We start from the raw sequence: 144,179 nt of genomic DNA, 5'->3' as shown, positions 1-144,179 counted from the left end.
GACAAGGGGGGGGTTTGATGTTTCATGAGCCCCATGCTTCCCCAGAGTTTCTCTCTCTCTCTCTCTCTCCCTCCCTCCCTCTCTCTCTTTCTTTCTTTCTTTGCTTGTTTGTTTCTTTCTTTGTTTCTTTCTTTCTTTGTTTCCTTGTTTTAAATTCCATATATGGGTGTTTTCCCTTCCTTTTATGTATCTGTATAAAAGATACATATACAGAAGCCAAAAGAAACTTAGGGAAGAAAAGCAGGAATAGCTGTCAATAAGACATGGGAGGCCACAGGGCTCAAGTCGGTTTCCCTCACGACCACATGTGTATTCATCAAGACAAGAGACAGGAGCAGGGCACAGAACTGAACAAGAGTAATCAGTGCTTGTGAGCCACCATGTTGGGGCCAGGGTCTGAACTCAGGTCCTCTGCAAGAGCAGTAACGGTTCCCAACTACCAAGACACCTGTCCAGTCACACACAATCATTGTTTATACAGCCCCCAAACACAGCACCACTTGATGTGTGTAAAGACGCATACTAGACGTGTGGTGTGATTTATTTGTGTGAATGTTCAGTCAGTGTGATACAAATGCTCTTGTATTCATAAATTTTGGCAAAGCCGTTTTCACTTGGAGGTTCTCTTCATTCTCAGCTTTGGTGTTTACATACATCATCAAGAGAGGAACCGCCCTGTCGCCTACCGCCGCCTCCCCCCCATTTGCAGCTATGACTGCCTTTCTTCAGTAAGTTAAACACCACATCACACTCTACTCTTTCATTTTGTTCAGTGTAGTAGACTCTCCAAAACCATAAAGTGGAATCCCAGATGCAGACGGAAGAAGTTTTGCTGTTTGTTACTTTGTTTGCTTTGAGTTGCTTTTTCCCACTTCCACTGGTTTGAACTTGTGTCCCATTCAGAGGCAGGTACTTAATTCAGACAGCATTTTGAGAAGGGCTGTGGGTGGAGTGTGATAAAAGGAAAATTACTGGAGAGAACTCACTGGGATTTTGACGATTAATACAAATTGTTTACTGACTTGATTTTTCAGTCACACAGAATCCTGGACGGCACTGACTCGAAATAAAACTTCACATCTGACAATTTGCTCGAAGGAAAAAAAAAGGCTTAAAGACAAAATTGATCCAACATAATAAGCTGTAAGTTGTAATGATTGACCCTCTTTAAAGAGAAACATTAATTTTTTTTAAAAAAAGACGATTTTGATTTTTTTGTTTAACAATTTCATATACTTATATAATAAGTTTTAGTCATTTCCTTTCTGTATTTCCCTTCCCAATTCCCCTCACTCATGGCCTCCCTCATTCTCCCATCCCACCCTTCAGTTCTCCCTTGCTTCCTCCCTCATCCTCCTCTGTCATCCCCTCGGTCAACCCCTTCTCTCACGCCATTCCCTCTCCAATTGGCATCGATATTCTGAATAAGTCCCCCCTCCTTTATCATGTCTCCTTTCTGCGTGTAATCCCTGAGTTTAATTAATTACATGAGTACAGAGGAATTCGACAGAACAACTTATCTATGGGTACAGGAATGAAGAAGGGAGTGAAGCAGAAATTTCTGGTTTCTTTGGAGACTCCACTGTGTCATGGATGTTGTTCTGGATACTGTCTTAGGGGAGGATGATTTGCTGAGAACAAACATATGGTGTTTATGGTAGCTGCCTGGGAAAAGGGCGTGTGATGTTTAGAAAGGGTACGAGTATAACCCTTGACAACAGTGGTCAACCCCACGGTATTGGCTTGCCTTGACACTCTTCGCTGATGCTCAATGGACTTTGATGTCTCTGGTCTTCATGGACCATGCTGTGGCATTGGTTCACCTTTTATTCCTCACTGACCACTGTTTGTCATGACTTTGTAGAGAGAAAAGCCCCAGAGAACTTCTTGTGGTGACATTGTGGTGGCTTCTTGCTGCGTCCTCAAACCCAGGCCAATTGGAAGAGCTCAGCAATTTCTTCTGGGTTGAACTGTCCTTGGTGTTTCGTGAATGGTGTTTGCAAGTAGATCGACCTACCTCTGCTGATTCATGTCAACTGAACTGATATCCTGATGATGAAGATTGAAATCTGTAGAGAGGGGCGCGGCGAAACAAAGATGGCGCCGACATCCAGCCTTGTCTGGATATAAACGACTTACTGCGCATGTGCAGGCTTGTCCCCTTGCTAGGGCTCCCTCTAGTGGTGAACAGCGGTACTGCACATGTGCGGTTTATTCACCAGGTGTTAGTTGACCGTTAATATGCTAATGAGGTGATTCATTCTCCGCCAATCCCTGGAGGACAAGTAGTGGGGTGATCCAAGCCCCACCAATCCCTGAGAGATAATTAGCATACTGCTGTCTATATAAGCCGAGCGATTTTGCTGCTCGGGGTCCCTGTTCAAGAGAGCTGTAACACTAAGAGAGCTGTAACACTAAGAAGAGCTGTAACACAGTAAAGGCTTGTTCGCAGAAGAATCCTGTTGCCGCGCGTCGTTCTTACTGGCGGGACATTAGGCGCGCGACAAGTGGTGCCGAGACCCGGGAACCAACATTGCCGGTGCTGAGGGGACCCTTCAGTGTGCTGAAGAGGATTCAGAACTGCGAGAAGGTAAATTAAAAGGTAAGCTTCGAGAGGCATGCCCCTTTTTGGATTTAAGAGAGCATGTCAGAAACGGAGCAGAGTGAGAAATTAGGCTTCGAGAGGCATGCCCCTTTTTGGATTTAAGAGAGCATGTCAGAAACGGAGCAGAGGCAGAAACGGAGCAGAGTGAGAAATTAGGAGCTCAAATTAGGAGCTGGCAAAAAGAAAAAGGTTACTAAAACAAAAGTGAAAGAGATACAAAAGGCGGAAGAAATGCCGCTGGAGGAAAAAATAGGCGTACCCCGGAAGATGAAGTACAAGTCATCCGGAGAGGATACTTTGTAAGAATTAGAAGCCTTAGAACTGGCTGGCAGTGACTCTGAGCAAGAGTTGTCAGAGTCGGAGGAGGAGGAATTAGAGGAAGAGGCAGCCATATATGAGGAAGAAAGATATGGGCCTAGGTGGAGAGCCACTGTGAAGAAACCTAAAGTTATGGATCCTTTGTGGGCAAGGCTGGTAATTTTGTTTCTTTTTTTCTTTGTGTGGGATAGAGAAGTCACTGACGGCAAGCTTAAGCCCGGACCAAAACCTCTTTGGCAAATGGTCCCTGCCTGCTTAGAGGATAAACGATGTGAGGAAGCCGTTAGAGCTGTTAGGACAGGTCAGAGGGTCCTTGCAGAACAACAAGAAAGTATGTCAGAGGGAGAAAAGGTCTCAAAAGAAAAAAAGAAAAGAAAAGGAGATAAAAGGAACAGAGAGAAGGCAAAGATAAAAAATTGGGTCAGTACAGCTTTTGTTGTGGCTCAAGTTGAGGCTATTGCTAGGTATGTGATTAGGCTCTGGAAACCTCACAGAGTCATACTGATCAGATTTGATAGAGGTAGACCACCTGAAAATTTATTCAGGAGAATCAAACAAAAAGATAAACTTGAGTGTGCCTACTTGGATTCCTGGTCTCAAGGAGATTTAGCAAGTGACAAGGTGCTTCTCTTAAAAAAGCAGTTTCAATCGGCCCTTGGAGCCTTGCACCTGTAGCTAAGATATGTGTAGCCACTTCAATTTTGTTTTCTGATTGGTTTTAAATGTATAAATATTCTCTACATGCCTTGGTTATGGACTATTGGCTTTTAAGTTATTGGATATGGTTTAAAAAATGTAACATTGATAATAGAAAGTTGACATAAAACTGGTAAAATTTAAAATATGCTCATGTTTCTGTTGATACCTGTTCTGGTATTATACACGCTACTCTGATGACTGGTGAAAAGGCTCGTAATGCCATTAGCCATTGCTTAGAGGCATGGGCAGCCTGGGGAAAGCCTGATAGTCTCAAGACAGACAATGGGCCTGCCTACACTGAAAAGTTCTTTCAGGCATTTTGCCAGACAATGCAGGTCGGTCATACTACAGGCTTACCATACAATCCCCAGGGTCAAGGAATTGTGGAAAGAGTACATCGTACCTTAAAAGAGCTTATACAAAAACAAAAAGAGGGGATTGCCAACAGCCGAACACCAAAAGAACAACTTTCTTTAGCTCTATTTACTCTAAATATCTTAATTTTGGATGCGCATGGCCGCTCTGCTGCGGATCGCCATGCTGCTACTACACCTATAACTAATCCAGAAGTAAAGTGGAAGGATGTCTTGACTGATGAATGGCATGGCCCAGATCCCGTGATTTCGAGATCTAGGGGAGCGATTTGTGTTTTTCCGCAGAATCAAGAAAATCCAATTTGGGTACCTGAGCGTTTGACTCGAAAATTGCCTTCTGCTCTTCCTGAAGATGAGACTACGAACCCTACTATTACTACTGGGAATGGTAATACAGGTTAATTCGCTCACCCTGTGGGCTATTGCCAGATCCTGGCCAGTACCCATGCCAGTTCATAGCAATTCTACTGTTTTGAGAATAAGACTGACAAGCATAATCTCTGGCCTTGGTTTCAATGGGTGCTGTCCAATGAGCAAGGGTCATATACATCCCTGACCCCCTTTGCTAGGTTGATGGGTGAGAACTTCGTGCTGTATAATGTTTCAGCTACCAGAAAAAGGTGATACCAGGTTGATCAATATTCAATATAATAACCTCTTGGTAAATAATACTGCCACTAGTACTTCAGTATGTGCTAGATCACCTTTTTTCTGATAAGCACTAATGTAAGCAGTGGTGCTTTAAATTGTAATAGCTCTGATGTAGTCTTCTATTTAGCTGAATGCTGGGATGGCACTAATGACACCGCAGTGATGGTTAAGATTCCCTCATTTTGTGCCAATCCCAGTGGAGGCAAACCCAGATAGCTTTCCTATTCTTAATTTGCTGAGAGCCAAAAGAGATTTTGGAATTACGGCAGCCATAATTTCAGCCATTGTGCTATCTGCTGCCACAGCTACCACAGCTGAAATCGCTATGACCAATCAAATACAGACGGCTGAGACTGTCAATCAGATTGTAGAAAGAACTGCAGTGGTGCTAGAGATACAAGAAGAATTTAATACCCATTTGGCATCTGGCCTTCTATTAGCCAATCAAAGGATAGATTTAGTTCAAGAACAAATTGAAGCACTGTATCATATGACACAGCTGTCTTGTGTTTCCTCCCTTAGAGGTTTATGCATTATTCCTTTGTGAGCTAACTTTTCTCAGAATTTTCAACAGAGCAAAGAAATCTCGAATTATCTGAAAGGAAACTGGTCCATGAAAGCAAAGCAACTATCAAGACAATTGCTGATGCAGATTGCTGTCCTCAACAGCACTAGGCTGGACCCCATCACAGTTGAAGACTTTACCTCATGGATTACCAATGCTTTCTCCCTTTTCAAGGAGTGGGCGGGCATGTTTGTCCCGGGGAGCTATTGTCCTCCTGGGATGCGGAGTAGGTCTCTGGCTTATTGGCTGTTTAAAAAAAAGAGAACATGCCAGACACAAAGTGGTTGTTTACCAGGCTATGACCACCATTAAAAAGGGTACTTCTCCCAACATATGGCTGGCCTCTTTGAAAGATCAAGAGTTCGCCCTAGATCATTTTTGTCACAGTCATGTGGAGTCATTGTATCCAGGGACGGGCAACTTTCCTCGAACTCGGACCAACCTAAGACACGGGGCCCGGTGGCGATAGGGTAACTCTATGACGGGTAAGGCCGAGTTTGGATGAGAACGACCTAAGACAGGAGCAATGACAAGATTGACGTGACACCCAGATCTAGACCAGTCATTTTATTAAACAAAAAAGGGGGAGATGTAGAGAGCGGCGCGGCGAAACAAAGATGGCGCCGACATCCAGCCTTGTCTGGATATAAACGACTTACTGCGCATGTGCAGGCTTGTCCCCTTGCTAGGGCTCCCTCTAGTGGTGAACAGCGGTACTGCACATGTGCGGTTTATTCACCAGGTGTTAGTTGACCGTTAATATGCTAATGAGGTGATTCATTCTCCGCCAATCCCTGGAGGACAAGTAGTGGGGTGATCCAAGCCCCACCAATCCCTGAGAGATAATTAGCATACTGCTGTCTATATAAGCCGAGCGATTTTGCTGCTTGGGGTCCCTGTTCAAGAGAGCTGTAACACTAAGAGAGCTGTAACACTAAGAAGAGCTGTAACACAGTAAAGGCTTGTTCGCAGAAGAATCCTGTTGCCGCGCGTCGTTCTTACTGGCGGGACATTAGGCGCGCGACAGAAATCGCCCCAGAGAACTATTTCTAAGCAGGTCCATATCGTCCTTTGTTCGCCCTATTGTCCTTTCCTTTCTACTACCTCTGGTGGGTGGTGGGCTAGAGGAAGGTTAAAAGGTGTAAAAACTCTTCCTAAAGTAGGTCTTGAAAGATCTAAGCCTGCAGGATAGAACCCCTCCTCCAATAAATGTTGATTGCCAAGGGGGGGGAGGGTCTTCATGGCCTCTCCCATTTCTAATGAAGTGTTGAAGGGCCCAGTCTTGTGCCCGTGACCATAGCCGCCATCAGTTTAAGAGTTCAATGACTAGGTCCAATCTAAAAGATATCCTTTTGCTGTCCACTTCCCCATCTTCTGTTTCTTATATTTCTTCCATCCACTCATGATGTTCTCTGAGGTGTAGAGGAGAAGACTTAGCTGTCCTATTTCCACCTGAACAGTCCAACACCACTGATACCCAGCACTTTGTCCATCTGTATGTCTCTGCCCACGGTAGTCAGAGGCTTCTTCTCTGATGAGAGCTGAGTGCAACCCTGATCTATAGATACAAATATGGTTGTTTAGAAGGAAGTTTGCCAATGTATTTAGCATTATGTTCTTTCATGGGGCCTATATCACCCTAACCATAGGTTCTTGACCAGTTACAGAACCTGGTGTGTATTCTCTCGTGTGGAATATGCCTTGTATCCAATTGGAAAGCCACTAGTTACTCCCATGACTGCGATGCCACAAACACATTAGGGCCACATCTTGCCTTACATTTTAGCTTGAATGGTTCACCCCCGAGTAAGGTTGTAGATGATTTTCTCCCCTGGAAGCCTACATAGCACTTTCTTGAACCATATAGGCTACCACTATAGAGGATGCTTCCACCTCAACTTGATATTGACCTTTCTGTGACCTGTGACCAAAAGGATTCAGTGTCCTCAGCAATAGAGTCTTACGATTAAGTTCTGGAGGGCTATGAAGATCATTGGCAACAACCTGTAAAGTTGTGAGGGCTTCTGGGATCTCGCTGGTCAGCAACTTTCAGGAAGACATCCCACATCTGGCACTGTGATTTTTGCTTAATTTTGGTTTTCTGTTGCTCTGATGAAAACACTCACCATAGCCAGCTTGGGAAGGGAAATCTTTATTTCATCTTCTCTGTTCCAACCCATCATCAAGGAAAACCAAGACAGGATTGTGAAACAGGAACTACAGAGACTGCCCACAGGCTTGCTTCTAAGCTCACATTCAACTACCTTTACAAAGTACAGACCCACCAACATAGGGCGGTACTGCCCACAGTAGACCAGGCTCTCCAACATCAGTGAACAGTCAAGGAAATGACACCTGGACATAGTCAAGGCCAATCTGATGGAGGAAGCTACTCGAGGGAGGTTCTTTCCTCCAAGACTAGTCATCACAAGAAATCAATGAAAATAAAAAAAAGAAAAGAAATCCATAGCTTCAGGGGGAGCATGGCTTGTCCATGGAGGGTGCCTCCATATGAACGCAACAGGTGATCTTGTAGATATATTCTGTAACATGTTTTATAACCCCTCTCACCAAACCCCGTTCTAACCTAATCACCTAAGGGGAGATGGAGTGGAAAGTAAGTTTTAAAAAAATAATTGGAGCAGAAAGAAATGCTTCTTGGAAATAAAGCAAAAAAAGGAAGCATTTCTGCATCCTAGATGCTTTCCTTGCATCATCTGTGCAAAGATAATGAAAACCGTTACGTTCCAGGTACCATAATTTCCAATGTTACAAATCATATAAAGGATACTGCTTATCATTCATAAAACACATTGGCACTAATCGTTTTGATATGTTTTTCTAACTCACTCCTTATGAACATCTGATGAAGTGGAATTGTTCGCCTGCTCATTTATACATGAGGGAAGTGAGGTTTAAACGTCGAGGCAATTTCCCAATACTCTAAGCTAATAAATGGCAGAGTAAGACAGCCACACTTTCTCTGGCTTCATGGCATTTCCTCGTGAGAAATGCAAGTCAGGGTACCTTGGGCTGGAATTCCAAGGATCAGTACATGGCAGCTGAAAGTTGTCTTGGATGCAAGACTGGGAGTGAGACTCAAGTCAGCCGAGCCCCAGCTCAGAATTCCTGAAACAGAACACCAGAATATGTCAGAGAACGAGGAGATTAAACTAAATATCTGGGAGTCCTCAGCAGATTGTACAGATCCAGGGCTGAGGGTTCATAAGTATGTTGGTCTTTGTGGGGGTGGAAAGGAACACTTATTTAGATCCCCACCTCCTACTATGTGCTATTACAGTGGAGGCAATGCCTTAAGTCCAAGGTTTTTTGTTTTGTTCCTGTGTGTTTTTGTGTGTGTGTGTCTGTGTGTTTGTGTTTGTGTGTGTGTGTGTGTGAGAGTGTGTGTGTACATACATGCATGTGCAGTGTATAATGTAGGGACTAATCCATTTCTCTTCTACCTTATTCATTGAAGCAGCTTTTCTCAGTCAAACCCAGAGCTCAACAATATGACTAGTCTTGACAGCTATCTTGCCCTGGGGATTGGCCCTAACTCTACCTCCCTGGACTGGGATTCTATGTGGGCCACAAACCCTACCCATCATTTACCTGAGACGTGTGAGCCATCTCCTCAACTGCTAAGGTTCAAGTCCCGGTGTTGGACCCATCTCCTTTACTTTTGTTTTCTTATTCTTTCTTTTTTTTTTCATCTTGGTCATAATATCAGAACCAGGTTAAGGTATGACTGGCTCACTCAAACAATCACTCAAATCCCTCCACACAAATGTGTTCTAATAAGGATGAGGACCCTGCTGACTCTCTGTCCTGTAAAGTCTGACCTTAACAGATGAGTTAAAGTTTGGGATTATCCTAGTGGGTGATTGTGGATGCTGTTGTTGAGGTTGAGGGAGGCTGGCAAATGAGGGGCCAAAGCTGAGTCACTTATAATAACAGATACAAAGCTGAGTGTGGTAGTGCATACCTATATTCTCAATACTCCTGAAGATCAGAATGTCAAATCCAGCCTGGGCTACATAGAAAGTCCAAAGGCAGCCTGGACTACATCGTAAATCCAAGGCCAGCCTGGGCTGCAGAGTATGTCCATGGCCAGCCTGGGCTACATAGTAAGTCCAAGGCCAACCTGGGCTACATAGAATGTCCAAGGTCTGCTTGGCCTATTACATGACGCTTCTCCAACAACAACAGGTTTTTTTTTTCCTTTTTGGTTTCTGTCTCTCCTATTTCCTCTACACTGATACCAGTGCGGTGGGTTGGGGGTGTGGGCGAGAAGTTTCATCATGTCTGATGGTCCAGGATCTCCCAAGCAGCACGGCAAACCAAACAGTGCAGCAAACAATTCTGTTTCGATTGTTGCAGAAAAACATAACACATGGGAAGTACTGTCTGAAGAAATGGCTCTAAGATGGGATAACACCTCGGGAGACTGGACTTGGATCTTGTGCTAGTTTCCTCGTGAGAAAAACAATGATGTTCTCAACCAGAGTCTGTGTTGGGAATACAATGCTGTGCTTCCATTTCAACACTGCATAATCTCCATATGGCCACCCTGGAAATCTTGTCTGATATTAAGCAGATTATAGGAGAGGTAAGGTGAGTATAAACACTGTCATTAAAAAGTGTTTAAACGATGAATAATTTTTGTTTTAAATTTTTGTCTGTGGTACCAGGTTCAGTGTTCTGCATAAACTCTAAAACACGGCAATTTCTTTTTTTTTTTTAAATCGCCAAACAGAATGGATCTTATATTTTTCTATATAGGTCTAATCGAGACATAAAAATAAAATTATTTGCTTTAAAAAAAAACTAATTGGGTTTCAATAGCTTTTTTTTGTTAATTTCTTATTTTTAGTGTTTTGTGTTTTGGCGTTCATTTTAACAATTATTTTTTCATTGAATTAATTATTTTCTTATTTTCTAGTGTAGATAAAAATTTAGGTTGCTGGTCTTTGTTTCTAATCTAAGAATTAGTGTTGTAAATAAAGTTTCCACTTAGCACCGTCATAGTTATGTCTCACACATTTTGATAGTATGTTTCCTATCATCCTCTTTTTTCTTACTGTTACATAGTTTCATTATTTCTTGACATCTGTGTTACTTGTGAATGTGTGATTTAATGTTTCTGGACTGGGAGACTCCTGTTGTCTCTCATTGAAGACGTCTATTTTAGTTTTGTTGTATTAGCAGAACACATCCCGAGGAGCTGGAGATGCAGCTCAATGGACAGAGTACTCACTTGGTTCTCACACAGCTCTGGGCTCCACCTACAATACCTCATCAGCTGGTGTGGTGGTCCATGCCCAGAGTCCCATTACCAGGAGGAGAACCAGGAGTTCAAAATCATCCTCGGGTGCATAGTGTGTTTGAGGCCAGCCTGGGCTACATGAAACCTGTATAAACAAATATGTCCCACAGGACATCTTTTCTTAGGCATTTGCCACACTTTGTTCTGTGGTTTCTGAGTGTCTGAAAAGTCCAGGGTACTTGAAGGAAAGAACATCCTGGTGCTACTAGGGACTGTCAGTCAAAGACATTGGCTGGTGAAGCCATCTCATCCTAGCTGGTTTTCCGCCTGCTTCTGTTGCTGATGGGCTGATGCGTGTCCACAGCTTTACTCATGATCGCCCTGCTTCCTTTTAGCTGTACCCATTCTTGCTTCCTGCTGAGGCCGTGATGGAGTTAGTGACACAAAGAATTGGGGTCTCCTTCCAGCCCACTGATTATCTCAACAATAAATTCTTTCTCTGTAGAAATAGTTTCTCTGTTGCCTACATTATCAGAAGTAAATAGAACACTCTTTTCTGTTTTATTTTGACACTGGGTTTCATTATGTAGGTAGGGCTGGCCTGAAACTCACTGTATAAACCAGGTCGGCCTTGAACTCACAGAGATCAGCTTGCTTCTGAGTGCCTGGATTAAAGGGGCATACCTGGCTCCTTCTTTTTTTAATTTTTTTAAAATTTATCTCTATGGTGTGTGTGTGTGTGTGTGTGTGTGTGTGTGTGTTTGTGTATGTTTGTGTGTGTTTATGTGAGTGTGTGTGTGTTTATGTGTGTTTGTGTGTGTGTGTTTATGTCAGTGTGTGTGTTTTTGTGTTTTTGTGTTTGTGTGTGTATGTGTGTGTATGTGAGTGTGTGTGTGTGTTTGTGTGTGTTCGTGTGTGTATGTGTGTGTTTATGTGAGTGTATGTGTGTGTATGTTTGTGTTTGTGTGTGTGTATGTGTGTGTATGTGAGTGTGTGTGTATTTGTGTGTGTTTGTGTGTGTATGTGAGTGTGTGTGTGTTTGTGTGTGTATGTGTGTATGTGTGTGTGTTTATGTGAGTGTATGTGTGTGTGTTTGTATTTGTGTGTGTATGTGTGTGTGAGTGTGTGTGTGTTTGTGTGTGTTTGTTTGTGTATGTGTGTCTGTGTGTGTGTGTGTGTGTGTTTGTGTTTTGACCAAAGAGTCCGTAGGATCCTCTGAACCCTGATCCTCTGCAAGAGCATCCAGTGTTCTTAAGCAGTGAGCCGTCTCCCCAGCCCCTTCTGCCTGCTCTAAACTCCACTTCATTGTTCATCTTGCCCAGACATGCCTTTAATTCCTACTCTTAGTGTTTGTTTTAATTCAGTGAATTCCTATTCCATTTTCTCTTGTTTCTTCTATTACCTCACCAAGATGATGTGTATACTTTTCTTTTGGAAGTTTCTCATTGACGACGCTTGAATCCTGGCTTTAAAATCCTTGCTGACAATTCTGACAATGGTTTTGTCTTGGTGCTGAAAGACCCCCAGACTTGGGGAGACTCTCGCTCCAGTCACGGGTTGAGGTACCCCCAGGAAACACGAGAAGCCGGTCTTGATGTAATCAACAAGAGGCAGTTTTATTTACGAGATCTCGGGCTGACACGTATCTCACACAGGAGATTGAGTCAAGCCCCGAGCCTCTCTAGGCCGGAGCTTATATAGGGAAAACAAATTGGTTAGTACAAAGGGTGTCCAGTTATTTTTTTTTTTCTGTGCGGAATTGTATTAACAAAGCATTCTAGCATCTTGGCAGTATGGGCAAGGTGTCTTATCTCGCTGCAGCAGGGGGATGACCCATCCTCAGGGAGTGAAGGAAGGGGAGGGGGTGGCTCCAGATGGCCAGTGTCCTTGGTAGTTGATAGTCGGGCCAGTGAGCCCTATCTCAAATTCTCTCAGGCATGTCTGGACTTTGTTCATGACTAACTTTTAGAAATTTTAACCCTTCATTCCCCTCTACTCCTTGTGAATAGTCCTAATCTTAGGACTCCATGATGAATCTAGCGTCTAGTGGCTCTTCACTCCATACAGCCCGATACTGTTGTCTCAACATAAGGACTTGTATAGCACTAATCCGTTCTCTAATAAAAGCAAAAAGGCGGTTAATGATGTAGGGCCCAACAGTGAGCAAAAGGAGGAGGATAATCAAGGGACCAGCTAAAGCTGACAGCAGGGTGGTAAGCCATGGGGAACTATTGAACCAGCTTTGAAATCAGTTATCAGTGGTTTCTCGTTCTCGTCGTCTCTTATCTAACCTTTCTCTAAGTTTAGCCATAGAATCTTTAATGGTCCCGGAGTGATCGAGGTAAAAACAACATTCTTCTCTTAAAGCAGCACACAGCCCTCCTTCTTTAAGGAATAGTAAATCTAACCCTCTTCTATTTTGAAGCACCACCTCTGACAAGGAAGTCAGGGATTCTTCTAGATGACTGATGGATTTTTCTAACGCCTCTATATCTTCAGAAATGGCAGTGTTTAAAGCTGTTAGCCCCTGATGTAATTGTTGTGGTCCTGTAATTAAAGCGGCTGATCCGGTACCTACCCCAGCAGCTACTCCCAAGCCCAGGAGTATGGCTACCGTTAGGGAGATGGGCTCTCTTTTGATCCTGGGGTTCTGACCATATAGAGACAAGAGTTCTTCAGAATGAAGGTAATAGATTCTTGGGACCAACTGTACCATTACACAGTAATCTGAAAGCCTATTGACCACCGAGTCAGCCAAGCAGGGGGTGAGGCCAGAGGCGCAGGCCCACCAAAACCCAGAAGGAGGAATTAAGTAAGAAGCAATATCGGAGTGGGTGGTGTCAACTGGGATAACATAGCGACATAAGTGTCTGTGAGACTGGGGAACCTTTCCCACACACGTTCCTTCTCCTGATACCTCAGTTAAAGTTAGCCGGGGCTTGTTGGTGTAAAGGCAAACTTCAGGGTTAGAGTCTATGGTGAAGTTGGCCGAGACTGCTATCCCCTCGTAATAAGGGGGGCTCGAGGAAAGACAAAACCAACATTCTGATGTCAGATCGGGATTGGAGTAATTAAGGGCCTGGAAAGCACCTTGGACCAGCCTAAACATGCGTTCCTGGGCACCGGGCAAGTGAGGGGCCAGGTAATTTCCCGTGGTCATATCCCCGGCAAGTGTAGAAACCTCAGGTTTTAAAGTAGTAGTAGTCGTAGTAGTAGTAGTAGTAGTTTTGGGCCTAGGTTTGGTGAGGGGTCGTATATTCCTAAGAACAGCGCTTGGGTCTATAATTTTGGGGCTAATAGATTCTACCTTAAGTCTAATATCTAGGAGAATTCCAGGAACTGTTCCAGGTACGTAGAGGCGCAGTCCCCAGCGTCGGGTCTGAAACCAGTCTTTGGTGTATTTTTTTCCCATTTGAGTAAAGGTGATGTTGAGGGTGGCAACTCTACCCTTGGCCCATTTGACGTCTATAGAACCCCAAGTGGACGAGGGATTCCAGCTTGTCTGCCCTGTAGTCTCACAGCCCCAATAATAACAGAAAAAGTGTGATTCTCCTCCACATTTCCACATATCAGACCTGAGGGGCCGGTTCTTTGGGCAGACATAGAAGGGGGTCTTAGTGAGTTCTGTCCTAGCCCCAGGAGTCCGGCAGCCGGCATCGGGTTTCGGGGGTGGAGCACGTACAGCTCCAGGTCCTCTGAACCGGGGGGAAGTGTATAAGTGTGGTGAGAAATCTAGCATGTCATTCACCTCGTCAGGGGCCATATGTTCTAAGCCCCACCCTGGTGCTCCCGCAGACAGCTTACACCAGGACGGGTACAGCGGTGGCCACCAGGTCCAGAGGGGATGTTTACCAGTGACGGACCACACTAGGTCTCCTGTTGAAGAGAAAACCTGCCAAGTTAGTTGTTGGGGGGAATGTGGATCCTTATTCGATGTCATCTCCCGGGGTGAAGCGGCGGCAGAGGCGAAGCTTAAGAGGGTGAGGAGTCCTTTCCACAGTCCATTCATCTTCAGGGGTCTTGGGAGCCTTCTTAGCGTGTGAAGTGTGGATCCAGGCAGCTATTCCGTCGACCTTTATAGCTGTCAGGGTGGTGAGTAGGACTGAATAAGGTCCTTTCCAGCGAGGTTCAAGGTTACTGGCTCGGTGTCGTCTGACCAGAACCAGATCTCCGACCTGAAATCCGTGTGGGATGTTGGGGCTTTCCGTCCGGTAGGTCTCCTTCAGCAAGTCCCACACCTGGTGTCTGACAATCTCAAGAGCCCTTTAGGCGTTTTGAAGTCAACAGGCAGAAGTGAGGGCCTTCCATCCATGTCTGGAACATTTTTTTTTTCTGGCCTCTAGTAGGATTCCGTCTTTCCTCGGTGGTAAAGAAGACCTGTGACAGTTACTAACAAGCATCTCAAATGGGATGGTGAGAAAACAAGGGAATCTTGAGAATAGAGGTCCACTGAAGAGGACAAATAGCATTTAGTCACACAGCTAAACCAGGAGGCCTTCTTGGGACAAAAAGGCCGTTGTAGAAATAAGCACAAGCTTTGTTCCTGTGAAACAGAAAGGCAAGCAGAGAGGCAGCTGATCTGTTATCGACTATCTCTCTGGACTTAGATTTTACTTAAGAAGTACCTCCCTTCAGTGTCAGCTCAGTGGCTCTGTCTCTCAATAAACCCAGCCTCTGAAGGACACTAGGCTTCTAGTGAGAACTAATTACAAAAGGATGGAGAGAGGGTTAGAACCTGGGTGTTAGATACTAAGTGGCTGACAAAAGAATTGTAACCAGTTCACCTGGGGCTATCAGGACTGTAGTAGTAGTCCTTTACCAAGCTGTCTCACTGGGTTAAAGGCCCATGGAAAAGAAAACATTAATCCTGACCTTGGCCACAGCCAAAAACTGAATTCTAAATTTTGACTGGCAAAACAAAGTTCTTCACAGTTTGTTGCAGATTCTTTGAAACTATTTTAGGGGCTTCTCTGCCCCCCAACCTGGGGCATTTTGACCACAGGGGCAGGAGCTGCCTGCTGTGGGGATAGGATCAAAGGCACTCTCCATGTCAATGATGACTAACAGGGAAGGTTACTTAATGTTGGAGATCAACTCCTCTCTTGGAATAGGGCCAGCAGATAAGGCAGGCTCCCTTAAAGAACTTCTCTTAATGAACACTCTCCTTTTGTGAGCAAGTTTTGAAGGTCTGGCCACTGAAGGCAGCAACTGGAATTTTTTTTTCAGGGCCAAAAGTCTCATAATACAACCACCAACTCTGCGCTATCTTTGTTGTCAAAGCACCAACCCCAGCCAGCCTCCTTACCTTGAAACTCCTCTTACACTGGCTTGGCCAGAGCTGCGCTGCTGCCCACGCACAGCCTGTAGCTTGCTAGCAGGCCTGTATGCTCACCACCCTCAGCCCCTACATTTTCCTACTCTGTGTTGTCCCTTCCTTAGAAGCTGTGAATGTTTAAGCAACAGGGAGAATTTTTCTTCAGGATCTAAGGTAAAGCTTTCAGGTTCTTGTTAATGCCTGCTTCAGACGGATCACTCGCTAACCTGGAGTCCTTCATACACAACGGTTAACAGCAGCTGGGCTGGACAATGGGAGTAAAGAGAGGGGCAGCTCTCCTTGGGGAGGAGGCTCAAGAGAGAAAGATAAAACTCCCCGGCAGAAAACAATTTCTCTCAAGCAAATTATTTTTAACTTTTAAGTTAAGCACCAAGAGGACCAAGTAAAACTCCTTGACAAACAAAGCAAACAGTTTCATGATTTCAAACACAGTCGTCAGTCCAAGATTTCAAACACAGTTGTCAGTCCAAGTCCAAAAACGAAACAAAAGCCAAAAAGACACTGGACAATACCACAGAAAACAAACCAGAGAAACAAGACCCAAAACAAAGCATCCTATAACCAATTTCCACAGATGCCTGGTACCTTCAGTACCTGGCCCAAACTGCAGCTTAACCTTAGCTGCTTCTGGGATACCAAACACAGAAACAGAATACAGACAACAGACACTAACACATCTAAGCACACTTGTCCATGCCTATACTTAAATAGGCAGCCGAACACGACCTCCGAAGTCAAGTCACAGTCAGATCTCTTTGACTGTCACCTGCCGGGTCCTCCCGACAAAAGTCGGCTCGTGGGACGTCTCCCAGAGCTGGGGCATCCTCACTTCCACTATCTAAAAAAAGAACAAAAAGAAAACAGCTATTCGAAGTAGAAACCCAGTACCTACTCACAGGCGTCTGTCCGGGGTGGGAAGCCCTTCCATCCAAGCACACTTAAATACGGGGTAGGAAGCCCATCTACCCAAGTGTACTTAAAAACAACGGGGTGGGAAGCCCATCCACCCGAGTGAACTCAAAAACAACGGGGTGGGAAGCCCATCCACCCGAGTGTACTCAAAAACAACGGGGTGGGAAGCCCATCCACCCGAGTGCACTCAAAAACAACGGGGTGGGAAGCCCATCCACCCGAGTGTGCTCAAAAACAACAGAGTGGGAAGCCCATCCACCCAAGTGCACTCAACAACAACAGAGTGGGAAGCCCATCCACTCGAGTGCACTCAAAAACAAAGGGGTGGGAAGCCCATCCACCCGAGTACACTCAAAAACAACAGAGTGGGAAGCCCATCCACTCGAGTGCACTCAAAAACAACGGAGTGGGGAGTCTTCTTCTGCCCAGACAGTGCACCAAGACCTTAAACCAGTACTGAAAAACACAGACTACAGGACTTAATTCACACACACACTACTCTCACGCTCACACAACGGCTGCTTTCCAGCACTCACACTAACGTACCTCCAAGAGGCATTCCGATCTCCGGGGGTTACGCTCCTATCCCGGACGAGCCCCCAATGAAAGACTCCCAGACTTGGGGAGACTCTCGCTCCAGTCACGGGTTGAGGTACCCCCAGGAAACACAAGAAGCCGGTCTTGATGTAATGAACAAGAGGCAGTTTTATTTACGAGATCTCGGGCTGACACGTATCTCACACAGGAGATTGAGTCAAGCCCCGAGCATCTCTAGGCCGGAGCTTATATAGGGAAAACAAATTGGTTAGTACAAAGGGTGTCCAGTTATTTTTTTTTTCTGTGTGGAATTGTATTAACAAAGCATTCTAGCATCTTGGCAGTATGGGCAAGGTGTCTTATCTCGCTGCAGCAGGGGGATGACCCATCCTCAGGGAGTGAAGGAAGGGGAGGGGGTGGCTCCAGATGGCCAGTGTCCTTGGGAGTTGATAGTCGGGCCAGTGAGCCCTATCTCAAATTCTCTCAGGCATGTCTGGACTTTGTTCATGACTAACTTTTAGAAATTTTAACCCTTCAGTGCCACCACCAGGGAACTGGGTTTTCTCCTCTGCTTTTCATTTAGGGGGATGGTCATGGTGTGATGTGATTTCCATTTTGACATCATTTGTCTAAGATGTCAGCAGTCCTGACACTGTGGGTACAGTGGCTGTTTATCCTTCATAAACTTATGGTGGTGTTTTGGTTTTTCTGGATTTGCCTGATTGAATAAAAGGGATTATACCTCCAGTCCATACCGACAGGCATATTTTAGAGGGGTCAGGAAGAGTGGTTATCAACCTTCCTAACGTAACCTTTTCATACTGCTCCACCAACTGTAAAATTATTTCATTGCTACTTCATAACTTTAATTTTGCATAGTTATGAAATGTGATGTAAATGTCTGACATACAGGATATATGATATGTGACTCCTGTGCAAGGGCCATTTGAGCTCCCAACGGGGTCTCAATCCAAGGGTTAAGGACCACTGATCTGGACTTAGTTGGATGCCCTTACCGACGTAGATGGGTTGCCCAGTGTTGCCGGGGAGACGTCTCCATCTCTTGAAGGCAAAGGATCTTCCACGATCAGGCTTTTTCCTGAGTCCCTCTGGAATAGTGGGCACACTCTTGATGGTTATTGATGGATCAACTGACTCCAGGCAGTTTTCTTTTACATCCTCGAAAATGAGGATTATAAAAAGGGTTCTGCTAGACAAAAGCAGTGGCTGAAGCTATCCCTGGCAATCTTTCCCCTTCCCTAATGGCTCCTTGTCCCCACAAGGCCAACAGTAGATGTCTGAGTGCCTCCCAAGCTGCACCTTTCCAATCTACAATCTTCCTCTGTGCTGTTTCTTTCACGAAGAGCACACACGCTAACCCTGAACCATCTTGTCTTCAGTCAGCACTAACAACCTATTACCCTCTGCCAGCTTCGCTTTCCCGTATGACCTGGCTGCTCACAATTCTGAGGCATGTTCACGCTTGTATCGACAAACAGAATGGCACCGATTGGCTAGTCTATAATGACGCAGATTCTCTATGATTCTGATTCAGAAGCCTGTAAATCAGAGATGAAGAGACCATCGGCAGAGGAAGGAGTTCTTGTGGGACGTTGTCACCACAGAAGGGATCCAGTGGGCTAGGAAGACAAGAGAGGGAGCTAAACTCCCTTTCATAATTTAACCTTTTTTCCACAATAGCATCATTAATGGATCTTTATTTATAGGTCGCTCCCCTCTTAACCTAATCAATTCTTCACAACTACATTCCCACTGGGGATTAATCTTCAGAAAATAACTTTTGGGTGAACACATTCAAACCAGAGATGACGGTGAATATTTGGATATCTATAGTGGGGGTGGGCATTATTCTTCCCATGTCATGTACCCGTAAGATCTCTAACTACCTCCTTACCCACGGTAGCCTCACTGAGTGACGTGAATTCCGGGTGATTGATGAGGTACAGACACCAAAGTTCATTGCCATATCCTGTCACCAGTATCAAGCTCGAAACAGCAAGAGCCACCTGTGGGAAGGAAAATATGAATAAACTTTACGGTATCTCTAAACTATAAACCCCCAATTTAATCAAAACATTGTTTTAGACTCAGTTCTCTTATATCGATGTTCTTTAAATGTAGAAGTCAGTGGGCTTGCTGGTGACTCCTTGTACAGGTTTATACTGTACATTAGCCATCTTCATCCTCACAACTCACCTCCATTTCCACCTCACACACACACACACACACACGCACGCGCACACACACACACACACTCACACACACACATACCCTGCTGCTCCCCTTCCTCTTCCTAAATGCCCCTTTCACTTAATATCCCTTATTAAAATCTAAATTCCGCAATCGTCTGTTTGAGTCTGGCTTGTTTCACTTAACATATTGTATTTTACACTCCCATCCGTTGTTCTGAGAACAAAACCCTTTGCTCTTACACATAGATGAGAATCACATCAATGAATATCACATTTTTTAAGCCATTCATCCAGTGATCAACAGCTAAGGTTATTCCAATGGCTCATCTATTGCACACAGTGTGGCAATCAGAATGGATGTGCAGGGTCCTGGTGAGTTTTAATTGTCAGTTTGACTCAACCTGGCAAAAAGGAGCCTCAGCTGAGGAATGGCCTCCATCAGATTGGCCTTTGGCTACATCTGTAAGGAATTTTTTTTTGATGGTTGATGTGGAAGGGTGTAGCCCACTATGGGGAGTGTCATCCCCTATGAAGGTGGCCCTGGGTTGTAGGAGAAGGAGAGAAAGCTGAGTAGGTCATGGATAGCAATCTAGTACTCAGCATTTCTAAGTTGTCTCTGCTTCCTTTCCTGCCTCTAGAGTCCTGCCTGAGTTCCTGCCCCAACGTCGCTCAGTAACAGACTAGTACCTAGAAGATAGAGTGAGACAAACTCTTTCCTCCTCAAGTTGACGGCTATGACGTGATTGTTCTTCTTGTTGCCTACTTGTTCTTCCCTTTTTTGAAAGTTGTCTCTGTTTATTGTTCTTAGAAAGATGATGTTACATGTTTCCTCATGGGCTCTCTGTCTCTTACCTTGTCTTTCTCTGTCTCTGTCTCTCACTGTATTTGTGTGTTTGAGTGTGTCTATGTGTATGTTTGTGTGTGTGCGTGTGTGTGCATGTATGTGTGTTTGTGTGTGTATGTATGTGTGTGTTTGTGTGTTTGTGTTTGTAGGAGTGTTTCTGTGTGTGTGTGTGCGTGTGTGTGTGTGTGTGTGTGTGTGTGTGTGTGTCTGTGTGTGTGCTTTCCAGGCTTAAAAACATCCCCAAGGCTGTAAATCTCAGCAGGTGCCTAGAGAAGGAAGATGAAGGGGAGAAAAGGGGGAAAAATCACGTCCTTTGAGTTAACCCCACATTGAGGTCATCCACATAGTGGACCAAAGTCACATAATGGCAGAGGAGTCATAAGAGCAGACAGAGAGGAAAACTCAAAGTGTGAAGGAAAATGTGCTTAAAACTACAATAGAAGGGAGACAAGGAAGACGGTGCACTTAGAAAAGTGGACAGATTTTAAAAAGCAGCCATAGTTGAAAAGCTCTAATTTATAAAATTTAAAAAAAAATTATAATGGTAAAGTGGAAGGGAATTACTGGGAAGAGGGAAGGGAGGGTCAGAGTGTGGTGGGGACAGGGGAGGGTTCCGAAAAGAATCCTTTTGGAAATCTGAAGAACTATGTGACACAAACAATTAAAGTGCCCTGTAATTTACTGGTAAATTCCATACTTACCTGCATCCAGTATTCTGTCTACCCTATTTCAAAAACAAAATTACCTCATCTGTTTCATCCTGTTTTACTGCATTTGATTTAATAAATTCCTTGTAACCAGAAGTGCTGGTAAATTTTAAAGAAATTTAAAATATAACTGGTCCATATCGGGTTTGTCATCAGTTTATCCCGATTTTGGAAGCAGGTCCAGGAGCTAATTTTTCCTCGCTCTTTGCAAAGAATCCATAATTCATGATTGCCATTGACTTCAATACAAGGTATTTAATCCTGTCAAATTCCAGCTTTGTTTGAATAAAAATGGCCCTCCTCTAATTGTGGTTTTTGATAAAGCTAATTTTGGTGTGCTATCCAGTGGGCTGCCTCGGAGAGAGAGCGGAGCGATATTTCTGATACGGTGAATGGCTTAAAGATAACCAAAGGAACGATAGGAGCTGGGAAAATAACCACCAAGGATGTTGGTGACTCAGAAACCAAAGACTTTTTCAGAAAAAAATGCATGAAAAGAGCTACTTGGGCAGACTGTGACTCGAGTCATCAGAATATTTGGGTGGGGACTTTATTTTCGGTCTCCAGGAGGCTACATGCGGAGCTAAAACCTAGGTGCTGGAAGTTTCTAAGCGTAACTAGGGAAGGAACTGGGCTGAGAGTGCTTCTATGATGTAAGCATCGCCTGGATGATGTCACACAGAGAAGGGCGGAGGTTGCGCTTCTCTTCCACTTGGGGGCGCTAGACTCCCCTGAAGGTGGGTTCGCTATCTTCCCAGCAGGGTGTGAAAGCCAGTTCAGCCCCTGAACCCCACAGTTGTTCAACAGCCTTTTGGAGCCTGACCGGTTTCCGAAGACAGAATCAGGACGAAGAGGACATTTTCTTTCGGTAAATACGTTTATGAAGATAACGGGGACCCTTGTAGCCCAGAAAGCTAAAAGTTTTCCCTCGTACAGCGAGTAACCGTATGTTCTGATGTCTTCCACGTTTGAGAGCTCGGTGGACGGTCTAGGCTAGTCAGTCTAAGAGTTTATTATCCTTTGCTAACAATATCTACTTCATAATCCTACTAAAATGCCAAAGCTCCTCTCTGTGCCTGTGCATTTTAGGAGATAATATTTCTTTGTTTTTTTTTTTTTTTTTGGTTTGTGTGTGTTTGTTTTTTCGGAGCTGAGGACCGAACCCAGGGACTTGTGCTTGCTAGACAACTGCTCTACCACTGAGCTAAATCCCAACCCCAGAACATATTATTTCTAAATGTCTGTTGTTGCCTACACAAAAGACTCTTGTTGCGGTCGAAGATGCAACAGCATTGCGGAATAAACCTGGGGCTGGGTCAGGATGCACAGCACAGAAAGCCAGTGGACTGGTGTGCTGTGTCTCTGGGCAGACACTTTTGGATGTTGCCACATAGTTCATAGTTAGAGGGTAGAAGAGGGGTGTGGCCACCCTTCTGGCTCCTTTGTTATCTTTTCTCTGTTCTGCTTGCTTAAAGTGGGGACAGGGATACTTAATCCCACACTGACCTAGCCAGTCAAGGAGAGGTTCCTCAGCAGAGGCAAAGTAACTAGGGGTGAAGAAATGTGTCTGAATATGTTATTCTGAGCTGAGAGGACCATTTGTTCATTTCCCTTTGAACTTTAGATTTTGATTTTTGAGACTGTGTTTTTCTGTGGGTACCTTTGGCTATCCTGGAACTAACTCTGTAGACCAGGCTGGACTTGATATCACAGAGGTCTTCCTCCCTCTGCCTCTTGAATGCTGGAATTAAAGGTGTGCTCCACCATTGCCTAGCCCTCCTATGAACTTGTGATTATGACAGAATTAGATTCAGATGCTCAAACCTGTCTACCTTTGCCTTCCTCACCTGCTCCAAAGTTTTCTTAGACAAGAGCCTTGGTCCAGCGCCCTCCCCACCCCAACCCCATTGTTCTTGCAGGCAGTCACATGACAGCGGCAACAGCATTGTGTCTGGTTTAAGCAGGTGAGCTCTTCAAACCCAGGCCACGGGCAAATATGAAGCCTGAACACAGAACGATAGCCACAAGACAGTGGACCAGGATGTCGTGGCCTACCACACTAGGTCTACAGCCAAGAAGAATACGTCTCTGAGGAGGATGAGCACACCATCCTCCCAGAAGTGGAGGAGGAGGAGGCCTTCTCCCCAGGCCCTGGGGAACATTGTGGGCTGCAGAATTTCTCACGGATGGAAGGAAGGTGATGAGCCCGTCACCCAGTGGAAGGCCATCGTTCTAGATCAACTGCCAACAAATCCCTCTCTTTATCTGTTCAAGTATGATGGAATTGACTGTGTCTGTGGACTGGGACTTCACAGCGATGAGAGGATTTTAAAGCTTAAGATCTTGCCTCACAAAGTAGTGTTTCCTCAAGTGAAAGACGCCCATCTCACAAGTACCATGGTTGGCCGAGCTGTGGAGCACAAATTTGATGTCAAACATGGCTGTAAGGACAACTGGAGGCGGGTGGTCCCATCCCAGGTGCCGATCATGAAGGACTGGTTTTATATCACCTACGAGAAAGATCCATCCTATACATCTACCAGCTCCTGGATGATTACGCAGAAGGTAACCTCCGTATCATTCCAGAATCTACTCCAGCAGAGGTGAAGTCAGACGTTGACAGCGACATCTTGACAGGTCAATGTGTCGAAAGACTGTCTCTCTCTCTCTCTCAAACACACACACATACACACACACACACACACACACACGCAGATGTACACTTACATCATTTTTATATGTCAAGTTGTTAAAATTCATGACACAATCAAGATAAAGGAATAGACGTTTGTTGAGGGTGCACAGTCACGATCATTGGGTTTAGACTGTAGTGGCAATAACCACATGGCTACAGTGTATTGATCTGGGACACTGAGAGCCTGCATGAGCCCTGCTTATATTTGGGTGGATCAGGCAGCCAAGAGTTCGGTCGAACCAGCCAGCTCCCTACTTCCTGCCCCAGTGACCTACTTCTCCTAGGGCACAGTCTGAAAGGTTCCACTACCTTCCTAAACAGTGCCATCAGCTTGAGACAAAGTGTTCCCACAGCTGAGACCATGGGGAAATTTCACACTCAAGCCCTAAGGAAATGTGCGAAATGTTTTGTGAAAACAGTTTAATTTCAGTTCTGTAAACAGGACAGGGAGGAACCCTTTGATATGGATTGATTTAGTATTTAGCTTACAGAGGGCACCCCAAAAAGATACATAGTATAGAAAATGCACAGTTTTCTATGTATCAAGAATGGCACTAAAAACAACACACTAATGAAAATAAAATGCAAAGAACTGGGATATATAGTAACAATTCCAATCGTCAGTGTGAAAGGCTCTTTTATTTATACATGTGAGCTGTTGTTATTAGTTCCCTACTGGGTTGATTTTACAAGGAAAGAGAATCACAAGCTCTGACTATCACAACAACCATGGTGTCATTCATCACAGTGTTACAGGACTCCGATCTAGGGATTTATCATCAGGGTTTAACAACAAAATCCATCGGTTCAATACATGAGGCTTTAGGGGAGAAAGTGAGGTTACAAGTATGTAATGCCCTTTAGTGTCTTCTCTGCCAGTCTTTGGCATGCATGCCTTATTGTTGACTATTGTGGTTGGTGGTGGTTGTTGTGCTTTTAAATATGAAATGTTGAATGCAAGGGCAATTGGCAGGAATCTGATAGATCTTTGCACCCTCACTTTTTCCTGCCCATCTCTCGCTAAGTCTCCCAATCCTCAGCTATCATTCAAATACACTGAAACAACTCAAATATACCGAAACAATGTGAAATCAAGACACTGAAGCAACTAAAATATACTGAAACAAGGTAAAGTCAAGATGCACTTGCCATCTCTAATTTGTGTTTTCTAATTGAAAGTAATAGTCTGGTAAGCCATAGAAACCACATGATGGGTCTGAGGACGTTTGGTGGGTGAAACCGCTTGCTGCCTAAGCAGACCTGTACTCAGATCCTAGTCATCATGAAACAGGCAGGGGAAACCTGTAACCGCATTGACAGGAAGGGGGAACAGAATCACTAAGGTCTGCTGGCTTCCAGCCCGGATGAAAATATGAGAGTTTGGGATCAGGCAAAGACACCACCTGTCTTAGTTAGGGTTCCATTGCTGTGAGGAGACACCATGACCAAGGCAACTCTTAATAAAGGAAGCATTTAATTGTGTCTGGCTTACAGTTTCAGAGGTTCAGTCCATTATTATCATGGTGGGAAGCACGGCAGAGTCCAGGTAGACATGGTGCTGGAGAGTGTTCTATATCTAAATCCGAAGGCAGCCCAGAAAGAGACCTGCAGCCACAGGCAGCCAGGAAGAGCATCCATCTTCCTCATTGGGCAGAGCTTGAACACTAGGAGCCCTCAGAGCTGGCCTACACAGTGACACACTTTCTCCAACAAGGCCACACCTCCTACTAGTGGCACTTCCCATGGGCCAAGCGTGTTCAAACCACCACAGTGCATCACAAGAAAATGGCAGAGAGACATAGAGAAAGATACTGCATGGTATCCTCTTGTAGCAGGGTGCTGCAACCCCCTCCACACACACACATAAACCCATGCACATGTGCACACATGAGCAGATTTATTTATTTACTTTGTTTTAATATTTTTCCTTAAGAACTTGGTACATACACATAATGTGTTTGAGCGAATCCATCCCCATCCCCTCCTCTCAAGTCCCTCCCCTTTCCTCCCTCCTAATTTCCATCTACATTTTAATAGAAACTGCTGAGTCCATTTTATTCTGAGTAGATGTGTGGGGGTGAGTACAAACATCCAGGGGAGCATGGACAGCGGTCAGGGGCCAAATCCATGAAGAAAACGGGCCCTCTGCCCTACAGTCATCAGTTCTCAGTAGTTCCTCAGTTGGGGTAGAGGAGCTTCAGAGTCTCCACCCGTCTATTCTGGGATTTATCTGTGCAGATTTTGTAGACGGGATCCTGGACACTGTGAAACATATGAACACACACACACACACACACACACACACACACACACACACACACCAAAATTTAAAACCAGAGAATGGTTTTTAAAAGGTTACACAACGTACTAAATTTAGTTCCTTGGTGGTGAAATATTTGAAATCCACACCAGATCATAATACTATCTATATAAAATTAAATTATTCAAATGAATATTTTAAAGTTCAGCGGACCTTTATCTGTGAAATAGCACAGGCTGAATGAAACCAGTTGGTGCCAAACCTCCCTACGGCTGCACAAGAAAAATTGTAAATCAGAGTTCAAAAGTGTGAATGCACAAGGGTGAGGGGATCATCAGAGATCGAGGACCTACAGGACCGAGGGTACGGAGGCTCAGTAGAACAGACAGGTCGATCATAAGCAAAGAGCCTGGAAAACGGGTCATTCATACCTTGACAACCTTCAATGTCTAGGGGAAACGCAGGGATAGGTACCCCCCGAAGTGGGGATAAAAAAACTTTAATACATTTACAGGACACTTAGCTTCTAAATACAGTGTGGATTGGAATCTACAGTGTGAAAATGCATAGGAGTAGTAGTGTCCAGCTTTCCCCTTGCTGTGACAAAATAGTGTCGTTAGATGGCTCAGCTACTCAGAACCCTTAGCATCCTCACAACTGACTCTGGCTCTGGAGATCTGCCTCCCTCTTCTGGCCTTTGCAGGTTCTACAGCCACATGACATAACACAAAAAAGACCCAAGAACAAAAGTAAAAACCAGAACTGAAAATGAGTCATTTAGTTGATGTTATTGCACCAAGGTTTGTAGAGAGAATCTCTTAAAGCATCAACTGTCAATAAAAAAAAGTCTATGACCTTTGAACTGAGGCAGGAAATAGAAGGCGGAACACTGGCAGGAAGAGAGGATTCTGGGAAATAGTGTATAAAAGGAGACCCAGTGAGGGACGCTGCGGCAGATGCTGAAGGAGATGTTGAGGAAGATGCTAAGAAAGGGGATGAAAACTCAGTAAATAACCATGTAGAAGACACAGAATAGTTTTAATGGGTTAAATAAGTTAGTCCGAGAATGAGCCACAGTTTGTGGCTTAGGAATTTGTTAATAAATAATCAGTTTCAGAGTTGTCATTGTGGGAGCGGGAGCTGGGAAGGAAAAAAGTACTTTTTTTTTGCAAAGGTTAATTCCTCCTAATTATTTTCATACGATTATGTACGATGCTAATATATGGAAATCATGTGTAGATTATATGGGAAATTGCAACTATCCTGGAGAATTCTAAAATAAATGTGTTTTTTAATGCGAACTCGGTAGTGATATTTTTCTCCACTTCCATTTTTCAAGTCTCTGTCTATTCTAAAGTATATGTGTTTATTTTAACTACAGTAGAAAATGTCCTTTTGATGTAATGACACATTAGTTAGCCCCACTAAATGCTTTCTGGAAGTAAGTTAACCTCAGGCACTGAGAGCTGTGATGACTTAAGATGGGCCCAAAGCACTTTCAGGATCTCGAACTGATGAGCATGGGCTTGTGGTCGCATTCACCCCCAAAAGTGACAACACACACACATACACACACACACACACACACACACACACACACACACACACACACAGTGGGCATCACTGACTAACTATACGTCAGCTAGAGCTGTGACTTTGACATCCTGGAGGAGGTGGCACTGGGTTTATTTGGCCTTACACTTTGACACAAGCAGACAGCCACACTCACATCTCTCCCTCTGGTCCCCCTCTTCCTTCACAGCGAGTTCCAACACAATTTGTTATTTCTGATTTTATCCATCCAGTCTAGACATCCGTCTTCCAGATCTTAACTTTTTTGTTCAGAGTGTGTGTGTGTGTGTGTGTGTGTGTGTAAGAGAGACTCTTTCTGTGTGTGACAGAGAGAGAGAGAGAGAGAGAGAGAGAGAGAGAGAGAGAGAGAGAGAAATGATTAGTCACCCAGTTAACACATGTCCATGCACACACATGTGGAAGCCCAAGGTACACTCAGGAAATATCCTTAATGTCTTGTCTGTCTTGTTCACTGTGGCAGCAACTCTCACTACAGGCAAAGCTCCTTTTGGTGTGGGTCACCTTTCCAGACAACGTGCTCTGGGCATCCTGCCTCTGCCTTCCAAGTTGGACTTATAGGATGGTCTCCACATCCACGGGGCATCTATGTAAGTTTCTGGGGAGCGAGTGCTTAACTGCTAGACTCTCTCCCTAGCCCCTTCCAGAACTTTCTGTCCCAACTCCCCTTTACCTTTCTTTTTGAAATTTATTGAGTATGCTTGACAAATGGAGACTGTATACATTTGAAGTGTGAGATATAGTATTCTGATCACATTATACATTGAACAGATATTTTAAGTGTGAGGTGTAGTATTCTGATCACATTATACATTTTACAGATATTTTAAGATCAAGCTCATTCTCCCTTTCTCTCTCTCTCTCTCTCTCTCTCTCTCTCTCTCTCTCTCTCTCTCTCTCTCTCTCAGATCCACTGTCTTAACATACTCCACATACACAAAACCCCAGTGACAATTAGTTCAGTGTTCCCAGGCTCTGATGTGTTGTTGATCCGGTAACCAAGTGATGTTGTACATTCTGTCCAATCTATTTCTCAAATTAAAAATAAGCACCGCAGTCACCCGGTTTAAACCCTCAAATGTCTCCATGTCACTGAGGGTAAGTTGGAAAGCCCCTCTTTTGAAGTCCCTCTGTTGATAGACAGATGCTGTTCCAGAAAGACCAAAAGCTATGACACACCATCCCGAGCCTGGGAAATCATAGGTTTAGCTTCTTGTGTTTGTAAACTGAACAGAAAACAGATAGTGGCCACCTTCCCTGCTTCTCCAATTTCTAGTCATTAACAAATTTTTAAGCTCCTGTTAACCACCTTAACCACAACACACTCTGATCTTCATAAGACTGATGGCACTCAAGCAGTGCAAGCCACCAGACAGAGGACAGAGGTAACAAATCCAAACATCCACTGCAGTTCCCAATTCAAATGCTTTCAGAAGCCTTGTCAACCTTCACTCAAATCAGGTATCACGTTTCTCTCATTACCTACCCTTTAATTGTCAAAACATTTTCACATCTAAGTTCTTTCTGTTAAAGGGGTGGGGGACTTCTTTCTACTTTATGAGCCATTTACTATAGTGTTGTTACGTAGAGAAGAGGACAATCCAGTCGACATTTACTATAATAGGTGAATGATGTATGCATGAGGCTGTCCCTTTTTCTCCAGTAACTATAATCCTATATGCCTTTTCCATGCAGGACATAGGAAACGAATCTTCTAACCCATCCTTCCTTTCTAATTCAGGAGTTCTCATGATCACTCTTGCATCTACCTCCTACCAGATCAGAAAGACTGAACACGATCCCTTCTGCCATTATGGATGAGACCCCACTGTGGGCTGGAGAGATGACTCAGCAGCCAAAAGCACTGGCTGCTCTTGCAGAGGACTCAGGTTTGCTGTCTTGCACCCACATGGCAGCCCCCACACATCTGTAACTCCGGTTTCAGGAAAGACCTTCTGCTGGTTTCCCTGAGCTCCAAGCATGCCCAAGGTACATATACATGCATGCAAAAAAGCACAGCTACACATAAGATATATATATATATATATATATATATATATATATATATATATATATATACATATATATACATATATATACACACACACACATATATATATGTATATATATATATATATATATGTGTGTGTGTGTGTGTGTGTGTGTGTGTTTCTGTAAGCCTTAGAAGACAAGAAGGAAAAGGAAAAGAAGAAGGAAGAAAGAGAAGTGAAGTAGGCAGCCCTATGAAAGCCACAAAAACAGTGCACTCGATTTATTTATTTACTTTATGAGTACACTGTAGCCATCTTCAGACACACCAGAAGAGGGCATCAGATCCCATTACCGATGGTTTTGAGCCACCATGTGGTTGCTGGTATTTGAACTCAGGACGTCTAGGAAGAGCAGTCATTGCTCTTAACCACTGAGCTATCTCTCCAGCCCCTTGATTATTTTAACTTTGTAGTCCATAAGTCTGAGCTCTTACTTTGAAGAAAAAGCCGGGAGTGTGTGTGCACACTGTATATTATTAATCCGGTACTGATGTGTAGAGACAGGTGGATCCTGGGGCTTGGGGGGCCAGCCTTTCTAGCCTAACTGGTGAGATCCAGGACAATGGGAGTCCTTGTTTCAGATGATGTGGGTGGTTTTCCTGAGACTGACACCAATCTTTCAGCCTCCACAAACATGTGCACACGACCGTGAGTACACGTGATGCATACATTACAAAATTAAAAATATGAAACTTGGAAATTCAATAAAGAAAGCTCCTTTCCAGCTGGTGGGGTACAGAGAGGATTGCTTCTCCTACTGTAGTTATCTCTGAAGAGGAAGTCAATAAATGACTCAGACAAGAGCCTTTGAAATATCAGCTGCCAACCCAGGGCCCAGACCTCCTCTCTGGCTGCAATTACCTTCTTAACATGGCTCCACATTGTCTCCTGGGACCCAGGTTTCCCCTTCCCCATAGCTCTGCCCTACTTTGAGCCTAAGAACCCAAAGAGCTAGCCAAGAAAGGAGGGGAGAAAGGACACGAAGGGCTGGAGAGGAGGCTGCCAGTAATCCAGTCATATATACAGACCATTGCATTGGCACTCAGTCCACGGATGCCAGGCAACATCACTGAGCTGGATGCCCAGGAGGAAAGGCAGGGTTAATAATCAAATAGGTGGCAGTCTTTACCACAGTAAGTTCTGCTACCTGTGAACACAGTCTGAAAACAGAAGAAGATGACACCTGTCTGTGAACTGTGAACTCCTGAGAGCATGTGCATGCTTGTGTAGAAGGACTGTGTGTCGCTGTGTGTGTGTGTGCATGTGCTATGTTATTTAAGCTGGGTTTCTTTTTTTTATTTTCATATATTATTAGTCCCGGGACTAGTTCATGACTTAATAAATCTTACCAATATTTCTTATGCTGTGCCTGTTAGCTCTGAAAACCCCTGCTGGTCACCCAACGATGTGCTTTACCTTGTCAATTATTTCAGGGGACTTCTGGGTGAGACCCTTTCCGTGAAGCCCAAGAGACAAGAAGAGAACAGAACCCCACCTGGGAAAAGAAAGCGGGTACAACTTTGTCTGAAATGAATCGGTGTGGGCGAGCACGCGGATAAGAGAATGTAATGTGAGAATTGAGCACAAGCTCGACACACAAAATGAGACATTCAACCCCACACAACCCCCCCGCCAAAAGGTGCCTGCGGGTTTAGGCTTAAAAGTACCTTCCACGGAGAGCCCAAAGGAATCAGTACTGAGTCTGTTGGGACATTGCGGAGAATAGAAAGCCTTTGCCTCCGCTCTCAGTAGAAGAGACGGCAGTAAAATGGGTTAGGGATGTGTAGGGCTATTGGGAGAAGCAGATTAAAAGAAAAGAACTTGACTCATCGGCTTTGATTCGAAATCTTTATTATCACAAATGGTGGTTATTAGATAAAGATGCCTCACACATCCTCCGTTCAGCCACAATGCCACTTTCAGCCCATTTCAGCTGGTTATGTGTTCATGCTCTCTCTCGGGGCTAGGTAGTAGCAAAACTTGATGTATGGCCATTATCTGAAGCCTGGCCCAGAAAGATAATGGCCCAAGGTTTACAAGGCATGTGGGAACGATCAATTATACCCCCACAACTGACAGCACAGCAGAACCCCAACACTGGATGGGAGGAAGAGGAAGAGAGATGAAATTGTCTTGGATACCTCCCTCTTTTTGACAGGCAGAAAAAAAAATCTTTCTTCAGAAGATGTTTGGTGCGTCTCAGTGAGTCTTCTGATGCACCTGAACACCAGTGACATGCACAGAACAAAGCTAGCAAGACTGATTCAAATTAATCAGGAGCCCTCCATGCATTAAAGGATAGAAAACCAATTATACTAATATCCAAATGAAACTGGCTATTTGCAGTGAGAATTTTGGTGTATTTAAAAACATAGAAATATTATAAGACTATGTTTTTGTTTTAATCCAGGCTGTGGGGTATGCGGTTGCTTCCAATTCTCAACAGTGGCTGACTATGATTTGCCTCGTGCTCTAGCAGGGGCGTGATTTTGCGACCAGCAGATAGATTTTGCACGTGTGTAACATTTGGAATGCTGGAGACTTTTCAGAGAACATATAAATGCTAGAGCCCCATAGGAGGCTGATGTGATCTGTGACATACACTAGGTACACTGATAATTGAAGGAAATTTTCTGATCTGTGACATAGACTATGTACACTGATAATTGAGGACATTTTCTCATCTGTGACTTAGACTAGGCAGAATGATAATTGAGGACATTTTCTCACCTGTGACATAGACTAGGGTAACTGATAATTGGAGGAATTATTTTTTTGATCTGTGACACACGGTTCTTCTGTCTCTTGCCAGAGTATGTCTGTGCAATGGAAACCTCTCTCGCTTATTTTTCTGCATTTCAGGAAGGCAGTTGCCATATGATGTTTAGACATAGCACCTCCTCTGATGTGTGATGTGCAGTGAGACATTTCCAAAGAGAGTCACTGTGACTTGGGTTGACAAGCAATCACCTTCTGCTACAGTCAACCATTCCTCATCTAGCATGTCGCCTCGGCTCTTCCAATGCACTTCAGAATGTGGAACTTATTTTTATACAAATGGCCAGCACTGTAACTACATTTCATGACTTTCTTTATTCTGTCATTAGACTCGGGACAAGATTATAGATTTATAAGGTATGTTTCAGTCTAGGTCAGAGAAGGTCTTTTATGTCAACTATAATATCAGGAACTTCCAAATCTACATGTAAAATATGCATTGGGTTAAGGAACCCAATGAGCCTTTTATTATTTTGATCATTCGTATAAAGAATGTCTGTTCCAACTAACTGATACAGACATGAATCGCACTGTTATTGTGTTGTTTCAGTGTCCCCTACTGCATTGCACCTGGACAGAGGTTTCACAATAGTCCAGTTCTGTAGCAAATCACAACGTTGCACCTCCAAATACAAAAGAATCCCCATCCTCTCTCCTTGAGTTTCTCACTATCAAATTTTGTGATCTATTCTTCAAATCAATATTTATTGTAGGCCAATTATTTACTGAATTCATCTTAAACATTTCAGCATTTTAAAATATAACCTTTATAAAGAAACAGAAGGGCAGAGGATGTTACCATTTGGTAATTAAGAAAACAATAAACGTAAAAATATACATAATGAAAAACGGGACATAAATATTTCTAACCATGCAACTTAGCTCTGATATGTCCTGAAATGATCACCACTATTTTTATATCAAATATTTATTTTTATTTATTTCTCAATATGTTATGCCATGTTTTAATTTTAATTTCTGATTATGTGGAATCAGAAATAGAATGTATTATTCTTTAACTCCAAGGAAATAAAATAACTTACTTTCTGAAACATAACCTTGAATGTTCTACATTTTCATGAGGAATAAAATAGCGTATAGGTAAAATTATTGTGTCTGTATGTAGATTAGAAATTAAGTCTGTTATAAATATAAAGTTGGGATAAGAACTTACCTTACTGTGAAAGGCAAACTAAGCTTGGGTATCTCCTCTGAACTAAAATGCATCATCATCCTTTCTCATCTGTAGGTCTGATTTATAGACACCATTGCTTGATTTTTCATGTACGGACATGAAAAAAAGTGAAATTAGTGTATCAGTTGTTTTTTTTTAATATAAACTATGTAGATATCCTGGAGAATATACTGATACATTTAAACTTCACATCATTTCTTTAGTGGTAAATTAATTTGCTTTTAAAAGAAATGTTGGAAGGGAATTCAAATGGATTTAAGATAAGAGTAACTGCTGTGCAAGTTTCATGACATCATTGGGTCCATGACTCGATGCTGGAAAGTTGGATTCTAGTTATCCACCTGTGAAGTGTAACATATACATGTTCAGACATATATGCAAATAAACATAGAGATGTACACATTCATACATGAAGGCACACACACTACAAAAAATATATAATTTCAAAGCTGGTTTTGTTTTGTTTTATTTGCTTTGCTTTCATTTACTAGTAATGACACATGCCTTTAGTTATACCATAAAATCTGAGAAAGGGCTGACAAGTAGGAGGCCAGAACTTCACATGTGAGAGCTTCAGAGCAGTTAGTAAAAGTTTAACATGAAAAACGTGAGAACTTTTCTCAAAATCCTAAGAGCTTGAAATATAGGTCAGGGCCTTCCTGGCACACAGTTGGTTATGTCTTTGATCTTCACAACTGAATTTTTTCATTCAAATTTCAGGAACTTCTCTATTGAATGATTTTCAAATAAGCAAACTGTGATTAGTTTTTAGAATTCGTTTTGTGTTCAAATGTAAATCTCCTAAACTCTAACCTTTATCTCTGACTTTCTAAAACAGAAAAAGCATAGGAACATTTGATATATCTGGCCTTATATGTTGTATATTTTCATTTTAAATGGCTATCTTTTATATCATTATAGTGTTCCTGGGATTTACAGATTACCTCCTTGGAATATTAGCAGATACAAACTTAGAACCTTTGGGTCAGACCTTCACAGGTTCTTTCACACAATTTATCATTCCTCTTTCAGGTGACATAAGGAGCTGTTGCTGAGCTGTGGCTAAGACTGAGTGTGGATTACGATAGTGTCGACATCCTTCTCCAATGTGAAGCCATACATGTTCCTTAAACACATTCCTGAAAGATAGTTACCATAATTCATGGAGTTTTCATTAGATAGCTACATTCTTTCATTTTTGGAGGATGTTTTTGAAGACTATTCTGTCATTTATGTCAATTGCTATCCCTCTTTCGTGGGAAATTTCTGTTTCTTTTCTGGATGCTTCTAGGTACTCTGTTTCTAATATCGCTGGGTTCAGTTTGGTCACCTGGGTTCAGATTTCTTTTTATTTATCATGCCTGAAATTTGTTTGGTTGAGGATTTTATTGTTCTCATTCTACAATTCCTTCATTGTTATGCCTGCAAACTTTTCTCTTCTTATTTTGAATATTCCTCCTTTTAGTCTTCTGTAGACTCATGGGTCTTCCACCTGCATGGAGCCTGGGTATTGCTCATCACGGTTTCACGTGTATGAGCTGTTCTATAGAGTTATTAGTTTTCAATGTCTCAGAGTATAGATTCTAGTTTTTGTGATTTATGAAATTTGCAGAGGTCATAACTTCTAGAAAACCATGATATCCTTACCTTTTCATTTTTTAGTTTTTCTGGGATGATTAAAATAAACAATTTATAGAGAATAACAAGCATAAGAAAAATGTATATTGTGAACATATTTCTGCAAGAGGTCTCATGTATTGATGCAGCTGAAATAACGAGATTTACCATGCTCTCTGTGACTGCTCCCACATCTCCCTTCTCCTTTCCCCTCAGTGATAGTATTTACTCATTTACTTTTCTTCTTTCCTTACATTTGTTTATTCATTAGTTGTGTGGTCAAATGATACAGTATTCTAGTTAGTTGAGAGGACAATTTTCAGAAGTGACTTATTAGCTTCTGCCATGTGGGTCAAAGGGATTGATATCAGCTGTTCAAGCTCAGCTTGGCATACAACCACCCTTAGCCAGGGAACCATTATGCAATCCTCAAATTTAATATTTCCTAATACTATCTAAGAGCATTTCTATGACTTCAGAATTATTACCTGGACTATTTTAGTCAAAAGTGATTATGTGGGAATTAATTTTGTACATTATAGCCACAGTGCTATAATGCTACCCATTCTTCTATTTTTATGCACTGCTCATTACACTTGTATATGTGTTGTAAAATACCCTGCTTAGCCAACAATCACAACCTCTGCTGATAGTATTATGTAGCTTCCTTATGTTGATGGCTATGTCTCTACATCATTTTATGCTCACTGTTTTGGCATACTGATTTCTCTTTAATTTATATTTATGATGCACATCATGGAGACCCTTTGGTTTTGGCTGTTTGGATGATAGTGATTTCTCTGCTATTATTTCATTGAGAACACAAAAATTTACCAAACATTCACATACTTACATTTTTACTGTATATTTTTGTCTGGTGATTTGACTATACTATTATTGTGAGGCAGATTCTAATCTCTAGTGAAATAAAAGTCAAACAGCGTTTAAAAATTGACTACCTCTATTCTTTTTATTTATCACTTATTTTCATAGTAAGATACAAAGAAGCCTCTCTCATCCTAGTATTTACTCTGACTTACATAAAAATTTAATTATCAAATTAATTAAAATTATTTTAGAAGAGTAGTTTTTCTATGCTTGTAATACCTAGAAGTAATACATTAGACATGTGCTTTCTGAACTCTCATGCATACTATAGAGTAAATATATTAATCGTGCATGAGATCTCCACATAAGAGGCTACAAAAATACCTCAGCTGTTAAAGGATTGTGACCCAACCAAAATATCAATGAAAATGAAATTAGTCACTGTATATTAGGTTTTTGTATTGAAATAGTCACACATTAGCTCTTTGTAATTCTCTACATCATATCAGGTCTAATTATAATGATAGTGAATCCATCCAATTACAAAATTAACCATTATATCTAATACCATATTTGAATTATTTAACATGTGTTTTGGTTTCATCTTCATATTCTATACCAAAGGAAGCATAGTTAGTGCTCTCCTATAATCAAATAGCCACGTCATCTGCAGTAATCTGGTATATTAGTATAATATCAAAATCGGTTTCTTTAGTTCATTTACTTTTGAGAGATCTTTTCTCAGCAGAAATGCTTAAATTAAATGTAAATTAAATAAACTCAGTGAATAAAATATAAATCTTTATAAAAGAAAAATGATATAGTAAAATAAGTTATCAAACACAAAAATAAATCACAAAATTCAAACTCAGATTACCCACAACTAACACCCAGCTCACTGAAAATAAAGACCCTGGACCCATTTTATAAGTAAGTACCTGTGAGCACATGCTTGACAACACTCTATGTTCTTTCTCTCCCTTTACATTCAGGGAGCAGAGGTAATGGTTTCCCCAAAGTTCTCAGAATTATCCATGGTTCTGGTTAAGATGCAAAGAAAAATCTAGGATTCCTGTTTATGGAAGATGAGTTTTTTTTTATTTTATTAGCATCCTTAATATATCATAATCGATGAAATTCTAGATGCCTAGTGAAGATGTGTTATATAAATAAATGATGAAGAAGATTCAATTTAAAATTATATTATGTTTATTAGAAGAATGTTTCCACTCAATTTCATAATCCATTTTATATAATACAGACTCTGTCATTCTTCTCGACAGATTCCAGTCAGAATGTATCTTAATACACCTCGCTTATTCACGTGTATTTTGTATCTATTTGAATCCACCTCCCCATGACAATCCCCTCAATATGTATATTTCATTACAGGAAATGTCTATCCTGATATTTCCATTTATTAGGATGATACTCTCAAGAAGATACAAGCTTCCTGTTTCTGGATGCTCCCAGAAATGACATAGTACCATAACTCTCTGTACCCAAATTCGGTGGGTGAGAAAGCTGGACTCCCAGAATCATGGACAATTCTGATAATTTAGGGGAAACCATTACCTCTGCTCACATTTCTGTGCTTGGAGGAAGCTGCTTACAGCCCAATGTATAGAGGAACATAGGAAGAGTAAGGGAGGGGATCATTCCAGTATCTACCTGTGTCCAGAGATGAAAGCCAGTGATCAGGAAAAGTAACACAACTGAGAACACAGGCAAGACCAACCCTTTGAAGAGGACAGGGCAGCAGATGAGGATAGGGATAGAGGGCTTATGGATGGAGGCCACACACTTACAGCCTTTATATTTTTCTATGCCTTTAACAGCTCAATGGCAAGGCCACTTCCTAACCTCCAAGTGGCTGAACTATCCCACACTGATATTCCCATGTTCTTATTTGCTAAAATCTATATCCCATCTTTCTTGCCCTGGATTCCATTGGGCAGCTCTCCTTGGTCTGCTTATTCTCATGCTCTACTATGTCAGCTGCTTCTCTGTCCTGAAAGTCTGTCCTGGAGAATCTCCATGCCTCCTCCCACTCCGTACCTTTGTCCAAGCATCCTGAAACTCCTGCTCTGTCTGTCCTGCCTAGACACTGGCTATCAATATCTCTATTTTCCAATCAGAACCAACTGAGGCAGGGTCCCTGATTCATTAGTTTAGGACAGTATGAGAAGCATGAGAATAAAGTCAACTACAATATCTATTTGTATGTGACTTTCTGGGAACAATATTTCCCAAACAAGAAAGAGATACCTGTTAAAGTACTAGAATCAAAGAAAATATCAAGTAGACACATAATAATAATAATAACAATAATAAAAACAGTAAATATTAATAATAATAGAATTAATATAATAAAAGTGATGATAAAATAGTAATAAATATAATTATAATAATTATAATAATGAATAAAAATAAAAATAAAGTCATCATCATCATAATTGTCATCATCAAAGCCTAATGAACAGAGAAATAAAAATACAAAAACTGTGAAGAAAAAAGACTAAGTCACACGTAAAGCTGATCACATGAACTAACACCTGAATTTTCAATGGATATTCTAAAATATAAATGGGCTTGGATCACCGTTCAAAACGTTTTCAAAGAATACAGATACTACCTTAGAATTTATTACTGAGGAAATGTATCAATTACATCAACAGAAGAGGAGAAACTTTACACAACATAATCACCAGGAAGCCATGTCTCTTCAGCGATCTTAATCTAAAAATGGTAAACCGCATTTTGAAAATAAGGGATATTCTCAAGAGGACAGAGTTGGTAAATAACCCTGTAGTAATTCTTCGGAAGAGGGAAAAAGTATGTGGCAACAACAAAATAAAAAAAACCGATGAATACTCCTCCGTAATAACGCTAACCATAGGGGTTGGGGATTTAGCTCAGTGGTAAAGCGCTTGTGTAGCAAGTCCAAGGCCCTGGGTTCGGTCCCCAGCTCCAAAAAAAAAAAAAAATAAAAAAAAATAAAATAATGCTAAGGATTAACTGTCCGACACGAATAATATACAGACTATCAGTTTGTATAAGAAAACAGGTTTATTTCTCCTGCATCTAAATAGTACATTTGTTTTAGATACAATTGCATACTCCTGTTTAGAATGCAATTCCCCACATTTCTTTTTTTCTTTTTTCTTTTTTTTTCTGTAAGTATATTTATTGTTCATTAATTTTTTATAAAGATCTAGAAGATTTACTGTTTAATTGTAAGTATAGAATTTTCATGTAAGTGTATTTTTTTTTCTTTTTTGGGGGGGGGCATGTTCCCGTCCCCATCATCCGCCCATTACCACTCTCCCACCAACAATCACGTTCACTGGGGTTCAGTCTTAATAGGAACGAGGGCTTCCCCTTCCACTGGTGCTCTTACTAGGCTATTCATTGCTAACTATGAGGTCAGAGTCCAGGGTCAGTCCATGTATAGTCTTTGTGTAGTGGCTTAGTCCCTGGAAGTTCTGTTTGCTTGGCATTGTTGTTCATAAGGGGTCTTGAGCCCCTTCAAGCTCTTCCAGTTCTTTCTATGATTCCTTGAATGAGGGTCCTGTTCTCAGTTCAATGGTTTGCTGCTGGCATTCGCCTATGTATTTCCTGTATTCTGGCTGTGTCTCTCAGGAGAGATCTAAATCCGCTTCCTGTCAGTCTGAATTTCTCTGCTTCATCCATCTTGTCTAATTGGGTCAGTGTATATGTATGAGACGCATGTGGGGCAGGCTCTGAATGGGTGTTCCTTCAGTCTCTATTTTAATCTTTGCCTCCCAATTCCCTGCCAAGGGTATTCTTGTTCCCCTTTTAAGGAAGGAGTGAAGCATTCACATTTTGATCATCCATCTTGAGTTTCATTTGTTCTAGTCATCTAGGGTAATTCAAGCATTTGGGCTAATAGCCACTTATCAATGAGAGCATAACATGTGTGTTTTTCTGTGGTTGTGTTACCTCACTCAGGATGATATTTTCCATTTCCCTCCATTTCCCTATGAAATACATAAAGTCATTCTTTTTGATAGCTGAGTAGTATTCCTTTGCGTAGATTTACCACCTATCATAAGGCAATATTTTATATGCTAGAAAGTATACTTTTGGGAGAACATTATTTTGTATATTTAATTCATCCGTTTTCATTAATTTTATCTGAAAGAATATTATTTGCTAATATGTTTAAATTATAGGTAACTGTGTGTGTGTGTGTGTGTGTGTGTGTGTGTGTGTGTGTGTGTGTGTGTTTGATAATTCAACTCTAATATGACCAGGAAAATGCTTTAGTGATAATGATAATTTATAGGCACTGAGAATTTTGTATATAATTTATATATAAACTATATGTATATATATATATAATATATACTTTATATATATATGAAAATATATTATGTATATTTTTTCAAAGCACTGTTTAGATATGTATACTAAATTAAGCCTTCTATTTGCAGTTTTAGCTATTTCCAACACTAATTTTATCTTATTAGGTGTCTAGAAAGAAATACATGGAAGCATGAATCATCTCAACTTCAAATGTAGGTACACTCAATGTTATGTCTTCCTTTTAAACATGATTGTTCATCTTTGGTCCATTATATACATATACATATATATATATATATATATATATATATATATATATATATATTTAAATTGCTCTATTTATATTAGAAATGTGTGCTACATTGTATATATGTATTCATTGATGACTTCCTTCTGTGATCAAATTTTAAGAATAAATGACTTCTGTACATTATTATAAAATCTAAGATCATTGAGATTTTCCGAAATCAAATACCATAATGCATAAATATAAGAATCATTTCCTGTCTGTGGCTATTAACAAAAAAATTTAATAAAAAAACTCCTATAAACAAATTTTGATATTATCCATGAAAGTTTCTTCAAGGAGTTGTCCAACTTTTAAAAAAGGGAAGTCACCAATTATGTCAACACATTTTTCATTCTATATTCCTTTAAATTGTAAAATACATTTTTATTTATATAAGTCATAACAACAATGGAAATATTATATAGACAGCAAAAGAGACCTAAGGAAAATAGTACCAAACTCTAATATTTGGATCAATATAAGAAATGGCAAATGATAATTACTGTATTATTAATTTAATGAGACAAGATATCACTTTTATTTAATAATTTTTCCTGAATATTTTATGTATTTATATTTCAAATGTTATTTCCTTTCCTTTTTCTCCCATAACATCCCTGCCCGTCTCCTGTGAGGATGTTCCAATTCCCACCAATCAACTTCAACCTCAATTCTCTGGCATTACCCTACATTGGGGATACAAGCCTTCACAGGATTAAGGGGTTTTCCTTTCAATGATGTTTGAACAAGCAATCCTCTGCCACGTATGTGGCTGGAGTCATGGGTCCCTCAATCTGTACTCACTAGTGGGTGGGTTAATCCCTCGAATTTCTGGTGGGTCTGGTTGGTTGATATTGTTGTTCTTCCTGGGGTTTTGCAAACCCCTTCAGCTCATTAAGTATACTCTCTAATAACTTCATTGAATCCCCCTTGTTCAATCCATTTTTTAGTTTCATTCATCCTCACGAGTGTCAGCAGGGTTCTATCAGAGTCTCTCAGGAGACATCCATATCTGACTCCTGTCAACAAGGACTTGGTGGCATCAGCAATAGTGACTGGTTTGTGTGACTGCATATGGGACAGATCCCCACATGGGGCAGTCTCTGGTTGACACTTTCTTCAGTCCGTGCTTGACTCTTTATCCTTGAATTTCCTCCCATGAATATTTTTTATCCCTCCTAAGAAGGATTGTAACATCTGCATTTTGGTCTTCTTCCTGCTGGCTTCAAAAGGCCTGTGAATTCTTTCTTATGTTTTCCATACTTTTGGGCTGATACAAACTTCTAATAAATATATACAATTTGTGGTCTTTTGTGACTGGGTTACCTTACACAAAATGATAATTTCTCGTCTATCCTAAGAATTTAATGAAAACATTGTTTTTGATAGGTTAGAAGAACACAGGTGTGTAATTGTACTATATTTCATTTATCCATTACTATGTTGAGGGACATCTGGTTTCTTTTCAGCTTCTGGCTATTATAAAAAAGAAAGAGAGCTCTCAACCTGTAGCATCATGTGTCCTTCTTATATGTTGGAGCATCTTTTGCGTATATATCAAAGAAATGGGATTGTGGTATCCTCAGGTAGTACTATATCCAACTTTGTGAGAAAATTCCAGACTCATTTCCAGATGGTTATACCAGCTTGCAATCTGACCAACAATGGAGGAGAGTTCCTCTTTCTCCACCTAATTGCCAGAATCTGTTGTGAATTTCTTTACTTAGCCATTCTGAGAAGTGTGCTGTATTACATTAGAATTTGTTGATTTGCATTTACCTGATGGCTAAAGATATTAATATTCCACAGTAGAGAAATCTTTTGTTTAGTGCTATTCACCATTTTTGAAAGGACTATTTGATTTTATGAAGTCTATCTCCTTGAGTCTTTGTATACATTGATTTTAGCCCTCTAACAGATGGAAGATTGGCAAAGATCTTTTCTTAACCTAATGATTTTATCTTTTTCCACATTCCAGTGACCAAGCCTTACAAAAGGTTTATGAAGTCCCATTTGTCAATTCTCGATCTTGAAGCAAAGCCATTGGTATTCTGTTCTGTAAATTTCCCAACTTTTTCTTCTATTTGTTTAAGATTATATGTTTCTTGTGGAGATACTTGATCCACTTCGACTTGAGCTTTGTACAGGGCGATAAGAATTGATTGATTTCCATTCTTCTACTTGCTAACCTTCAGTTTAATGAGAACCGTTTGTGGAAAATGTGATCGTTCCATTGGATGGTTTCGGGTCATTGTCAAATATCAAGTGGCCATAGGTATGTGCCTTCATTTCTGGGCATTCAATAATATTCCACTGATCTTTTTGACTGTCTCTGTACCATTCCCATTCAATTTTTATTATTATTGTTCTGTAATACAGCTTGAAGTCATCGATAGTGATTGCCCCAGAAGTTCTCATATTGTTGATGAACGTTTCTCTATCATTGGATTCTTGTAATTCCAACTGAATTTTCAAATTGCTCCTTCTAACTCTGTGAAGAATTGAGTTGGAATTTTGATGGTGATTGTCTTGAATCTGTTGATTGCTTTTGGCAATATGACCATTTTTACAATTTAACCCTGCACATGCATTAGCATGGGAAATTATTCCATCTTCTGAGATCTTCTTCAATATTTCTCTTCAGAGACTTGAAGTTCTTGTCATACAGAACTTTCACTTGCTTGTTTAGAGTCAATCTGAGGATTTTTTATTATGTGTGACTATTTTGAAGTCTGTCATTTCCTTAATTTCCCCTCAAACTGTTTATGCTTGAAGTAGTATGCTTCTGATTTGTTTGAGTTAAGTTTACATCCAGCCACTTTGCTGAATTTTTTTGTCAACTGAAAGAGTACTGTGGTGGAATGTATGGAGCCGCCAAATATACTATCACATCATCTAAAAATCGTGATATTTTAACTTCTTGCTTTCTAAATTTTTCCGTTTTGCTCGTGTTTTTGTCTATTTTTTGTGGATAAGACTTCCAGTACTATATTGATGGAGTAAGTAGAGATTAGGCAACCTTTCTAGTTCCTGATTTTTGTGGTATTGCGTCAAGTTTCTCCCCATTAAGTTTGATGATGGCAACTGTTTTTTGTGTTTTTGTTTTGTTTTGTTTTGTTTTATATTTTTTTGTTTGTTTTTCTTGTTTTGTTTTGTTTTTGCTTTTGTTTTTGTAATATTGCTTTTACTATGTTTAAGTATGGGTGTTGAATTTCTAATATTTTCCAAGACTTCTAACATGAAGAAATATTCATTTTTTTAATTTTTATCACCATCTAAAAAGATGATTATTTGTCCCACCCTCGGAAGTTTATTTACATAATTAATTCTTCTATATGCTGACATCCAGTTGAACCATAATTTCTTGAAAATTCTGTCTTTTTTCATCTCATGGTTTTAGCACCTTTATCACAGACAAAGTGACCATAGGCATGTGCATTCATTTCTGGATCTTCAGGCAAGTACATCTGGTGAAATTTTCAATTACCATGGATGGAGAAACCAAGACATTCCATTACAAAGTCAAATGTACACAATATCTTTCCACAAATCCAACCCTACAAATGATAGTGGATGGAATCTTCCAACACAAGGAGGGATACTACACCTTAGCAAAAAGTAGGGAATTAATCTTTGAACAAACCCAAAAGATGATAACCACACAATTGTACTTACATTTCTACCAACAAAAATAACAGGAACCAACAGTCCATTTCATTTAATATCTCTTATCATCAATGTACACAATTCCCCAATAAAAAGACATAAACTAAGAGACTGAATACGTAAAGAGGATCCAAGTTTTTGCTGCATACAGGACATACACCTTAGAGACAAAGACAGAGTATCTCAGGGTAAAAGGATGGAGCAAAATTCTAAGCAAACGTTCCCAAGAAAAAAGCTGGAGTAGCCTTTCTAATATTGAACAACATTGACTTTCAACAAAAAGTTATCAAAAATGACAAGGAAGGGAACCATACTTTTCAAAGGAAAAATAATACTAAGATGAACTTTCAATACTGAACAACTATGTTTCAAATGCAAGGACACATAAATTCATAAAAGAAACATAACTAGAGCTCAAAGCAAATATTGCACCACACACAATAAATTGTTGGAGACTTCAATTCTGCACTCTCATCAACGGACAATTTATGGAAACTGAAACTAAACAGATATGGTTAAAGTAACAGAAATTATTTTAATAACTTAAAAAGTCCAAATGGATTTAACAGGTATTTAGGTAACATTTCTTACTAAATCAGAAGAATATACCTTTTCCTATGCACGTAAATGTAATTTCTCCCAATTTGACCATATACTCATTCACATAACAGGCCTCAATTGATACCAGAATATTGAAGTAATCCTATGCATCCTATCAGATCACAATGGACTAGGGTTGCTGTTCTATATTTTATTAATTTTGTATTTGTTTAAATTATTGATGATTTATTTATGTGGTATTTTTGAACATCATCTTTCTTGATAGTTTGTCACTATGCAATAAAGACTGGGTTATACCTAGTGATAGTTCTTCCATTTTTGCCTCTACAATAGCAAGAGTGTGTTCTCCATTCCAATCTTGGTTTATAAACTACATTTTGAGTAAACTCTTTGTGCATACATTGCATTTAATGTTTTCCTCTTTGTTTGAATATATATTTGTATTATCTAACCTTACAAATTTGTAATTTTATAATCAAATTTTTAATTTCATAACTTCTGACTATAACTTTTGATCTCATTTTGCTTATATTTTTTCTCGATTTTAATGCATTTTTCAATTGTGAATATTTTTCCCTCTTTATGTATGTTCGTGCCTTTATGGGATTTTGTTATTGTTTATCAATGGAAAAATGCAATTTATTCCCAGCAGCAGGCATACATGAAGGAGAATACAAGAGTTAATTAGCTATTTCAATAGGATGGATTACTTATTAAAAATAAGAATCTCTGAAACAAAGAACAGTGATGAATTTCACACTAACCTTCCCCAATGATCCAAGCATGCAATAATGACAGGTAGTGTGCTGTGCTCATGTGGTGGTGTGAAATAATTTATGGAACAATAAAACCACATACCACAGAAAATTTAAAGAATCCCTTTCCCCCTATACACAGATCCATAATGGGATTATAGGGTGGTCAATACAATGAATTGAAGCAGAAGTAAACAATTACGTTGCTACAAGAAAGTGATGGCAAGGAAGAATTTTAAACCATGGTCAACTATGTAATTGTGAACTTTTGTACCTAAAATTGTGGGTTTTTTCCAAGGACAATAATAGCTGGACTGAACCCACCTTGGCCCTAATGGGAATGATGAAGACAAAAACAAAAACAATAACAAAAGGGTATGTTAATAGAAGCAAACCATTAACACAAACTACCATAAACAACTTTACGTTCTAACCAGAAAAGGCACCAAAACTAAAGTCATATTTGAGTACCCTATGTGAAGACAAAAGTGAGTGGGACATGGACTTTCTCCCTTTCATGTTTTTCAAGTACTTTACAGAAACAGGAATCTCAGACTGTTTTCCACGATTTATTAAAGGTTTTTATAGCCCTCATGTATTAAAATACCATTTGAAAGTATTGATACCTGCTTCTAGGATTTTTCCAAGTTAACAAACTTCTTGGACTAAAGTTCCAAAATGTAACTAGGCCCAACCCTGAGTTGCAAAACTATGACAAGGGAATAATAACAGATATTTTCAAAGCCCAAGTACTATATTACTATACTATTGAGTACAGTGATCCAAATTAATTCAATAACTCAAGATAGTAGGAAGATACATATAAAAAAGTGTTAGAAAAGTGTAGAAGAATCAACTCCTTCCTCGTGTATGCCAGCATTTACAGTTCTGCAGTAAGTCCTAAGAGGCAGTATTCAAGAAGCAATGGGAAGAAGGAACTCAGGACAAGACAGGAAGATAAACTAGCATGGTGGTTTATGTAATAGAAATACTTAGGAATGAAAATGTCTTGTAAAATTAAAGAGTTTTTTTTTCAATATTTTCTCATTCCAATCAAAACAGACATCCATGAATAATTCTCCTCTTCCATAAAACAGGTTAAACAAAAATTAACATAAACATTTAAAAGTTTGAAAATGAGACAAAAGAAAAAAAACTTGCATATGATTCAGAGCAGGATCACAGGGAAATGAGATGAATCTTATCAAGATGAAACCTAGAGTGGCAAGCAGGACCTAGAATTAAGAATTGCATGAGAAAGGCAGTGGAGTAGTGACAGGAACATGGCCAGGCCTGACAGATAAGGCTGGGCCCTTTAAAGGGGCACAGAATGAGGTAAGAAATTATTTCAAAAAAAGCAGCACCTTTCCTTTCTTCTCACCTCAAGTATCCCATCCCCCCACCAAAAAAACCTTTTTGATAATAATACAGAAGAGCTATGGTATGTCACTCACTTCCCATTTGCTTTTAACCCTCTCTCTGAAGTCAGGAAATATGAACATTTCGAATTTCCAAGAAGAAAAATTCATCTCCAGGTATATGGATGTCCTGAGGACCAAGTGACAAACTGAAATATGTGAGGGCAGAGAAGGTGGAGACTTTCTCATTCCACAGAGCAGAAATATGACTGCCCAAGTTAAGAAGGGATAAGGCAACCATAACAGGTAAACTAGTTCTCATACCATTAAACTTATTTACATTATTCTTAACTATACTTAGTTCAAATCACTTTCCAGCTCAATCTTCATTTTGAATGATGCTGATCTTTCCTGCAATGTGTCTGTACCATCTTCTCTTCCTAGTATTTCATCATGGGGATAATAGATGGTTGTGGCAGAATAGGTGATGTTTTTATTTCTATATATCACTCCCTTTACGTACTATATGTATAGTAACATTTAATGAGTTTCATTTGGAGAAGGTATGAATGATTGATCTAATATATATGGTTTAAACTTTATTGAGATTATTTACAAAATATCAGGTATCCATTCTCTGTAAATAATTTCTTCTGTCATATGATATGGAAACAATAAAATTTTATTCTAGTCAAAATAATTCTCTATAATTTTAATATCTAAAGATACAGAAGAACATTAAGATAATGTGGAATATTAAATCAGCTGAACTGCATATTCCTTAATTTAAGAATAACCAGAATCATTGAGATGTATCTCGAACATATATAGAAACAAAAAACAAAGCATTGAATAAATAGTGGCAGAAGAACAGCGTCATTTTGTTAAAGTAGCTTACCTTCAGATCCACTGTTTTATTTAGTAAAAATTCAATTTATATACTGGTCGTCAGTGTTTCTCATTCTGTCATTGGCTCTTTTTTCAAAACTCTATCCCATAACTAGCATGATTATTAAATTTAAAACCAAGATTTTTGTGTGTGTCAATCACTTTGTACATTTCCTTATTTGTGGTTTATTCTGTTCCCAATGGCCATGTTGTGTTGAAGTCAGGAAGAATTTCTGGCTCATTTGATGAAAATTTTCCGAAAGCATATATCATCCATAGTTGTAAAATGCTGTGAATATGTTTAATAGTACTAGATATTATAGTTAAAATCATCTGTGTAAGGAATTTTTGCATGAATATCATAACACGCTAAAATACTAAAGAGAAAACGAAGAAGAGCTAGATAGGAATTTCTAGTGAATTAGAGGTTCTCTCAAGCAACTTCAAGTAAATCGATCTAAAATGTATTCCTTTAAAATTCTCCTGAATACACTTATCATGAAATATTCCACATCACAGTAAATAAATCCAACATATTTTCATTTGTTCAAAACAAGACATTGTCTTTCTTTCTTCCGGCCCTCCCCATAATCAGTCTACTACAAACACATAAATTTCCAACTTGGCTGTCGGATATGAATCTTTTTCTTTATCACTGATACTACTTCCAGACTGACTTCAAAACATCCTTCAAATCATGCTGTGTATCATTTCATAATACATAAGTAACCAGGGTCCCTTAATATGTACATAGAGAGTAAAACACACTTATTTAAAAATATAAAATGATTTCTTAGACATATTCCATAAATAAAAATGTATATCTCTCATATTGTTTCTGTAAACCCATATGTGATATCTAAGCTTCAGCTTTATTTGGTCCTCTCTTCCATCACTTAATCTATACAAACTACTATCACATATACTTTTTGTATATGCAAGTTCTTTTCCTTTTATTGACCTTATATTTATAGTAATATTGCCCGAAATATAGTTCAATTATTTTTCATCTAATTTAACTTAGCTGTCACTTCTTGGGACAATCTCCATGACCTTATTTCTAAGACAGATTCTTCAATTATTGCATACAATCACCTCCAACACACTGATTATGCATTCATCTTTCTTTTTTCTTATATCGTAATGCAATTTTTATAAGAGAAAGCTCATAATACTTTTTATTCATTCCTAATCTATACCATCATTATGGAGCCTGGTACATTAATGGAGACTTATAATTTATTACATGATTCAGTAAGTTGTAAAAATAAACTTTATACAATTCTTTGTTTTAATGAACATGCATTCCATGCATTGGTTAAACCATCATGAATTATTTATGTGAGTTCTTCAATATATTAAAATTCGATGACCTAGATGACATTGCCTAAATATTTTTATTTGTCAATGATAGTCTATTTCATGTTCAACAGCAATGCTTTGTTGACTGAGTAATTATCTCTGCTAGGAATAAATTTTCAGGAAAGAAAAAGATACCTAATTTTAATTGATAGCACCAATGTTAAAATGCCAGGTGCCAATCATTTGTGTTCCCATCTCTGAAAATACAAAGAGATGATCATTCCTACGGGCTTACTGGTCACGGAGTCAAATTTAATTTGTGAGTTCTTTCAGTGAAAGATTAAAAACCAAGAGGACCCAAAGCTGTGTTAACAAAGCTGAACATGTACCTCATCTCTCTCTCCCCATATCCCACCAGGAAATGGCTGGACTTCCAGGAGAGCTGACAAACTCAAGATCACAGGAGACACTATCACTTTTCAGGGGGAACTGCCTAAATCCCTTAGAACCCAGGAACAGAGGGGCAGTCTGTTACAGGATACTTCTGGTTTCAATCTATTCCTTGTCGCTGAACATGATCCACAGCTCTTGGTACACAAGATCCTTCAGGAGAGAGCTAGTGTGCCTGGAGTCCTGACACATAGGTTACAGGAGGATCAATCCATTATCAGAGACAGTAAAACCAGCTAACTGCACAGAAAACGAGATGGTGAGAGGGAAGTATAATAGCGTAAGCAATGAAAACCAAGGTTACATGACATCATCAGAACCCAGTTCTCACACCAACACAAGGCTAGGATACCCTCAACACAACGGAAAAGAAAAAGAAATGTTTGAACTTCAAATCACTTAACATGATTATGTTAAAGGATTTTAAAAAGGACATAAATAATTGTTCGAAGAAATACAGGACAACAGATGTAAAGAGATAGAAGCCCTTATAGAGGAAACACAAAAATCCCTTAAAGAATTACAGGAGACCATAAGGAGTCCATAGGCAAATGGATGAAACTAGAAAATATCATCCTGAGTAAAGTAACACAAACAAAAATAAACACGTATAGAATGCACTCACTTGTAAGTGGAAATTAGCCCAAGAGCTCAGAATATCCACAATAAACTCATATACACTTGAAGCTTAATAAGAAAGGACAAAGAGGGACTGCTTCAATCCCAATTAGAAGGGGGAAGAAAATTATCATGGGAGGCAGATGGAGGAAGGACCGTGTGTGGGAGAGGGGAGTTAAATGGAAAAACAGGAGAACAGGATCAGATGTGGGAAGAGACAGGAGAGAAGCACATTGGACCAGGAGAATGAGTATAGAAAGAAGGAACAGTGGAGGATGGGGGTAACCTCTAGAATGTCCCAGATACTAAGGATCCAACAGGTTCTCTGGACCCAAGAGTGATGACGTTAGCCAACATCAACACCAACAGTGAAATTGAACCTGAAGACAACACCTGCAGTAGATAGATACACATAACCACGGTGTAAGGATGGGACCACTCACACATCTCTTATTAAATCAGAGTTATCCGAGTCTAGATGAAATGCAGGGTAAATATGGAGCAGAGGCTGTAAGAAAGGACATCCAGAGATCTGCAGACATCAAAATGTACACTGTTGGGGATGCTGAGATGCGCTTGCAAACAGGAGCCTGGTATGGCTGTCCTCTGAGAGGCTCTGCGAGAACCTGACTGATACAGATGCAGATATTCACAGCCAAACATTAAAATGAGCCTACAGATCCCAATGGACGATGTAGGGGAAGGGATGATGGAGTTGAAGGAGACTGTAATTAGCAACAATATGAATTAACCAGAACCCCTCAGGGCTCCCATGGACCTAATCGCCACCCATAGGATATACCTGGTCTGGTACCCTACATATGTAGCAGAGGACTGCCTCATCTCACATCAGTGGAAGGGGAAGCACGTGGTCCTTTGCATGCTTGATGTCCCAGAAAAGAGTGATTCTAGATGGGTGAGGAAAGAATGAATTGGGCTTGCGAAGTCACCCTCTTAGAGACAAAGAGGAGGAATATGTGGAAGTGGGGTTTATGGAAAGGGGGTAATATTTGAAATATAAACAAATACAATCGTTAATGATACTACTAATAAAGGAGTGGTATTTTCCATACATTACTTTACTGCACAGGTTAGCTTGTAATATTTATTGTTGCCTAGATGCATATTTCTTCCTGCAGTACCTGATATCTTGTTTCTCTGAGGAGTGTAGCCTTAGATCTTCCTCTTCATTCAAAGAAGGCATAACACTTAAGTCCTTTCTCCAAGCAAAGATGTTTGTAGATATGTCTGTAAATGGCAGTAGGCATTTTAAAATCTAATGGGGGTCAATAAAAGAATTATTTAAAGCGAAGCTTGTAACACAAACAGTTTGAATTCAATCAACTTACCAGTATTGAAGGCATTCCAGGACTTCTTGGCAGGCAACTGCATATATGTGTATTCATCAAGACAAGAGACAGGAGCAGGGCACAGAACTGAACAAGAGTAATCAATGCTTGTGATCCACCATGTTGGTGCCAGGGTCTGAACTCAGGTCCCCTGCAAGAGCAGTAACGGTTCCCAACTACCAAGACACCTCTCCAGTAACACACAATCATTGTTTATACAACCCCCCAAACACAGCATCACTTGATGTGTGTGAACACGCATACTAGACATGCGGTGTGATTTATTTGTGTGAATGTTCAGTCAGTGTGATACAAACGCTCTTGTATTCATAAATTTTGGCATCGCCGTTTTCACTTGGAGGTTCTCTTCATTCTCAGCTTTGGTGTTTACATACATCATCAAGAGAGGAACCGCCCTGTCAGCCTACCACCGCCTCCCCCCCATTTGCAGCTATGCCTGCCTTTCTTCACTTAGTTAAACACCACCTCAGACTCTACTCTTTCAATTTGTTCAGTGTAGTAGACTCTCCAAAACCATAAAATGGAATCCCAGATGCAGAGGGAAGAAGTTTTGCTGTTTGTTACTTTGTTTGCTTTTAGTTGCTTTTTCCCACTTCCACTGGTTTGAACTTTTGTCCCATTCAGTGGCAGGTAGTTAATTCATCCAGCATTTTGAGAAGGGCTGTGGGTGGAGTGTGATAAAAGGAAAATTACTGGAGAGAACTCACTGGGATTTTGACGATTAATACAAAGTGTTTATTGACTTGATTTTTCAGTTACACAGAACCCTGGACAGCACTGACTCGAACTCAAACTTCACATCTGACAATTTGCTCGAAGGAACTAAAAAACCTCAAAGACAAAATTGATCCAACAAAATAAGCCCTAAGTTGTAATGATTGACCCTCTATAAAGAGAAACAGTAAACTTTTTTTTTTAAAAATGATGATTTTGATGTTTTTGTTTAAAAATTTCATATACTTATATAATGAGTTTTAGACCTTTCCTTTCTGTATTTCCCTTCCATATTCCCATCCCTCATCCCCCTCCCTCATTCTCCCATGCCATCCTTCAGTTCTCCCTTGCATCCTCCCTCATCCTCCTCCGTCATCCCCTCGGTCAACCCCTTCTCTCACGCCATTCCCTCTCCAATTGACACCGATATTCTGAATAAGTCCCCCCTCCTATTTCATGTCCCCTTTCTGCGTGTAATCCCTAAGTTTAATTAATTACATGAGTACAGAGGTATTGGACAGAACAACTTATCTATGGGTACAGGAATGAAGAAGGGAGTGAAGCAGAAATTTCTGGTTTCTTTGGAGACTCAACTGTGTCATGGATGTTGTTCTGGAAACTGTCTTGAGGAGGATGTTTTGCTGAGAACAAACACATGGTGTTTCTGGTCGATGCCTGGGAAAAGGGCATGTGATGTTTAGAAAGGGTACGAGTAAAACCCTGGACAATAGTGGGCAACACCACGGCATTGGCATGCCTTGCCACTCTTCGCTGATGCTCAATGGACATTGATGACCCTGGTCTTCATGGACCATGCTGTGGCATTGGTTCACCTTTCCTTCCTCAGTGACCATTGTTTGTCATGACTTTGAAGAGAAAGTAGCTCCAGAGAACTTCTTGTGGTGACATTGCAGTGGCTTCTTGCTGCCTCCTGGAACCCAGGCCAATTGGAAGAGCTCAGCAATTTCTTCTGGGTTGAACTGTCCTTGGTGATTCATGAATGGTTTTTGCAAGTAGATCGACCTACCTCTGCTGATTCACGTCAACTGAACTGATATCCTGATGATGAAGATTGAAATCACCCCAGAGAACTATTTCTAAGCAGGTCCACATCGTCCTTTGTTTGCCCTATTGTCCTTTCCTTCCCACTACCTCTGGTGGGTGGTGGGTTAGTGGAAGGTTAAAGGGTTTAAGAACTCTTAATAAAGTAGGTCTTGAAAAATCTAAGCCTGCAGTATAGAACCCTCCTCCAATAAATGTTGATTGCCAAGGGAGGGGAGGGTCTTTATGGCCTCTCCCATCTGTAATGAAGTGTTGAGGGGCCCAGTCTTGTGCCCGTGACCATAGCCGCCATCAGTTTAAGAGTTCAATGACTTGGTACAATCTAAAAGATATCCTTTTGCTGTCCACTTCCCCATCTTCTGGTTCTTACATTCCTTCTACCCACTCTTTCATGATGCTCTCTGAGCTGTGGAGGAGAAGACTTAGCTGTCCTATTTCCACCTGAACAGTCCAACACCACTGATTCCCAGCACTTTGTCCAGCTGTACGTCTCTGCCCATGGTAGTCAGAGGCTTCTTGTCTGATGAGAGATGAGTGCAATGCTGATCTGTAGATACAAATATGGACGTTTGGAAGGAAGTTCGATAATGTATTTAGCATTAGGTTCTTTCATAGGGCCTATATTACCCTAACCATAGGTTCTTGACCACTTTACATAACCTGGTGTGTATTCTCTCGTGTGGAATATGCCTTGTATGCGATTGGAAATCCACAGGTTACTCCCATGATTGCGATGCCACTAACAAATTAGGGGCACATCTTGCCTGACATTTTAGCTTGAATGGTTCACCCCCGAGTAAGGTTGTAGATGATTTTATCCCCTGGAAGCCTACAAAGCACTTTTTTGAACCATGAAGACTATCCATTTTAGAAGATGCTTCCACCTCAACTTGAGATTGACCCTTCTGTGACCTGTGACCAAAAGGATTCAGTGTCCTCAGCAATAGGCTCTTACCATCAAGTTCTGGAGGGCTACCAAGATAAATGGCAATAACCTGTAAAGTTGTGAGGGCTTTTGGGATCTCGCTGGTCAGCAACTTTCGGGAAGACATACCATATCTGGCACTGTGATTTTTGCTTAATTTTGGTTTTCTGTTGCTCTGATAAATACACTCACCAAAGCCAGCTTAGGAAGGGAAATATTCATTTCATCTTATCTGTTCCAGCCCATAATCAAGGAAAACCAAGACAGGATTGTGAAACAGGAACTACAGAGATTGCTCACTGGCTTGCTTATAAGCTCACATTCAACTACCTTTACAGAGTCCAGACCTACCCGCATAGGGCGGTGCTGCCCACAGTAGACCAGGCTCTCCAACATCAGTGAACAGTCAAGGAAATGCCACGTGGACATAGTCAAGGCCAATCTGATGGAGGAGGCTCCTCGAGGGAGGTTCTTTCCTCCAAGACTAGCCATCACAACAAATCAATGAAAATAAAAAAAAGAAAAGAAATCAATAGCTTCAGGGGGAGCATGGCTTATCCATGGAGGGTGCCTCCATTTGAACTCAAGAGTTGATCTTGTAGATATATTCTGTAACACAACGTTTTATAACCCCTCTCACCAAACCCTGTTCTAACCTAATCACCTAAGGGGAGATGGAGTGGAAAGTAAGTTTTAAAAAAATAATTGCAGCAGAAGGAGACACTTCTTGGAAATAAAGCAAAAAAGGAAGTATTTCTGTATCCTAGATGCTTTCCTCGCATCATCTGTGAAAAGATAATGAAAACCATTACGTTCCAGGTACCATAATTTCCAATGTTACAAATCATATAAATAATCCTGCTTATCATTCCTAAAACACATTGGCACTAATCGTTTTGCTGTGTTTTTCTAACTCACTCCTAATGTAGATCTGATGGACTGGAAATGTTCGCCTGCTCATTTATACATGAGGGAAAGTGAGGTTTAAAGGTCGAGCCAATATCCCAATACTCTAAGCTAATAAATGGCAGAGTAAGACAGCCACACTTTCTCTGGCTTCACGGCATGGCCTCGTGAGAAATGCAAGTGAGGATACCTTGGCAGGGAATTCCAAGGATCAGTACATGTCTGCTGAAAGTTGTCTTGGATGCAAGACTGGGAGTGAGGCTCAAGTCAGCCGAGCCACAGCTCAGGATTCCTGAAACAGAACACCAGAATATGTTAGAGAGCGAGGAGACTAAAATAAACATCTGGGAGTCCTCAGCAGATTGTACAGATCCAGGGCTGAGGGTTCATAATTGTGTTGGTCTTTGTGGGGGTGGAAAGGAACATTTATTTAGATCCCCACCTCCTACTATGTGCTAATACAATGGAGGCAATGCCTTAAGTCCAAGGTTTTTTGTTTTGTTCCTGTGTGTGTGTGTGTGTGTGTGTGTGTGTGTGTGTGTGTGTGTGTACATACGTGCATGTGCAGTGTATAATGTAGGGACTAATCCATTTTATCTTCTACCTTATTCATTGAAGCAGCATTTCTCAGTCAAACCCAGAGTTCACCAAAATGACTAGTCTAGACAGCTGTCCTGCCCTGCTGATCTGCCCTATCTCTACCTCCCTGGACTGGGATTCTATGTGGGCCACAAAGCCTACCCATCATTTACCTGAGACCTGTGAGCCATCTCCTCACCTGCTAAGGTTCAAGTCCCGGTGTTGGACCCATCTCCTTTACTTTTGTTTTCTTCTTTTTTTTTTTCGTCTTGGTCATAATATCAGAACCAGGTTAAGGTATGACTGGCTCACTCAAACAATCACTCAAATTCCTCCACACAAATGTGTTTTAATAAGGAGGAGGACCCTGCTGACTCTCTGTTCTGTAAAGTCTTACCTTAACAGATGAGTTAAAGGATGGGATTAACCTAGTGGGTGATTGTGGATGCTGTTGTTGATGTGGAGGGAGGCTGGCAAAAGAGGGGCCACAGCTGAGTCACTTATAGTAACAGAGACAAAGCTGAGTGTGGTAGTGCATAACTATATTCTCAATACTCACGAAGATCACAAGTTCAAATCCAGCCTGGGCTACATAGTAAGTCCAAAGACAGCCTGAGCTACATCGTAAATCAAGGCCAGCCTGGGCTACAGAATAAGTCCAAAGACAGCCTGGGATACATCATAAATCCAAGGACAACCTGGGCTACAGAGTAAGTCCATGGCCAGCCTGGGCTACATAGTAAGTCCAAGGCCAACCTGGGCAACATAGAAAGTCCTAGGTCAGCTTGGCCTACTTACATGACTCTTCTCCAAACAACAACAGGTTGTATTTTATTTCCTTTTTGGTTTCTGTCTCTCCTATTTCCTCTATGCTGATACCAGTGCTGTAGTTTGGGGTGTGGGCGAGAGGTTTCATCATGTCTGATGGTCCGGGATCTCCCAAGCAGCACGGCAAACCAAACAGTGCAGCAAACAAGTCTGTTTCGATTTTTGAAGAAAAATATGACACATGGGAAGTGTTGATGAAGAAATGGCTCTAAGATGGGACAACGCCTCGGGAGACTGGGCTTGGATCTTGTGCTAGTTTCCTCGTGATAAAAACAGTGTTGTTCTCAACCAGAGTCTGTGTTGGGAATACAATGCTGTGTTTCCATTTCAACACTGCACAATCTCCATATGGCAACCCTGGAAATCTTGTCTGATATTAAAGAGATTATAGGAGAGACAAGTTGAGTATAAACACTGTCATTAAAAAGTGTTTAAATGATGAATAATTTTTTTAAATTTTTCTCTGCGGTTCCAGCTTCAGTGTTCTGCATAAACTCTAAAACACGGCAATTTCTTTTTTTTTTTTTTTTTAAATCGCCAAACAGAATAGATCTTATATTTTTCTATCTAGTCTAATCGAGACGTAAAAATAAAATTCTTTGCTTTAAAAAAAACAAATTCTGTTTCATTGGCTTTTTTTTTTGTTAATTACTTATTTTTAGTGTTTTGTGTTTTGGGGTTTATTTTAAAAATTATTTTTTCATTGAATTAATTATTTTCTTATTTTCTAGTGTAGATAAAAATTTAGGTTGCTGGTCTTTGTTTCTAATCTAAGAATTAGTGTTGTAAATAAAGTTTCCTCTTAGCACCGTCAGAGTTATGTCTCACACATTTTGATAGTATGTTTCCTATCATCTTCTTTTTTTCTTACTGTTACATAGTTTCATTATTTCTTGACATCTGTATTACTTGTGAATGTGTGATTTAATGTTTCTGGACTGGGAGACTCCTGTTGTCTCTCATTGAAGACGTCTATTTTAGTTTTGTTGTATTAGCAGAATACATCCCGAGGGGCTGGAGATGCAGCTCAGTGGACACAGTGCTCACTAGGCTCTCACACAGCTCTGGGCTCCACGTACAGCACCTCATCAGCCTGGTGTGGTGGACATGCCCATAGTCCCATTACCAGGAGGAGAACCAGGAGTTCAAAATCATCCTCGGGTGCATAGTGTGTTTGAGGCCAGCATGGGCTACATGAAACATGTGTAAACAAATATGTCCCACAAGACATCCTTTCTTAGGCATTTGCCACACTTTTTCTGTAGATTCTGAGTGTCTGAAAAGTCCAGAGTACTTGAAGGAAAAGAACATCCTGGTGCTACTAGGGACTGTCAGTCAGAGAATTGGCTGGTGATGTCATCTCATCCCAGCTGGTTTTCTGCCTGCTTCTGTTGCTGATGGGCTGATGCGTGTCCACAGCTTTACTCATGATCGCCCTGCTTCCTTTTAGCTGTACCCATTCTTGCTTCCTGCTGAGGCCGTGATGGAGTTAGTGACACAGAGAATTGGGGTCTCCTTCCAGCCCACTGATTCTCTCAACAGTAAGTTCTTTCGCTGTATAAATAGTTTCTCTGTTGCCTACATTATCAGAAATAAATAGAACACTCTTTTCTGTTTTATTTTGACACTGGGTTTCATTATGTAGGTAGGGCTTTCCTGAAACTCACTCTATAAACCAGGTCGGCCTTGAACTCACAGAGATCAGTTTGCTTCTGAGTGCTGGGATTAAAGGGGCATACCTGGCTCCTTCTTTCTTTAATTTTTTAAAAATTTATCTCTATGGGGTGTGTGTGTGTGTGTGTGTGTGTGTGTGTGTGTGTGTGTATGTGTGTGTGTATGTGTGTGTATGTGTGTGTTTGTGTGTGTTTGTGTGTGTGTTTATGTGAGTGTGTGTGTGTTTGTGTGTGTGTATGTGTGTGGGTGTATGTGAGTGTGTGTGTGTTTGTGTGTGTATGTGTGTGTGTATGTGAGTGGGTGTGTCTGTGTCTCTCTGTGTGTGTGTATGTGATTGTGTGTGTGTCTGCTTTGACTAAAGAGTCTATCAGATCCTCTGCACCCTGGTCCTCTGCAAGAGCAACCAGTGTTCCTAAGCAGTGAGCCGTCTCCCAGCCCCTTCTGCCTGCTCTAAACTCCACTTCATTGTTCATCTTGCCCAGACATGTCTTTAATTCCTACTCTTAGTGTGTGTTTTAATTCAGTGAGTTCCTATTCGATTTTCTATTGTTTCTTCTATTACCTCACCAAGATGATGTGTATCCTTTCGTTTTGGAAGTTTCTCATTGACGACGCTTGAATCCTGGCTTTAAAATCCGTGCTGACGATTCTGACAAGGGTTTTCTCTTGGTGCCACCACCAGGGAACTGGTTTTTCTCCTCTTCTTTTCATTTAGGTGGATGGTCATGGTGTGACGTGATTTCCATTTTGACATCATTTGTCTAAGATGTCAGCAGTCCTGACACTGTGGGTGCAGTGGCTGTTTATCCTTCATAAACTTTTGGTGGTGTTTTGGTTTTTCTGGATTTGCCTGATTGAATAAAAGGGATTATACCTCCAGTCCACACCTACAGGCATATCTTAGAGGGGTCAGGAAGAGTGGTTCTCAACTTTCCTAACATAACTGTTGCAGTTTCCTCTCCAACCAGAATCGGCCAGTACAAAGAAAACTCAACTCAATTAATATGAAAACAATCTAGCGTCTAGATTGGGCAGATCCACCCTATACTGTCCTATTCCTAGCTCCCAAATCCCTCATCCCTTGCACCTTTTATTTGCCTGGTCTCCAGCTTCTCCTTCTCACATGACAACTCTCTCCTCACTACTTTCCTTTTTTTTCCCGACTCCTCCCCCTTCTGACTCCCCCCTCCTGACTCCTAGCCTCTCCTGACTCCTCCCCTCTCCTGACTGCTCCCCTCTCCTGACTCCTCCCCTCTCGCTCCCGACTCCTCCCTCTGCCCAAATCTCGAGCTCTTGCCTTTATTTTACTAATTCAGAGAGAACTCCAAGGCAGACCACAACATTTCCCCCTTTTTGTACAGTTAAAAAACCTTTTCCCTACACATATGTGAACTAAGTTTATTACCATTCTGCAATTTATAAAACCAACAATACACTCATCACCCAGTGCATCAATTTTGTTCATTAACCATGTCATCTATACTAAAAACTATACCTGACTATATACTGGTTCTAGATCCTATGCCACTTGAAAACCACCCTAACAGATTTATCATCTTTCTCAATACTAAACCGTTTGGGTTGTCTATGAGACTACCAGTCTCCAACCACATCAGAAATCCAAGAATGATTAATATTACCTGAAAATATGGGAAGCACAAAACATGGCTTCCAAGCTTAGCCAATTTATAGAGACTGCTGATCACCTGGACAGTCCCCCTATTCCTTAATATGTCGGAGCATCAGTCTTCAGCCTTCTGGCCCAGGATCATCTGGCAGACTTTTGTAATGCAGATTTTGAAGGGCTGATCACCCTGCCTTGGCAGAGATTATCAATCGACTCTTCTGCATAATTTGTCCTTTTCTGGACAGTGTTTTGTCTGTAGATGAATTGAAGCAATTTGCTCAGTGACTGTGTCACCACGATTTGAGCAACTCCATTGATGCTCAATTTCTTCTTTGAGTCTAAGGGGTCCTGTCAAGGGCAGACATGTCTCTAGTCAAATGATCTAGACAAAGAAATGTCCATAAATGGGTTATTCTGTGGACTTCTGACGCCCTTGAAGATTTCCTATCTACATAGGTGTTTCTGAACTGTTAAGCATAGACTACCGTTGGCCCTCTCTAATCGAAGTATTTCCAAAACCCATCTAAACTGACTCAGAACCAGGACTTTGCATCCTGGTCTTTAGCTGGTTCTGGTTAAACAACTAAAAATAATGTATAATAGCAGTTATAGGACTGTGTCTAAGACTTGTATTCTTAGATGCATAGTGGAGGCACAATGCTTATGTTAAAGTAGCAATATTAATCTCAATTATAAATCAATAAGAAAGTATACCAATGAAAACCTCGCTTTTGTGTATAATGCATTCTATACCAATGAAAAGATTGCAGCTTCAACTTTGTATCAATTACAAACCTTTCTATCAATGTAAGATATAGCTTTAAAATTTTGTTTAAGAGTAAGTTTGCTAAAATATCCCTGTTTGTCTATTTCTCTAACTTCTATGTATTACTATATCACCCCCCTTTTTTTTAAACTAAGAAGGATAAAAAAGAGGAAGGAAAGATAGCAATCCCTGAGTTTAAATTCTCTAGTTCCCCCTGCCCAAAGCTACATTTGTTAGTATCCCTTAAAAGAAAACATATCTATAGTTCTTAGAATAACCAGAACCATCCACCCCAACATAAGGAACTGGGAAGATAATCTTCCTCGTCTCTTCCAGCTGAATTGGGGTGAAGAATTCCCTTCTGGGGCCCAAAGGGAATTAGGAAGAGTTGGCTTTGTTGGAGTAGATGTAGCTGGGATTTGCCTGCCAGTCACTCTGTGCTGAGAAAGTTCATCTCTTAGCTGACCTCTTGACTAAGACAGTCTGAAGGTCTGGATAAGTAAGATGGCCATTCTGGAAAAGTCCTGAAAGCAGGCCTTTAAATGAAGCAGCTTCAGTGTAATGGAGGGAGAATCAAACACGAAGTTGGACTGGAAGGTCCCGGAATCTCAGCATCCCAGAGTGTGTGTCATTTCAGGGCTGTCTCTCTCTTCTTTCCTCCTGCAGCACACAAAACTTTACAAGCATCATATAGTTCTGTAAGCGCATCCACATGGAGTAAGCAGGGTGCACAGCTTAGTTAATAAAGATCAACAAAGAAAGGTGACTGCCTTTCTTCAGGTTAGTTGGATCATATAATCAAACCGTAACATAATTTTGTAATACACGCCATTTTACAGGATGCATGTAATAACAAGTTATGAGAAATTCATACTCAAAATGTTACTGGCTGTTTATAGTCATTTAGTCTCAGCCAGTTCATACATGGAGACCTAAACATCCTCATATATACATCACCTATTTGTTGATTGTCGTAGTCTCCCTTTTCTTCTGTGTTGCCGAGGACTTCAGGAGGTCTCCCCTTGTCATGTCTGATCTTTATCAGCTTGGAGGGAACCCACAGCTTTTCTCCTCCTGTACAAACATAGGCATAACCCCTTCCCCAGCGTAACACATTTCCCTTTTTCCATTCTGATGTTAGAATATCCTTAATATAAACAGGCTGGTTTAGTTCAGTAGTCTTTTCCACAATCCAATGTCTTTCAGTAGCTGTGCTGTTTTGTTCATCAGCATTTAAAAAATTTAAAGTTAATAAAGCAGTATGTAGCCTACCTCTGGGAGTTTTTGTTGCCCCTTTTTGCCTGTTAAGCATCTCCTTTAGACTTCGATTAGATCTCTCCACAATCGCTTGTCCTGCAGGATTGTGTGGTATACCTGTAACATGTTTTATATTATAATATTCAAAGAAGCGCTTAATCTTGTTAGAGATATATGCTGGACCATTGTCCGTTTTAATTTTTATGGGTATCCCCATTATAGCCATAACTTCTAACACATGTGTAATTACAGAATCGGCCTTTTTTGACCCTAAGGCAATTGCCCATCGAAATCCTGAGTACGTATCTATAGTATGGTGTATGTATTTCAGCTTACCAAACTCTGTAAAATGGAGAACATCCATTTGCCAAATTTCATTTCTTTGGGTGCCTTTAGGGTTTGTTCCTGTAGGCAATGGATTTTGATTATATAACGAGCAAGTAGGACATTGCCTCACAATCTCCTTGGCTTGTTGCCAAGTGATAGAGAATCCTTTCTTTAAGCCTTTGCTCTTAACATGGTGTTTTTTATGGAATTCTGAAGCCTCTAGTGCACTTCCTATCAGTAGCTGGTCAATTTCATTGTTACCTTGCGCCAGAGGGCCTGGCAGACCTGTATGGGATCTTATGTGTGTTTTATATAGTGGGTAACTCCTATTTCTGATCTTTTGTTGTAGCTGAATAAATAGTGCTCTCAATTCAGAATAATCCTGAATAAGTTCTGCAGTCTCTATGTGCAAAGCAACCCTTTCTGCATATTGAGAGTCAGTTACTATATTAAGAGGCTCTTGAAAATCTGACAGCACCATGAGTATTGCATACAATTCAGATTTTTGAACTGACTTTAGGGACTCTCAGTCACATGGCTTACATTTTCTGATTTATTTATGTATTTATGTATGTATGTATGTATGTATGTATGTATGTATGTATTTATTTATTTTTGGTTATATTTTCGGGGCTCAGTATCGAACCCAGGACCTTGTGCTTCCTAGGCAAGCGCTCTACCACTGAGCTAAATCCCCCCTTTTCTGATTTATATCCTGCCTTTCCTGACTTTCTGGCATCAGTGTAAAATGTAGGGGCTCCAGATATTGGAATTCCCTTTATTATACGAGGGAGGATTCAGTTAGTACGTTTTATGAACTGAAGTCGCTTGCTTTTAGGGTATCTGTTGATAATCTCTCCTAAGAACTTACTGCATGCTCTTTGCAAATGTTCAATTTGTACCCACAAAGAGGCAATTTCTGTATTAGTAAAAGGTACCACAATTTCAGCCGGATCCATTCCAACTAATTGTCGATGTCTTAATTTTCCTTTATGTATCAATTCAGAGACCTTCTCAATGTAGTTTCCAGTTTCTTACTCTGTTTATGTGCTAAAAATATCCATTCTAAGATATAATCTTCCCTCTGCATGAGAATTCCTGGAGGGGAATGAGTAGAGGGTAAGATGACTAATATGCAGGCCATCTTTGGATCAATACGATCTAGATGTGTGTCCTGAAATTTCCTTTATGCCAAAGCTAGCTCTTTCTCAGCCTCAGCTGACAGTGTCCTTGGGCTATTTAAATCTTTATTGCGTTGTAACGTTTGAAATAAATTGCTCAACTCTTGAATGGTCAAGCCAATCACAGGCCTCAACAAGTTAATATCTCCCAGTAGTTTCTGAAAAATCATTAAGTGTCCTTAATTGCTTTATTTGAATTGCACCTTTTGTGGCCTAATCCTTTGTAGACTTATTTTATATCCTGGATAATTAATAGAATCCCCTCTTTGTATTTTTTCAGAAGCGATTCGTAATCCCCAGCAAGGTAAGGTTTTTTTCACTTCATCACACATTCTTTCCAGGATATTTATATCTGAATCAGACAATAAAATGTCATCCATGGAATGATAAATAATAGACTGGGAAAATTGTTTGCGAATCATCTCCAGTGACTGCTGTACAAAATATTGACACAAGGTAGGGCTATTCAACATTCCTTGTGGCAGGACTTTCCATTGATATCTTTTTATGGGCGACCTCTATTGAGGGTAGGCACTGAAAAGGCAAACCTTTCCTTATCGCCTTCATGTAGAGGAATGGTGAAAAAACAATCATTTAAGTCAATCACTATAATAGGCCATTCCTTAGGCAACAAAGAAGGCAGTGGGATCCCAGGCTGCAGGGAACCTATCAGCTGAATAATCTTATTAATTGCTCTGAGATCTGTCAACACCCTCCATTTGCCAGACCTTTTTTTTAATGACAAATAGTGGAGAATTCCAAGGGCTGGTGGACTCCTCTATATGCTGAGCCTCCAGCTGCTCCTGGACTAGCTGTTCTAATGCCTGTAGTTTTTCTTTTGTCATAGACCACTGATCAATCCAGATGGGTTGGTCAGTCAGCCACCTTAGTGGCAAGGCTGTTGTTGTCTGAACAGCCGTGGCTCCTTGGGGTAGCACTAAATTGTCAGCCTCTGCTGTATCTTGCTTATGGACAGCTTGGACCGTCTCTAACTGTCCTTGATAACATTCCCTGACTGATTTAAAGTTTTATTAGGAGCCTGAATGAATTTCAGGGCCAGACCCTGAAACTGAGGGGATATTAATTTGAGTTTTCCACTGCTGTAGTAGGTCTCTTCCCCATAATTTAAAGGCTATATCAGCCACGTATGGCCTTAATTTTCCTACCTGACCTTCTGGTCACATACATTTAAGCCACCTGGTGCTTTGTTTTATTTGGGATAAAGTGCCAACACCTTGAAGCTGCATATCCACTCCTTGAAGTAGCCAACTAGTGGGGCAAGATTTTGGAGAGATGATGGTTACCTCTGCTCCAGTATCAACCATTCCTTCAATTTCAATATTGTTTCCCAGTATTGTTCATTTTGACCTTTGGTCCTCTATAGACGTTTGCCAAAATATTTGTTTTTCGCTCCCTTTGAGGCTTTTGGTATTGTCCATAGGACTTCCCTCAGCCTCCTCTGGTCCCAGAACATCTATTTTTGAAGTCATGCCATTTAATTGTTCTGAGGAAGAGAACTCTTCCTGCCTGGCATTGGGGCCTGCAAGAGGCCCCCCTGGGAGTTTTATGGCAGGATGCGGCCCCATCTGTCTGTTATTGCTCTACATTCCTGAGTCGAATGTCCACCTCTGCCACATTTTTGACACATTCCAGGAAGCATAGTCCCCCTTTTGGTATTATTTTGTTTTTTCTTGCAGTGATATCAGAGATGACCCTGCTCACCACAATTAAAACATTTGAAATCTTGGGTCATCTCTAGCTGCCCAGTGGCAGCTTCTCCTATCACAGTCGTATCAGGAGAACAAGATCCAACAATAGCTGTATATCTAATCCACTCATCTATTGGTGCGGGCCACGCCTTCAGTGGTCTGATTACTTCCCTGCATTCGGTATTTGCATTTTCAAAGGCTAAAGACTCAATTATCGCCATTCTTGCTGCTGAATCTGATACACTCCTTTCCACAGCTGAGGTAAGCCTTTGTAAAATGTCAGGGAAGGTTTCTTTAGGACCTTGTATGACTTGAGTGAATGTTTCAAGTCTTTTCCCTGATTCTGCGACTTTGTCCCAGGCCTTTAAGGCTGACAATCGACACCATTCCAGAGTTTCTTCATCATATACAGCCTGCACCTCTACTTCAGCAAAGCGGACTTCACCAAGCAGTTGATCTGTGTAAATCTCTCTGCCCCTAGCTCTATTTTGTCGTGCTATCTCCCTCACTTCTTCTCTCCACCACGAAATCCATTGTAAATTTTCAGCAGGCTCTAGAATTGCTCTTACCATATCTTTCCAGTCTTAGGAGATTACTCTATTTTTAAAAGCCCAAGAAAGCAAGAATTGTTTTACAAATGGTGAATGCATTCCAAAATTAGTTACGCTTTCCTTAAATTTCCTTAATTCTAACACATCCATGGGTTGCCAGTCAAATTCTTCATAACCCTGTGGATGATCATCCTTTGGAGGCTTTTTTTGTACACTAACTGGATAGACTAAAGTTTGTTTCCTAATAAACTTAGGTTAACTTTCCCTAATTTTATCTTCGGTCTCTACCTGAGTTTTTTCTTTAGTTGTAATTTTAAATTCCTCTCTTAAAGTCTGTACCCATGCTTCATATTTTCCTTCTGTCTTCCTCCCTGTTCCTTGAGTTCCTGAATTCTCTGTTCAAGGCTTTGCTTCCACACTTTGAATTTTTCTTTATATTGTACTTCTAATAATTTGTTATCCATTATCTTTTGATAGATTAATTTAAAAAATTATTCTCCAAGTCTTGCTTCCAAACCTCATTACTTTCTCTCTGCTGTTCAGTATGACTTGTGAGCTGTTGTATGTTCTGTTCTAACAGCCTTTCTAGTTCCTGTCTAACACTTTTATTTTCATCTTTGTGTCTCTTATTCTGATCTATAATTTCCTGTGTCTTCAATTCTAGTGTTCCTTCTAGGCTACATTGCCAAGATTTAATTTTCTCTTCCTGTTGTTCATGTTGTTCCATAGTTACCTGTTTCTTCTCTTCTAAGCCCTGCTTCCATAATTTTAGCTTCTATTTATATTGTAATCCTGATATTGCAGCCTCTGCCTTATTTTGATTTTCTGGTTTTAGTAAGGTATCCTCTAGACTTTGTTTCCAGATTCTATCTCTATTTCCCTGCTGTTCAATTTGATCTTTGAGTTGTCGAATTCTTTTTTCTAGGGTCTCTTCTAGCTCCTGTTGCCAAAACTTAAGCTTATCTCTCTGTTGTTCAGAGTCATCTATATATCTGAGAAATTTCTGTTCTAGCATTACTTGTAATTTCTTTCCTAAGGCTAGAAATTTGCAATTTAGGGCCCTGTCTTTTGAGAAGATATAGTAAGTCAGAAGAATGGATATTGCAATACCGGTAAATGATAAAGTGTCTTTTTCCTCAAAATTCACAACTGTCAGACCATTCAAAATACCATTCCATAAGGCCCAAAAGATATTCATTGTGTTTCTTATCTTTAAGTATCAAAAAGTTATATATCTCTCTTACATCAAAGTAGTATCTGATCCGAAGCCGTTTGTACCTTTTTCTCTCTCCGCTTCAAAACACGTGCTGTCCTCTCGATTCTTCCTAGACCCCTCAGACCCAGTCTTCAACTTCTAATCCACCAGTAGTCCTGCCTAGATCTCTATCAGAGCCCTATTCTGGGGGTGAGAGGGAAGTAAACTTTTATCTCAGGTTAGTTGAGTTCTATTGGATACGTTGGGCGCCAGTTGTTGCAGTTTCCTCTCCAACACGAATCGGCCCGTACAAAGAAAACGCAACTCAATTAATGTGAAAACAATCCAGCGTCTAGATTGGGCAGATCCACCCTACACTGTCCTATTCCTAGCTCCTTCATCCCTCATCCCTTGCACCTTTTATTTGCCAGGTCTCCAGCTTCTCCTTATCCCATGACGACTCTCTCCTTGCTTCTTTCCTTTTCCTCCCCTGACTCCTCTAACTTTTTCTCAGTTCCCCATCATGTCTCTAAACTCTCGCTCTCCCACCTATCTTCCTCCTCTCCCAACACTCTCAACTGTCCAATCCTCTCCCTCCTCCTCAGGTTCTACTGGCTCAACTGTCACCAACTGTCGTCTCTCACCCTATTCTCTGAATCTCTTTCCGTGTCCCTCCCGACTCCTCCATCTGCCCAAATCTCACACTCTTGCCTTTATTTTACAAATTCAGAGAGAAATCCAAGGCAAACCACAACAGAAAAGTAAGCTTTTTAGACTCTACAATCAATTAAAACTAAGCTTATTGGCCACGTAACAGCAATTCACATTGCAAACCACTAGCTGTGTGTTTATCTTGAAAGTCAACATCCTACGAGCTTTTCCCGCTTGGAACGAACAGAATTCGCCAAAGAATGTGAGAATCAGACTGGGAAACACATGGTTTGTCTATATAGAAAAGTATGCATTTTACCGTCTATAACCACTTAAAACTAAGCTTATTTGACAAGTAACAGCATTTTAATTTGCAAAACACTAGCTGTGTGTTTATCTTCAAGGTCAAATTCTTTAAGCTTTTCCCGCTTGGAAGGAACATATTTGCCAAAGAATGTGCTATTCAGATTGGGAAATGCATGTTATGTCTATAGAGAAAAGTATGCTTTTTACCGTCTAGAACCACTTAAAACTAAGCTTATTGGCCAAGTAACAGCAATTAACTTTGCAAATCACTAGCTGTGTGTTTGTCTTCAAAGTCAACTTCCTACAAGCTTTTCCCACTTGGAACGAACAGAATTCGCCAAAGAATGTGTGATTCAGACTGGGAAACACATGTTATGTCTATATAGAAAAGTATGCTTTTCACAGTCTAGAACCACTTAAAACTAAGCTTATTCGTCAAATAGGACAAATTCATTTTGCAAAACACTAGCTGTTTGTGTATTTTCAATGTCAACTTCCTACAAGCTTTTCCTGCTTGGAAGGAACAGAATTCGCCAAAGAACAGGAGATTCAGATTGGAAAAGCATTTTTAATCTATAGAGAAGTATGCTTTTTACCATCAAGAAACACTTAAAACGAGGCTTCTTTGCCAAGTAACAGCAATTCACTTTGCAAAACACTGGCTGTGTGTTTATCTTCAATGTCAACTTCATACAAACTTTTCCCGCTTGGAACAAATGAATTGGCCAAAGAACGAGAGATTCAGACTGGGAAAAGCATGTTTAGTGTATATAGAGAATTATAATTTTTACAATCTAGAACCACTTAAAACTAAGCTTATTCGACAAGTAACAGCAAATCACTTTGTAAAATGCTAACTGTGTGTTTATCTTCAAAGTCAACTTCCTACAAACATTTACCGCTCGGAATAAACAGAATTCACAAAGAATGTTTAATTCAGAATGGGAAACGCAGGTTTTGTCTATATAGAAAAGTACGCCTTCTACCGTCCAGAATCACTTAAAACTCAGCTTATTTGCCATGTAACAGCAATTCACTTTGCAAAACACTAGCTGTGTGTTTATATTCAAAGTAAACTTCCTACAAACTTCTCCCTTTTGGAAAGAAGAGAATTCACCAAAGAAGGTAAGATTCAGTCTGGGAAATGCATGTTTTATCTATATACAAAAGTTTGCCTTTTACTGTAGAAAACCACTTAAAACTAAGCTTATTGGCCAAGTAACAGCAATTCACTTTGCAAAACACTAGCTGTGTGTTTATCTTCAAAGTAAACGTCCAACCAGCTTTTCCCAATTGGAACGAACAGAATTTGAAAATGAATGTTTGGTAGGAAGGGAAATGCATGTTTTGTCTTTATAGAGTAGTCTGCTTTTATCATGTAGAACCGGTTAAATCTAAGCTTATTCGCCTAGTAACTTCAATTAAATTTTCGAAACACATTCTATGTGTTTATCTACAAAGTCAACTTCCTACCAACTTTTAGCTTTTGGAACAAACAGAATTCACAAAGAATGTTTGATTCAGAATGGGAAACGCAGGTTTTGTCTATATAGAAAAGTCTGCCTTTGACCAATTAGAACTACTGGAAACTAAGCGTACTGGCAAAGTAACAGCAATTCACTTTGCAAATCAATAGCTGTATGTTTATCTTCAATGTCAACTTCTTACAAGCTTTTCCCGCTTCAAAGGAACAGAATTCGCCAAAGAATGTGTGATAAGGACTGGGAAACGCATGCTTTTTCTATGTAGAAAAGTCTGCCTATTAAAGTCCAGAACCAGGTAAAATAAGCTTATTCGCCAAGTAACAGCAATCCACTTTGCAAAACACTAGCTGTGTGTTTATCTTCAATGCAAACTTCCTACAACCTTTTCCAGCTTCTAACAAACAGAATTTTCCAAATAATGAGAGATTCAGACTGAGAAAAGCATGTTTTGTCTATAGAAAAGTATGCTTTTTACCCTCCAGAACCACTTACAACTAAGCTTATTTTCCAAATAACAGCAATCCACTTTGCAAAATACTACCTCTGTGTTTTTCTTCAAAGTCAACTTCCTGCAAACTTTTCCCGCTTTGAACGAACAGAATTGGCCTCAGAAGGAGAGATTCAGATTGGGAAAAGCATGTTTAGTCTATATAGAAAAGTTTGCCTTTTACTGTTGAGAACCACTTAAATCTAAGCTTATTCGCCAAGTAAGAGCAATTCACTTTGTAAACACTAGCTGTGTGTTTATCTCAAAGTTAATTTCCTACAAACTTTGCCCCCTTGGATCGATCAGAATTCGCCAAAGAATGTGAGACTCAGACTGGGCAATGCATGTTTATATAGAAAAGTCTGCCTATTAACGTCCAGAACCACTTACAACTAAGCTCATTGGCCAAGTAACAGCAATTCAATTGGCAAAAGACCTGCCTTGTGTTTATCTTAAATGTCAACTTCCTACAAGCTTTTCCCACTTGCAACGAACAGAATTGGCCATAGAACGAGAGATTCAGACTTGGAAAAGCATGTTTAGTCTATATAGAAAAGTGTGCTTTTTAACATCTAGAACCACTTAAAACTAAGCTTATTCACCAAGTAACAGCAATTCACTTTGTAAACACTAGCTGTGTGATTTTCTGAAAGTCAACTTCCTACAAACTTTTCCCCCTTGGAACGAACAGAATTCGCCAAAGAATATTCGATTCAGACTGGGAAACCCATGTTTTGTTTATATAGAAAAGTATGCCTATTAATGTCCAGAACCACTTACAACTAAACTTATTTTCCAAGTAACAGCAATCCACTTTGCAAAACACTAGCTGTGTTTATCTTCAAATTAAACTTCCTACAAACTTTTCCCGCTTGTAACAAACATAATTCTCCAAATAATGAGAGATTCAGACTGGGAAAAGCATGTTTTGTCTATATAGAAAAGTCTGCTTTTTACCCTCTAGAACCACTTAAAATTAAGCTTATTCACCAAGTAACAACAATTTACTTTGTAAAACACTAGCTCTGTGTTTATCTTCAAAGTCAACTTCCTGCAAACTTTTCCTGCTTGTACATTCGCCAAAGAATGGTACATTCAGAATGGGAAACGCATGTTTTGTCCATATAGAAATATATGCTTTTTACCCTCTAGAACCACTTAAAACTAAGCTTATTCGCCATGTAACAGCAATTCACTTCTTGAAACACATGCTATGTGTTTATCTTTAAAGTCAACTTCCTACAAACTTTTCCCGCTTGGAACAAACAGAATTTGCCAAAGAATTTGAGATTAAGACTGGGAAACACATGCTTTGTCTATATAGAAAAGTATGCGTTTTACCGTCTATAACTACATAAAACTAAGCTTATTTGACAAGTAATAGTAATTTAATTTGGGAAACACTAGCTGTGTGTTTACCTTCAAGGTCCTTTGTATTACAGGATGTGTAGAAAGATATTATTTAAATTGTTTTTGTCATGGAATATCTTAGTTACTCAATCTATGTTAATTGAGAGTTTTCTTGCATACAGTAGCCTGGGCTGGCGTTTGTGTTCTCTTGTGGTCTGTATGACATCTGTCCAGGATCTTCTGACTTTCATAGTCTCTGGTGAGAATTCTTGTATAATTCTGATATTTTTGCCATTATATGTTATTTACCTTTTCCCTTACTGCTTTTAATATTTTTATTTGTTTTGTGCATTTGGTGTTTTGACTATTGTGTGATGGGAGAATTTCCTTTTCTGGTCCAATCTATTTGGAGTTCTGTAGGCTTTGTGTATGTTTATGGGCATCTCTTTCTTTAGATTAGGGAGGTTTTATTCTATAATTTTGTTGAAGATATTACTGTCCTTTTATGTTGACAGTCTTCACTCTCTTCTTTATCTGTAATCCTTAGATTAGATCTTCTCATTGTGTCCTGTATTTCCTTTATGCTTTGGTCTAGTGCTTTTCCATTTTACATTATCTTAGACAGTTGTGTCAATGATTTGTATGGAATCTTCTGCTCCTTAGATTATGTCTCCTATCTCTTTTTTCATGTTGGTGACTCTCACATCTGTGACTCCAGGACTCCTTCCTAGGTTTTCAATTTTCAGGGTTGTCATCCTTGTGCTTTCCTCATTGTTTCTCTTTTCATTTTTAACTCCTGGATGGTTTTGTTTATTCCCTTCCCCTGTTTTGCTGTTTTTCCAGTAGTACTTTAAGGTAGTTTTGCGTTCCCACATTCTTGGATTTTATTTGTTTACCTCTGTATTTTCTGTTGTCCTGTATTTTCTTAAGGGGGTTATTTATGACCTTCTTTACATCATCCATCCTCATGACAAAATGTGAATTTAAATATAGATCTTGCTTTTCTGGTGTGTTTAGATATCCAGTCTTTATTTTGATGGGAGAATTGGGTTCTGAAGAACCCAAGTAGTCTTGATTTCTGTTGCTTGTGTTCCTGACTAGCCATCAGGTTGTCTCTGGAGTTATCTTTCTGACAGTGACTTGGCCGTCCTGTAGGCCCGTGTGTCAGGACCGCTGTAAACCTGTTTTCTGTTTTCTTTTACCCAGTTATGGGAACAGAGTATTTTGCTCTCAGGCATGTAGTTTCTCCTGTTCATGGGCTTTCTGCTGTCCCTGTGGGTGGGAACCAGAAGGAAATTCCCATACCTCTCCCAGTTCTCTCTGTGGGGGGATGGGGCACAGAAGGCACAAGGTGTTTACCTCTTGAGTGAGGACTCTGGGCAGAGAGCAGTCTTCTCTGGTTTCCCAGGAGTGTCTCCACCTCTGAAGGTCTAGTTCTCCCATACTCAGGATGTGGGTACAGGGAGCTGTTTGACCAGTTCAGTTCAGATCCAGGCCCAGTCTGGAACATGGTGTTCCTGTAGCTTTACTCCTCCTATATTCCTGTGTCCAGAGGCACTATACAGTTCTGTCTTGGGCCAAAGATGTGGGCAATGGTGTGCAGAAGTGGCAGTCTCTGTGCCTTTTATGCTCAGTATTACCCACACTCCTGGGTGATCAGCTCTCTCTCCCACAGCGTCTAGGAGATGGGAGCTCTAGGTCTGGAATAGGGAGGTTCAGGAGCCAGCTAGATACTCATAGTGCTTGGTCCCAGAGGAGTTCTGCCTTTGTGCTTTTGCGTGTCCTGAGTCCTCCAGTCAGGTCACATCCAGCAGAAAAGTTTGATTCACCTCTTTTCTCAGGCCTAAATTTGCTTGTTGGGCTGACTTTCACCATTCCTTGAGAGCTGCAAGCAGAAATGTCCTGACCCTACTGCTCCTAGGTCCCTACGCACAGGAGGCCCAGATGGAGCTAGGTATATTTTTTTCTTGAATCAGGAATCTGAGCAGAGTTCTCAGGGATTTTTGCCCCTCTGATGGTCTGAGACATCCCCACCACACACGAGGTTTGGGTGTAGAATACTGTTTGAACCATTTCGGATCCAGGTGCAGTTTGGATTGCAGGGTACCTGCAGCTTGACTGCTACTATATTCATGTGTCCAGAGGCACGATGCAGTTTCCTCTTGGGCTAGGGATGTAGGCACAGGTGGGCAGAAGTGTCAATCTCTCCTTCACTGAGGTCCCAGTATTGCCCACTCTTCTGGATGTTCAGCTCTCTGGCACACAGAGTTTCAAAGGAGTTTCAAATGTTCATTCCCTATCCTACAATTCTCAAATCTTTCCAATTCTCCTCCAAATCGTTGGTGAAGACCCCTCTGGTAAAGGGGATGTACAACAGGCACCATCAGACAAAGAGGGCTGCAAAACTTCTTCTATTAAAGGTAATCTCAGTGATTTCTCATATTCCACACATTCCTGCCCTTCCCCACATGAGATTATAATAACTTCGCCAGCTGCTAAAGCAGGGCAGAGAGATATGTACACTCACAAAGACAGTCAAAGAAGTCCCCCATCTAAACCACAGCACCTTGTGCAATCTGCTTTGGGTAAAATGAGTTTGAAAACTGATTCTGCTGACAAAGGGGATTTCAGAACTTCCCTATTAAACGAAGAGGGCCTTCAAAGCCCTCCACTGTTAAAAATGAGCTTAAATCATCACTATGGTACAAGGGTATATTTGTGACAAAACACAGTCACAAATCCCCAGGTGAATCTCATAACACACATACCAGCCCAAGAACAGACAAAACTTTCTGCATGTACACCATTAGATCAAGTACCGCTGCCGGTTTCAGAAGAGGCTCTTGAGAGGTCCACACAAATGCAAGATGTGGTAGAAAATTCTGAGTCTACCCAAGGGATTCTTGGGCCTTCTGCACATAAAAATTGTTATCTACCACCCTCACCATGTCCCCCAGGACTTCCAATGGCCGTATACAACAAAGAATTATTCAAATATCCTCTACCATCGTCAAAAGAGCCAAGTTGTTCACAACACACAGTCAATGAGCCATGTAGACTCCATATCTTTACAATGTGTAGAGAAGATAAAACATCTTCCATCTCCTCAGGGAACCCTACCTCATTCTGTCCTGAAAGGAGAGTCTCCAAATTTTCCACATATACATCAGAGATGCTAGAATTTCCCAAAACTGAGCAGGTTTCTCTGAGTAGTACTCTATTTCATAAAGAGGCTGTGGGACAAGAAATATCTACAAAAGGACTTCTACCCACAGCCACATCTATAGAGATGGCTTGAGGATGCGTTACATGTACAAAAGATGTTCTAGGACATATTCCATCTGTAGAGAAGTTTACGGATACAGCCATATGTGAACGAGGAGTAGTGGTACATGATATGCAAACACCAGTGTCTGTAGCATCCTCGACATCTGAGGAAAGGGATTCCATGGATTCCATTTGTGCAAAAGAAAGCATATGACCTCCGTAAACTTCACAGGAGATTATAGGAACTTCCTGATCTCCTCAAGATCAGAAATCTTCCCCAATTACAGAAGAATCTACACACTCTTCCAAATATGCACAAAGCATTTCCAGTCCTTCTTTATAACCACAAGCAGACCCAGAACATCTGCCAAATACCTCAAAGGCTCTGGATTTTACTTTATCTCCTGAAGGGGGCTTGGAAGCCCTTTTGCCTATCAAACAGGCTAGGGAACCTGACACTTTTATACGAAAGTCTGTTTCCAATTCTCTAGCAGAAGAAATTTTTCTTTGAACTTCCACAATTATACAACGATATCTAGAAACATCCTTATCTGCTCATGAGGCTCTCAGACCTCTCACATATGTCCATGATGCTCTAGGAGAGGTCACATCTTCAGAGGTAGCTCTAATACCTACCCCCCCATTCTGATGTAAACATCAGACTTTCAACACATATACATGGTACATTAAGACCTTCCTCATCTGAGAAGGATTTCTTGGGATCTACTGCAATTGAACAGCATGCTTTACAACTATCCCCATCTACCCAAGTAGATTTATATCATATGTCCACTCTAGGGAGAAATAGTCGACATTCTCCCTCTACCAAAATGGACCACAGGCATCCAGTTTCTAGAAACACAGGGTTAAGATTTGATCCTTCTGATGGAGTCGTCAGAATTTCTCCTATAAGGAAGAGAGTTTCAACATTCTCCCTTCTGCCAAAAGGGATCTTGTGCCATCTTCTGCTGCCAAAGAGACACGGAAAACTACAACTACTCTCAGGTGAGGCCCACCCCTTCTCCATCTGTACAAAGGGCCTTGGAATCTTCGAAAAATGACGAAGGGTTTGTGGAAAGTTGCCAATCCTTACAAGGGCATAGTGGATATTTAATATTGTCCCAAGATGCTAAAGTATCTCCTTCTTCTACCACTTAGCTTTTGGAATAAAGAAATGAATGGTATAAGCTCTCTGATTTCCAGGAACCATAAGAACAGAGCAGTCCAGATGCTCTGAGAGGACCCCAGCTCCTGCTTCCCATATGTGGAAGGCTCAGATCAATGCTTTCTGTTGAGCAATACCACTCAACCCTACCAAGGAGTCAGTGAGCTTTCCCAAGAACACATATTTCTTCGTTTTTTTAGACCAAGGCAGAAGGGCATCTTCCTTCTCCCCTTTTCTGATGTCTTCATCCTCATTGTTCTCACTCCCAAATTGCTGTTTACTCTGAATTAGATGCCAATTACTAGACCTTAGAGGTATTGAAGGAATACCTGAGAGGCAGATGCAGTCATAACAACACTTGGGACATCACGGAGATAAAGCTCTCAAGGTTATAAGGGATTTTTCAGAAAGGGCCTGATGATGACGTCACTGAGAACTACCATGGCCTACCTGCTAAGCAGCTTTCCTTACATTTTGACCAGATTTGAGGGTGCTCTTTCCTGGTATGTGTCCTGTGATACAGTGAAACCTTTGTGTACTCAATCTATCTAAAGCTAGAGACTTCTCTTTCCTTTATTAGTTTTTACATGATCTGAATGGAGAAAGTTAGTCAAGGGCTTGGAATGGGTAGAAAAGTTCTTGTAACATGGAGTGGAAGAGATTCTTCTGGATATTAATTTTATTACCAGGGACATTTCATGAAATATAGATCAATTTTGGAGTTTTTCTCAGTTTCCCAAAGGCCAATATTATCCCTACAAACCTTCAATGGAATGAATATTGTGCTTCACTTTCTTATTGTACATTCCTCGATATGGGACTTAATAAATATTGCTGAATGTGTACTCAAAAATTCTGTTTTCAATTCCATTTTCTGCAATGATTTTGGTAACAAAAGTGGCCAGGCTATAGAATGAGTATAACAGTGTTCATATTGTGAACATACTTGAAATGATAAAGTCCCAAATCCTTATTTTATCCCAAAATTACCAGACATCCATAAAGCAAAGATAAATATGGACTATAGAATTCATTTCTCTAGCCCCATTTGATATCAGTTCTGCATTATCTACCTTAATGTGTTCCCAGGAAGAAACTTGAGGGTATTGGATGTTTTATCATGATTCTTTCTTCAGGGCCAAACATAAGTTTCAGGAGGATGTGCAGGATGAGGAATGGCTTGTGGTCCAGTGAAACATCAGCTTCATTAGGTGCATAAGAACAGGAGAGAGTCTATGTGGCACTGCCATTTGTGGATTCTACTTTCCTGACCATGTTTCCCAGAATCCTTGTTAAAATTCCAAATAACCTCATAGCTGTAGGATATATATATATATATATATATATATATATATATATAGAGAGAGAGAGAGAGAGAGAGAGAGAGATAGCGATAGATAGATAGATAGATAGATAGATAGATAGATAGATAGATAATCAGCTACCAAAACTAGATAATATTGATGAACCTTGGAATTGCATGATTAGAAGAAACTTATATATTTCTTTCCTGAGAGACACAGCTAGAGCATGTCAAATACAGAAGTGAATGGTAGTGGCAAAGCAGTGTACTGAAAACAGACCTCTTGTTGGTAGATTTTGTGAAAGGATTACAAGAGCTGAAGGAACTTTCAATCCGATAAGAAGCAAACCAGAGTTTTTGGTCCTATACAAATATTCAAAGATTGTACATTGTAAACCTATGGCTCCAACTGCATATGTAGCAGAGAATGGCCTTGTTGGGCACCTATAGAAGGAGATGACCTTGTTGTAAACTAGATTTTATTACCAATTGAATTGAAGGCAGTAAGGGGGATTATACAAGAAGTGTAGGGAGACCAGATAGCGATCTTATGGACAGGAAACAGAGAAAAGCCAAAATATTTGAAATGTAAATATGGATAAATCAAATTAAAAAAGCAAAAAAAATTGTTAAAAAATAAAAAAATTAATAAGTTAAAAATAAGAAAACTGCCAGCTAATCAGACATAATGAATGAGATATCTAAAGGGTAACTATCAGGCAATGGGAGTCAGAGTAATACTAGTGGAAAGACTGATATGATGAACTAGAATTACGTCTCTCTCCCAAATACCAGTATCAGACACAAACTGCACTATAGGTATCCAAATAATTGAGGAGTTTACTCTGAGCTGAGGACACAATAATTTTTTTTCACTTCTTCCTTAGGACCTGGGCAAAAAAATAAGAGCCATGAGCTCTAAGGAAAATAATAGTGTCTTTCCCAACACCTGGCTTTTAGGATGAAGATATTAATGATATAAACTCTCTGATTTACAGGAACCACTAGAAGGAGGGAAATCCAGATATGGCTACCTTCCTGTGTTCCCATGGCCAGACTTGATAGGTTTTATATGTTTTACCATGATTCTTTCTTAAGGCCAAATATAAGAAACAGGAGGATGGGCAGGGCAATAAAAAGGCTTGAGGAACACTGAAACCTCAATTTCAATACCTTCATAAGTAGAGGAGGGAATCTATTTGATATTGTCATTTGTAAATTCTACATTCTTGACCTAGTTGCACAGAATCAATGTAAACATTCTACGTAACCTAATAGGTGTAGGAAGCATCAAAAGTATATATATATATATATATATATATATATATATATATATATATATATATACACATATACATATATATATGTAAATATATATACATATATATGTATATATATATATTTGTAAATATATATATGTTTATATATTCAACCACCAAAACTGGATAAGATTGATGAAGCTAAGAAGTGTATTCTGCCAGGAAACGGATATAGATATTTCCTGAGAGACACAGCTAGAGCATGTCAAACTAAAAAGTAAACTGGAAATGGACTTCCTGTTGGTAGATTCTGAGAAAGGATAACAAGAGCTGAAAACGCTTTCAACCCATAAGAACAATGCCAATGAAACAGAGCTTTCTAGTACGCGACCAATATTCAAAGATGGAAAATGGAAATACCTATGGCTCCAACTGCATATGTAGTAGAGGATGGCCTTGTTGGGCACCAATGGAAGGAGAAGTCCTTGGTCCTCTCTTGGTTTGAGTTGCATTTAAAGGGAATGTGAAGGGAAAGTAAGGGTGGGGTATATAGAAGAATTGGAGAGGGACCTGTTAGGGATATTATGTTAGGAAATTCTTAAAGGAAACAATATTTTAAATGTACATATATAAATATACATTTTTAAAAAATAAATACAATTTGTAAAAATTTAAAAAAATATAAGAAATGAAAGGAAAGAAAACTACCAGCTAATCACAGCTATTGGCTCAGAATTCTAATGAGTCACTCTCAGGGAATAGTAGTCAGAGAAATAATAGTTAAAAGAGTGAGATGGTGATATCTCAATTAGAAGCACTTCTCTCTCCATAATATCAGTGTCAGACACAAACTGCACTATAGATATCAAAAGCATGGAGGCGTTTACACAGAGCTAGGGAACCAATACTTGTCCTTCCTGTCTCCTTTAGGTCCATTGTCTTGTCAAAAAGAATAAAGGCCATGTGCTCTCAGGAAAACAACTGTGCCCTTCCCATCACTTGGCTTTTGGAATGAAGAAATGAATGATATAAACTCTCTGACATCCAGGAAGTATAAGAATGGGGAAGTCCAGATGCTTCTGACAGGCTCCCAGCTCCTGCTTCCCATATGTGGAAGGCTCAGATCTGTGCTATCTGTTCAGCGATGCCACTCAACCCTACCAAGAACTCACTGAGCTTTCCTAAGGACCACGTATTTCTTCCATTTTTTATACCAAGACAGAAGGGCAGCTTCTTTATCCCAATCTCTGATCTCTTAATCCTCTTTGTTCTCCCTACCAAATGTCTGTTTACACTGAATTAGATGCCAATTAGTAAACCTTAGAGGTACAGAAGGAATATCTGAGAGGCATTTGCAGTCACAACAACACTTGTGACATCACAGAAGAAGCTAGTAATCTCCGGGTTACATGAGATTTTTCAGAGAGGGCTTAAGGATGATGTCACTGAGACGTGCCATGGCCTACCAGCTAAACAGCTTTCCTTACATTGACCAGATTCAAAGATGCACTTTCCAGGTGTGTGTCCTGTGATACACACTCCATCTCTCTAAAGCTACAGACTTTTCTTTGCTTCATTAGTGGTTACATGCTTTGAATTGAAAAATGTAGTCAAGAGTTTGGAATGGGTAGAAAAGATATTGTAACATGGAGTGGAGGAGATTCTTCTGGATAATAATTTTACTCTCAGGTACATTTCGTGAAATAGAGTTCAATTTTCTAGATTTTCTCTGTTTCCCAAAGGCCAGTATTTTCCCTTCAGACCTTAAATTGAATGAATATTGTATTTCACTTTCTCATTGTAAATTTCTCGGTACAGGACATGGTAAATCTTGCTGAATGAGTACTCAAAAATTCTGTTTTCCAATTTCATTTTCTGCAATGATTTTGGCAACAAATGTGGCCCAGCCATACAGTGAATATAAGAGTGTAAATATTCTGTACCTACTTGAAAAGATACAGTCCCAAGTACTTATTTTAGGTAAAAATTGCCAGTCATCAGTAAACCAAAGGACAACATGGACTATAGAATTCAATTCTCTAGTCCCATTTGATATCAGTTCTGCATTATCTACCACACTGTGTTCCCAGGGCCAGACATGAGGGTTTTGGGTGTTTTACCATGATTATTTCTAGGGGAATAATACGATACAGGAGGAAGGGCAGGGAGAGGAATGGTTGAGGTGCAGGAAGTTGAGGTGTAGTGAAACCTCAACTTCAGTATGTTCATAAGAACAGGAGGGAGTCTGTGACATTTTCATTTGTTGATTCTCCATTCTTGACTTCTTTCACAGGAACCATGTGAAAATTCCACCTATCCTCATAACTGTAGGAGCCACCCATGTGTATGTATATATATAATATATATATATATATATATATATATATATATATATATATATATATATATATATATATACACACACATACACACATCACTCACCAAAACTATATAAGATTGATGAAGCTAAGAAGTGCATTCTGTCAGGAACAAGGATATAGATATTTCCTGAGAGACACAGCTAGAGCATATCAAATACAGAAGTGAATGTGTCGTTGTAAAAATATAAAAATAAAAAAGTAAAGTTGTCTTTTACCCTGCTAACTCTGGCACTGAAGTGTCTGAATTTCTCTGCTAGATATATTGGCAGAAACACATACCCACTCGTCGGATACCCAATGTTTCGTGTCGACCACACTTTCCTATACACAAACCCTCACATAAAGAATACACAACACAATAATCTTTGATCCAGTTGATTAGATATAATTGCCCACTTAGACATACAATTAATGTGATCCAACATGCAAACAAACTCAAAGATAAGGACACATGATCATTTCATTAGATGCGGAGAAAGCATTTGACAAAATTCAGCAACGATTCAGGATAAAAGTCATGGAAATATCAGGAATTGAAGGCCCATATCTCAACATAGTGACAGAAATATACAGCACACCTCTAGCTAAGATCAAACTAAATGGAGAGAAACTTGAAGCAATCTCACTAAAATCAGGGACTAGACTAGGCAGACCACTCTCTCCCTAGTTATTCAATACAGTTCTCCATGTCATAGCTGAAGCAATCAGAGAACAAATGGAAGACAAAGTGATACAAATTGACAGGGAAGAAATCAAAATATCACTATTTGCAGATGATATGATAGTATACGTAAGTGATCCCAAAAGTTACACCAGAGAACTTCTTAACCTGATAAACAACTTCAGAAAAATGTCAGGGTATAAAATTAACTCAAATACACCAGGAGCCTTCCTCTCCTCAATGTATCAATGAACAGGCTGAGAAAGAACATAATGAATTCACACATTTCAAAATAGTCCCAAATAAAGATATTATCTTGGTGTTAGATTAACCAAGGAAGTGAATGATCTGTATGACAAGAAGTTCAAGAATCTGAAGAAAGAAATTGAAAAAGGTCTCAGAAGATAGAAAGCTTACGTGTTCATGGGTTGACAGTATTAATATAGTCAAGATGACCATTTAGCCAAAAACAATCCACACATTCAATGCAATCTCCATCAGAATTCCAACTCAATTCTTTAATAGATGATGAAAGAGCAATGTGTAACTTCATTTGGATTAAGAAAAAGCCAGGATAGTGAAAACTATCCTCAACAATAAAAGGACCTCTGGGGGAATCATCAACGCAGAACTTAAGCAGTATTACAGAGCAACAGTGATAAAAAATGCATGGTGTTGGTACAGAGTCAGACAGATTGACAAGTGGAAATGAATTGAAGACCCAGAAATGAACCCACACACCTATAACTTGATTTTTGGCAAAGGAGATAAAACCATCCAAAGGAAGAAACATAGCATTTTCCAAATAGATGGCTGGTTCAACTGGAAGCCAGCATGTAGAAGAAGGCAAATTATCCCATACTTATGACCATGTACAAAGGTTAAGTCCAAGGTAATCAAGGACCTACACATCAAACCTGATACACTCAAACGAAAGAAGAAAAGGTTGTGAAGAGTCTTGAACACATGGGCACTGGAGAAAATTTCCTGAACAAAACACCAATGACTTATCCTCTAAGATCAAGAATTGACAAATAGGACCTCATGAAATGGAAAAGCTTCTGTAAGGCAAAAGATACTGTCATTTGGACAAAACTGCAACCAACAGTTGCACCTAAATAAATATTCAACATACTTAGTCATCAGGGAAATTCAAATCAAAACAATATTGATTCCACCTCACATCAGTCAGAATGGCTAAGATATACATCTTGGGTGACAGCAGATGCTGTCGAAGATGTGGGGAAAGAGGAACACTCCTCCATCGTTGGTGGGATTGCAGACTTGAACATCCCTTGTGAAAATCAGTCTGAAGGTCCCTCTGAAAATTGGACATTCCATGACCTTAGGACCCTACTATAACTCTCTTGGCATATACCCAAAAGACAGTCCAACATACAACAGAGAAATATATTCGACTCTGATCATAGCAGCCTTATTTATAATAGCCAGAAGTTGGAAAGAATCCAGGTGCCCTTCAACAGAGGAATGGATACAGAAATGTGGTACATCTACACAGTAGAATATTACTCAGCTGTAAAAACAATGACTCATGAAATTCTAGGCAAATAGAATGAACTAGAAAATATCATCCTGAGTGAGGTTATTCAATCACAGAAAAACACACTTGATATGCATTCATTGATAAGCAGATATTATCCAAAAAGCTTTAATTACCCATCATGCAATGCCCAGACAACATGAAACTCAAGAAGGATGAGTAAAATGCAGGTGCTTCACTCCTTCTTTAAAGGGGAATCAAAATACCCACAGGAGGGGATAAGGAGGCAAACATTATAGCAGAGACTGAAGGACCTGCAGTCCAGAGCCTGGGCCACATGTAGCCCAGACATATACAGACACCAAAACTAGATAAGATGTATGAAGCTAAGAAGTGCAGGCTGACAATAACTGGATATTGATCCATCCAGAGAGCCACAGCCAGGAAATGTCAAATACAGAGGCAAACGCCATCAGCAAACCACTGCACCAAGAACCAGACCCCAGTTGGAGGAATTAGAGAAAGGATTGAAAGAGCTGAAGGGATTTGCAACCCCACAATAATAACAATGTCAACCACCCAGAGCGTCCAGGGACCAAACCACAACAGAAAGACTGTACATGGACTGACTCATGGTTCCTACTGCATGGAGCAAAGGATGGTCTTGCTGGAAACAATGGAATGAGAAACAATTTTATTGACATGGTTTGTCCCCCAGTGAAGGGGAATGTGGGGAGGTGAGGGGAGGCCGTGTGGGGATTTGAACTCTCTTATAGAAGGGTAGGGGGAAGGGTTAAGGGGCTTATGGACTGGAAACCTGGAAAAGGGAATAAGTTTCGAAATGTAAACAGGAAATGCCCAACAATGAGACAGAGAGATTCAGAGAGAGAGAGAGAGAGAGAGAGAGAAGAAGAAGAAGAAGAAGAAGAAGAAGAAGAAGAAGAAGAAGAAGAAGAAGAAGAAGAAGAAGAAGAAGAAGAAGAAAAGAAGAAGAAGAAGAAGAAGAAGAAGAAGAAGAAAAGAAGAAGAAGAAGAAGAAGAAGAAGAAGAAGAAGAAGAAGAAGAAGAAGAAGAAAAGAAGAAGAAGAAGAAGAAGAAGAAGAAGAAGAAGAAGAAGAAGAAGAAGAAGAAGAAGAAGAAGAAGAAGAAGAAGAAGAAGAAGAAGAAGAAGAAGAAGAAGAAGAAGAAGAAGGGGAAGGGGAAGGGGAAGGGGAAGGGGAAGGGGAGGAGGAGGAGGAGGAAGAAGAGGAAGAGGAAGAGGAAGAGGAAGAAGAAGAAGAAGAAGAAGAAGAAGAAGAAGAAGAAGAAGAAGAAGAAGAAGAAGAAGAAGAAGAAGAAGAAGAAGAAGGGGAAGGGGAAGGGGAAGGGGAAGGGGAGGAGGAGGAGGAGGAAGAAGAGGAAGAGGAAGAGGAAGAGGAAGAAGAAGAAGAAGAAGAAGAAGAAGAAGAAGAAGAAGAAGAAGAAGAAGAAGAAGAAGAAGAGGGAATTGAAACAGAAAGAAAACTAAACTTTCATTCTCCCCATTCCCTGTCGTCCTCAGCTGTTGTTTAGGCAGTCGTGTTAGTGAGATGTTATGAGTGTAATTTCTGGTGTTACTTTGAGACACCATCTCATAGTAAACTTTAGTCTCTTACAATCTTCTTGCCCCTCTTCTGTAATGTTCCTCAGCCTTGAATCAACTGACGTGTTGTAGATAGAGCCATCGAGACTGGACGTGAAGTTTCTATCCTGGATTTTGAATGGCTGGGATTTTCACTGTGATATTTGTTGCAGAGACTGTAATTAATTCTGTATATAAGGACACATGGCTATGATTGTTGTTAGGTAAGATACTGGCTTAAGTAAGTAAGGGGCTGTACATTCTCCCCCATAACCTCAGCTTCAATAGCCTTATATACGTGGGTAAATTAACAGGACCATCCATGTTCATTGAACAGGACTTAAGCAAAATTACAGAGCTGTTGGCTGTCACCAAGATATTTTTGCCACTGCACTGCCCTTATGGTTATCCTGCCATGTTGATCATTGTGTTTTACAGGCATGATGTGAACAACAATTGAAACTGACAAGACTGATGATTGTAATTACAGGTTATACTAGAAATTCGACCAGTGCCTGGCACATCTTCCTGTATAAGAATATTGACTTTCTGATAGGCAGGAGGATTTAAAAGTTAAATTTAGTCTTAAAAAAAAAGAGGAAATTAAAATTTTCCTGCTATAGCATGTTTAAGTAATTGAAGCAAAATAAAATCTATTTACTTGATGGTGGGGAAATATCATTTAACAATATAATTCTAACTCCTTTTAAGTGATTAAAAGTCACAGATAGTTGGTAGCTGTCATACTGTGTAAAATAGGCATCAGGATTGTGACGATGAAATATTCTCTGTTTTATGCAAATGCATAGGAATAATGAACAAAATTATGTACCAAACTTCATGCTTTATGTAACTGATTGCATGTATTCAATTGTATCTAGGATAGTTTCATATTAGCTAGGTGTCAAATGCACAATAATTATGACTAAATTATTAATTAAATATTAAAATAAGCATAGTAGAGTTACCAAGTGGACATGGAAAATATATTATAATAATCAAAAAATATTTATTAAAAGCCAAATGATGAAAACATTTTATATATAAAAGCAGCCTGGAGCTAAATGTCACCTTAAAATGTCATAGTGTGTTCCAGTGAGGTGGTTTAGCAGATAAAACTTCATGCCATGAAAAACCAAGAACCTAAATTTGATACCTACACATATATGTTTGGAAGACTTCTATATTCACTACATGACCAGAACACATAAAAGCTTACACAGAATATTAACAATGCTACTAACGAGAACAATAATAATAAGAAAAAGTAAAAACAAAACTGTAGGAACATTTTAAAGAAATAATGTATTGTATTGGCCTTAAAATAGGAAATTCAACACATTTTCTTAGTACATTAACTATTCAAAGAAAAACTAAAAGTGTTTTACTTCATTCTGTATTAAAGCAAAAACACATGAGATGGATTTTGTAAAGAAAGAGAGAACTGCAAACTGTAATATTAATATAGTCATTGCAGAGGAAAGAAACAGACACTAACCCAAGGTTCTATAAGTAAACATTTGGAGGATTTACTGCATATTATTAACATATTTAATCCAACACATCTTACGATGATAAAGGAAAGAAAACTGGAAAAAAATGCCTGAATGTGGTCTCAGCACGTAGAATGTGGCAAGATGTCTCAAGTTCAAAGATACCCTGAAATACATGAGAAAATGATAAATAGGTTGATTATATTATGGAACAAGTAATGTAGTATTAGCTTAGTGGTTAACAGCACTTACTTCTCTTAAGAGCAAACACGTTCAGTTTCCAACACCCATGATGCCACTTGCAACCATCTGTAAAGGCAGCTCCAGGGGATCTGACATCTCCTGGTCTCCCCAGATGCCTGTGTCCATGTGAACAAATCTATACATAGACGTTCACACATAACAGATAATTAAAATAAAAAGATTCATGAATGTATTTTCTGCACAAATTAATAGTAAGCCTTCTACGTATGCAAACACAATTGATGCAAGTAATAAGAATGGAGAAAATTCACAAATAGCATAGAGTTAGAATTAATGCTAACACAGTTCAGTAAGCATAAAACGCTAAACTTCTCGATTGAATTGCAATGTAGATGTTAAAAAGAAATGAGCATTTGAATTTATGACTAAAACTAATATAAAAATTATTTTATTTAATTACATTCCTGCCATTGTTCCCTCTCCAGGTCCCCTCCCACAGTTCCTCATCCCATTCCACTGGTCATTAATCAACCTAAGCCCACTATAAAAACAAATTCAAAGAAAAAATATCCAAGCAATCATCTCATTAAATCCCCAGAAAGCATTTTTCTTAACTTACCCCTTCATGTTAAAAGTCTTGGAAATATTAGAAATTCAAGGACCATACTGAAGCACAGTAAACGCAATATACAGCAAACCAGTAGCCAACATCAAACTAAATGAAGAGAAACTTAATGCAATCCCAGTAAAATCAGGAACTATACAAGGATACCCACTCTCTCCCTTTTCAATATAGCATTCAAAATCCTAGACAGAGTAATTAAAAAACAAATGTAGGTAAAGAGATACATATTGCAAAGGAAGTATTCAAAATATCACTATATGCACATGATGTGGTAGTATATTTAAGTGACCCCACAAGTTCCACAAGTGAATTTCTAAGCCTGATAAACAACTTTAGCAAAGTGGCAGAGCATAAAATTGATTCAAACAAATCAGGAGCCTTCCTCTATCAAAAGAGAAACAGGCTAAGAAAGAAATTACAGAAATGACACCCTTGACAATAGTCAGAAAGCATATAAAATACCTCAGTGTGACTCTATCCAAGCAAGTGAAAGATATATTTGACAAGAACACATGTCTCTGTAGAAATAAATTGAAGATCTCAGAAATTAGAAAGATCTCCCATGTTCGTGTTTTGGCATGATCAATATTGTATAAATGACCATTTTGCCAAATGCAACCTACAAATTCAGTGCAATCCCCATCAATATTCCGACTCAATTATTCACAGTCATAGAAATGGCAGTTTTCAAATTTATTTGGAATAAAATGAATCCCAGGATAGAGAAAACTATTCTGAAAAATAAAAGCATTTTGGGGAAATCACCATCCCTGAGCTCAAGTTGTATTACAGAGCAATGGTGATGAAAAACTGTATTGTACTGGTATTGAGACAGGCAGGTAGATCAATGGAATAGAATTGAAGACGCAGAAATGAACCCACACAGCTATGGCCACTTGAAAATTGATAAAGAATCTACAACCATCCAGTGGATAAAAAGATAGCATTTTTTAAAAAAATTATGCTGTTTCATCTGAAGGGCAGAATGTAGAAGAATGCAAATCAATCCATTCCTATCTCCTTGTCCAAATGCCATGTAAAAGTGGATTAAAGTCCTCCACATAAAGATCACCAGTGGAAGGGGAAGCCCTGGGTCCTGCTATGACTGAACCCCCAGTGAATGTGATTGTTTGGGGGAGGGCGGCAATGGGGGGAGTGTGGGGATGCGAACACCATAAAGAAGGGGAGGGGAAGGGACTAGGGGGATGTTTGCCCAGAAACCGGGAAAGGGAATAAACTCGAAATGTAAATAAGAAATACTCAAGTAAATAAAAAAAAATAAAAAAGACCTCCAAATAAAACCAGATACACTAAAACTAACTGATGAAAAGGCAGGGAAAAGCCGTGAACACATTGGTACTCGGGAAAATTTCCTGAATAGAACACCAAAGGCTTTTGTTCTAAGATCAAAAATTGAAAAACGGAACTTCACAAAATTTCAAATTTTCTGTAAAGCAAGGGACACTGTCATTTGTTTCATACAGCAACTAACAGATTGGGAAAAGATTTTTCCCAATCCTACATCCAATAGAGAGCTAACATCCAATATTTACAAAAAACTCAAGAAGATTTACTCCAGAGAATCAAATAATCCTATTTAGTAGTGGGCTACAGTTCTAAACAAACATTCTCAGCTGATGAATACTGAATGGCTGAGAAGCACCTAAAGAAATGTTCACCATCCTTAGTCTTTGGGGAAATTCAAATCAAAACAATCCTGAGATCCTACCTCATACCAGTCAGAATGGCTAAGATAAAAAGTCAGGTGACAACAGACTCTGGCAATGGTGTGGAGAGTAAGGAACACTCTGTTTTGTTGAAATTTCAAGTTTTTAAAACCACTTTGGAAACCAGGGTGGAGGTTCCTCAGAGTATTGAACATAGTATTTACTACCTGAGGACCCAGGTCTACCATTCGATGGCACATACCCAAAACTTGCTGCAACCTACAACAAGGACACGTGCTCCACTATGTTCATAGCAGCCTTATTTATAACAGACAGAAGCTGGAAAGAACCCAGATATCCCTCAAAAGAGACACAGATTCATATAATGGGGTCCATTTACACGATGGTGTGGGACTCAGTTATTAAATAGAATGACTTCATGAAATTCATAGGCAAATGGATGAAACTAGAAAATATCATCCTGAGTGAAGTAACCCAAACACAAATAAATGCAAATATCATGCACTCACTGGTAAGTGGAAATTAGCCCAAGAGCTCAGAATATCCACAATAAACTCATATATACTCTGCAGCTCAACAAGAAAGGACAAGGAGGGACGGCTTCAATGCCAATTAGAAGGGGGAAGAAAATTATCATGGGAGGCAGATGGAGGAAGGACCCTGTGTGGGAGAGGGGAGTGAAATGGAAATACAGGAGAGCAGGATCAGATGTGGAAAGAGACAGGAGAGAAGCACAGAGGACAAAGAGAATGAGTATAGAAAGAAGGAACAGTGGAGGACGGTGTAACCTCTATAATGTCCCAGATACTAGGGATGCGACAGGTTCCCTGGACCCAACACTGATGACATTGGACAACATACAAAACAACAGTGAGATTGAACCTGAAGACACCACCTGCAGTAGATAGACATGACCACAGTGTAAGGATGGGACCACTCACCCATCTCTTATTAAATCAGAGTTATCCGTGTCTATTGAAATGCAGGGTAAATATGGAGCAGAGGCTGAAGGAAAGGCCATCCAGAGATCTGCAGACACCAAACCGGACACTGTTGCTGATGCTGAGATGTGCTTGCAAACAGGAGTCTGGTGTGGCTGTCCTCTGAGAGGCTCTGCCAGCACCTGACTGACACAGATGCAGATATTCACAGCCAACTTTTGAACTGAGCCTAGAGATCCCAATGGATGATGTAGGGGAAGGGCTGATGGAGCTGAAGGAGACTGTAATTAACAGCAATATCCATTAACCAGACCCCTCAGGGCTCCCATGGCCCTAACCACCAACCATAGATTATACATGGTCTGGTACCCTACATATGTAGCAGAGGATGGCCCCATCTCACATCAGTGGAAGGGGAAGCACTTGGTCCTTTAGATTCTTGATGTCCCAGAGAAGAGCGATTCTAGAGGGTGTGGAAAGAATGAATGGGGCTTATGGAGTCACCCTCTTAGAGACAAAGAGGAGGAATATGTGAAGGTGGGGTTGTATGGAAAGGGGGTAATATTTGAATTGTAAACAAATACAATGGTTAATAATACTACTAATAAAGGAGCGGTAATTTCCATACATTATTTTACTGCACAGGTTAGCTTGGAACATTTACTGTTGCCTAGATGCGTATTTCTTCCTACAGTTCATTATTTCTTCTTTCGCTGAGGAGTATAGACTTAGATCTTCCTCTTCATTCAAAGAAGGCATAACAGTTAACTCCTTTCTCCAAGCAAGGGTGATTGTAGATATGTCTGTAAACGGCAGGAGGCATTTCTACAATCTAATTGGGGCTCACCAAAAGAATTATTTACAAGCAAAGCTTTTAACGCAAACAGTTTGTGTTCAATCAACTTACCAGTATTGCAAGCATCCCAGGATTTGTGGCCAGGCAACTGCATGAGATATCAAGAGAGATTTAGAATTTCAATATATGTGACTGGAGAAAATACTTTCCATTGTGTAGCATACTCGATATTTCAAAAATATCATCACGGAAAGAATATTAAGAGCTTTAGGACAAGAAGAAATAGTGAGTGAGACATCAAGGCAGAAGCGTCACAGTAACACCTGGATCTCACATGGAATTCTAATATCAATCCCACGCATTCTGTGCTCTATTCACATCCTATCACATGCTCATTCCCTAACACAGTCCACCAGTGATTTTCTAGTCCCTGCAGTCTCTGAGGAGCAAGGGTCTGGATCAGCCTTTCCCACTCGGTTATGAGGTTCCAAGACACATCCCTGCACCAAAGCTGGTGTAAGAGGCGCTTGACCACACAGTCTCTGAAGCACCCTTTGCCCTTTCCATTCATGTTGCTCCTTCAGGTATCACTTGTCACGACCCCTGACAGTGTGCACAAAACAGGTAGCACTCTGGACTCAAAGGAAGAGAGTCGACATGGTTCCTCCTCATTCAGAAAGCTTGGATGATCGCCCGCTACTACAAGCAGAACTGACAAGTGAGGCATCTCCTGGCTGGGCCGTCAGACCTCACGACTGCCCCGTGCAGACCTGGCGACTACCCCGTGCAGACCTCGAGACTGCCCGATTCACACCTCGCGACTGCCCCATTCAGACCTCGCGACTGCCCCGTGCAGACCTCGAGACTGCCCTGTGAAGACGTCGTGACTGTCCCATTCAGACCTCGCAACTGCCCCGTGCAGACCTCTAGACTGCCCCATTCAGACCTCGCAACTGCCCCGTGCAGACCTCTCTACTGCCCCATTCAGACCTCGCTACTGCCCCATGCAGACCTCACAAATGCCCCGTGGAGACCTGGCGACTGCCCCGTGCAGACCTCGCGACTGCCCCATGCAGACCTCACAAATGCCCCGTGCAGACCTGGCGACTGCCCCCGTGCAGACCTCGCGACTGCCCCGTGCAGACCTCGCGACTGCCGCATGCAGACCTCGCTACTGCCTCGTGCAAACTCGAGGACAGCCCCTCTCGAGCTTTGTTGTTTCCTGAGATCAATGGTCACTCGAGATTTCCCTGCTTTGCCTTCCGGACTTGTCCACAGTTCTCGGGAGAGAAATACTCAAAGGATACAGCTCGACTGATGCTCACCATGACTCACCACTGCCGAGTCCTTTCACTGCCCCTTCACGGGGTAGTGTTTAGAGAGGACAGAGAGCCTCATCCCGGACTTTACCCTCTGACAATGCACCAGAGATTTCCCAGCCTCCATGGCCTGGGGTCCCCTTCAGAGTCCCCCGAGATGATTATAACCCCAGAGTGCAGCAGGGGAATCAATGGAAGGATTCCCAGCCTCCTCAGACTGGAAGCCCATTCAGTGTCCCCCAAGCGGATTATAACACCGGACTCCAATGGGGGAAGCACTAGAAGGGTTCCCAGCCTCCGCCCCCTGAGACCGCCTTCAGGGTCCCCCAACCGGATTATAACACCGGACTCCAATGGGGGAAGCACTTGAACAGCAGAGACCCGAGCGACTTTCCACCTCCGGGACTACTTAGACAGACTCGGCCCAAGTTCAGATGCTCAAAACCCTGTGAAAACCAAAGATTCAAAAACCTGATGCTCGTGTTACAGAAATGCTGCAGAAACTCAAAGATCATATAAAGGCTTCAGTCAGTAAGAGGGCCCTAGACCCCTGAAATAAACTGACAGAGAAGAAGAAATGGACAGTTCCACTTCCTCTGAGGGTTCCTGAGGGCATGAGTAATCCACTGACCAAGAATAGCAGATCACTAAGTAACCCACTGGTGTAATATATATGTCGTATGTATGTAGTATGTGTATAGTATGTATGTGTGTAATATATGTGTATATATGTATTACATTTGTATGTACGTATGTATCTATGTATGTATGTACACCCAAGTGCAGTGACCCACGGAGGTCAGAAGAGGGCATCAGACTCCCTAGAGTTGGGGCACCATCTGATATAGTTGCTGGGAACTGAACCCGGGTCCTCTGAGAGGAATACAAACCCTCTTAACTGAGATTATTTCAGTTTCCCATCATTTGAGAAACATCGTACCATCCATTGTGTCTTGTACTATGGAGTGTTCGTTCCTTAGTGCAATGGTGTCCCTTAACTCAGACTGGGTTTTGACGGTCTGTTGAACATGTAATAGCGGCATGGCAGAAGGATAGCATAGGGGGGTGTGCTCTGATGCAAAGAGGGACATTGCACTAACTGCTCAGTCACTGTCTCTGCTGGCCCGCACTCTGCAGCATGTGCCTCCTCCAAAGCCAACAGCTTTCCGTGTTGCCTGAGCTGACAGCCCTTGCAGCCTCCTCTAGGTCCTCCTCTGTACATCCCCAGGGGATCGTCCTGAGGGATCCCTGAAGGGAAATCCCTGATAAAAATTCTCCAGTGCTGACTAGAACCTCAGGCTAAAGCCCAAACTCCTGGTTGGGAAATAAAACCAGTTCCTAGTCCACCACAGCTTGACATCGGGTCCCATCCATCCTGCCTGCCATTCATTCCACTAACGCTTCTATTCTGATAGGGTCGATGATCCTATTGGATTAGGGGCCCAGCACACTCCAGGGTTGCCTTCATCATAAGCACTTACATCTGCAATGACTCTACTTCCAATGGATATCACAGCCTGAGCAGCCAGGAGTTAGGATGAAAAGAGAGGCTGGTGCATAAGCCAGACACTCACCCTGTCTGGGATACTGACTTACTTTATTAAATGATTAAAAATGTATAAAAAATAGATAAGTTCGCACCCGAAGAATGGATTAGCACTTTCATATCTATAATTCCTTCACCTGCTCTCTATAAGCATCTACTACCTCCAGGGACTCAGATAAGCCAGAATTCATTCCCTGTTTCCACTCTAGATAAGGCACAGGTAATCTGTCGAAAACTGCTAAGCTCAGACTTTAGGAAACCTGTTGGAGACATCAGTTCAGGAAGCCAGATGCCCTGGCCAAGGCCTTCGAGATGGGGCTTCACAGAGATGGCAGATTTGGAAAGACGGCAAGGTTGAAGACGTGATGCCTTTCTTGCTAAGGAATTGGGGACCTGCCCTTCAGAGAAGATGGCTTCAAAGAATGGAGTCTCCAAGCACCTCTCCTTGGAACAAGTGCTTATTCTTTGGGGGTTGGGGGGGGCGGCTGCATTTCAACCTCAGGCACTGGAGAGTGATGGGTCCAGAACTTCATGAGTCGGCTCAGCGTGCGATGACTTAGGTGGAGAACCACTAGCTTCCTCACTTCAACTAGACCAAGGAAGGATACTCTGCTCTGTCTCGCTGCCTTGGAAAGACACCTTCATCCCTGTTGCTCATGCCCAAGGCTTCCTATGGTCCTCACCTCTTTGCCTTTGAGTCAGCTGAGGTGTGTTGACATACCTCACTGTGTGCGAGCTTTCCTTAAGAGCTCTAACCACCCAACCCGTCCTGTACACTCCATCTCTTTTGTTCTATTTAGCTTGATTTTTTTTCTTCAACTAAACATGAGCAGGAAGTGGATGTCTCAAATGGCTCATGCTTGCAGTCTTCTAAAGTTGAGGCCCAGGTGAACGAAATGAATTGTGGGCAGTACCTCACACAGACAGATCTTTATGCCTATTTTATTTGCTTTCTATGATGTTTAAAATGTCGTGTTTGGGGGCAGGAAATTACAACATGGTAGCAGCAACGATCCATCGTGTGTCTCTGTTAAGGTTTGTTTTATTCAAAGTGACAAACGCTCCTCCCATGACTCCATATTGAAGGAGGTGAAGAGGTGAGCTAGGTCCATAAAACGATGGCCTCAGGACCCAGGGCTGGTGGTTGTCTTCCCCAGGTTGTCCTTCAAATATATCTTGCCGCCAACCGGTTATAGCTGCAATTCACAACCTGTGTGTGGGTCACTATCCCTTTGACAAACTTCAGTCTCCAAAATGATTACCGACAACGATTCATAACAGAAGGAAAATTACAACTATGAAGAAGCAACAAGAATAATTGTGTCATCAAGGGTCGTAACAAAATAGGAACTGTGTTAAAGGGGGCAGCATTAGGAAGGTAGATCACTGACTTATAATCCAAGAAAGAGCATCTAGCTATGGGCCAAATAAACAAAATACAGGATTTCCCGCATGCCAGTAACATGGATAAAATGCAAGCTGGGGAGATAGTTTTGTGGGAAGCAGTGCCTGCTGTGAAATTACCAGCACGTGCATGACAGCCATAACCCATGATTGGAGGGATAATGACAGGACACATGGAGGGTCCCACGGCTCCAGCCACATATATAGCAGAGGATGTCATTGTCTGCATCAATAGGAGGAGAATACCTTGTTCATGTGAAGGGTCAGTTCCCCAGTGTGGGGGATGCCAGGGTTTTGAGGTGGGAGAGGGTGGGAGGAAGAGCATCCTCATAGAAGCAGGGGGAGAGGGAAATGGGAAAGGGGAGAACCAGGAAAGGGGATAACATGTGTGGGATGCTATGATAGCCAGGGACAGTGAGTTTTGAGTTAAGTAAGAGACGTTGTCTCAAAAACTAAAGAAGAGGAAGATGAATGAAGAGACATGCATGGTCTCCCTCTGTTCTCCTCATGCACATACACAGAAATATGTGTAGACACACACACACACACACACACACACACACACACACACACACAGAGCTGCATTAGGACAAACACTCAAAGAATTTGAATTTAGGATTTAGGTTGTCTTTTGGGTGTCTGATCACATCTTTCCTTCCATAAATTTCACTTGCATAATGATATCGAAGGCATGCACGTCAGATACATTTCCCAATAACATGAGGCCATTTTTCTCCCAAACCTATAGGTTTTGATTCTTGTTAGAAGTCATAGACCCAAGACACAGGTACACCTGGAAGGAAGATCTAGATATTTGAGCTAAGAATTTGCATTCCAGGGCCGAGGTCTACGATGTCACGGAACACAGAAGGTGGTCCATAGAACTGAGATGTTTTCGGTGCCTCGCAGTGTCCCTGACTCCCAACGAGGGCTCCTGAGAATAAGTATAAAAAATAGACTCTAGGATAGCTACATGTGACACTCTCTTGATTGTATTCATCAATGACATGAAGTTTTGTTTCTCACAAAGAGAATAGATCGTCAAGCGTCTATGCTGACCATGGCCACACCAGGTCCGTGTGAGGGTCCACGCCCTCTCCAGGCTCTGTGGATGGAGCCAAGAGAACCCTACAGGGCTCAGTGAAGCACTGACTCTAACTCACATGGCCCTGACATGAAGAGGGCACATATTGATTCTTCTTGTTGTTGCTATGACAAAATACAAAGCAAAAACTTAATGAAGACAGGAGTGCTTGTCGACAGGAGTCTGATATGGATGTCTCCTGAGAGGCTCCGCCAGAGCCTGAGTGATACAGATGAGGATGCTTACAGCTAATAATTCCACTGAGCACCTAGACCCCAATGAAGGAGGAGTTAAAGAATGGACTGGAGGAGCTGAAGGGGGTTGCAACCCCATAGGAAGAGCAACAATATCAACCAACCAGACCCCCCCGGAGCTCCCAGAGACTAAACCACCAACTGAAGGGTACACATGGAGGGTCCCTGGCTACAGCCACATATATAGCAGAGGATGGCATGTCTGTCACCAATAGTAGGAAAATACCTTGGTCCTCTGAAGGCTCATTTCCCCAAAGTGGGGGAATGCCAGGGTGTTGAGGTGGGAGTGGGTGGGAAGAAAAGCATCATGACTGAAGCAGGGGGAGAGAGAATGGGAGAGAGGGGATCCAGGAAAGGGGATAACATTTTTAATTTAAATACATAAAATTCCAATAAAAAAGAGACAGGAAGTGTTTATTTTGACCCATTGCTTGAGCTGGTACCATCCATCATGATGGGGAAAGCAGAGCAACTCAAGTGTGATGGTCACATTGCAGACATGGAGGGTGTTCAGCTTTCTTTCCTTCTTTCTTTGTTTCTTTTTTCTTTGTTTCTTTGTTCCTTTGTTTCTTTCTTTCTTTCTTTCTTTCCTTGTTTTAAATTCCATATATGGGTGTTTCCCTTGTTTTATGTATCTGTATAAAAGATACATATACAGAAGCCACAAGAAACTTAGGGGAGAAAAGCAGGTATAGCTGTCAAGAAGACATGGGAGGCCACAGGGCACAAGTCGGTTTCCCTCACGACCACATGTGTATTTATCATGACAGGAGACAGTAGCAGGGCACAGAACTGAACAAGAGTAATCAATGCTTGTGAGCCACCATGTTGGTGCCAGGGTCTGAACTCAGGTCCTCTGCAAGAGCAGTAACGGTTCTCAACTACCAAGACACCAATCCAGTCACACACAATCATTGTTTATACAGCCCCCCAAACACAGCACCACTTGATGGGTATAAACACGCATACTAGACGTGTGGTGTGATTTATTTGTGTGAATGTTCAGTCAGTGTGATAAAAACGCTCTTGTGTTCATAAATTTTGGCAAAGCCGTTTTCACTTGGAGGTTCTCTTCATTCTCAGCTTTGGTGTTTACATACATCATCAAGAGAGGAACCGCCCTGTCAGCCTACCACCGCCTCCCCCCCATTTGCAGCTATGCCTGCCTTTCTTCACTAAGGTAAACACCACCTCAGACTCTACTCTTTCATTTTGTACAGTGTAGTAGACTCTCCAAAACCATAAAATGGAATCCCAGATGCAGAGGGAAGAGGTTTTGCTGTTTGTTACTTCGTTTGCTTTTAGTTGCTTTTTCCCAATTCCACTGGTTTGAACTTGTGTCCCATTCATTGGCAGGTACTTAATTCAGCCAGCATTTTGAGAAGGGCTGTGGGTGGAGTGTGATAAAAGGAAAATTACTGGAGAGAACTCACGGGGATTTTGACGATTAACACAAAGTGTTTACTGACATGATTTTTCAGTCACACAGAACCCTGGTCGGCACTGAGTCGAACTAAAACTTCACATCTGACAATTTGCTAGAAGGAAATAAAAAACCTTAAAGACAAAATTGATCCAACAAAATAAGCCCTTAGTTGTAATGATCGACCCTCTATAAAGAGAAACATTAAACTTTTTTTTAAATGATGATTTTGATGTTTTTGTTTAACAATTTCCTATACTTATGTAATGAGTTTTAGACCTTTCCTTTCTCAAATTCCCCTCCCTCATCCCCCTCCCTCATTCTCCCATCCCATCCTTCAGTTCCCTTTTGCTTCCTTCCTCATCCTCCTCCGTCATCCCCTCGGTCAACCACTTCTCTCACGCCATTCCTCTCCAATTGGCACCGATATTCTGAATAAGTCCTTCCTCCTATTTCATGTCTCCTTTCTGCGTGTAGTCCCTAAGTTTAATTAATTACATGAGTACAGAGGAATTCGACAGAACAACTTATCTACGGGTACAGGAATGAAGAAGGGAGTGAAGCAGACATTTCTCGTTGCTTTGGAGACTCAACTGTGTCATGGATGTTGTTCTGGAAACTGTCTTAGGAGAGGATGTTTTGCTGAGAACAAACACATGGTGTTTCTGGTAGCTTCCTGGGAAAAGGGCATGTGATATTTAGAAAGGGTATGAGTATAACCCTGGACAACAGTGGGCAACACCACGGCATTGGCTTGCCTTGAAACTCTTTGCTGATGCTCAATGGACTTTGATGACTCTGGTCTTCATGGACCATGCTGTGGTATTGGTTCACCTTTCCTTCTTCACTGACCATTGTTTGTCATGACTTTGTAGAGAGAAAAGCTCCAGAGAACTTCTTGTGGTGACATTGCGGTGGCTTCTTGCTGCCTCCTCAAACCCAGGCCAATTGGAAGAGCTCAGCAATTTCTTCTGGGTTGAAATGTCCTTGGTGATTCGTGAATGGTGTTTGCAAGTAGATCGACCTACCTCTGCTGATTCATGTCAACTGAACTGATACCCTGATGATGAAGATTGAAATCGCCCCAGAGAACTATTTCTAAGCAGGTCCACGTCGTCCTTTGTTTGCCCTATTGTCCTTTCCTTTCCACTACCTCTGGTGGGTGGTGGGCTAGAGGAAGGTTAAAGGGTTTAACAACTCTTAATAAAGTAGTTCTTGAAAAATCTAAGATTGGAGTATAGAACCCTTCTCCAATAAATGCTGGTTGCCAAAGGTGGGCAGGATCTTTATGGCCTCTCCCATCTGTAATGAAGTTTTGAGGGGCCCAGTCTTTTGCCCATGACCATAGCCGCCATCAGTTTAAGAGTTCAATGACTAGGTCCAATCTAAAAGATATCGTTTATCTGTCCACTTCCCCATCTTCTGGTTCTTATATTCCTTCCACCCACTCTTTCATGATGTTCTCTGAGCTGTGGAGGAGAAGACTTAGCTGTCCTCTTTCCACCTGAACAGTCCAACACCACTTATTCCCAGCACTTTTTCCAGCTGTACGTCTCTGCCCGGGGTAGTCAGAGGCTTCATCTCTGATGAGAGCTGAGTGCAACGCTGATCTATAGATACAAATATGGATGTTTGGAAGGAAGTTCGACAATGTATTTAGCATTAGGTTCTTTCATAGGGACTATATCACCCTAACCAGCGGTTCTTGATGACTTTACAGAACCTGGTGTGTGTTCCCTCCTGTGGAATATGACTTGTATCCAATTGGAAAGCCACTGGTTACTCCCATGACTGCGATGTCACTAACACATTAGGGGCACACCTAGCCTGACATTTTAGATTGAATGGTTCATCCCCGAGTAAGGTTGTAGATGATTTTCTTCCCTGGAAGCCTACATAGAACTTTCTTGAACCATGAAGGCTAGCCATTAAAAGGATGCTTCCACCTCAACTTTACATTGACCCTTCTGTGACCTGTGACCCAAACGATTCAGTGTCCTCAGCAATAGGGTCTTACCATCAAGTTCTGGAGGGGTACGAAGAACAATGGCAACAACCTATAAAGTAGTGAGGGCTTTTGGGATCTCGCTGGTCAGCAACTTTCAGGAAGACATCCCACATCTGGCACTGTGATCTTTGCTTAATTTTGGTTTTCTCTTGCTCTGATGAATACACTCACCAAAGCCAGCTTGGGAAGGGAAAACTTTATTTCATCTTATCTGTTCCAGCCCGTCATCAAGGAAATCCAAGACAGGATTGTGAAACAGAAACTACAGAGACTGCTCACTGGCTTGCTTCTAAGGTCACATTCAACTACCTTTACAGAGTCCAGACCCACCCGCATAGGGCGGTTCTGCCCAAAGTAGACCAGGCCCTCCAACATCAGTGAACAGTCAAGGAAATGCCACCTGGACATAGTCAAGGCCAATCTGATCGAGGAAGTTCCTCGAGGGAGGTTCTTTCCTCCAAGACTAGCCATCACAAGAAATCAATGAAAATAAAAAAAGAAAAGAAATCAATAGCTTCAGGGAGAGCATGGCTTACCCATGGAGGGTGCCTCCATTTGAACTCAACAGTTGTTCTTGTAGATATATTCTGTAACATGTTTTATAATCCCTCTCACCAAACCCTGTTCTAAACCAATCACATAAGGGGAGATGGAGTGGAAAGTAAGTTTTAAGAAAATAATTGGAGCACAAAGAAATGCTTCTTGGAAATAAAAGAAAAAAGGAAGCATTTCTGCATCCTAGATGCTTTCCTCGCACCATCTAAGCAAAGATAATGAAAACCGTTACATTCCAGGTACCATAATTTCCAATGTTACAAATCATATAAATAATACTGCTTATCATTCATAAAACACATTGGCACTAATCGTTTTGATGTGTTTTTCTAACTCACTCCTTATGAACATCTGATGAAGTGGAATTGTTCGCCTGCTCATTTATACATGAGGGAAGTGAGGTTTAAACGTCGAGGCAATTTCCCAATACTCTAAGCTAATAAATGGCAGAGTAAGACAGCCACACTTTCTCTGGCTTCATGGCATGGCCTCATGAGAAATGCATGTCAGGGTACCTTGGCAGGGAATTCCAAGGATCATTACATGACAGCTGAAAGTTGTCTTGGATGCAAGAGTGGGAGTGAGGCTCAAGTCAGCTCAGCCCCAGCTCAGGATTCCTGAAACAGAGCACCAGAATATGTTAGAGAGCTAGGAGACTAAACTAAACATCTGGGAGTCCTCAGCAGATTGTACAGATCCAGGGCTGAGGGTTCATAAGTATGTTGGTCTTTGTGGGGGTGGAAAGGAACACTTATTTAGATCCCCACCTCCTACTATGTACTACTACAGTGGAGGCAATGCCTTAAGTCCAAGGTTTTTTGTTTTGTTCGTGTATGTGTGTGTGTGTGTGTGTGTGTGTGTGTGTGTGTGTGTGTGTGTGTGTGTACATGCACGTGCAGTGTATAATGTAGGGACTAATCCATTTTCTCTTCTACCTTATTCATTGAAGCAGCATTTCTCAGTCATACCAAGAGTTCCCCAATATGACTAGTCTTGACAGCTGTCTTGCCCTGGGGATCTGCCCTATCTCTACCTCCCTGGACTGGGATTCCGTGTGGGCCACAAAGCCTGTCCATCATTTACCTGAGACCAGTGGGCCATCTCCTCAACTGCTAAGGTTCAAGTCCCGGTGTTGGATCCATCTCCTTTACTTTTGTTTTCTTATTCTTTTTTTTTCCATCTTGGTCATAATATGAGAACCAGGTTAAGGTATGACTGGCTCACTCAAACAATCACTCAAATCTCTCCACACAAATGTGTTCTAATAAGGAGGAGGACCCTGCTGACTCTCTGTCCTGTAAAGTCTGACCTTAACAGATCAGTTAAAGGATGTGATTATCCTAGTGGGTGATTGTGGATGTTTTTGCTGATGTTGAGGGAGGCTGTCAAATGAGGGTCACAGCTGAGTCACTCATAATAACAGATACAAAGCTGAGTGTGGTAGTGCATACCTATATTCTCAATACTCGCGAAGATCACAAGTTCAAATCCAGCCTGGGCTACATAGTAAGTCCAAAGACTGCCTGGGCTACATCGTAAATCAAGGCCAGCCTGGGCTACAGAATAAGTCCATGGCCAGCCTGGGCTACATAGTAAGTCCAAGGCCAACCTGGGCTACATAGGCAGTCCAAGGTCTGCTTGGCCTACTTACATGACTCTTCTCCAAACAACAACAGATTTTTTCCCTTTTTGGTTTCTGTCTCTCTTATTTCCTCTACACTGATACCAGTGCTGTAGTTTGGGGGTGTGGGCGAGAAGTTTCATCATGTCTGATGGTCCAGGATCTCCCAAGCAGCATGGCAAACCAAACAGTGCAGCAAAGTCTGTTGCGATGTTTGAAGAATAATATGACACATGGGAAGTGCTGTCTGAGGAAATGGCTCTAAGATGGGACAACACCTCGGGAGACTGGGCTTGGATCTTGTGTTAGTTTCCTCCTGAGAAAAACAATGATGTTCTCAACCAGAGTCTGTGTTGGGAATACAATGCTGTGCTTCCATTTCAACACTGCATAATCGCCATATGGCAACCCTGGAAATCTTGTCTGATATTAAACAGATTATAGGAGAGACAAGTTGAGTATATACACTGGAGAAAGAGGAACACTCCTCCATTGTTGGTGGGATTGCAGACTGGTAAAACCATTCTGGAAATCAGTCTGGAGGTTCCTCAGAAAATTGGACATTGAACTGCCTGAGTATCCAGCTATACCTCTCTTGGGCATATACCCAAAAGATGCCTCAACATATAAAAGAGACACGTGCTCCACTATGTTCATCGCAGCCTTATTTATAATAGCCAGAAACTGAAAAGAACCCAGATGCCCTTCAACAGAGGAATGGATACAGAAAATGTGGTACATCTACACAATGGAATATTACTCAGCTATCAAAAACAACGAGTTTATGAAATTCGTAGGCAAATGGTTGGAACTGGAAAATATCATCCTGAATGAGCTAACCCAATCACAGAAAGACATACATGATATGCACTCATTGATAAGTGGCTATTAGCCCAAATGATTGAATTACCCTAGATCCCTAGAACAAACGAAACTCAAGACGGATGATCAAACTGTGAATGCTTCACTCCTTCTTTAAATGAGGAACAAGAATACCCTTGGCAGGGAAGGGAGAGGCAAAGATTAAAACAGAGACTGAAGGAACACCCATTCAGAGCCTGCCCCACATGTGGCCCATACATATACAGCCACCCAATTCGACAAGATGGATGAAGCAAAGAAGTGCAGACCGACAGGGGCCGGATGTAGATCGCTCCTGAGAGACACAGCCAGAGTACAGCAAATACAGAGGCGAATGCCAGCAGCAAACCACTGAACTGAGAATAGGTCCCCCGTTGAAGGACTCAGAGAAAGAACTGGAAGAGCTTGAAGGGGCTCAAAACCCCAAAAGTACAACAATGTCAAGCAACCAGAGCTTCCAGGGACTAAGCCACTACCTAAAGACTATACATGGACTGACCCTGGACTCTGACCCCATAGGTAGCAACGAATATCCTAGTAAGAGCACCAGTGGAAGGGGAAGCCCTGGGTCCTGCTAAGACTGAACCCCCAGTGAACTAGATTATGGGGGGAGGGTGGCAATGGGGGGAGGTTTGGGAGGGGAACACCCATAAGGAAGGGGAGGTGGGAGGGGGATGTTTGCCCGGAAACCGGGAAAGGGAATAACACTTGAAATGTATATAAGAAATACTCAAGTTAATAAAAAAAAAAGAGAGAGAGAACTTGTCTTTCAGAAGATCAAAAAACAATAATAAAAGACTTGTAAATCAATTTTAAAATATAATGTAGAAGAAAGCTATATTTAATTCCTATGAAATTTTGAGCTCCTTAGGGAAAAAATTAAATACGGAAGTTTCTGAAGAAAACAACACAATCTTGATGACCATAAAAGATATTCCTGACAAAACATCCACTCCTGTAAATCTATTAATACTCTCCAAATCAAGTAATAAATGTGACACGATTTGCGTCAAAATTCTAATAGCATATTTGATAGAAACGACAAGGTAATTTTAAAGTTAATCTGTGAGAAATACCCAATAGTCAAAATGTGTTTAGAAAAAGAAGAGATTCCATATAAAACACACTATAAATTCACAACCATTAAAATAATGTATTACAGCCATCCAATTAGACAAGATGGATGAAGCAAAGAAGTGCAGGCCGACAGGAGCCGGATGTAGATCGCTCCTGAGAGACACAGCCAGAATACAGCAAATACAGAGGCGAATGCCAGCAGCAAACCACTGAACTAAGAATAGGACCCCCGTTGAAGGAATCAGAGAAAGAACTGGAAGAGCTTGAAGGGGCTCGAGACCCCATATGTACAACAATGCCAAGCAACCAGAGCTTCCAGGAACTAAGCCACGACCCAAAGACTATACATGGACTGACCCTGGACTCTGACCTCATAGGTACCAATGAATATCCTAGTAAGAGCACCAGTGGAAGGGGAAGCCCTGGGTCCTGCTAAGACTGAATCCCCAGTGAACGTGATTGTTGGGGGGAGGGCGGCAATGGGGGGAGGATGGGGAGGGGAACACCCATAAAGAAGGGGAGGGGGAGGGATTAGGGGGATGTTTGCCCGGAAACTGGGAAAGGGAATAACACTCGAAATGTAAATAAGAAATACTCAAGTTACTAAAAAAAAAAAAGGGTTTAAACGATAAATAATTTTTTTTTAATTTTTGTCTGTGGTACCAGGTTCAGTGTTCTGCATAAACTCTAAAACACGGCAATTTCTTTTTTTTTTTTTAAATCGCCAAACAGAATGGATCTTATATTTTTCTATCTAGGTGTAATCGAGACGTAAAAATAAAATTCTTTGCTTTAAAAAAAAACTAATTATGTTTCATTGGCTTTTTTTTGTTAATTTCTTATTTTTATTGTTTTGTGTTTTGGGGTTCATTTTAACAATTATTTTTTCATTGAATTAATTATTTTCTTATTCTCTAGTGTAGATAAAAATTTAGGTTGCTGGTCTTTGTTTCTAATCTAAGAATTAGTGTTGTAAATAAAGTTTCCTCTTAGCACCATCATAGTTATGTCTCACACATTTTGATAGTATGTTTCCTATCTTCTTCTTTTTTTCTTACTGTTACATATTTTCATTATTTCTTGACATCTGTATTACTTGTGAATGTGTGATTTAATGTTTCTGGACTGGGAGACTCCTGTTGTCTCTCATTGAAGACGTCTATTTTAGTTTTGTTGTATTAGCAGAACACATCCCGATGGGCTGGAGATGCAGCTCAGTGGACAGAGTGCTCACTTGGCTCTCACACAGCTCTGGGCTCCACCTACAGTACCTCATCAGCCTGGTGTGGTGGTCCATGCCCAGAGTCCCATTACCAGGAGAAGAACCAGGAGTTCATCATCATCCCCGGGTGCATAGTGTGTTTGAGGCCAGCCTGGGCTACATGAAACCTGTATAAACAAATATTTCCCACAAGACATCCTTTCTTAGGCATTTGCCTCACTTTGTTCTGTGGTTTCTGAGTGTCTGAAAAGTCCAGGGTACTTGAAGGAAAAGAACATCCTGGTGCTACTAGGGACTGTCAGTCAGAGACATTGGCTGGTGAAGCCATCTCATCCCAGCTGGTTTTCCGCCTGCTTCTGTTGCTGATGGGCTGATGCGTGTCCACGGCTTTACTCATGATCGCCCTCCTTCCTTTTAGCTGTACTCATTCTTGCTTCCTGCTGAGGCCGTGATGGAGTTAGTGACACAGATAATTGGGGTCTCCTTCCAGCCCACTGATTCTCTCAACAATAAGTTCTTTCTCTGTAGAAATAGTTTCTCTGTTGCCTACATTATCAGACATAAATATAACACTCTTTTCTGTTTTATTTTGACACTGGGTTTCATTATGTAGGTAGGACTGGCCTGAAACTCACTGTATAAACCAGGTCGGAATTGAACTCACAGAGATCAGCTTGCTTCTGAGTGCTGGGATTGAAGGGGCATACCTGGCTCCTTCTCTTTTTAATTTTTTTTTTAAATTTATCTCTATGGTGTGTGTTTGTGTGTGTGTGTGTGTGTGTTTGTGTGTTTGTGTGTGTGTATGTGTGTGTGTTTATGTGAGTGGGTGTGTGTGTGTTTATGTGAGTGTGTGTGTGTTTGTGTTTGTATGTATGTGTGTGTATATGTGAGTGTGTGTGTTTGTGTGTGATTGTTTGTGTATGTGTGTGTGTATGTGAGTGGGTGTGTGTGTGTTTGTGTTTGTGTGTGTGTATGTGTGTGTATGTGAGAGTGTGTGTGTTTGTGTGTGTATGTGTGTGTGTATGTGAGTGTGTGTGTGTTTATGTGTGTGTGTGTGTTTTGACGAAACAGTCCATCAGATCCTCTGAACCCCGATCCTCTGCAAGAGCATCCAGTGTTCCTAAGCAGTGAGCCGTCTCCCCAGCCCCTTCTGCCTGCTCTAAACTCCACTTCATTGTTCATCTTGCCCAGACATGCCTTTAATTCCTACTCTTAGTGTTTGTTTTAATTCAGTGAGTTCCTATTCGATTTTCTCTTGTTTCTTCTATTACATCACCAAGATGATGTGTATATTTTCTTTTGGAAGTTTCTCATTGACGACGCTTGAATCCTGGCTTTAAAATCCTTGCTGACAATTCTGACAATGGTTTTCTCTTGGTGCCACCACCAGGGAACTGGTTTTTCTCCTCTGCTTTTCATTTAGGGGGATGGTCATGGTGTGACGTGATTTCCATTTTGACGTCGTTTGTCTAAGATGTCAGCAGTCCTGACACTGTGTGTGCAGTGGCTGTTTATCCTTCATAACCTTTTGGTGGTGTTTTGGTTTTTCTGGGTTTGCCTGATTGAATAAAAGGGATTATACCTCCAGTCCACACCAACAGGCATATCTTAGAGGGGTCAGGAAGAGTGGTTCTCAACCTTCCTAACATAACCTTTTCATACAGCTCCACCAACTTTAAAATTATGTCATTGCTACTTCATAACTTTAATTTTGATATAGTTATGAATTGTAATGTAAATGTCTGCTGTACGGGATATATGATATGTGACTTCTGTGCAAGGGCCATTTGAGCTCCCAAAGGGGTCTCCATCCAAGGGTTAAGGACCTCTGATCTGGACTTAGTGGGATCCCCTTACCGACGTAGATGGGTTGCCCAGTGTTGCTGGGGACGATTCTCCATCTCTGGAAGGCAAAGTATATTCCACGATCAGGCTTTTTCCTGGTTCCCTCTGGAATAGTGGACACACTCTTGATGGTTACTGATGGATCAACTGACTCCAGGCAGTTTTCTTTTACATCATCGAAGATGAGGATTCAAAAAAGGTTCTGCTAGCCAAAAGCAGTGGCTGAAGATATCCCTGGTGATCTTTCCCCTTCCCTAATGGCTCCTTCTCCGCACAAGGCCTACGGTAGATGTCTGAGTCCCTCCCAAGCTGCACCTTTCCAATCTACACTCTTCCTCTGTGGTGTTTCTTTCACGAAGAGCACACACGCTAACCCTGAACCCATGTTGCCTTCAGTCAGCACTAACAACCTATTACTCTATGCCAGTTTCGTTTTCCCATATGACACGGTTGCTCACAATTCTGAGTCATATTCACACATGTATGGACAAATAGAATGGCACCGATTGGCTAGTCTATAATGATGCAGATTCTGTATGATTCTGATTCAGAAGCCTGTAAATCCAAGATGAAGAGACCATCGGCAGGGGAAGGAGTTCATGTGGGTTGTTGTCACCACAGAAGGGATGCAGTGGGCTAGGAAGGCAAGAGAGGGAGCAAACTCCCTTTCATAATTTAACCTTTTCCAATATAGCATCATTAATGGATCTTTATTTGTACGTCGTATCCCTCTTCACCTGATAAATTCTTCACAACTATATTCCCACTGGTGATTAATCTTCAGAAAATTACTTTTGGGTGAACACATTCAAACCAGAGATGAGGGTGAATTTTGGATATCTATAGTGGGTGTGGGCATTATTCTTCCCAGGTCGTGTACCCGTAAGATTTCTAACTACCTCCTTCCCCATGGTAGCCTCACTGAATGACGTGAATTCCGGGTGATTAATAAGGTACAGACACCAAAGCTCATTGCCATATCCTGTCACCAGTATCAAGCTCGAAACAGCAAGAGCCACCTGTGGGAAGAAAAATACGAATAAACTTTATGGTATCTCTAAACTATAAACCCCCAATTTAATCAAAACATTGTTTAAACTCAGTTCTCTTATATCGATGTTCTTTAAATGTACAAGTCAGTGGGCTTGCTTGTGACTCCTTGTACAGGTTTATACTGTACATTAGCCATCTTCATCCTCACAAATCACCTCCATTTCCACCTGCACACACACACACACACACACACACACACACACACACACACACACACCCTGCTGCTCCCTGTCCTCTTCCTAAATGCCCCCTTTCACTTAATATTCCTTATTAACATCTAAATTCCACAATCGTCTGTTTGAATCTGGCTTGTTTCACTTAACATATTGTGTTTTACACTCCGATCCGTTTTTCTGAAAACAAAACCCTTTCCTCTTACACATAGATGAAAATCACATCAATGTACATCACATTTTTTAAGCCATTCATCCAGTGATCAACAGCTAAGGTTATTCCAAAAGCTTGTCTATTGCACACAGTGTGGCAATCAGAAAATATGTGCAGGGTCCTGGTTAGTTTTTATTATCAGTTTGACTCAACCTGGGAAGAAGGAGCCTCAGCTGAAGAATTGCCTCTATCAGAATGTCCTTTGGCCTCATCTGTAAGGAATTTTTTTTGATGCTTGATGTGGAAGGATGTAGCCCACTATGGGGAGTGTCATCCCCTATGAAGGTGGCCCTGGGTTGTAGGAGGAGAGAAAGCTGAGTAGGTCATGGATAGCAATCCAGTGCCCAGCATTTCTAAGTTGTCTCTGCCTCCTTTCCTGCCTCTAGAGTCCTGCCTGAGTTCCTGCCCCAATGTCGCTCAGTAACAGACGGGAACCTAGAAGATAGAGTGAGACAAACTCTTTCCTCCTCAAGTTGACGGCTATGACGTGATTGTTCTTCTTGTTGCCTACCTGTTCTTCCCTTTTTTGAAAGTTGTCTCTGTTTATTGTTCTTAGAAAAATGATATTACATGTTTCCTCATGGGCTCTCTGTCTCTCACAGTGTCTCTCTCTGTCTCTGTCTCTCACTGTATTTGTGTGTTTGAGTGAGTATATGTGTATGTTTGTGTGTGTGTTTGGGTGTGCATGTGTGTGTGTGTTTGTGTGTATGTATGTGTGTGTTTGTGTGTTTGGGTATGTATGAGTGTTTCTGTGTGTATGTGTGTATGTGTGAGTGTGCGTGTGCCTGTGGGTGTGTGTGTGTGCGCTCTCCAGGCTAAAAAAAATGCCCAAGACTGTAAATCTCAGCAGGTGCCTAGAGAAGGAAGATGAAGGGGAGAAAAGGGGGAAAAAATCATGTCATGTGAGTTAACCCCACATTGAGGTCAGCCACATAGTGGACAACAGTTACATAATGGCAGAGGAGTCATGAGAGCATACAGAGAGGAAAACTCAAATTGTGAAGGAAAATGTGCTTAAAATTAGGATAGAAGGGAGAAAAAGAAGACGGTGCACTTAGAAAAGTGGACAGATTTTAAAAAGCTGCCATAAGTTGTTAAGCTCTAAGTAGATATGAAAAAATTATAATGTTAATGTGGAAGGGAATTACTGGGGAGAGGGAAGGGAGGGTCAGAGTGTGGTGGGGACAGGGGAGGGTTCTGAAAAGAATCCTTTTGAAGATCTGAAGAACTATGTGACACAAACAATTAAAGTACCCTGTAATTTACAGGTAAATTCCATACTTACCTGCATCCAGTATTCTGTCTACCCTATTTCAAAAACAAAATTACGTCATCTATTTCATCCTGTTTTGCTGCATTTGATCTAATAAATTCCTTGTAACCAGAAGTGCTGGTAAATTTTAAAGACATGTAAAATATTACTGGTTGATATCCGGTTTGTCATGTTTATCCCGACTTTGGAAGCAGGTCCTGGAGCTAATTTTTCCTCGCTCTTTGCAAAGAATCCATAATTCATGATTGCCACTGACTTCAGTACAAGGTATTTAATCTTGTCAAATAACAACTTTGTTTGAATAAAAATGGCCCTCCTCTAATTGTGGGTTTTGATAAAGCTAATTTTGCGGTGCTATCCAGTGGGCTGCCTCGGAGAGAGAGGCTACCAATATTTCTGATACGGAGAATGACTTAAAAGATAACCAAAGGAAAGATAGGAGCTGGGAAAATAACCACCAAGGATGTTGGTGACTCAGAAACCAAAGACTTTTTCAGAAAAAAAATGCATGAAAAGAGCTACTTGGGCAGACTGTGACTTGAGTCATCAGAATATTTGGGTGGGGACTTTATTTTGGGTCTCCAGGAGGCTACAGGAGAAGCTAAAACCTAGATGCTGGAAGTTTCTAAGCGTAACTAGGGAAGCAACTGGCCTGAGAGGGCTTCTATGATGTAAGCAGAGCCTGGATGATGTCACAGAGCACTGGGCGGAGGTTGTGCTTCTCTTCCACTTGGAGGCGCTAGACTCCTTGAAGGTGGGTTCACTATCTTCCCAGCGGGCTGTGAAAGCCAGTTCAGCTCCTGAACCCCACAATTGTTCAACAGGCTTTTGGAGCCTGACCGGTTTCCGAAGACAGAATCTGGACGACTAGGACACTTTTCTCTCGGTAAATACGTTTATGAAGATAACTGGGACCCATTTAGCCCAGAAAGCTAAAAGTTCTCCCTCGTACAGCGAGTAACCGTATGTTCTGATGTCTTCCACGTTTAAGAGCTCGGCGGACGGTCTAGGCTAGTCAGTCTAAGAGTTTATTATCCTTTGCTAACAATATCTAATTCATAATCCTACTAAAATGCCAAAGCTCCTCTCTGTCCCTGTGCATTTTAGGAGATAATATTTCTTTTTGATGTTGTTGTTTTTTTTTTTTGTTTTTTTTTTTTCGGAGCTGAGGACCAAACCCAGGGCCTTGTGCTTCCTAGGTAAGCGCTCTACCACTGAGCTAAATCCCCAGCCCCTTTGTCTGAATATGTTATTCTGAGCTGTAGAGGACCATTTTTTCATTTCACTTTGAACTTTAGATTTTGATTTTTGAGACAGGGTTGTTCTGTGGGTAGATTTGGCTATCCTGGAACTAACTCTGTAGACCAGGCTGGCCTTGATCTCACAGAATTCTGCCTCCATCTGCCTCTTGAGTGCTGGAATTAAAGGTGTGCTCCACCATTGCCCAGCCCTCCTACGAACTTCTGATTACGACAGAATTAGATTCAGATGCTCAACCCTGTTTACCATCGCGTTCCTCACCTGCTCCAAAGGTGAGGTCCTGGACAAGAGCCCTGGTCCAGCCTCCTCCCCACCCCACCCCCATTGTTCTTGCAGGCAGTCACATGACAGAGGCAACAGCATTGTGTCTGGTTTAAGCAGGCGAGCTCTTCAAACCCAGGCCACGGGCAAGTATGACGCCTGAACACAGAACGATAGCCACAAGACAGTGGACTAGGATGCCGTGGCCTACCACACTAGGTATACAGCCAAGAAGAAGAGGATGTCTCTGAGGAGGATGAGCACACAATCTTTCCAGAAGCAGAGGAGGAGGAGGCCTTCTCCCCAGGCCCTGGGGAACATTGTGGGCTGCAGAATTTCTCACGGATGGAAGGAAGGTGATGAGCCTGTCACCCAGTGAAAGGCCATCATTCTAGATCAACTGCCAACAAATCCCTCTCTCTATCTTGTCAAGTATGATGGAATTGACTGTGTCTACGGACTGGGACTTCACAGCGATGAGAGGATTTTAAAGCTTAAGGTCTTGCCTCACAAAGTAGTGTTTCCTCAAGTGAAAGACACCCATCTCGCAAGTGCCATGGTTGGCCGAGCAGTGGAGCATAAATTTGAGGGCAAACATGCCTCTAAGGACAACTGGAGGGGGGTGGTCCCATCCCAGGTGCGAATCATGAAGAACTGGTTTTCTATCACCTACGAGAAAGATACAGTCCTTTACATCTACCAGCTCCTGGATGATTACACAGAAGGTAACCTCCGTATCATTCCAGAGACTCCTCCAGCAGAGGTGAAGTCAGACGTTAACAGCGACATCTTAACAGGTCAATGTGTGCAGTTCACCAGAAGCGACGGGTCCAAAAAGATCGGCAAAGTCATTTACCAAGTTCTAGCCAAGCCTTCTGTGTACTTCATCAAGTTTTATGGCGACGTCCACATCTAAGTCTATAATCTGGTGGAAAAGATACGTTAAGGTGAAATTCGCAAAGTGTGGGGGACATAGATGGGTAATTTATAGGATTTGGGAGAAAATGTTTGTTTTTATGTGTTTCAGATACACAAGGGCCTTTGACAACCCCAGTATCTTTTCCAATGGAATTTGTTTTTGCTCTAAAAATTAAAATGTGCGATGTGACGTGTTGTATGTGAACACTTTGGTGGAGGAGACGGGCTTTGGTGGATGGAACATGGAGAGGAAGCCGGAAAGGTCAAGGCTGTGAACAGTAATTCTGATGTCACGTAGACTAAAACAAATAGGACTGAGCTGGTCTGGTCTTTAGGGAGAGAAAAGAACTGGTGATGAGGCTTAGAGGAGCAGGGATGGCACGGGGGAAAAAATGACGGATGTTTAGGAAGCAATGGAGAGGGGACAGACATAGATAGACTCTCTGAGGTGAAGTTTGAGGGAGAGACAGACTGTTGGGGAAAGAGGGGCAGGGAACAGGGAGGTGGTCTTGGAACTCAAGGGGAAACCCAATAAACTGATCCAAGCAGACTCAGAATCAGAGAAGGTCGGGGATTGTTTGACTAACGAAACCTAATGAAACCTGTTTCTCATCTGCAGATGTATTATTTTTAATTATGTGGGTGGGTGCAGGGAATGAACACAGGAGACCACAGAGATAAGAATAGTCAGGTCCGCTGGAGCTGGAATTAAAGGTGGTTGGGAGCCATTGGACATGAGCTCAAAGAACAAATCCACGTCCTCTTTCAAAGCAGATGAGCTCTTGATCCATTGGTTATCTCTCCAGGCCCCTAAAGTCATCTTTTTAAATACATCCAACCTTCACATGCAGAGAAGAGACCAGGATGAGGGTAAGAAAGATTAAATTGATGGTGATGTTGAAGAAAGACTAAAGAACACATGAGGGAGTAGAGGACACTGAGGCATGAAGGAATTCCAAATGGAGTTCTCAAAAAGTGAAGCAGGAGACCAGGAAGAACAGAAAGGGTCTAGAATGAGTTGAACTTGGGCCGCATCCATATTGGTCTCTTTGGTTCCTTAAAGAACAGCCAAGACATCACTACAGAAGGTGGATGTGAGGTGGAGGCTTCCCCGGAGGACATTTTGAAGAGGATAAATCAAGAGTAGTGAATGCCAAACTCAGTTTATATCTATCAATTCCTGAAAGTATCATAAAGCCCATTATTTTGTATGATCAGTAAAAAGTAATTTAAAAGGGAAGATGAGGATGCCGTGAGCTTCTGTCAGGTGTTACGTGGATCCTGTGTTTAGCTTCCCTCAGCACGTTAGACTCTATTGCATCCTGTAATATTTTTTGAGGTCTCTGCTCAATGCCCCTAGATGACCACAAAGAGCTCCTGCACTGGCTTGTCTTGCCTGGCTCTCCTAAGCCTGGTTGGCTTCCTCCACACCTGTGGGCCCTGTTATGGTATCTAGCCCCAGAAAGTTCCCGTCTTTGACTCACATGTAAGCTTATCCTCAGAAAACTCTTGACAGTGACTCCAATGCAAAGGTGCTGCATTGAGCTCTTTCCTATGCCATTTGCAATTACTTTAAAATCCTTTGTGGTTCCTGACCATGTAGCTCTCTTCTCCTGAGAAGCCCCTGTGCACTTCATGGGGTCTCCCTGAGCCACATCTACACTCCAAGAATGTCTTTGGAGGCAACCTTATCATGAACTCATTCATTACTGTTTCTTCTCTCAAGAATAAGTTTCTCACTGCAGGACTTGAAAATATTTTCTATCGTTGAAGAATTCTGCTCTTTGGGGGTTTTTATACAGGCTGGTTGTCTGACGGTTTCATTGCTGTGAAAAGACACCATGACCAAGGCAATTTATAAGGGACAACATTTTTGGGGGGTTCTTTTTTTTGTGGAGCTGGGGAACAAACCCAGGGCCTTGCACTTCCTAGGCAAGCGCTCTACCACTGAGGTAAATCCCCAACCCCAAGGGACAACATTTAATTAGGGCTGGATTTCAGGTTCAGAAGTTCAGTCCATTTTCATCAAGGCAGGAATCATGGAAGCATCTAGGCAGACATGGTGTTGGAGAAGAAGCATATCACCCCCACAGTGATATACTTCCTCCAACAACACCACACCTATTTCCACAAGGCCACACCTCCTACTTGTGCCACACTTCCCATGGGACAATCACATTCTAACCACCGCCCTGATTTTATGCCAACTGGAGACAAGCTAGAATCATCAGAGAAGAGGGCGCCTCCGTTGAGAACATGCGTCCATAATATCCAGCTGGAGGGCATTTTCTTAGTGATTGGTGGGGAGCGACCAGCCCACTGTGAGCGGCACCATTCCTAGGCTGGTGGTCCTGGGTTCTATAAGACAGCAAGCTAAGCAAGACATGAGGAGCAAGACGGTAAGCAGTGCCCCTCCATAGCCAATGCCTCAGTTCCTGTCTCCAGGATCCTGTCCTGTTTGAGTTCCTGTCCCAACTTCCTTTGCTGGTGAGCAGCAACTTAGAAGTGTAAGCTGAATAAACCTTTTCCTCCCTAACTTGCTCTTTGGTCACCCTGTTTCCTTACAACAATAGGAACCCTAAGTAAGACAATTTCTTATAGAAACGGTAAGTCTAGTAGAGCCACAGACGCTTACCTCATAACCACAAATAGAGACGTATAGACACTTTGTTTTAATTTAAAGGTAAGACTTGCTCATGTACTGACCTGTGACTTTCTAGTTTGTTTCCTTCTCTCCGTGATGAATGCCATGATCAAAACTAACTTGGCGAGGAAAGGGTTATTTGCCTTACAGTTTACAGACCATCACTGAGGGAAACCAGAGCAGGAGCTTGAAGCAGTAACAAGGAGCTCTGCTTGTTGGCCTGCTCCCTGTCTCAGTCACTGTTCTGTTGTTGTGAAGAGACATCATGGTGAAGGCTACTACTATAATGAAAGCATGTAATTGGAGGATAACTTACAGTTTCAGACGTCTGGTCCATCATCATGGCAGGGAGCATAACACGGGATCAATAGAGAGCTACTGCTCTGTAAGCAGAGAGAGAGAGAGAGAGAGAGAGAGAGAGAGAGAGAGACAGAGACAGAGAGACAGAGAGACAGAGAGACAGAGAGAGACAGAGAGAGAGACAGAGAGAGACAGAGAGAGATAAAGAGAGACAGAGAGAGATAGAGAGAGAGATAGAGAGAGACAGAGAGAGAGAAAGAGAGAGAGGGAGAGAGAGAGGGAGGGAGGGAGAGAGAAGGAGGGAGGGAAGTAGGGAGAGAGAGAGTGGGAGAGAGAGAGGGAGGGAGGGAGAGGAGAGAGAAGGAGGGAGGGAAGTAGGGAGAGAGAGAGAGGGAGAGAGAGAGGGAGGGAGGGAGGGAGAGAGAGACAGAGAGAGAGACAGAAAGAGAAACAGAGAGAGACAGAGAGGGAGAGAGAGAGACAGAGACAAAAAGAGAGAGACAGAGAGAGACAGAGAGAGGGAGAGAGAAACTATGGGAAAGCATGGGGTTCTTGAAAACTCAAACCCCACCCTTGTCGACACCCCCACTTCCTCCAGTGAGGCCACACCTCTTAATCCTTCTAGTCCTTGAAAATACTGTCATTCCCTGTTAACTAAATATTCAAATATATGACTGCGGGAGCCTTTCTTATTCAAACTGCCACACTCCCCATGGCTTGCTCCATTACTATTTCTTACAGCCTAAAAGGCTGTTCTTTTTACACATGACTACTGATGAACTTGCCCACAATGGTGGGCCCTCCCACAACAATCATTAATCAAGAAAATGTTCCATAGACTTGCCGAAAGTCTATCTAATGGAGGCAGTTCTTGAATTGTTCTCTCTTCTCAGTTGGCTCCAGATTGTCAAGTTGGGGAAAAAAAAAGGAAAGAGAGACCCAGCACCATAATGATTCTCTTACTCCATGTTACATACTCACCACCAGCCACTCTCTTCTCTCAGTGTACAGACCCACTTCCCTGTATGGCAGAACTGAAGAGTAACTACTGTCACCAACATGAATACTCGAGGATATGTGACAAGAAATGAATACATTCGACAGCTCCCAACGCCAAGCAAAAGCATTTTAGTGTGTGCTGCACTTACTGGGAGACTGTCAGTCACTGGCCATTTAATGGGTCAGAGTAGACAACAGAACCAAAAAGTCACAACCTACATATCATCTCCTCCCAGCAGGAGACAAAGCCCTTTCTCAAAACCCATGAATCTATCTGTAGACTTAGATTTTTTCAAAATCTACTTTATTTAGGGTTCTTACACACTTCAACCACCCTTCTAGCCCACCAACCAGAGGTAGCAGAGAGAGAAAGTTAATAGGAAAAGGGAGAGAGTTGTGGACCTATTTAGAAGTAATTCTTTGGGGCAACCTCAATCTTCATTGTGCAGTACGGTCCAATAGCATACGAAAAACACGAATAAGTAGGAGTGCCTTGACCTGGCTTAGACCACAAGGCTATAACCAACAAGAAGCAGCAGAAGCAGCCAGAAGCAGCCCGAATAGCACAGGTTCTTTTGTGCATTTCTCATTACGGAACGAAGACCAGCAAAGACCATCGAAGCCTTGCAAGGAGTAGCAATGTAAAAAAGTCCTCTCCCGCTCTGTGGGATTACATTTATGTTCTCCATAAACATCCTGTCCCCCTTCAAGCGTGTGCTACAGCTAAATATCACATGCCTTCTCAGGTGTCTGCTTCAGCAAAACATCCTCTCCTAACATACCTTCCAGAAAAATATCCTGTGACACAAGTGAGTTTCCAAAGAAACCAAAAATTTCCCACTTCATCTAGCCTTATCTCACACTCTGCCATGACAGCACAAAACATATAATGGCCGTCTTGCAAGGCTCCTAGGCCTCAACTCCATCAGCCACTGGAGCTTCTGCAATTGCACTCTGTGAAACTCAGCCCCTTTAGTGAGCACAACCTTCAGTTATCCCCATAAACATTGTGCTCTCTCCATCTTTGCTCTCAGCCAATAGCTGTCCAACTTCTAGCCAACTCAGCTGTGACCAGAAAAACCCTCATCAAGAAGGCCAATGAATTTGACTTGATTTTTTTCCCTGAAGGAATGGAGTGTTCTCCCTGCATGGTTACCCTGGTGTCTGAGTCATCTGTAATAAAACCAACTACTATTAATAGCAAAGTCACAGGAATTATGACAAATAGCAAATCACCCGACAAGCATCACAGTTGGCCAAGCCTTTTCTGCAGCTTTATTGAAGTATAATTTACATACTTAAAAAATCCATTAATTTTAAGTTTATAATTTAATGATTTTACAGCAAAATTTATAAGTTTCATCCCTTTTTAATACTCATTTCCCACTAGTTCATACGATATCAAAGTCTATTAAAAACACAGAAGTGAAGTCAGGAGAAGGACCAGAGCGGGAAGCAGGAGGTTCTTGATTTGCTAAGACACAGATTCATTGGCAGAATCGTCTGGATAAAACCACTTGGGAAACATTGGGTCTTCTCTTAGCGTGCAGCCTCCAGACAAAGAGTTTAAAGGGTTAAGTCATGGATCCTCCTACATCAAATCCAGACCTGACCTGGTATGGTCAGCATCACTTTTTGCTACTTTCATGTTAATCCATTCATCACTCTTACACGTTGCCTAGCAACTCCCATAGTTAACAAACTTATTTTGGTTCATGGTTTCATAGGTGTTGGTCCATGATCACATGACCATGAAAGGGGCATGATAGAGCTCAACTGCTAACCTCACTGGCATCCAAGAAGCATCAACAAAGGAAGAGACCAAGGACAAAAAAACACCCTCCAAGACATGCCCCAAATGACCACGTCCCTTAATTTCCTATCTCCTAGTTTCCTGCCACCTTCATACACATCCATCGCAAGATGAACTCATTGATTACAGCCCACAGGGTCAAATCGCCTTTCATAGTCCCACCTTTGAACATTGTACTGGGACAATGTGTATCTTAAACCCATAGGGTAGGCCAGAAGGTTGTGTCAGAGGTCTAAACGTCACCTCACACTAGAAACAGCTGGGTAGGTTTCTCAACATCCCCTATTTCTTTCTGGGACTGAGCTACACCATGTCTGCATTGCAGCATTTTGACTGGGGTGAGATACCATCGGCAGTCAATTGTAAAGACGCCCCACCATGCATTGGCTTGAATGTAAAATGGGAAATCTATCATATAGACACACATGGATATACACAGACTCACAGAGAGAGGCAAAAAGGGAAGGAGTTGAGTCTTAGGAACCCTCAAGGAAGAGGGAGTGGAAATATAAGATACAGCTGTCAGCGAGAACCAGAACAAAGCAGTGTCTTCTATACACGACAGGACCACTATCCCTCAACCCTAGCTGACAGGAAAGGGAGAGTCAGTTTCCTACAAAGATATAGCTGGTGACAAGCTGGCCAGGCTCCAGGGGCTTGCCCAAGGCCCATGAATTTATGGGCAGCATAAATGACTTGAATGGGTTATTACAGAGGGCAGAAAGAGAGCTTGAAGTTGGGAGAAGGGATTAGGTGGGGATGGATCTGGGAGGAGTTAGGAAGAGACGTGAGAAGTAAATTCTATCATTATATAATGTACAAGTTCTCAAGGAAGTAATAAAAGTGGTTTTTAAAATACCATATCTGTACTGAACACATACAAACCATTTTTCTTGTCATCTCCTAAATAATAGCCCCTCATGATTTCATTTCATTAAGTACAAAAGTAATTCAGAGTTTATTTAAAATGTTGGAGGATCTGGGGAGATGGGAGAGGGTTAAAGCCAAGTGTGTGGTCACACATGCAAACACCAGTGCGTGGTATAGGAACAGGAGGATGACCGGGGCTTCCTGACAGTGAGACTCACCTCAGGTTCAGCAGGGGACCCTGTCACAAGGGAATACAGTAGGGAGTGAAGGAGCAGAACACCCTCTACCCTCCCCCAGCCTCTGCACTTACATGTCTCTAAGCACACACACACACACACACACACACACACATATAAATATGACTAGAGTATACGAGACGCTTGCAGAGGTTATATGCAAATGCAGTGTCGTTTTATCCAAGGATCCTGAGGACTTTTAGATCATTGGGAGTCCTGGGGCCAACTCTCAGAGGACACGGTATATCTCCTTATTGTGCAAACGAATGCTTTTTGAGTGTTTGTCAGTGAGTCCACACAGTTCTCCTCCTCTAGGTTTCTGTGTATCACAGAGAATGATCTGGAAATACTGAAAAAAAATATAAACTAAAGGCTTCATTGGGGTTTCTAGGCTTGCATTAAAATCATATATATCACGTTTTATTAAATGGAGGGAAATCTTCAGTTCCAGAAAAAATAAATTCAATCATGTTGGCTTCTGTTTTATACCATTATGAATAGCAATTAATTGCACATCAATAGCTCCCCATTCTTTGAACTAATTCAGGATGAGGTGATTTGTTTCCATGTAGAGAAGTAACGCCAATGTGTATAATCAAGTAGAAAGGGGGGGTATGATGCCTTTGGCTTATGAGGGAGTGATGGCTTGATTGTAAACCTCTTATGCAAATAACCCTATCCTCTGAGTAAAGACATGTAACGATAAAATATACTATCAAATTGGATGGACACTCATTACTTGACTTCTTTAAAAGAAAAAAAAATAAAAAACATACTTTAGGATTTTGAATAAGTGTGACCCTCAGGTTTAAATACTTGAATGTGTTTGGTTTCCAGTTGGTGGATTGTTTAGAAAGGATTAGGAGTTGTGTTTTTGTTAAAAGAGATGTGTCAATGGGAGGTGGGGGCCTTGTGATTTCAAAAGCCCACCAGGCTTCTCTCTCTCCCTCCCTCCCTCTCCCTCTCTCTCTCCCTCTCCCTCTCTCTCTCCCTCTCCCTCTCTCCCTCTCTCTCTTTCTCTGTCTCTCTCTCTCACTCTCTGTCTCTCTATCTATCTCTCTCTCTCTCTTCTGGGGAGCAGGATGTGAGTTCTCAGGATCTACTCCAGCCAGGCCTGCCTGCCTGCCAGCCTGCTGTCATGGTGTCTACCACGATGGTCCACGGACTCACCCTCTGAAACTGTAAGACGGCAATTAAATGTTTCCTGTCATGAATTGGATTGGTCGGGGTGTCTCTTCACAGCAATAGAACAGTAACTAAGGCACACATCTCCCTGTCTATTTTTCTAATACTTCTGTATTTATTTCATTAAAGTTACCTGTTGTCCATTGAACAGATTTATGGATAAGTTTCAAGTTTGAAGACAATAGTGCCAAATGGGAGTGGCACTGCTAGGGGGTGTGGCCTTGTTGGAGTGGGTGTGGCCTTGTTGGAGTAGGTGTGTCACTGTGGGCATGGGCTTTAAGACCCTCACCCTAGCTGCCTGGAATTCAGTCTTCTAACAGCCTTCAGAGGAAGATGTAGAATGCTCAGCTCCTCCTGCACATGCCTGCCAAGATGCTGTCGTGCTCCTGCCTTCATGTTAATATGTTGCAGTTTCCTCTCCAACCCGAATAGGCCCATACAATGAAAAAGCAACTCAATTAATGAGAAAACAATCCAGCCTCTAGATTTGGCAGATCCACCCTACACTACCCTATTCCTAGCTCCCAAATCTCTCATCCTTTGCACCTTTTATTTTCCAAGTCTCCAGCTTCTTCTTCTGCCAAGACGACTCTCTCCTCGCTTCTTCTCTTTCTCCTCCCCGATTCCTCTTACTTTTCTCAGTTCCCCATCGTGTGCTAAACAGTCCCTTTTTCACCTCTCTTCCTTACTCCTCTCCCAACTCTCCCCGCCCCCGTTTAATCCCTCCCCCTTCCTCAGGTTCTACTGGCTCAACTGTCACAAACTGTTTTCTCTCACCCTATTCTCTGATTCTAATCCCCCTCTCACTCCCAACTTTTCCCTCTGTACAAATCTCACGCTCTTGCCTTTATTTAACAAATTCAGAGAAAATTTCAAGGCCAACCACAATATTTCCCCCTTTTCTCCGCTTAAAATACCTTTTCCCTATATATATATATATATATATATATATATATATATATGTGAACTAAGTATTATTACCATTCTGCAATTTATAAAACCAACAATACACTCATCACCCAGTGCAACAATTTTGTTCATTAACCATGTCATCTATACTAAAAACTATACCTGACTATATCCTGGTTCTAGATCCTATGTCACCTGAAAACCACCCTAACAGATTTATCATCTTTCTCAATACTAAACCGCTTGGGTTGTCTATGAGACTACCAGTCTCCAACCACATCAGAAATCCAAGAATGATTAATATTACCTGAAAATATGGGAAGCACAAAACATGGCTTCCAAGCTTAGCCAATTTATACAGACTGCTGATCACCTGGACAGTCCCCCTATTCCTCAATATGTTGGAGCATCAGTCTTCAGCCTTCTGGCTCAGGATCATCTAACAGACTTTGCAATGCAGATTTTCAAGGGCTGATCACCCTGCCTTGGCAGAGATTATCAATCGACTATTCTGCATAATTTGTCCTTTTCTGGACAGTGTTTTGTCTGTAGATGAATTGAAGCAATTTGCTCAGTGACTGTGTCACCACGATTTGAGCAACTCCATTGATGCTCAATTTCTTCTTTGAGTCTAAGGGGTCCTGTCAAGGGCAGACAGGTCTCTAGTCAAATGATCTAGACAAAGAAATGTCCATAAATGGGTTATTCTGTGGACTTCTGACGCCCTTGAAGATTTCCTATCTACATAGGTGTTTCTGAACTGTTAAGCATAGACTACCGTTGGCCCTCTCTAATCGAAGTATTTCCAAAACCTATCTAAACTGACTCAGAACCAGGACTTTGCAACCTGGTCTTTAGCTGGTTCTGGTTAATCAACTAAAAATAATGTATAATAGCAGTTATAGGACTGTGTCTAAGACTTGTATTCTTAGATGCATAGTGGAGGCACAATGCTTATGTTAAAGTAGCAATATTAATCTCAATTATAAATCAATAAGAAAGTATACCAACGAAAACCTCACATTTGTGTATAATGCATTCTATACCAATGAAAAGATTGCAGCTTCAACTTTTTATCAATTACAAACATTTCTATCAATGTAAGATATAGCTTTAAAATTTTGTTTAAGAGTAAGTTTGCTAATCTATCCCTGTTTGTCTATTTCTCTAACTTCTATGTATTACTATATCACCCCCTTTTTTTTAAACTAAGAAGGATAAAAAAGAGGAAGGAAAGATAGCAATCCCTGAGTTTAAATTCTCTAGTTCCCCCTGCCCAAAGCTACATTTGTTACTATCCCTTAAAAGAAAACGTATCTATAGTTCTTAGAATAACCAGAACCATCCACCCCAACATAAGGAACTGGGAAGATAATCTTCCTTGTCTTCTTCCAGCTGAATTGGGGTGAAGAATTCCCTTCTGGGGCCCAAGGGGAATTAGGAAGAGTTGGCTTTGTTGGAGTAGATGTAGCTGGGATTTGCCTGCCAGTCACTCTGTGCTGAGAAAGTTCATCTCTTAGCTGACCTCTTGACTAAGACAGTCTGAAGGTCTGGATAAGTAAGGTGGCCATTCTGGAAAAGTCCTGAAAGCAGGCCTTTAAATGAAGCAGCTTCAGTGTAATGGAGGGAGAATCAAACACGAAGTTGGACTGGAAGGTCCCGGAATCTCAGCATTCCAGAGTTTGTGTCATTTCAGGGCTGTCTTTCTCTTCTTTCCTCCTGCAGCACACAAAACTTTACAAGCATCATATAGTTCTGTAAGCGCATCCACATGGAGTAAGCAGGGTGCACAGCTTAGTTAATAAAGATCAACAAAGAAAGGTGACTGCCTTTCTTCAGGTTAGTTGGATCATAAAATCAAACCGTAACATAATTTTGTAATACATGCCATTTTACAGGATTCATGTAATAACAAGTTATGAGAAATTCGTACTCAAAATGTTACTGGCTGTTTATAGTCATTTAGTCTCAGCAAGTTCATACATGGAGACCTAAACATCCTCATATATACATCACCTATTTGTTGATTGTCCTAGTCTCCCTTTTCTTCTGTGTTGCCGAGGACTTCAGGAGGTCTCCCCATGTCATGTCTGATCTTTATCAGCTTGGAGGGAACCCACAGCTTTTCTCCTCCTGTACAAACATAGGCATAACCCCTTCCCCAGCGTAACACATTTCCCATTTTCCATTCTGATGTCAGAATATCCTTAATATAAACAGGCTGGTTTAGTTCAGTAGTCTTTTCCACAATCCAATGTCTTTCAGTAGCTGTGCTGTTTTGTTCATCAGCATTTACAAAATTTAAGGTTAATAAAGCACTATGTAGCCTACCTCTGGGAGTTTTTGTTGCCCCTTTTTGCCTGTTAAGCATCTCCTTTAGACGTCGATTAGATCTCTCCACAATCGCTTGTCCTGTAGGATTGTGTTGTATACCTGTAACATGTTTTATATTATAATATTCAAAGAAGAGCTCAATCTTGTTACAGATATATGCTGGACCATTGTCCGTTTTAATTTGTATGGGTGTTTCCATTATAGCCATAACTTCTAACAAATGTGTAATTACAGAATCGGACTTTTCTGACGCTAAGGCAGTTGCCCATTGAAATCCTGAGTATGTATCTATAGTACGGTGTATGTATTTCAGCTTACCAAACTCTGTAAAATGGCGAACATCCATTTGACAAATTTCATTTCTTTGGGTGCCTTTAGGGTTAGTTCCTGTAGGCAATGGAGTTTGATTATATAACGAGCAAGTAGGACATTGCCTCACAATCTCTTTGGCTTGTTACCAAGTGATAGAGAATTCTTTCTTTAAGCCTTTGCTGTTGACATGGTGTTTTTTATGGAATTCTGAAGCCTCTAGTGCACTTCCTATCAGTAGCTGGTCAATTTCATTATTACTTTGCGCCAGAGGGCCTAGCAGACCTGTATGATATTTTATGTGTGTTATATATAGTGGGTAACTCCTATTTCTGATCTTTTGTTGTAGCTGAATAAATAGTGATGTCAATTCAGAATAATCCTGAATAAGTTCTGCAGTCTCTATGTGTAAAACGACCCTTTCTGCATATTGAGAATCAGTTACTATATTAAGAGGCTCTTGAAAATCTGACAACACCATGAGTATTGCATATAATTCAGATTGTTGAACTGACTTATAGGGACTCTCAGTCACCTTGCTTACATTTTCTGATTTACATCCTGCCTTTCCTGACTCACTGGCATCAGTGTAAAATGTAGGGGCTCCAGATATTGGGGTTCCCTTTATTATACGAGGGAGGATCCAGTTAGTTCGTTTTATGAACTGAAGTCGCTTGCTTTTAGGGTATCTGTTGTTAATCTCACCTAAGAACTTACTGCATGCTCTTTGCAAAAGTTCAACTTGTACCCACAAAGAGGCAATTTCTGCATTAGTAAAAGGTACCACAATTTCAGCCGGGTCCATTCCAACTAATTGTCGAAATCTCAATTTTCCTTTAAGTATCAATTCAGAGACCTTCTCAATGTAGGTTTTCAATTTCTTACTCTGTTTATGTGCTAAAAATATCCATTCTAAGATATAATCTTCCCTCTGCATGAGAATTCCTGTAGAGGAATGAGTAGAGGGTAAGATGACTAATATGCAGGCCATCTTTGGATCAATACGATCTAGATGTGTGTCCTGCAATTTCCTTTCTACCAAAGCTAGCTCTTTCTCAGCCTCAGGTGATAGTTTCCTTGGGCTATTTAAATCTTTATCGCCTTGTAACGTTTGAAATAAATTGCTCAACTCTTGACTGGTCAAACCAATCACATGCCTCAACCAGTTAATATCTCCCATTAGTTTCTGAAAAATCATTAAGTGTCCTTAATTGCTTTCTTTTGATTTGCACCTTTTGTGGCCTAAACCTTTGTAGACTTATTTTATACGCTAGATAATTAATAGAATCCCCTCTTTGTATATTCTCAGAAGCGATTCATAATCCCCAGCAAGGTAAGGTTTTTTTCACTTCATCACACATTCTTTCCAGGATATTTATATCTGAATCAGACAATAAAATATCATCCATGTAATGATAAATAATAGACTGCGGAAATTGTTTGCGAATCATCTCCAATGACTGTTGTACAAAATATTGACACAAGGTAGGGCTAGTCAACATTCCCTGTGGCAGGACTTTCCATTGATATCTTTTTATTGGCTCACCTCTATTGAGGGTAGGCACTGAAAAGGCAAACCTTTCCTTATCGCCTTCATGTAGAGGAATAGTGAAAAAACAATCATTTTAGTCAATCACTATAATAGGCCATTCCTTAGGCAACAAAGAAGGCAGTGGGATCCCAGGCTGCAGGGAATCCATCATCTGAATAATCTTATTAATTGCTCTGAGATCTGTCAACACCCTCCATTTGCCAGACCTTTTTTAATGACAAATACTGGAGAATTCCAAGGGCTGGTGGACTCCTCTATATGCTGAGCCTCCAGCTGCTCCTGGACTAGCTGTTCTAATGCCCGTAGTTTTTCTTTTGTCATAGACCACTGTCAATCCAGATGGGTTGGTCAGTCAGCCACCTTAGTGGCCAGGCTGTTGTTGACTTAACAGCAGTGGCTCCTTGTGGTAGCACTAAATTGTCAGCCTCTGCTGTATCTTGCTTATGGACAGCTTGGACCGTCTCTAACTATCCTTGATAACATTCCCTGACTGATTTAAAGTTTTTATTAGGAGCCTGATGAATTTCAGGGCCAGACCCTGAAACTGAGGGGATATTAATTTGGGTTTTCCACTGCTGTAGTAGGTCTCTTCCCCATAAGTTAATGGCTATATCAGCCACGTATGGCCTTAATTTTCCTACCTGACCTTCTGTTCACATACATTTAAGCCACCTGGTGCTTTGTTTTATTTGGGATAAAGTGCCAACACCTTGAAGCTGCATATCTACTCCTTGAAGTGGCCAACTAGTGGGCCAAGATTTTGGAGAGATGATGGTTACATCTGCTCCAGTGTCAATCATTCCTTCACTTTCAATATTGTTTACCAGTATTGTTCATTTTGACCTTTGGTCCTCTATAGACGTTTGCCAAAATATTCATTTTTCACTCCCTTTGAGGCTTTTGGGATTGTCCATAGGACTTCCCTCATCCTCCTCTGGTCCCAGAACATCTATTTTTGAAGTCATGCCATTTAATTGTTCTGAGGAAGAGAACTCTTCCTGCCTGGCATTGGGGCCTGCAAGAGGCCCCCCTAGGAGTTTTTTGGCAGGATGCGGCCCCATCTGTCTGTTATTGCTCTACATGCCTCAGTCGAATGTCCACCTCTGCCACATTTTTGACCCATTCCAGGAGGCATCGTCCCCCTTTTGGTATTACTTTGGTTTTTCTTGCTGTAATATCAGAGATGACCCTGCTCACCACAATTAAAACATTTGAAATCTTGGGTCATCTCTAGCTGCCCAGTGGCAGCTTCTCCTATCACAGTCATGTCAGGAGAACAAGATCCAACAATAGCTGTATATCTAATCCACTCATCTATTGGTGCGGACCTCGCATTCAGTGGTCTGATTACTTCCCTGCATTCTGTATTTGCATTTTCAAAGGCTAAAGACTCAATTATCACCTTTCTTGCTGCTCAATCTGATACACTCCTTTCTACAGCTGAGGTAAGACTTTGTAAAAAGTCAGGTGAGGTTTCTTTAGGACCTTGTATGACTTGAGTGAATGTTTCAAGTCTTTTCCCTGATTCTGCGACTTTGTCCCAGTCCTTTAAGGCTGACAATCGACACCATGCCAGAGTTTCTTCATCATATACAGCCTGCACCTCTACTTCAGCAAAGCGGCCTACACCAAGCAGTTGATCTGTGGAAATCTCTCTGCCCCTAGCACTATTTTGTCGTGCTATCTCCCTCACTTCTTCTCTCCACCACGAAATCCAATGTAAATTTTCAGCAGGCTCTAGAATTCTCTTACCATATCTTTCCAGTCTTGGGGGATTACTCTATTTTTAATAGCCCAAGAAATCAAGATTTGTTTTAAAAATGGTTAATGCATTCCAAAATTAGTTACGCTTTCCTTAAATTTCCTTAATTCTAACACATCCATGAGTTGCCATTCAAATTCTTCATAACCCTGTGGATGATCATCGTTTGGAGGCTTTTGTTGTACACTAACTGGATAGACTAAAGTTTGTTTCCTAATAACCTTAGGTTGGCTTTCCCTAATTTTATCTTCTGTCTCTACTTGAGTTTTTTCTTTAGTTGTAATTTTAAATTCCTCTCTTAAAGTCTGTACCCATGCTTCATATTTCTCCTTCTGTCTTCCCCCCTGTTCCTTGAGTTCTTGAATTCTCTGTTCAAGGCTTTGCTTCCACACTTTGAATTTTTCTTTATATTGTACTTCTAATAATTTGTTATCCATTATCTTTTGATAGATTAATTTTAAAAAGTTATTCTCCAAGTCTTGCTTCCAAACAGCATTACTTTCTCTCTGCTGTTCAGTATGACTTGTGAGCTGTTGTATGTTCTGTTCTAACATCCTTTCTAGTTCCTGTCTACCACTTTTATTTTCATCTGTCTCTTCTTCTGATCTATAATTTCCTGTGTCTTCAGTTCTAGTGTTTCTTCTAGGCTACTTTGCCAAGATTTAATTTTCTCTTTCTGTTTTTCATGTCGTTCCATAATTACCTGTATCTTCTGTTCTAAGCCCTGCTTCCATAATTTTAACTTCTCTTTATGTTGTAGTTCTGATATTGCAGCCTCTGCCTTATTTTGATTTGCTAGTTTTAGTAAGTTATCCTCTAGATTTTGTTTCCAGATTCTATCTCTATTTTCCTGCTGTTCAATTTGATCTTTGAATTGTTGAATTTTTTTTCTAGTGTCTCTTCTAGCTCCTGTTGCCAAAACTTAAGCTTATCTCTCTGTTGTTCTGAGTCATCTATATATCTCAGAAATTTCTGTTCTAGCATTACTTGTAATTTCTTTCCTAAGGCTAGAAATTTGCTATTTAGGGCGCTGTCTTTTGAGAAGATATAGTAAATCAAAAGAATGAATAAATGATAAAGTGTCTTTTTCCTCAAAATTCACAACCGTCAGACCATTCAAAATATCATTCCATAAGGCCCAAAAGATATTCATTGTGTTTCTCATCTTTAAGTATCAAAATTATATATCTCTCTTACATCAAAGTAGTACCTGATCCGAAGCCGTTTGTACCTTTTTCTCCCTCCACTTCAGAACACGTGCAGACCTCTCGATTTTTCCTAGACCCCTCAGACCCAGTCTTCAACTTCTAATCCACCAGTACTCCTGCCTAGATCTCTATGAGAGCCCTATTCTGGGGGTGAGAGGGAAGTAAACTTTTATCTCAGATTAGTTGAGTTCTAATGGATACGTTGGGCGCCAGTTGTTGCAGTTTCCTCTCCAACACGAATCGGCCCGTACAAAGAAAACGCAACTCAATTAATGTGAAAACAATCCAGCGTCTAGATTGGGCAGATCCACCCTACACTGTCCTATTCCTAGCTCCCAAATCCTCATCCCTTGCACCTTTTATTTGCCAGGTCTCCAGCTTCTCCTTCTCCCATGACGACTCTCTCCTCGCTCCTTTCCTTTTCCTCCCCTGATTCCTCTAACTTTTTCTCAGTTCCCCATCATGTCTCTAAACTCTCGCTCTCCCACCTATCTTCATTCCTCCTCTCCCAACACTCTCAACTGTCCAATCCTCTCCCCCCTCCTCAGGTTCTACTGGCTCAACTGTCACCAACTGTCATCTCTCACCCTATTCTCTGAACCTCTTTTCCTCTCGCTCCCGACTCCTCCATCTGCCCAAAGCTCTCACTCTTGCCTTTATTTTACAAATTCAGAGAGAAATCCAAGGCAAACCACAACAGAAAAGTAAGCTTTTTAGACTCTACAACTAATTAAAACTAAGCTTATTGGCCAAGTAACAGCAATTCACTTTGCAAAACACTAGCTGTGTGTTTATCTTCAAAGTCAACTTCCTACAAGCTTTTCCTGCTTGGAAAAAACAGAATTCACCAAAGAATGTTTGATTCAGAATGGAAAATGCATGTTTTGTCTATATAGAAAAGTCTGCTTTATACCGTCTAGAACCACTTAAAACTAAGCTTATTCGCGAAGTAACAGCAATTCACATTGCAAAACACTAGCTGTGTGTTTATCTTCAAAGTCAACGTCCTACAAGCTTTTCCTGCTTAGAACGAACAGAATTTGCCAAAGAATGTGTGATTCAGACTGGGAAAAAGATGTTTTGTCTATATAGAAAAGTATGCTTTTTACCGTCTAGAACCACTTAAAACTAAGCTTATTTGCTAAGTAACAGCAATTCACTGTGCAAAACACTAGCTGTGTGTTTATCTGCAAATTAAACTTCCTACATGCTTTTCCCGCTTGGAAGGAACAGAATTTGCCAAAGAATGTGTGATTCAGACTGGGAAACACATGGTTTGTCTATGTAGAAAAGTCTGCGTTTTGCAGTCTAGAACCACTTAAAACTAAGCTTATTCACCAAATAAGAGCAATTCATTTTTCAAAACACTAGCTGTGTGTTTATCTTCAAAGTCAACTTCCTACAAGATTTTCCTGCTTGGAACGAACAGAATTCACCTAAGAATATTTGATTCAGACTGGGAATCGCATGGTTTGTCTATATAGAAAAGTATACTTTTTACCATCTAGAACCACTTAAAACTAAGCTTATTCGCGAATTAACAGCAATTCACTTTGCAAATCACTAGCTGTGTGTTTATTTTCAAAGTAAACTTCCTTCAAGCTTTTCCCGCTTGGAAGGAACAGAATTCACAAAAGAATGTACAAATCAGACTGGGAAACGCAGTTTTATCTATAAAGAAAAGTCTGCTTTTTACCTTCTCGAACCACTTAAAACTAAGCTTATTCGCCAAGTAACAGCAATTCACTTTGCAAAACACTAAGTGTGTGTTTATCTTGAAACTAAACTTCTGACCAGCTTTTCCTGCTTGGGTCGAACAGAATTTGCCAAAGAATGTCTGATTCAGACTGGGATACGCATCTTTGTCTGTATAGGAAAGTATGCTTTTTCCATCTGGATCCACTTAAAAGTAAGGTTACTTGCCAAGTAACAGCAATTCACTTTGCAAAACACTAGCTGTGTGTTTATCTTCAAAGGAAACTTCCGACAATCTTTTCCCACTTGTAAAGAACAGAATTCACCAAAGAATGTGAGATTCAAACTGGGAAAGACATGCTTTGTCTGTATAGAAAAGTATGCGTTTTACCCTCTATAACCACTTAAAACTAAGCTTATTCGACAAGTAATGGCAATTTAATTTGCGAAACACTAGCTGTGTGTTTATCTTCAAGGTCCTTTGTATTACTGGATATGTAGAAAGATATTGTGTAAATTTTTTTTTTGTCATGGGATAACTTAGTTTCTCCATCTATGTTAATTGAGAGTTTTGCTGGATACAGTAACCTGGGCTGGCATTTGTGTTCTCTTAGTGTCTATATGACATCTGTCCAGGATCTTCTGGCTTTCTTAGTCTCTGGTGAGAATTCTGGTGTAATTCTGATTAGTTTGCCATTATATGTTATTTAACCTATTCCCTTACTGTTGTTAATATTTTTATTTGTTTTGTGCATTGTGTGTTTTGACTATTATGTGATGGGAGGATTTTCTTTTCTGGTCCAATCTATTTGGAGTTCTGTAGGCTTTGTGTATGTTTATGGGCATCTCTTTCTTCAGATTAGGGAAGTTTTCTTCCTTAATTTTGTTGAAGATATTACTGTCCCTTGATGTAGGCAGTCTTTAATCTCTTCTATATCTGTTATCCTTGGTTTGATCTTCTTATTGTATCCTCGATTTCCTGTTTTGGGCTAGGAGCTTCTTCTGTTTTCCATTATCTTTGACATTTGTGTCAATGTTTTCTATGGAATCTTCTGTTCCTTAGGTTATATCTTGTATCTCTTTTACCCTGTTGATGACGCTCACATCTATGACTCCTGGTCTCTTTCCTAGGTTTTCCATCTCCAGGGTTGTCTTCCTTTGTGCTTTCTTTATTGTTTCTATTTCCATTTTTAACTCCGGGATGGTTTTGTTCATTTCCTTCTCCTGTTTTGTTGTTTTTTCAGTAGTTCTTTAAGGTTCCTTTTTGTTCCCAGTTTATGGGATTCTACTTGTTTACTTCTGTATTTTCTGTTGTCCTGTATTTTCATAAGGAAGTCATTTATGACCTTCTTAACATCCTCCATCCTCATGATGAAATGTGAATTTAAACCTAGAGCTTGCTTTTCTGATTTGTTTAGATATCCAGTGTTTGTTGTGATGCGAGAATTGGGTTCTGATTAGCCCAAGTAGTCGTGATTTTTGTTGCTTGTGTTCCTGTGCTTGCCTCGAGCCATCAGGTTGTCTTTGGAGTTAGCTTGTCTTGCTCTTTCTGACAGTGGCTTGTCCGTCCTGTAGGCCTGTGTGTCAGGACCACTGTAGACCTGTTTTCATGTTTTCTTTTACCCAGTTATGGGAACAGAGAATTTCATGCATGTAGGTTATCCTGTTCACGGGCTTTCAGCTGTCCCTGTGGGCAGGAACCAGAAGGAAATTCCCATACCTCTCCTAGGTCTCTCTGTTGGGGGGAGGGTGCACAGATGGCAAAAAACTGTTTTCCTCTTTTGTCAGGAATCTGGGCAGAGAGTAGTCTCCTCTGGTTTCCCAGGAGTGTCTGCTTCTCTGAAGGTCTATTTCCCCCTCTCTCAGGATATGGGTACAGGGAGCTGTTTGACCAGTTCAGTTCAGATCCAGGCAAAGTCTGGAACATGGTGGTCCTGCAGCTTTATTCCTCCTATATTCCTGTGTCCAGAGACACTATGCAGTTTTGTCTTGGGCCAGAGATGTTGGCAATGCTGGGCAGCAGTGTCAGTCTCTGTGCCTTGTACACTCTGTATTGCCCACACTCCTGGGTGATCAGCTCTCTCTTCCACAGCATCTAGGATCAGGGAGTTCTGGGCCGGGATCATGGAAGTTCAGGAGTCAGCTAGAAACTGGAAGGGCCTGGTCCAAGAGGAGTTCTGCCTTTGCGTGTCCTGAGTCCACCAGTCAGCTCACTTCGAGCAGAAAAGTTGGATTCACCTCTGGTCTCAGGCCTGAACTTGCTTTTTGGGCTGACTTTCAGCTTTCCATGAGGGCTGCAACCAGAAATGTCCTGCCCCTACTGCTCCTAGGTCCCTATGCACAGGAGGCCCAGGTGGAGCTAGGTGTTTTTTCTTGAGTCAGGAATGTGAGCAGAGTTTTCAGGGGATTCTGCCCCTCTGATGGTCTAAGACTTACCCACCCCACATGAGATTTGGGTGTAGAATACTGTTTGAACCAGTTCAGATCCAGGTGCAGTTTGGACTTCAGGGCTCCTGCAGCTTGACTACTCCTATATTCATGTGTCCAAAGGCACTCTGCAGTTTCCTCTTGGTCTAGGTATGTGTGCCCAGGTGGGCAGAAGTGGCAGTCTCTCCTTCCCTGAGGTCTCAGTATTGCCCACTCTTCTGGGTGATCAGCTTTCTCTCCCACAGAGTTTCCAAAGGAGTTTCAAATGTTCATTCCCTATCCTACAGGTATCCAGTCTTTCCAATTCTCCTCCAAAGTGTGTTGGACAAGACCCCTCTCATCAAGAGGAGGTACAACAGGCCCCATCAATCAAATAGGGCTGCAAAACTTCTTCTATTAAAGGTAATCTCAGTGATTTCTCATATTCCACAAATGGATTAAGACCTGCCCACTCTGCACAGCAGACTTTAATACAGTCGACAACTGCCAAAGCAGGGTAGAGGGCTATGTCCACACAGAAAAACAGACAAAGATGTCCCACATCTTCAACAAAGTGCCTTATGCAATCGGCTTTGGTTAAAATGAGTTTGAAACCTGGTTCTGCTGACAAAGGGGATTTCAGAACTTCCCTATTAAACCTAGAGGACCTTCAAAGTCCTCCACTATTAAAAAATGGATTTAAATCATCACTTATGGTCCAAGGGGTACAAAATGCTGTCACAAATCCCCAAGTGATCCTCATAACACACATACCAGCCCAAGAAGAGACAAACCTTTCTTCATGTACAACATTAGATCAAGGAACATTGAAGGTTTCAGAAGGGGCTCTTGAGAGTTCCCCACCCACACAAGATGTGTTAGAAAATTCTGAGTCCTCCCAAGGGACTCTTGTGCCTTCTGCACATAAAAAATATGATCTAGCACCCTCACCATCTCCCCCAGTACTTCCAATGTCCCTATACAACAGAGAAGTATTCAAATATTCTCTACCACCAAAAAGGACCCTCCTGACTTGTTATCAGGCCCAAAAGCGCCAAGTTTATCACAACACACAGTCAATGAGCCATGCAGATTCCATATTTATACAATGTGCAGAGAAGATACAACATCCCCTACCTCCTCAGGGGACACTAGGTCATTCTGTCCTGTAAGGAGAGGCTCCAAAATTTTCTACATATACATCAGAGATGCTAGAAATTCCCAAAAATGAGCAGGTTTCTCTGAGTAGTACTCTATCTCATAAAGAGACTGTGGGACAAGAAACATCTACAAAAGGAGTTCTACCCACACCCACATCTTAAGAAATGGCTTGTGTATGTGACACACGTAAAATAGATGTTCTAGGACATATTCCATCTGTAGAGAAGGTTATGGATCCAACCATATGTGAACGCGGAGTAGGGGAACATGATATGCAAACACCAGTGTCTGTCGCATCCTCGACGTCTGAGGAAAGGGATTCCTTGGATTCCATTTGTGCAAAAGAATGGATATGACCTCCGCAAACTTCAGAGGAGTCTATAGGAACTTCTTAATCTCCTCAAGATCAGCCATTTTCCCCAAATACAGAAGAATCTACACACTCTTCCAAATATGCACAAAGGGTTTCCAGTCCTTCTTTATACCCACAAGCAGACTCAGAACATCTGCCAAATACATCAAAGGCTCTGGATTTTACCTTATCTCCTGAAGGGGCCTTGGAAGCCGTTTTGCCTATCAAGCAGGCTAGGGAACCTGACACTTCTATACGAAAGTCTGTTTCAATATCTCCAGCAGAAGAAATTTTTCTTGGAACTTCCACAATTACACAACGATGTCTAGAAACATCCTTATCTGCTCATGAGGCTCCCAGACCTTTCCCATAAGTCCATGATGCTCTAGGAGAGGTCACATCTTCAGAGGTAGCTCTAATACCTACCCCCCCATTCTGACGTCACTGTCAGGCTTTCTACACATATACACGGTACCTTAAGACCTTCCTCATCTGAGAAGGATGTCTTAGGATCTACTGCATCTGAACAGCATGCTTTACAACTAACCCCATCTACCCAAGTAGATTTATTTACATGTCCATTCTGGAGAGAAATAGTCGACATTCTCCCTCTACCAAAGTGGACCACAAGCATCCAGTTTCTAGAAACACAGGGTTAAGATTTGATCCTCCTGATGGAGTCTTGAGAAATTTCTCCTCTAAGGAAGACAGTTTCAACCTTCCCCCCTTCTTCTAAAAGGGATCTTGTGCCATCTTCTGCTGCCAAAGAGACACCAAAACCTACAACTACTCCTCAGGTGAGTCCCACACCTTCTCCATCTGTCCAAAAGGCCTGGAATTTTCCAAAAAATGACCAAGGAAATGTGGACCGTTGCCAATCCTTACAAGGTCGCGCTGGACATTACATATTGTCCCAAGATGCTCAAGTAACTCCTCCTTCTACCAAAAAGGCATGTTCACCATCTGCCCTAGGGTTTCAGGGAATTTCTTCACCCCTCTCAAGGGCTCCAGAAAGTGTTTTCCATGCTCAAAGTGATTTGTCATTGTGAAAATTAGACTTCAAAATTACAAAACCTTTTTTTATATTTCCAAAGGTCTGAGGGATAGTCCACATCGAAAAAAAATCATGTAGACCTTGTGCCATTAGCCAAAGTATATCAGAAAATTTCCATGTCTTCTAAAGCATCTAAAAATCAATCTGGCTCTAGTACTCTTCCTGGGAAACATTTACCATCAGACATAAAATCCACAGGACAATCGAAATCTAAAAAGGGGTATCTAGGAACTTTACCGTTTGCCCAAAGGTCTTTAGGATGTTCAGCAACTTCTCCAAGAGCTCGGTGAACCTAGAGAACAAAAGAACTAAAGCCATCTTCACAGGGCATTTTCCCAAGAACCACATTATTTCTTCTTTTCTTTTATGCCAAGACAGATTTCCAGCTTCCTTCTCCCCATCTCTGATCTCTTCATCCTATTTGTTCTCCCTCCCAAATGTCTCTTTACTCTGAATCAGTGGCCAATTAGTAAACCATAGTTATATGGAAGGAATATCTGAGAGGCAGTTGCAGTCACGACAACACTTGTGACATCACAGAAGGAGCTAGGGCTCTCCAGGATACAAGAGATTTTTCATGGAGGGCCTAATGATAATGTCACTGAGACCTGCCATAGCCTAAGTGCTGAACAGCTTTCCTTACATTGATCAGATTCAAGGGTTCCCTTTCCAGGTATGTCTCCTGTGACACAGTGGAAACCTTTACATACTACATCTCTCTACAGCTGGAGACTTTTCTCAGCTTCATTAGTGGTCACATGCTCTGAATGGAGAAAATTAGTCAGGGGCTTGGCATGGGTAGAAAAGATCTAGGAACATGGAGAGAAGGAGATTCTTCTGAAGATTCATGTTATTTCCAGGTCCAATCCTGTGACATAAAGTTCAACTCCCTATTGTTCTCATTTTCCCAAGTGCCAGTGTTTTCCCTACAGACCTTTGAGTGAATATTGTGCTACATTTTCTGATTGTACATTTTTTCACAGGGGACCATTTTATATGTTCCTGCATGCGTACTAAAAAATTTCCTTATTCCAATTCCATTTTTTGCAATGAATATGGCTACAAACGGGGCCCAGCTATAGAGCGAATATAACAGTGCAAATATTGTGTGCCTCCTTCAAATGATAAACCCCAAATCCTCATTTTATTCATAAAGTAGCAGACATCAGTTAAGCAAAGGACAACATGGAGTATAGAATGCGTTTCTGTAGTTCTATTAGATATCCGTTCTCTAATATCGACCTTCCTGTGTTCCCAGGGAAAGACTTGAGGTTTTTGGATGCTTTACCATGATTCTTTCTTCAGGACAAACATCAGTTTCTGGGTGATGGTCAGCAAGAAGAATGGCTTGACGTCCAGTGAAACCTCAACTTCCATAGGTTATAAGAAAAGGAGGGAGTCTATTGGCATTGTCATTTGTGGATCCTAGATTCTTGACCTAGTTACACAGAATCCTAGTAAATATTCCATCAAAATTCTTAGTAGTAGGAGCCACCAAAAGCATATATATATATATAAAATGGATGGCACCAAAACTAGATATGATTGTTGAAGCTAAGAAGAACATGCTGCCAGGAACTGGACATAGATCTTTCATGAGAGACACAACTACAGCATGCCAAATACAGAAGTGAATGCTAGTGGCAAACCAGGTAACTGAAAATGGACCTCATGTTTATAGATGTTTAGAAAAGATTACAAGAGCTGAATGGACTTTCAACCCCATAAGAACAGCAATTCATCTAAGCAGAGCTTTCTGGTATTAAACCAATATTCAAAGACTGTGTATGGACAGGCCTATGGCTCCAACTCCATAGGTAGAAGAGGATGGCCTTGTTGGGCCCCAATGGAAGGAGAAGCCCTTGCTCCTCCCTAGGTTTGCCTCACAGTTCAAGGGAATGTCAAGGTGCAGTAACGGGGGTTATAGAAGAAGGTTAGTGGGACTGTTTAAGGATCTCATGGACAGGAACTTGGGAAAGGAAATAACATTTGTAATGTAAATATAAAAATATTCAATTAGAAAAAGCAATAAAATTTGCTAAAAAATAAAAAAAATGGGAGAAAAAAAGAAAAGTTAACTGCTAGCTAATCACACCTATTGTTTCAGAAATCTAAAGGGTCACTGTCAGGGAATGGTAGTCATAGTAATACTAGTGGAAAGACTGAGATTATGAAGTCTCAAATAGAAGCACTTCTCTCTCCCAGATATCAGTCTCAGACCCAAACTGCACTATAGGAATCCAAAGCAAGGAGGAGTTTACACTGAGCTGAGGACACAATACTTGTCTTTTCCTTCTTCCTTAGGACCTTTCTTTCTGAGAAAAATTATAAAAGCCATGAGCTCTCAAGAATCAACTGGGCCCTTTCCAACACCTGGCTTTTGGAATAAAGAAATTAATGATATTAACTCTCTGACTTCAAGGAACCATAACAAGCAGGGATGTTCAGATGCTTCTGGGAGGCTCTCAGTTCCTGATTCCCATATGTTGAAGGCTCAGATAAAGGCTGTCTCTTCAGCAAACCCACTCAACCCCTAAACAGGGCTCACTGAGCTTTCCAATGGACCAAGTATTTCTTCCTTTTTTATACAAAGACAGAAGGCCAGCTTCCTTCTCCCCATCACTGTACTCTTTACCCTCTTTCTTCTCACTCCCAAATGGCTGTTTACTCTGAATTAGAGGCCAATTAGTAAACACTAGAGGTACTGAAGAAATATCTGAGAGGCAGGTAATGTCACAACAACACTGTGACCTCACAGAAGGAGCTAGGGCTCTCCAGGTTACAAGAGATTTTTCATGGAGGGCCTAATGATGATGTCACTGAGAACCGCCATGGCCTACCTTTTGAACAGCTTTCCTTACATTGACCAGATTCAAGAGTGCCTTTTCCAGGTTTGTCTCCTGTCACACAGTGGAAACCTTTATGTACTCCATCTCTCTAAAGCTGGAGACTTCTCTCTGCTTCACTAGTGGTTACATGTTCTGAGTGGAGAAATTTAGACAGGGGCTTGGCATGGGTAGTAAAGATTTAGGAACATGGAGTGTAGTAGATTCTTCTAGAGAATATTATTATTATGTATGTCACAGGTTTTTTCCTGTGACATACAGTTCAATTTTCTAGGTTTTCTCTGTTTCCCAAAGTCTAGTATTTTCCCTACAGACCTTTAATTTAATGAATATTGTATTTCCATTTCTTATTGTAAATTCCTTGAAAAGCGACTGTAGGTAGCTGCGACGTGCCAGGCCTCAAAGTTGGCGCTGGTTTCTGCCTTCCACCCTCCCAATGGTGAGCTCTCCTTGTAGTAAACTAGTCCTTATTTGGCTATGCCTGCCTGGCCTGCTGGCTTCCACATAGTGACAGCCTATCTGCATGACCCACCTGGCTTGCTAGGATTGGCCAGCACTAGCTTTTTAAGTGTGGTGGGGGGTTCCATGGGGTCAGAAGATTGTATCAAGGGTCATGAGTAAAACTGCCTGAAGAAGATCTTCACTATTCATGTCTTCCTCGGTGGTCGAACTTGGACACGGCAAGTTGTGGCTTGTACAGGGACCTCCTGAGATCAGAACTTCTTGCAGTGAGGATGGCACTGGAAATTTCCCAAGGTAAGGTGGGGCCATAAGGACCGTGGGAAAAAAGCAGCTATAAATTCTCAAGGTAGTTAACAAGAATGTTCTCGATAGCAGCGAACAGAAAGTAGGAAGACGCCTAGTGAATTTAGCCGTAGAAGTGTAGAAAATTTTTGTAATGGGGACCTCACAGTCTCATCCAATTTTTCTGGCTCTTCAAGAGCTGTTTGAGCATAAGAAACTAAAAATAAAAAGGAGCACCTTAGAGAGTTTTTTGAGCGAATGCAAAGTCATTGCCCCCTGGTTCACATCTCAGATAATCTTACTGTGGCAAGTTGGGAAAAACTAGGGAAAGACCTTGATTTTGCCTGGGAACAGGGGACTCTAAGACCCGGGGTCCATCCAGTGTGGTGCTTAGTGTGTAGTTGCCTTGAGGATCAAAAATGTTTTCAGGCAAATATAGAGAAGGGGCAAGCTGCCCTAGAAATGCTTCAAGAGGAGAGGTCAGAAAAGCAGGGATGCACAAAGGAGACAGACTCAGAAAAGACAGATGCAGAGGAAGAAACAGACGAAACAGAGTCAGAAGAAGAGCTACAAGTGTTGATAGATCAAATGAGGAAACCGTCTCTAAGGAATAGACAGAAGAAGAAAAGGAAAAAGCCTAAAATGGTGGAGGAACTTCCTGGGTGGTTCCTCTCAGCTCCTCCTCCCTGCAATGTTGTAGAGGGAGGAAATAGAGTTTCGGGTGCAGGGCGCCCTCCTGTGGTGAACAACGGTACTGAGCATGCGCAGGCTTTGCACCTGGCATCAGTTGGCTGATAATATGCTAATGAGGGAGCAGCACCATGCTAATGAGGTATTTCATGCTCCACCAATCCCTGAAGGACAATCAGCATAGCCTCAGCTGCTGTCTATATAAGGCGAGCATTCTTGATGCTTGAGGTCTCCCTGTCCCTGTTCAAGGGAGCTGTACAGTAAAGGCTTGTTCGCAGAAGAATCCTGTTGCCGCGCGTCGTTTTTGCTGGCAAGACATTGGGCGTGCGACAAACGGGTAGTACATTCTGCCAAGAAGTGTGGAAGCCAGTCCACACAGAACTGCATCTGGCCTATCCTGTTTATGTGGATGCTGATCAACAAAGGTATCATGAGCCTTTAGACTTTAAGGTGATCAAGTCCCTGATGGAATCAGTAGGACGTATGGAATTATGGCCTCAATTACCATACCTCAGGTTGAGGTCTTACACAGATTTTGCATGACTCCTAGTGATTGGATTAAACTTCCTCGGGCCTGTCTTAGTCTGGGATAGTATTTGGACTGGAGAGCTTTTCTTATTGAGTTTGCCAATGAACAGGCTGCAGCTAACTTGGTAGTGGGGGGGGGCAGATGCCTGGGATAGAGATTCGCTGCTGGGTCAGGGACGCTTTGGCAATGCTCAGACAGGGTATCCAGGACAGGTTTCCCAGCAGATTAATGAAGTTGAAACAAAGGCATGAAAATCCTTACCTAATAAGGGAGAAGTGAGTGGAAAACTCATCAAGATCCTTCAAGGACCTATGGAGCCATTCTCTGACTTTGTATCCCGATTAGTGGAAGCAGCGGGAAGAGTCTTAGGCGACCCCGATACTGCTAGGCCCTTGATTAAACAGTTGAACAATGAACAGTCACAAAGGAATGTCGAGCCGCTATCACTCCTTACAAGAACAAGGGACTTGAGGCTTGGATGAAGGTCTGTAGAGAAATAGGGGGACCTGTGACTAATGCTGGACGTGCGGCTGCACTTATGGCGATGATGCAGAGAAAAGGAGGAAACTCAGGAGTGTGTGTTAAGTGCTGTCAACAGCGGCGCCTAAAAAGGCAATGTCCAGAAAGGAGAAGTCTATGCAGTATAGGAAGTTGCCAACGTCCGAGGCAACAAGGGCTGTGCCCCAAGTGCAAAAAGGGGAACCATTAGGCTCATGAGTGCTACTTGGTAAAAGACATCAATGGGCAGCCTCTTAGCTCGGGTTTTGGTGGAAAAGGTCAAAAAATAGTCAGCCGGGTCCACGACCCCAGGGCCCACAAATATATGGGGCAGTCGAGAATCAGGATGTAGAACAGAGTCACAAGAGATGGCCGTACCTTCGCCATCTGAGGGGAAAGGAGAGTCACTAAAGGCTCTGCAGGACTGGACCTCTGCTCCACCACCAGACTTGAACTAACTCCTTGGATGGGCATCCAGTTGACAGAAACTGATTTTAAAGGACCCCTTGAACCTGGCACATTAGGGCTACTTATAGGGAGATCATCTACAGATTTAAAAGGACTACATCTCCATCCAGGAGTTATTGACCCAGATTACACAGGGGTAGTCAAGATCATGGGAGAGTCACCGAAAGGGATTACTGCCATTTCCCCTGGGGACAGAATAGCCCAAATATTACTTTGCCTAGCCTTCATGGAAGATTTGTAGCCCAGTCTAGAGAGAGGGGAGAGAATGGTTTCAGTTGCACAGGCTCCGACCATAAATTTTTAGACTTGGGTTTAAACCAACGCCCAGTAACGAAGCTAAGGGTAGATGGTAAAAGGATCCCAGGACTGTTGGATACAGGGGCCGATAGAAGTATAATAGCTAAGAAGGATTGACCCTCTGGATGGCCAGTACAGGCCTCATCTCAAACATTACAAGGTCTCGGTTATGCAAGAGCTCCTGATATGAGTGCAAGACAACTGAGTTGGAGAGATCACGAAGTGCATTCAGGAGTTATGCAACCCTATGTGTTGGATTTGCCCATTTCCCTTTTGGGGAGTGATTTGCTAAAAGATATGGGTTTCAAATTGACCACTGAGTATTCTGAAACTTCACTAAAGATTATGAAACATGCGGGCTATTATCCCAGTAAAGGAATAGGGAAACACCTGCAGGGAAGGACTAGCCCTATAGCTGCCTAACAGAGAGAAAGGAATCAGGACCTGGGTTTTCCTTGGGGCCGCTGAGGAAGGGTTCCCATTACATGGAAAACAGAGGAGCCGGTTTGGGTTCCTCAGTGGCTGCTATCTTCTGAGAAGCTTGCCAAAGCTAAAGCTGGCTAAAAACCATAAAAAACCACCAGTATTACCTTGGAATATCCCAATATGTGTGATTAAAAAAAGTCAGGGAAATGGAGACTGTTGCATGATTTACGAGTTATTAATCAACAGATGCAAATTATGGGCTCAGTGCAATGCAGGCTTCCTCTTTTATCCTCTCTGCCAGACTGTTGACCTGTTGTAGTGATTGATATAAAAGATTGCTCCATATCTCTTTGTCCAAGGGATAGTGAAAGGTTTGCTTTTACTGTTCCATCATGCAATCATGAAGAACCTGAGCAACGATATGAATGGGTAGTTTTACCACAGGGTATGGCCAATAGCCCTCCTATGTGTCAAATTTTTGGGGGCAACGCCATTGCCCCAATAAGACAGAGGTTTCCTGTGCTGAGATGCATCCATTTTATGGATGATATCCTTTTAACTTCAAAGAATGAAGAGATTTTAGATTTAGCATATGGAAATTTAGTTAATTTGCTAGAAGGTAGGGGATTGATTATTGCCCCGGAAAAGGTACAAAATGGCAGTCTTGTAAATTATTTAAGAGCAAAAGTAAGTCCTTATACCATTATCCCCCAGAAGGTTGAATTGAGGAAAGATAATCTTAAGACTCTTAATGATTTACAAAAATCACTAGGCGATATTATTTGGGTCATATATTATTTAAAATTACCAAATTATTAATTAAAACCATTGTATAATACTTTAGTTGGGGATTCGGCCTTGGGTTCTCCTAGACAATTGACTGATGAAGCAAGGGAAGCTTTAAAGAAGGTTGAAAAAGTATTACAAGGCGCAATTTTACATCGATGGAAGGAGGGTACAGACATTGTGCTATGCATTCCAGACACCTACATGCAGCCCACAGGATTGTTGTGGCAAGATGGCCCTCTGCTTTGTGTTTATCCCAAGGCTTCTCCAGCTAGATCAGTAGAGTATTATCCTACAGCAGTTGCATGTTTAGCCCTGAATGGGATCCAGCAGTGCATACAATTTTTTGGTGTTTCCCCAACCTCGATCATAGTGCCCTATACAGGTCAGCAGATGAAGATCTTGTGTGGCACTGTGGATGCTTGGGCTATATTATGCTGTGGATTCCATGGAGAGATAGATAATCATTATCCAGAACACTCTTTGCTGTCCTTCTTTAAAGAACATCCCGTGATCTTTCTATGGTTACCTCCAGTGTTCCTATACAGGGGGTGCCAAACATTTTTTACAGATGGATCCAAAAATGGCTGTGGAGCTTATGTGATTAACAATCAAGAGCCAATTTTGTGTCAATATCAACCCGGCTCTCCACAAATAATTGAACTCAAAATTGTTCATTTGCCTTTAATTTGCTCTCTGATTCATCATATTTGTTAAGGCAGTTAAGATATTAGAAGTGGCTGGCCCTATTAAAATTAGCAGCACGGTATGCCAGCTGCTGAGGGAACTTCAGGAATTGATCTGGAAAAGAGGTCACAAGTTTTTTGTCCAACATATTAGAGCTCATAAAGGTTTGCCTGCTCCTCTCAGTGAGTGAAATGATCTTGTGAATAGATGTACCCGAATGGAGTTCATCTTCTTAAGCTCATCATTGGATCAAGCACGACAATCTCATCAACAATATCATGTGCCTACTAAGACCTTAGAGCAGAAGTTTCATCTGTCTTGAGCAGATGCTCGACCGATAGATTTAGGATGTCAACAGTGTATCACTTTTCACCATGGACCTAGTGTCGGGGTTAATCCTAGAGGCCTCTTGCCCCTAAAGATTTGGCAAATGGATGTAACTCACGTATCTGGATTTGGGACTCTAAAATACATTCATGTTTCTGTGGATAGTTGTTGAGGAGTCATTCATGGTACCCCTATGAGTGGAGAAAATGCACGCAATGTTATTGGACACTGCCTATAAGCCTGTGCTGCTTGGGGAAAGCCTCAACATTTAAAAACTGATAATGGCCCAGCATAAACTGCCAAATCTTTCAATTCCTTTTATAAATAGATGGATGTGCATTTGAGCCATGGCCTGCCTTATAATCCCCAACGTCAAGGTTTTGTTGAGCAAGCACATCGTACCTAAGGAATGCATAATTAAACAAAAAGTGGGAATAGGCCATGGTAGAACCCCAAGGGAACAAATATCCTTAGCCCTTTTTACTCTTATTTTTTTTTAATTTTGGATGATGATGGCCTTTCTGCCGCTGACCGACATCAGTGTCGTGCGGGCACATTGAAAGGTTATGTGAAATGAAAAGACATGATCACTGGCTTGTGGCATGGGCCAGATCCCGTGTTGGCATTGGCAAGAGTGTCTGTTTGTGTGTTTCCTCAGGACCAGCAAGATCCGTTGTGGGTCCTTGAAATATTGACCAGGAAGTACAACAAGAATGAAGATCCTGCTGCTGCTCACACTTCTCGGTGTGACCCAAATGCTGGTCCAAATGGAACTCCTGTGGGGGATATTATCGGGTTCCCGAGACTCATGCCGATACATCATGACTTTTAAGTCCACTCCTCTACTTTGTCTGAACAGTTGTCAATTTATCTTCTAGGTAATTGGACAGGAGAATTCGATTTCTTAATCGATCAGCTACGTGTAGCCATCATGACCGTGAACTCCACACGTGCAGATGCTAGACTGGCTACGGGATTGTCATCTTGGATTGAGGCTGCTATGAATCATCTGAGGGAGTGGGCGGATATGGGAACCCTAGCTTGACTCTTGCTGCTGGTCTCCCTTGTGCACCTGTGGTGTCTCTGTTGAATGAGGTTTGTTCAGAGGCGGCACGCGGTTATGGTGTTACAGGTATTTGCAGCCATTAAATCAGGACAGTCCCCTCAAGCCTGGCTTACGGTCATTCAGAAGACCTTGTTGTACCTCACGCCTGAGTATGTATGAGTGACCCTGCCCAGTGATGGGCAACCTCCCTTCTACCTAAGGCATGGGACCTTGTGGGAGACGAGGTGTCCTAAGACTGCTTTAATGAACAGATGATCCTAAGACGGTTGGATGGGTTGCCACGCTCAGGGGTGCTTTTGCCAGCTTGATTAATTAAACAATAAGGGGGAACTATAGGCAGTTGCGATATGGTGCACCTCAAAGATGGTGCTGGTTTCCATCTTCCACCCTCCCAATGGTGCGTGCTCCTTGTAGTAAGGAAGTCCTTAATTGGCTATGCCTGCCTGGCCTCCCAGCTTCCGCATAGTGAGAGCCGATCTTCATGACGCACATAGCTTGCTGGGATTGGCCAGCAGTAGCTATTTAAGTGTGCTCCGGGGTTCCCAAGGGGGCAGAAGATTGTATCA

Source organism: Rattus norvegicus, assembly GCF_036323735.1.
Source record: "Rattus norvegicus strain BN/NHsdMcwi chromosome 3 unlocalized genomic scaffold, GRCr8 chr3_unlocalized_1, whole genome shotgun sequence".
Taxonomy (NCBI): Eukaryota; Metazoa; Chordata; class Mammalia; order Rodentia; family Muridae; genus Rattus; species Rattus norvegicus.
Note: the sequence above shows the minus strand (reverse complement) of the source record.